We start from the raw sequence: 144,179 nt of genomic DNA, 5'->3' as shown, positions 1-144,179 counted from the left end.
CTAAGTTTAACCTATTTTCTCCCAACACCTTGCTGCTGATTCTATTTTATACCCCACTGGCCCACTGGTTTGCTGAATCAGTTTATTACATCACTGATATTAGTAAATCTCAACCTAACGTTAACCCTAACTTTCATACCCTTAGTCCCCATAAAACCCTAAACCTAATTTAGCCTTTCCCTAGTTTAAACCCTAATTTGAGTCTTCTTTTGAGACAGATTCTGGTTTTGCTTTCTATTTTGATTACATTCATTCTAGACTACATTGCAGCTGGTATAATTAGTTTTATTTGATAGGTTCTTATTGGGATTTGTTTCTGTTTTGGTTTTCTTAGTTACTTATATGTGATTTGAAATTAGAAGGTTAGTTAGATTTAATTTTCTAGATAGATTAGGACTTGTATTCGGTTTTCTTTAAATATATTTGTATTAGCCATTAGCTGGAAACAATTGAGATAGTGAATATTTGAAATTTTCTTCATGAAGCTGTGCGATTCAGTTGAGATGTGAGATGCCTTGAGAGGGTGATATACCTATGGGTGAGAGGCCCGGGAGAGAGTGAGAAGCTCAATCCAAATCTATCCTTCTACCTATCTTCTACCTTTCTTTATTTATCGATTTGCTTGTGAGAAATATGTGTCCTAAATCTACTGCTATCTGAGATCCTTTCGAACATCTAATTGGGTGGTTGCTATCCTTGTTTGATTGCTGAAAAGTGCTACTTCTGATATCTTAGTGGTCCTGCTGTGGAATTAGTTCCTAGTTGGGGTCTGATTCTACATTACATCCACTAGGGAATTTAAGATTGTACAGAAGAACTTAAATGTAAAACTGATTAACAACAGCTTCTTTAGGAGAAGTTGCTAACCTGGATCGCATTTTGAACACCATGGACATCTTCAAATTCAACAAATGCATAGCAAACACCAATTTCCTGCATGTCAATGTGAATACATTCGCAGATGGGTAGATGTCAGTTCCATATCTTTTAAGGTTCAAATGGAGGCATACAATAGAAAAAGAAGCAAAGAGAATGAACCTTGCGGTGTCTGATGGCCACACCCTCAGGTATGATTTTGCCAAAGTTCTTAAACTCCTGCTCAATCTCAAAAGAAGAAATGGTAGTGGGCAAGTTCCTCACATAGACAGATCTCACTTCACCTGAAAAGGTTCACAAATGAATCCCAAAAATAAAAAAATGATGCACTTGTTTCATCTAATTTTTTGGAAGAAGGTGAGTAAATCTTTCATCTAATCTTTGGTCTATTTTTTTAACGTCTACAAATGAAAAGAGAAAGCAATATGAAATTTTAAAGGCAATTGCCACAAGTCAGATGACATGAAGAATCTTATTAATCCTTTGACGAAACACCAACTCAACAGGAATTCCAGACTTGTTTCAACAAAATTAGGAACAGATGAAGATTTTAGTGATATATTGTGAATATTAGACTTGAATATAACAACTGGAAATAGTAACTATAATTTAACATATAAAGCAAATTGTAACAATCCAGATTTTCATAGTAAGAAATGAGGATTCTAAAACACTCAAAGAAAAGAAAATAAAACTCTAGTTATTTGCAAGAAATAATATTAATTTTTGACAATAAGAGAAAAGGACTCGTGCTATTCCACAAATTTTGAAATAGTAGAAGATTTTAGTGAAAAGAAGGAAACATTAGACCGTACCACAAAGTATAAACTTGTAAATAGTAACTAGCAAACATTAGATAGCCAACCAATAGGGCTTTAAACGGTCAAATACCAAGCGGATAAAGATGAATCCATATTTATAGTGCATATCTGATGAAGCATAAAAGGCAAATAAAATACAAATCCAGGTCTTTGTCAGGATTAAGCTCCTGTTGCCATTTTTTAGTAACTTAAACATATACACATAATCCTTGTGAATTACATAATTTTTACAAATAAAAATTTTATACGTTCTACATGTTAAACATATCAATAAACTTCACGTCCTATTTATAACTAAGGGTATATGTAACAAATGTTCCACCAGCACAAGCTTCTTAAAACAACTGAATGGACAACAACAATTTGGTCCTATCTTATGCAATTCAAGGATTTCTCAATGACGCTTTATTCACTAGAAATAATGTCCCTATCACATAGAATATATGAATGGAGCAGGAGGAGGAGCTGAGCAGATAACCTTCTTCTTCTATGGCCGTCACTTCATCTGTTGCTTCGGAACCAAACTTTTCAGGAACATTTATTGAAGAAGGGTAAGACTGTGAAGGATTAGGCCATCCTGCACCAGACTTTTCAGGAACATTTATTGATGAAGGGTAGGACTGTGAAGGATTAGGCCATCCTGCAGAATTCCATTCTGAAGTAGGTGCCATACCCTTGTTGATAGATTGCTGAGGAGCTACTGATGACACGGATTGCCCTCTTGCCCGCAACTACCAATTACAATAAAAACATCAGGGCAGAATAAAGTTAGAAAGATAAAAAGATAAACAGGCACACAAACAGAAAAACATTTAGCAACAGGAATTGCAAATATAAGAGTGGAGCATACAATAGAGGCATAAGTCTGCTTTGGAGGCTCTCCAACAGGTTCCTCAATAGGTGCAGGAGCATCTTGGACTGGGGGCATTGCACTTTGAAATGCAGCTGTCACCTCTTCCACAGAAGTTTCATCCACTATGTTTTCCTCTACAGCAGTTTCTTCCACAGAAATTTCAAATGGATCACCTTCTTCCAGATGACCTGATGGCACAAAATTTGTGGCCTCCATTTCTTCCACAGCAGTTTCAAATGGATCACTTTCTTCTAGATGACCTGATGGCAAACATATATTTATTAACAGATGGGAAGCAAGAATGGAATCTGACAGACCATGTTTCAGAAACAAGTGAGTCCAAATTCCGAAGCAGTTTGCTAAGTGTTATAGACAAACACGCTGCCAAATTATAATCCAAAAACAATACAGAAATCAAACATGATTCTCCAAATTTTAATGGAATTATTCATACATGTTACTTTAAGTTTCAGGATTACTACTTAATTCTCTAAGTTAATATTCTTGACTTTTGATTACGTACTACAATCAGCATCCACTGGAATTAACATTCTTGACTTTTGATTACGTACTACAATCAGCATCCATTGGAATTAACATTCTTGACTTTTGATTACGTACTACAATCAGCATCCACTGGAACATATGAACACTCTTTTTCAATAGAATGGAAGACTAACAGACCTTATAGTCACTCCTACAAATAAGATCAAATTTCCTACCTGCTAAAATCCATATAGTACACTTATGCAGTGAATGATCATCATTATCTAAGCTTGGTCCCAACCATTTTTCCAATAGATGATCTTACAATTCTATTTACTGTTATATATACTAGTCAGGAGTCCTCTGATATTCACAATACCTGGCTCTGGAATGGGACTAGATGCATCTACTTTAGAATCAAAATTGTTCTGTGCCAGTATAGCTGCCGGATGCTGGTGAATCTGTTCCTCATCAAGGAAGATAAATATATCATTGAGAACAAAGAAACCTTTTTCCTGAGGAGCAAGGAAAAAGGTCTGCACAAATTTCCTCCTGCCATTGAAATCCTTTGTTCGCACAAAACCTGAAACCTTCACGAGAACTCCTCCCTCCAACGAGTTCAGAGAATGAACTGTTTTTATTTCAATTTCGGTAAAATTAAGTGACATGATAAGCGAATGGATTTGCTGCAAAGAGAAAATGGCATGACACTGTTAGTTCTGCAGAAATCGCAAAAGAGATGAGCAAACTACTGTTAAATGGCATGACAGAGAACAATGGACAACTTGGAGACAGGAAATTTTTTCTCCGTTTTTTTGGGGCATGGGGGGCTGGGGAGGGGACATCAATAGGTGAAGAAAATTATTAGAAAAATGGAAGTGAAGACTGCAAAATATCAAAGCAAAGAAATATTACTATAGCAAGACAACAGGTGAAAAAAACAAATATTCAGCACTCCCAAAACCACCAAAAGAGTGGTAACAACATATTAATATAATTCATTTAAATTTTATTTGTATTTTATTTTTGAGTGGGAGAGGGTGAAGGCACACAAGGAAGGTGAAAAAAGTAACAGCAAACATGCAGATTGTTCACTAGCTGAGGTCAGTAACTCTTCGTTGCAAAGCTGTGCAAAATTGTAATAGGCACTAAGAACTCAGCCCAATCTACCTCACACCATCACAATCTAAACTCTCACTAGTGAGAAGAAGAAACGTTTTGTCAAAATCCCTCACCCATCCTCTCACCGTCACAGAGCAACAGAAAGTGCTGTTGGATGGATAAAGTTCATGCATATGTGTCGCTGTATAAAAGTGTACGCAAATTTATCCTCTAGTAAGTTCAAGTTGTTCTCTGATGCTTTATATTTATATTAAACTAATATTTTTGTAATAACGAGTACCATTTTTGGTCCAACTGGTTTCATTCCATTCTTCATGTTGTATCCTAAATAAAGCAGCGCAACTAAATAACAAATTTGAAAGCCAAAATTTTATAAGGATACAGACTGCTATCTAAATTGAGAAGAGAGGGATTTTATAAGTATGGATGCTGGAATGCACTATCTGAATTGCCAACCCCCCCCCCCCCCCAAAAAAAAACACATGATAAATAAGAATCCAACTGTCCAGATGTCTATGGAGACCAAGCTGTTTCTGATTATGGCAGATTCGGATAAGCACTCCCTCATTATCACTCCCAAGGAAATAGTATAGTTATATATATATATATATATATATATATATATATATAGAGAGAGAGAGAGAGAGCCCAACCACAACGAGAGAAGTAGAATGAGGAATTGAGCACGCAAAGTCTAAAATTGAATGGTAACAAGGTTTGAACTGAGAGAAATCAATGAGAACAAAAAAAACATGATAAATGAACAGTTTTTTCTTTCCGCTGAAGTCGTTTTTGAGAGTCAATACCAACTAAACAGAAATGCTGATAAAACAACAGGACAATGTGACAAGAAAAAAATACTAAGAAGCTGCCAGAGACAAAATTAAAAAGTAGCAGAACAAAAAATAAAAAAAAAATAGAATAAACTTTAGCCAAAATATATTCTCCATGTAAATCACTACAGTGGAAATCAAATCGATTATCTATAGACAGCAAAATAAGAAACCAGCTTATGAACCACAAAATCCAAGCGTCATGCATCATCAGCATTACAATATTATATAGAATCTACTCGAGCTGATATTGCAGTCTTCCATTAAACACAATAACTCAATCCCACTCTTTATGATTAACACATTCATGCTGGTTCAAATACCTAAAATATAATGAAAAATCATGATTTTAAACGTACAAGAAAAATTCCAAAAAAGAAAAAAAATGACAAACATTACCACCACTGATGTTGCCATCTCGCTATTATTCCCATCGACACGAAGTATTGAACTTGCATCGGTGTAGAACTGATGAACAAAATCCGGCGTTTGTTGAAGGACTTGATAATACTGCCCAACGAAGTACGAACCAACCTGAAACAGCGCAGAGAGGAATGAGTGACAATGAGAGACTACACTAAACGAAAAGAAAAAATATATATATTTGAGGGGGAGGGAAGAAAAATCAAAAAAAGTTTCATGGATTGACCTGAACAGCACTGACTGGGGTTTGAAGTAAAGTCGCCATTATCGCTTTCTACGGAAACATGCAGCAAAAAAACGATCTTGAAACCCTAACACCCCCGAAAAGCTCCAAACGAAACCCTAGATCTGCAATCCTTGGATGATCTGTAAAACCAAAAAAATAACAGATTTTTACGGCTCATAAACAAAGAAGAAAAAAAAAATCTTCCCTTTTTCTTTATCATTAGTTTTCTGCAATTTTTTCTTAACATATACCTCGAAAGGAAGATCTAAGATAGAGCTAGAGAAAGAGGGAGAGTTTCATAGAAATCAAGAGAAAGCGAGATAGACAGGGAAGCTGAAATACCTCTGAAATATTAGATTAGATTTGAGAAAATCTTTTTGTTTTCCTTCTGGCTTCTCCACTGGTTTTGTTTTTGGTTCTTTCGGACTTCCTTTGTGCTATCGCCGCAATCGTCTAAAACCGGGCGCACCTTATTAAGAAACACCAATCCTTAGTCATCGCTCTTACTAACTTGCGCTAGGGAGGGGTTCATTTCCCGTTCGTTAGATTTTGAAATGTATGTGTGGATCTAGAAATTTGTTTTATATATGGTGGACACGTGGGAGAACGAAAATGATGTGCAACTTAAGTTCTACCGTTGGATCCAACGTGGATTGATGATGTGTTGACCGCAGCAGTATAGACTGGTGGACAAATAACATAGAGCATCATTTCATGCTGATCTTAGTCGGACCGGTCCGTTTAATCTTACTAGGTGGTCGAACCAGATTATATTCCCAAGTTTGAGTTTAGCTTGACTTTCATCTTGAGGCAATGCGGTCAATGGTACGAATCTTACTTAGGGAAAGTAGAAGAGAGTTTAGACCGGGCGGTTGGGCCGGACACAATATTCAATGATCCGGTAGAAACAAAATGTTTTATGGAAACTGCGTAAGATAGCAGAGCCCTAACTGGCAAAGTAACGGTCAGCGCAGAATAGCAAGGTTTCGGGATGCCTGTAAAGAGTAAAATAGTAATGACACATGGTTTGCTTCCTAAAGTTGGGCAGTCGGAAAAAGATGACATGTGATTCCATACCAACGGCTCGTAATGGATGGAAAGAAAAAGACAAAAAAATGAACAAAAGGAAAGAAGAAGAAGAAAAAAGCAAGGTACGCTTTTTAACGAACAATAGGTTTTATACAAATATGGGCAAATGACATCTTAGGTGCCGAATGTTTAACAAAAGGACAGTACCTAATGTTTCATAAAACTAACGTTTGTGGTGTCTTCTAAATTGGTTTTATTTAAAAGGCCAAATGTTCTCTGTGCTCGGGGTGTCCAGACACATGGGGTTAGTTAAAATGATCACCCTGTCCCCCTGAATGGCAGGCTCATGTGTCTAGGCGCAGACAGTGCTGCGGCACAGATATAATCTATCCTATTTCAAATTATTTTATTTTTCAATTTTACGAAGTCTTTTACCCTTCTGTGTTAGTGTTTGGGTACTTGCAATATCACCCAAGGCCACGACAAGGTCGTGCTCAGCCATCCTAGCGACCAAGTTGGTGCCTCATATGGCCAAATCTGAATCCTCATGGAGGAATCGATGAGGACATGCACACAATCATTGGAATCCTAAGCTTGGTGGCGGTCATATGGACTCTCTCCTAGTCAGTGGCGAGGTAAAGCACGGTAGTAGCAGTGATAGTTTAGGCATCAAAAGAATCTCCTTCCTTCAAGATCTTGAGGAGCGGAGGGACTCCACTTTCATCATTGATGATCTTCTTGTTGCGATCATTGTCAAGGGCTAGGGAGGTGAGTGACTTAGCAGCCTCAATGCAGTAAGGCAAGAGACCCATTTGAATGAAAGCCACCTACGACCAGTCTACTAGACCCAACACTCAGGAGAGGATTGGGTCATTGCTGACAATGGGCAGAAGGGAGTAGACAACGAGGTCTTGATGGCACCACTTATGGCAAGGTCTCACCCCACCGTCCCCACCCATTGTCCCAACCTCCTCTATGAACCTTTATCCTCAGCCCCCTTCTACGAACCCCCACCCTACACCCGCTATAACCCTTCTGTGAACACTCCCCCACACATGCTGCAACCACCTTCCACCCCACCCTTCTCCCCTAAGCAACTCGTGTTCGCAAAAGAAGAAGGGACATGGGGTTGAATAAAAAAAATAGAGTGGAATAAAGAAACAAAAAGTTAATGAAAATAAACAAATAAAAAATTGGAGGATCAAAAATGGGAGAGGAGGACATTGTAGAAGGTCATGGTAATGGTGGTGGCAGAGGATGAGACAGAGAGAGGTGCCAGAGGGCGGAGGCAAGGAGGTGGATGGGTGGAGACGGGCATAGAAGGCCAAGGCCTGGGGGCAAGGGAGGGGGAGATTTGCAGAGTAAGTGAGGGGAGAGAGAAATGGTGAGGGCAGATAATGCGAGTACCTAAACACTAATATAGAAGGGCAAAATTGAAAAATAAAACCAGTTTAGAAGGCATCCCAAACATCAGTTTTGAAACATGAGGTAACATATACGCCCTTTTGTTAAAGGTAGTATATTTTGGGTTTTCTTTTCTTCTTTTTATCTCAACCATTGGCACATCATTAAGATCAAGAGTTTAGATGTTGTAGTTATTTTTAAGGTTTTCTATATCTGTTTATAAAGGCATATCTATGTTGCTTGTAAGGTATCCTATTTTTTAATGAAATATTCACTTGTTGCTTCAAGCACTCTTGTGAACCAAGTAGAGTTCGTCTACCTAAAACTAAGTTGAATTTCAATCTTCAATCTTGAAGAATTGATGAACCTTTGGTGACCTGACCTCAAAGAGTTGCCAACATCAAACTTGAAGAGTTGGTAAGTCTACCTCCACCAAAGGACCTAGAAGAATACTTTATTGGAGTTATTATCATCCTCACCCATCCTCTTAATTTTTAATATTTTTACTATATACATTTCATCTTTTTTATCCTAAATCCAAGTTCATAACACCCCTTTTTATTTTTATATTGCACACCAAGTTTGGAACTCATTCTATAGTTTTTCAGATTCGGACCTGTGTAGTAACCTCAACTTCATGTCCTCATATCACCCTCTTTTATTCTTAATTTCAAAAAACGCAAAGAATAAAAGTTTTAGTCCTATACGTTAGCTTTCATCTCCAACTGGAATCACCTTAAACCAAGTTATACACTGAAAGTTATCCCTTTTTTTTTTAACTGCAACAATGTTTATTTATCCAAATTTGAGATTTCACTCTTGTAATTGTTATTCTCTTTTGATCCGAGTTTGTACAATCTAATCAAAGGTTTGCATCATATATTACTTATAATATATTTGCATGACTTGGTTTGTCCTTGGACCACGTTTTGGGGTTGGGCCTTGTGGGCTTAATGGACTTTACTGCATTCTAACCTTCTTAGGGGTTTAATGCATTTGAGATGCATCAGTTATTTATATTTATTGTATTTATTCTTTTTAATTTACAAGTTTCCAAATTTACCGGTCTTGCATTAGATGCTCTTTTCTTTTTTACGTGGATTTTTGCATCAATTTTTTAATAGAAATAAAATAAAATATTAAGAAAATGGAAAGGTTACATCATGTTCAATAGTTTGAAATAACCTAGGATCCTTGGTAATAGATTCCGTCTTAGTAGCTACTAATATCGTACTCAAAATTTTACACTTAAGACATAGTTACAGATATGTTTAAAATATCAAAGATATCCTAAGGCCAACCAGTTTGACTTCCTTGCGTGAGACACAAAACTAAAACATCACTGTTAGTCCAGACTTTAAGTCCAGACTTCAATTTGTTTAAATCCTTTTATCACTACGAGGAACAAGCCTTGCATAATGTCTTTGGCCTTTGGTGTCAACATAGTCTATGTAAAACCATAATTTATAGTAGCAAAGTAAATTTGTGAATCAAATAAAACAATAGAGCTCCATCCACTACAACTAGGTTGAGAATAAAAAACACCATTATAGAGATTGATAAGTAGATCCCCAAGTGGAAGGAAGTGAAAATCATGTATGAACAAGTAGTCAACCACATTCATAGATGATGAGGGTTACTCACTATAAAAAGATCACTTAAAAATTAAACACAATGTGGAATGGAGATTTTTTTTATAAAAAAAAACAATATAGACTATTGACCCCTAGGGTTCAGTCCATATGGAAAAATTAAAGTTAATAAAAACTCAACGACACACCAACTTTTTCAAGTATGATAAGACTTTTTAAAATCCATCACAAATGAGAGGACTAACTTTACATATAGACTACTATTGACCCCTGGGAGAGAACTCTTGAAAACGTTTTTAGCTTTCAAAATTTGAACCCATAACACCAGGATTAATAAGAGCTCACCAATGAAGCTTAATCAAAAGGACTTGATTTTTGCATCGTTTTGATTTCAAATCAATAATATGAATTCATTATTGTGTTATTTATATTACCTATATGTCTTACAATCTTTTGACTTGAGTCCTATAAAGCCAAAATGAAATCTTTTCAAAAAGGATGTTTAAATGGAACCATTTTCAAGTACAATAATTTTATTTATGGAAGTCATTTATTTTGGAATTTTGGATTCATTCTAAGATCGTTTAACCACTTTTTGACTCTGTCAACTTTATAAAGGTATTTTAGTCATAATTCCAAGCATAACTAAAATTACAGTGAGTCTATTAAACCATAGATTGGATTTATCCCCTGCTCCAAAGCACCTATACATCATTGCCGAGGTGACAAAATAAGGTGTCTATAACGGGGCAAATAGGGTTGCAGGTGGGTAAGAACTGCAATAAGGATAGGAGGACTCAACTGAGGGCAAGTGAGGAGAGTCGTAGGAGGCAAAGCACAACAATGACAATGGCTGCAAAGCATGATGGTCCTCTCTTTCTCCTACCCAATCCTGATGCATCTTTTATAAATGGAAAAAGGACTCTGTCCAGAAGTGTGGCTCTTGTGCCAAGACACAGGATGTGGCAAAATGACTGTCCCGCCGCCATGAAAGGAGGAAATCCTACCATATTGATGCTTCTGCACATGCTCCCATTGGAATTCGTGTTGGTGTAGGGGCCATACTCCTGGACAAAAAATCTTCAACCTTTATAAATTTGAACAAAATTAATTCCTTGGATATTTATTGAGAAAAAGGAGGGCATTTATGTCTTAGAATATTTTCCTTACTCTAGGAATAAACCAACCAAACATACCAGGAAGAATGGGAAATGTCATTTTTCTCCATTTTCCTTATCATCTCATAACATGTAATGTGAAGATCAATCCCACAACTCTTTGACCCTCGCTCCCTGCTAAACAAATGAGCCTTAGGTTTGTAGGACATTTTTTTTGGGTAATTTCATTTCCTTTCCTCATGTCTTTTTATTGTTTTAAATTTAAAGTAATTGGGTCCCCCCCCCCCCAAAAAAAAAAGGATAATTTACACATACCACCCTAAGGTTTGACGAAAGTATCATTTTACCCTTCAGTTTTGAATAATTTTGCATACCCCCCTAAGGTTTACAAACGTTAACAAATACACCCATTCCGTCTGTTTATGAGTAACAATGTTAAAATTAAGGGGTAAAATGACAAAAATGCCCCTTCAAGAAAGAAAAAATACCTGCAACTCATCTTCCCCAACTCGTTAGGGTTTGAAAAAGGGGAAGATGAGCTGCTGGTAGGTATTGTGTTTTTCTTAGAAGATCAGACTTTATTCATAAATGGATTGAAGTAGCATCCTCAGATGCAATCCATTGAGAAAGGTTTTGGATTTAGAGGAAGTAATCCATTAAGAGCTAGCCCTTATTTGCTCATCATCTCTCCCCAGTCCCCATCGGGTCCTTATCGCCCCTAGTACTGGGGGGTGTTGTGAGCATCGTGTGGCGCAACACCACCCATGTGTGCACGGTGGGGCCCATTGTGCACACATGGGGGTGTTGCGCCGCACAATGCGCATAGCACCGCCCCCAATACTGGGGGCAATAATTTTCCGTCCCCATCCCCTTCGTTGCTCATCAGCTCTCCCTAGTCCCCATCCCCTTTCCAGCAAGCCCGCCCCCCACTCATGCTCCCTCCCCCTTTTCTGTTGCAAGCAACACTCGAGCTCAAGAAGTTGAATAAAAAAGGAGATGGCTCTAAATCGTGCAGATCGAGGAGGCAGATTTCCAGTTGGGACTGGATCCATCTGCAACATAGCAGATGCTAGTACGCCTGGGTGAAATTAGAAAACTAGAGAGGTGAGAGATTGTGAGGAAGAAAAGCACAATACAAAGGATGGATTTGATCAAATCCTTAAAGGGCTACGGTAAGGTGGGTGAGAACGAAGACTCGACGTTCTATCGCAAGCGTCTACTCATTGTTGCCATCTCCGCCGTTTTACTGCTCACAGTCATCATCGCAATGATCGTTGGTGTCATCGTACAAAATAACTACAATGATGACGAAGAAGCAACCTCGACCTCGAACTCTCCGTCTTCTTCATCATCTCCCCCCATGACCTTCTCTGATTCCATCAAATCCGTGTGCAACATCACCCAATTCCCCAATTCCTATTTCTCCATCCTCTATTCACTAGAGAAGGGAGTCACTAACAACAACAAGGCAGAAGATCCGAAGGTTCTGTTTGGCTATCATGATTCTGTGACGTGATTCTTCTTAAAAAACTGTTTGGTTACCCTGAGTCTGTCAGTTGGATTCACCCTGAATCTATTTGAAAAACTATTTGGTTACCCTGAGTCTATCAGTTACTAAACATTACATTTAAAAGTATAAGACACATTAACCAAAAAAATACGATTACCATATTACTGTTCTCAAATAATTAATTAAATCCAATTACCACCCAACCTTATATAACCCAAAATTATTAATATGCCATTGCTATGTGTGAGTGTGAGCTTAGGTGTAGGGGCAGCAAGGGGTGGGGTTGAGTGTGTGCTCAGGAGTAGGGGCAATAAGAGGTGAGGGTGACTGTGTCAGTGTTGTGTTCAGGTGTAGGGGTAGCAAGGGGTGGGGGTGAGTGAGTGCTCAGGTATGACAACATAGAGGGTATGACTCAGTATGACTCAATAGCTTTCTTTTAAGTAAAACAAAAGTTTAGATTCCCCCAAGTCTCACCGTATTCTGATGGATAAATTAGTTCACTTCAAGATAAGAAATTAAATAAGAAGCTACTGCTACATGAGAGTCATGATGGAGTCGAACCATCATCTCCTGGGAACAAACCCAGGTGCTCTTCCTTTTGAGCTAAAGACTCACCTACCTATATAAACCATGTCATAAAAACATATAAAAGCTTAACAAGAACGAAAAAAACATCTGAAGGCAACCATATTGATAACTCACGCACTTCGTTAGAGTTTAAAATCCACTAATTTAGGTGGATGTGAATTCATTCAGCTTTTGGTTTCACAAGAGACATTAGCATCCAAGTAGTCTCTTGCAGAGGGGATAAAATAAACTATGTTTTATAGCCTGCAGAGAGATGGATAATGACACAGACCCACTACAGTTCTCTGAATTTTTACTGTTTGGAGAATACCTACACCCAACTACACATACCCATCTCTCTCTCTCTCTCTCTCTCTCTGTGTGTGTGTGTGTGTGTGTGTGTGTGAACATAGGATAGCTAATCCATTCTCTCATTTTTTTTTTAAGGTTTTGATCAGCTTAAGTAAGATGAAGTCCAATACATAATCATTACTAATATATTGGTTCAAGATCAGCTTGTAACCTTGTGGTCCATTAGGAGAGTTTGACCTCTCTCTTCTGCTCTACCTCTTACTGAATTGTAGAGAGCAGAAGTATATCAAGGAGGCAAATTTTGTCATGGTTTTTTAGAAATACTGTTCTAAAATTTAAATTAGCTAACAAAAATCATTCAAATCAATCACCAATGTTTCCAAACCCCAACAATTACCTGCAGTTGAAAAACTGGTACAAATTAGACAATCTCACTCCCCCCCCCCAACTCCCTCTCCTTTATTGATTAATTAACAGCAAATTGTTACAGGTCTAGAATGAAGTCTTTAGAAGCTGCCCTTTGAAGCCCATCCTTTCTTCTCTAACTCCAAGCGCAAGGCCTGCTATGAAGCAATTGGAAGTTCTGAATTAGATGACCAATTATGATAGGACACAAGGACAAAGCATTGTCATCTTTAAAAGATCTTCATGCATTAATACATTCTTCCTCATTACTTTATTACTCTTCGGTAACACTTCTTCTCTCACTCTGCCACATGGAGTTTTACAAGAAGCAACTGCCTACCTTTCCATGTTACAAATATAGTTCGAAAATCTATGTACTCACAAGCATAACTCCAAACGTATCATCGACACAAACAGGAACAGAGCTAGAATGTGGGTATATAGATTTTTTCGAACTAAATACCTTAAATTGAGGATAGCTGCGATTTCGCAGCTCCTCAACACATCTCCCTTCAAATTTTCAATTATTTGTAGTTCACAGATTTAGCACAAACATCACTTTCGTGGAAGATAATAACAAGAGAGATACAGGGCAACGATGCCGAGAAGGAAAGTAATGGAAAGAAAAGAAGCGAAGATACAATACCGTCGACCCATTTGGTTGTTCGATTTCCTCTGCTCCGGCTGAAGCTGTTGTGGGTGCTCCTGCTGAGAAGCGGCGATGCGAGAAATAGGAGAGCGACCATTGTAACCATTACCATACCTACGAAAGCAGTTGCCATGTCTTACGAGAGGTGATGCCATAGAAGCCATGTTTGAAGCTCAGCCGCTCAGGTATGAAGAAAAGCTTCTAAACTTTACCAAAAAGAAAAGGAAAACAAAAAAAAAGGCTTCTAAAAGGGAATACAACTCAAGCGCCACAAAGTAGAAAAACAAAATTCAACTAAAGTCGCTTCCTTGGATTGCAAAAATTGAAAACCTTAAAAAACAAAAGCCCTAAATCGTAGAGAGAGGGAGAGAGACAAGATAACGAGAGAGATAGAGGGACAGAGAAGAAGCCATACCTTGTTCAACGATTTTCAAGTTTCAAAGGAGCCACGGTGGCTGAAGGATCGAGTGTTTTTCCCAGAAATCTCTTCTCACGATTTCGAATTAGGACAGCCCTGAAATCCAAAAATTGAATTCTTGAAGAAAACCCTACCATCTAAATGTAGAGAGAGGGACAGAGATTAGATAGAGAGGGAGAGAGAGAGAGAGAGAGAGAGAGAGAGAGAGACAGAGACGACGCAAGCACCTCCTTCAACGATTTGCAGGTCTTCTTTGTCGCCGAGTGTTCTTCGCATTTTTGGAAAATGACTCGAGTGTTCTTGCGTTTTTCGAATTAGGGAAGCCCATATGGCTTTTCAAAGTTGGACCACACTATTTATATTTAAGCTTTGAATCATCATCCATATCTGAGTTTACCTATAGAGGTGAACTCAGATATGGATTGTGTTTAATTATAAAATCAGAATTATGTAATTCTGGTAATCTAATGGAATTAGGCAACCAAACAATTTAATTTTTTTAGAATTGCGATCCAAGTGAATAACGTTCTGTTGATTTACGCAACCAAATGCGCCCTATGTAAGTGATGGTATTTTTGTAATCAGTGTTCTGAATGTAATAAAAGATAAGCTGAGTGCTTCTTCCGTTTATATTGTTGACTCTTTTAATTTGTGGCATAATAGATTAGGACATATTAGTGCTCCTTATTTATCTAGATTATGCAAGTTAGGTCTTATTGATAGCCTTGGAAAGCCACCGGTGTCTAAATGTACTACTTGTGTAGAGGCCAAACTGACAAAGAGGCCACATAAGTCAGTAACGAGGCAAAGTGGTCGCCTTGACTTGATTCATAGTGATTTGTGTGATTTTAAATCATATGAATCAAGAGGTGGAAAAAATTATGCTGTTACCTTTATTGATGATTACTCAAGATTTACTTTGTTGTATTTACTGAAATCAATAGATGAAGCAAGTGATGCCTTTATATCCTATAAAAGAGAAGTTGAAAATCAACTAGGGAGTAAAGTTAAAAGACTTTGAACCGATAGAGGTTCAGAGTATTTTAATCTTTACAAATTTTGTAAAGAGAATGGTATTATACATGAAACTACAGCTCCATACCAACCACAATCCAATGGAATAGCCGAAAGGAAGAATCGTACATTGAAAGAAATAATGAATTCATTCCTTATCTGTTCTGGGTTAACCCTTGATATGTGGGGGGGAAGCTATTCTAACGGCTTGCTATATTTTAAATAGAATTCCTCATAAGAAAACTGGTTTAGTACCTTTTAAGTTATGGTTTGATAGAAAACCTAACTTAAAGCATTTACGGGTATGGGGCTGTTTGGCAAAAGTATTAATATCTGAGTCAAAGAAAAGGAAACTTGGTCCTAAAACCTTTGACTGCATTTTTATAGGATATGCTTCACATAGTAATGCTTATCGTTTTATGGTTCTCAAAATCATAGATGGTGTTTGTGAAGAAAACAACATAATAGAATCTAGGGATGCAGAATTCTTTGAAGATGTATTTCCTTATAAATCCAATGAAATTGGTGTTACTAATGTTAGTGGTGATTTAAATTTCAAATATGCTGTATCAAAGAGTACAGAAAATGACTTTGTTTATCAAGATGATCCTATATCTAATGATAATGATGAAAATCATTTGAGGAAAAATAAAAGGCAAAGAAAAGCTAAGCACTTTGGTAATGATTGGGTTGTTTATTTTATAAACGAGGATCCCAAATCATATAATTGGGTTGCCCATATTGTGGATAAGGATCCTCTTACGTATAATGAGGCAGTTACGTCCCGAGATGCCGTCTTCTGGAAAAAGGCAATAAAAAGTGAAATTGATTCATTATTATTCAATCATACTTGGGAATTGGTAAACTTACCACAAGGTTCCAAAGTGTTAGACACCAAGTGGATATTTCGAAAGAAATTGAAATCAGATGGATCACTTGATAAATTTAAAGCCAGACTAGTCGTCAAAGGCTTTAGGCAAAAGAAGAACTATGATTACTTTGATACTTTTACTCCAGTAGCAAGAATCACCACTATAAGAGTAATGGTGGTTGTTGCATCAATTTACAATTTGGTGATACACCAAATGGATGTAAAAACAACATTTCTCAATGGAGATTTAGAGAAAGAGATATACATCAGGCAATCGGAAGGTTATACTATGCCTGGACAATTAAATAAGGTATGCAAACTTGTTAAGTCCTTGTATGGACTAAAACAAGCGCCAAAGCAGTGGCATGAAAAACTTGATATGGTACTCATATCAAATGGATTTCTTGTAAATGATGCCGAGAGGTGTCTATACAGTAAGTTTCATCATAAAAAATGTGTGTTCATCTTACTTTATGTAGATGATATGTTGATTATGGGCACTAGCCTAGATATAGTGAGACATACTAAAAATCTCTTAATGTCCAATTTTGAAACCAAGGACATGGGAGAGTCTGATGTGATTCTAGGAATCAAAATCATCAGGAAGGAGAACGCGATTATCTTATCACAAGCTCACTATATAGAAAACATGCTTAAAAAGTATGGATATTTTGACTTATCGTCGGTCAAACCACCTTTTGAGATGGGATGTCATTTACAACGACATCAAGGTGACCCTGTGAATCAGAAAAGATATTCACAGATAATTGGTTCTGTTTCTTATCTAATGAATTGCACTAGACCTGATATAGCTTTGGCTGTGGGAAAATTGAGTCAATATACTCAAAACCCGAGCAACGAACATTGTGATGCTATTGAAAGACTATTGAGGTATCTAAAAGGTACTATTAATTATGGTCTTCACTATAGCGGAAATCCAGCTGTATTAGAAGGTTTCTGTGATGCTAACTGGATATCAGATACAAATGAATAGTTAGCAACTAGTGGATATATATTTACACTAGGAGGTGGAGCGATTTCGTAAAAATCGATTAAACAGTCCTGTGGGACAGGATCCACGATGGAAGCAGAATTTATTGCCATGGAAAAGGCAGGAACTGAAGCCGAATGACTTAGAAATTTAGTGGCAGATATTCCACTATGGCCAAAACCTGTTCCTTCGATATCACTTCATTGTGATAGCATGGCGGCTATAGCTAAAGCTAAAAGTAGAGTCTATAATGGAAAAAGGAGGCATATTCGCCTACGACATAATCTTGTAAGACAGTATATAAATGAGGGAACGATAGCTATCAATTTTGTGAAATCGGACTGTAATTTAGCAGACATGATCACAAAACCAATGCCTATAAAGATTTATATAGAATCATCTAAGGGAATAGACTTAAAGCCTGTGACATAGGTCATGTGATGGAAACCCAACCTATGAAGAGGTTTAACTCCTAAATTAGGTTCAAAGGGTACAAACGAAATCACCGGATGATCTGATGAGTATTACCAATAGTTGCTCATTTTGTTAGATGGAAAGGTAGTACCACCACAATGAAAGAGGTTGAGTTACTAACTCTTAATCAAACTAAATCTCATGAAATGTGGGGGTATGTTATCTATGGTGCACACTGTGGGTTGACCTAAAAGGATGTAGGAGGTGATGCCGCCTACTTATGAGAGTTTTAAAGGCGAACTCTCTAAACGTCCATGATACCAAGATATGGGACAAGGTCGAATTCTGTTTGAAAAATAGAGTAAAATGTCCGTTTAATTTATAAGGGTACGTCACGTAAAGTCGACTGATAGGATATGGGTGGTGAGCTTGCCGGTTACACCAATGAGGAAAGGTTCAAGAAGTCTGACTTCACCCGTATTCTGTAGTGAAGTTCATCAGACCTAGTATAGGTTCAAGTCCGAAAGACACCTGCAACAATGTGTCCTATTATGTCTAATATACTCAACACTTTTGTCACTCTATCGACATTTTGAATCTTATGGGGGATTGTTGGATAAAAATTAAATTAAATTTCATTATATCTCATTATACTAAAGATTCAAAAGGTCTTTGTCACATGTCTAAAAGGTCTTTTCATTGTCCAATCTTATTCAAATTTGAGTTTTCATTTCCCTCCATATTTGGAGTTGCATTTGTAAAAGAACCAATGTTGTTTAGTCCCACATTGGTTAGCTTCAAGGATGTGAGCTTGCTTATAGTATTCATGGGTCCTTAAGGGACATGGGTTCCTTAGAGAGAAGTGTGTCCTCTCACTTGTGTGGGAGTTGGTCCGGGGTGCTTTTAAATCAAGCGCGTGCACGTGCGCCGGGTGTGGGTGTGTATAAATAAATATCTTATTTTTGTTTTTATACATGCACCTACAGTACCTATACGAGTGTGTATTGGTACCTGTACACACATAAGGAGACACCTAAAGTACCTGTATGTATACAGGGACGCCTATATACGTACAATACTTTTACAACCTGTCTCTACATATTTTATATATACAAGGGTATTGGCAGGGGTAACTTCACTTCGTCTCTTCCTGTTTTTTTGCTTCTCAAGGAGTGGTTCTTCTCTGTTTTCATCAGAGAGTGTTTCTGTCCGTCCTTACTGTCTCTATATGTTGAGTATAGCTTTCGGACCCCTTCTGTAATCACTTTGGGAGTGCCGTCTTTAGTGATTAGTGGATCGTTTCATCTTGGAGGTATAATCGCACTGTTCCCGGTCTGCACTAATAAGGGGCGATTAAAGACCTTAAGGAGAGTGTCATCTAGATACGACTCGATCCAACATACTATCTCCTTTGGCGATATCCTGCAACTAACAAGTACGTATATTTATTTGATTATTTATACTCTTGTTTCATACTACTGTTTATGCTTTTATTATTGTTTGTATTCTTACATTGTTCTGCCCATAGTCCGGTGCTAAGATGAAGCCGGGTGAAGATGGGAATAATAAGTTGTTGTCGCCATCGTTAATCAATGTCGTGACGTGGTTGAGCGCCACCTTAATGGACCTGCAAACCTGCTTGGACAGCCAGGAGGAGACTAAGTCTTCGCCGTTGCATTCTCTCAAACTCTTTATTTTGCAATCTCACTATTTGAGTTGCAGGTATCATAGAGAAAGAGGAGTTGTTGGATTTCTGAAGCAGATTCCAACCTCTCTCTCAAGCTCCCAAGCCTTCTCCTTTAAGAGTTGCAGGTTTTTTTTTTCTTTCTTGAAGGGGCATTTTTGTAATTTTATCCCTTGATTTTAACACTGTAGTCATGAATTAACAGAATGAGTATATTTGCTAACGTTTGTAAACCTCAGGGGGGAATGTAGAATTATCCAAAATTGGGAGTAAAATTATACTTTCATCAAACCTCAGGGATGGTATGTGTAAATTACCAAAAAAAAAAAAAAAAAGACTGTGCCATCAAAATATGAAAATAAAAGAGGAAAAAACATAATAGATCACCAACCATGATGATATTTTTCCGACGATTGATTCAATTCTCATAATTGTTGAAGAATCTGTGTGATTTCTACCCAAAAAAAAAAAGAAAAGAAAAAAAAGAAGAATCTGTGTGATAGGGCTCTTTTGTGACCGTTTAAATCGCGTTTAAAACGCGTATCCGTTTTTTAAAGGACAAAAGTGGCATTTTATTCTACTCATTAAGAGAAGAAAAAATAATAATAATAATAAAATAAAATAAAACCCGCACAACCCAATCGTATACGAGCCCTTTTCTCTTTCCCTGCTTCGCCGTTTCCTGGAGAACAACTAAACCGGATTTGGCTCCTGTCCAGCCATGGCGGGAGCTGGACCGTCCAACACCCCTCTAAGATCCTTCCACCTGGCCAAGGGTGCACCCAACGGTCATAAGAGAGTCTAATATTAACCCATACTCCTCTCTCACCCTCTTGTATGAGGAAACCCGACCCGACCAAATTTCAAAATCCTCTTTGGATCTCCTCAAAACCATCGTTCCTCTTTCTTCAAGGTATTCAGCGACGGCAACCGCGAGGCTAACCAGGTATTCTTCTGTTACGTGCTTAGGTGGCATGTGGGATAATTTATTTATTATGATATTTTATTTGTTTAGTAGTGGTAGAGGTTGGTTGAGTCGTGGAGTGGTGGTAGAAGTTATGAGTCATAAATGTTTGTACGTGAGAATAGGATAACTACTTGAGGATAACTACTTGAGATTAATTAGGATATATAGTGGGATTAGGATAACTACTTGGCTGTAACGGTTGCTATACAACCTATTTAATCTTGTTTTTGAATATTAAAAGGTAGCTAATTACGTGATTATATTTAACTTCTCTTGTGAGAAAGAGGTTTGGCACCTCCTAATTAGCCTATTCGTTCCTTATTCTTCTCTTATTATCTATTTCTTCTCACGTTCTTCTCATCTTCAAGATAGTGAAGCGAGGGAAAACTCTGCACATACCAGCTTGGTATCAAAGCCTGGGAATGGAGCAACGAGTGGAGAAACTCGAAGAGGATGTAAGTACACTCAATGATGGGCAGCAACAAATCTTGACCAAACTTGATGCGCAACAACATGTGCTCATCAAGCTCAGCGAGATGTTTGAAAGATTGATTTCACCACCAGCTCCTCAAACGGAACTGGAGGTAGGGGAGACGTCACGCATCCTAATACCCAATCTAGGAGGAACTCGGTTTTCCCTTCTCACGATCTCACCCCACCGGCACGTACTACTACCTCGCAGCAGTCCTTTACTCCAAGGTTAGTCAAATTGGACTTTCCACGTTACAATGGAGAGGAAGATACGACAAGTTGGACCTATAGAGCAGAGCAGTTTTTCAACTTCCACCAAACACCTGAGGAGGAGAGGGTGGCATTAGCTTCTTTCCACTTGGAAGGAGACGCACAGATGTGGTTCCACATATTTAAGCAAGATCAAAGAATGCTGGACTGGCGCACCTTTTGTGATGGATTGCATTCTAGATTCGGACCAACCCCCTTTCAAGATTTTTTTGGGGAGCTCGCTAAGCTGCAGCAACTTGGTACTGTACGAGACTATCAATCTCAGTTTGAAAAACTCCTCTCCAAGGTGGGGCATCTTCCATCACACCGGCAGGTGAGTTTTTTTGTAAGTGGATTAAACAACCAAGTCAAGGCTGACGTCCTTGCTAGTCGCCCCACAACCTTATCTGCAACTATTGGATTGGTTCGATTGTACGAGGCCCGTGACCAATCACTTGAGAGAAAAAGCATTCCCCCTGACATTGAATCTCTTCCCGTTCGTCGAATCTCACCAACAGAGATGCAGGAAAGGCGGGCTAAGGGACTTTGTTACAACTGTAATGCACGATTCGTCCCAGGACATCGATGCAAAAAATTGTTCTTGATCGAAGGTTGTTATGAGGAGGAGGACGCCACGTGGGAAGAAACTGATGCAAGGCAACACCAACTTTCAGAACTTGGTCTTGAGGACAAGACTAGAAATTAAGAGGGAGAGAGTTGTAACGTGCTTAGGTGGCATGTGGGATAATTTATTTATTATTATATATTATTTGTTTAGTAGTGGAAGAGGTTGGTTGAGTCGTGGAGTGGTGGTAGAAGTTATGAATCATCAGTGTTAGAAATTATAAGTGTTTGTACGTGAGAATAGGATAACTACTTGAGGATTACTTGAGATTAATTAGGATATATAGTGGGATTAGGATAACTACTTGGCTGTAAAGGTTGCTATGCAATCTATTTAATCTCGTTTTTTAATATTAAAAGATAGCTAATTACGTGATTATATTTAACTTCTCTTGTGAGAAAGAGGTTTGGCACCTCCTAATCAGCCTATTCTTTCCTTATTCTTCTCTTATTATCCATTTCTTCTCACCTTCTTCTCATCTTCAAGATAGCGAAGCGAGGGAAAACTCTGCACATACCATCTTCTCTCTCTCTCATTTGCGTTATGAAACCCTAAAAACTGGTTAGGGTTCTTGGTACAGGATATTACCCGCTTGAATTCTTCCTGGATGAAAGATGTACTCTTTGCTACTGTGGCTATCACTACTCTGGATTCTTATTATAGAGTAACAAGCATATAAGGTTTAGGGGTTTTGGTAACAACAGAAATCATAGGATTACCTATTTCAGCTTAGAAAACTGAGTTGTTCACTAAAATATGTCCCTGTGACCTCTAATGTTTTAGTTCCTTTCTTTATGTAGTGTAATTTTTTAAAAGAAATTTTGTTAATTTCTAACAATATTTGGTGTTTTCTTTTAATGGAGAACAGGTTGCAGAGATTTTTGTGAAGCAGGATTCATCAGAAATGGCCATTCATTCACAAATTCTTTGAAATTTCATTGGAAAAAAGAGAATTGATTCTAAAAAACTGTTCATCAGAGAGGTTCTTCGTTCCTCTTCGAGGGTTTTAATGGAGAACAGGTTGCAGAGATTTACCAAGGATTTTGAAATTTAATCGGGTCGGGTTTCGTCAAATGGGAGGGTGAGAGAGGAAGATAGGTTAATGTTAGATTCTCTCCTAGGACCGTTGGATGCACCCCTGGCCAAGTGGAAGGATCTTAGAGGGGTGCTGGACGGTCCAGCTCCCGCCACGGCTGGACAGGAGCCAAAGCCGCACGAGGACGAGGAGAGGACGAGGAGAGGACGAAGGAAGTGAGGAAATGCCCAGCGGCGCCGGTGACTGAAGCGATTTCCCTTCCCTGCGGCGATACCTACGTTGCTGAAACCTGAAACCATGTTGAAGCCATTTCCCTTCCCTTCCAACGACTCAATACCTTCCATTTCCCTTCGGCGATTGAAGCCATTTCCCTTTTAGTGACTCAATAGGTATTCGTATGTCTCATTGTCTCTTGTTTTTCTTAAAAAAATTACAGAAAGGCATATTTTTTTTCTGGTGGAATTGGATAATGCTTGAAGCATTCTCATTCACGATCTTGGAGACCCACCCTACATGCTTCTATGTTTTATTAAACTGTGTCACATTTTGCTCATTTACGTATCAAGCATTCAAGCTTCCTAGGGTACTTTTGAGAAATTTGTTATAGATGGAGCTCTTTACCCCATATAAAAGAAAAAGGTACTAAGTTGTATGTTGATTATTCGTTTTTGCTAGAACTTTCTCTTAGTTGAATCTCTCAATGAGGTGCTGGCTTGGTTGTTTTCCTTAATACCAGTGTATGAGAAATGCTACATGAAGTTAATACTTTATATTGTAATCAGGTTTGATCAGTGTTAGGCATATTAGGTAATAATCTCTTAATTTATATGAGTATACTGTCGTATTTTTGATCGTTTTTGTTTTGAAATCTAAGCGTTTAAAAACCTGTATTGTTCGTTTCTCTATTTTTTTGACCGTATCGTTCGCTGTCTTTCTCTGTTTAAAACCCGTACCATGTGACTCCGTTTTTTTTCCGATCCCGTTTTTGCTAACTGTGGTTGGAGGCCTTTTATGGTGATCTCAAGCTCTCTACTTCTTCCCCTCACCACCCCCCCCCCTTTTTTTTCTACTGATAATAATTAGGTTTCTCTGTGTTAGGGTTGTTTCTAGTATGGGAGATGTGTTTTTTTTCTTAGGTGTGTGAAAATTTGTTGAACATTATCTAATGTGGTAAGCGGGTCATGATGTCGCGCAGTTGTCAAGGAGAGCGATATGGAGATTTGGTACCCAACATATATTAAGCATGGGGCAGCCAATCTGAGCTAATAATGGTTTCCCAAACTGAACATAATGACTGAGGATTAATCATGGAGTATGTTCTTCGTCTTCTGCACCATTTTAAGTCTCAAGCATGGCAGAACCTTAATCTCCCCTCTCGTCAGAAAAATATCTCTGGCGAGACTATCTTCGATCCGGCAGGGCAATTGGGTTTCATTAGATCCCAAACCTCTCAATACCAAGATAACACATTACATGAGAAACGGATATGTAAAAGAAGCTCAAAAACTCTTCGATGAAATGCCTCATCGAAACACTGTCACATGGAATTCCATGATCTGTGGATATTTCAAGAATGGTAACTTACACAAGGCCCTTATTTTGTTTGATCAAATGCCCAATTGTGATCTCTTCTCGTATAACACCATGATCGCTGGATTGATGCAGAATGGTGTCACTAATGGTGCCGAGAAAATTTTCGTACAGATGCCTGTTCGTGACGTCGTTACTTGGAATTCCATGGTAGCAGGTTATATACGCAATTCTTTGATGGATGACGCACTTCTGTTGTTCAATCAAATGCCTTCACGGAATGTGATTTCGTGGAACTTGGTCATGGTGGGTCTGGTGAACTTGCAGGCAATTGATCTAGCAGAGCAGTTGTTCAAAGAAATGCCAACACGAGATGTTGCATCATGGACTATCATGATATCTGGGCTTACTAGTACAGGACGGATGGTTGAGGCCCGTGAACTTTTTGAAGACATGCCTGTGAGGGATATTAAGGTGTGGAATACAATGATGGTTGGATACATAGGAAATGGGAAGATTGAAATTGCAGAAGGGTTGTTTCAGAAAATGCCAGAGCGAGATTCGGATTCTTGGAACGAGCTGTTAAATGGGTTGGTGGATTGTCAAAGGATAAACGACGCTGTGAGGCTCTTCACCGATATGCCCCATAAGGGTCCTCGATCATGGAATTCAATCTTGTTAGGATTGATTAGGAATGGGCTCGTTGTAGAAGCTCATGGTTTCCTTGAGAAAAACCCATTTAATGATGTTGTTTCATGGACAAATATGATCATTGGATATTTTGAATTAGGAGATGTTGGCACTGCAATTAAGCTTTTCGAATTGATGCCTGATAAAGATGAGACTGCATGGAATGCAACAATCTTTGAACTTGGGAAAAATGATCATGGTGAGGTTGGGCTAAAATATTTTGTTAAAATGAAAGAGAGAGGCCCAGCACCTGATGAAGCTACTTTTACCAGTATACTGACCATTAGTTCTGACTTGCCATCCTTAGATTTCGGGAAGCAATCTCATGCACAGATAATCAAGGCAGGTTACAACTGTTTCATTGCGGTCTCCAATGCAGTTGTTACCATGTATGCTCGATGTGGAGGTATGTGTTATGCTTTCTTGGAATTCTCCTCCATGCCAATCCATGATGTCATTTCATGGAACTCTATAATATGTGGATTTGCTCACAATGGAAATGGTATGAAAGCCCTGAAGATGTTCAAACAGATGAGATTAACAGATGTTAAGCCTGATCAAATAACGTTTGTTGGTGTTCTATCAGCTTGCAGCCATGCGGGTTTGATAGATCATGGTGGGTATTATTTTAACTTCATGAGATACAAGTGTTTTCTTCAGCCAACATGTGAGCATTATACTTGTATGGTTGATTTATTAGGGAGGTTTGGACTCATCGATGAAGCAGTGACTTTCATTGATCAGATGAAATCAGATGGAGTAGAAGTCAGCTCAAGTGTTTGGGGAGCTCTGCTTGGATCCTGTAGGATCCACAAGAATGTCAAAGTGGGTGAGATTGCTGCAGAGAATATTTTGGCGATGGAACCTTTTAATGCTGGTGTATATTTGATCTTAGCTGAGATTTATCTAAACTGCAAAATGAGAGAAGATGCAGAAAGGATTTGGAGTAGGATGAAAGAAAGGGGTGTGAAGAAGCAACCCGGGTGCAGTTGGATTGAGGTGAACAATGTTGTGCACATATTTCTTGCTGGAGATTGTTCACACCCTGAGGTTTGTAGTGTCTATTGTGTCCTAGATTTACTAAAAATTGAAATGGAAAATGAATTTCTATGAAGCAATTTTGGTAGAATAGTTTAAATTTAGTTGATTAATTGGTTATGTTCTTATTGCAAAATCATTCTCAACATAGTATGGTTATTTGATCGAAATTATCAGAAAAATAAAAGGGGTGATGTGAATGCTTTCTAGGCAGGAGATGGGCTTTAAATACATATTTGATATACAAGGGCAATCAGTTGCATCCTGCAACAGGTTTTACTTACTGCAACATGGTAGGTTACATGAACCTTGGCCAATTAGTTTGGATTCTAGTTTCTTGCCTAACAGAACAGTACCTTAAATCCTTGAGCTGCCGGGGGGGGGGGGGGTGTGGTGTGGATGACCACAAAAAAAAATTAAAAAAAAAGAAGAGAAGGATAAGAATAAACTGAATCCAAATGCATGCAGCAGCTTGTGCCCCATGAAGACATCAAAAAAGGTGAGAGAGACAGTACACTCTTTAGGAGCGGTAGACCCGTAGGGAGAGAGTTCCAGGTGGGCTTTGTTATGCCATGTGGCATGTCCAATGGGGCTATAACTTTGTGGACAAGTGGACATCAGAGTTCTATGCTCATCTAGTGGCGAAATAAAGAATTAAAAAATTCAGCACTAAAAAGAGAGTGAGCAGGTAAACATGGACAATTGACAAATACGGGGGTTATTTGATTGAATTTGAATCTGAAACTTGATCCATAGCTAATCCTGACCAGTCCCTACATATCCATTGTTCAGAATTGCCAGTTCAACTTTCCTTATGAAGAAAACAATGTAGTATTTCATAAAACGAAGGATACCTTGACAGCTTCATTGCACCTGAGCTATCAATAAGTCATTCGATCCCCAAAGTGAGCCATAAAAAAAAGGGAAAATTACATCCCCCTCCCCTGTACTTTGCCCTAATTACATGTTCCTCCCCTTAGTTTTCCCACCTTACATTTTGACCCTTTATGGTTGACGGTGTTAGGGTGCTCTTAGTTAATGATTTGAAAAGACAATATTACCCTTTACTAACAAATTGAAACTGCATTTCTAATTCTACCCTTTTCATCATCTTCAACCTAAAACGCCCATATCTTTCCTACTCCATTGCCAACACCACCACCACTGCCGCCGCTGCCACCACCACCGCCACCGCCACCTCCCCCTCCATCGCGAACAAATAAGAAGAGATTAGAGGAGAAAGAAGGGGATATCAATTGGTTAAACATCACTGAAGGTTGCTGCTGGAAGGACAAAAACATTAGAAACCCCACCACCGCTGCAACCTCCGTCCAGCTCACATTAAAAAAAAAAAAAAAAAAACTATGGACCTCTGGTTCTACCCACCTTCTGTGGTAGAAGGGGTGGGTTGGGTCAAGGAAGGGGTAGTTGCACTTCAAGACTTCTAAGGACCCAAAAAGATCTGCTTTTCAAATTTCGAGCGCCTTTTATCTTTTAGGAGATTGGGATTGCATCTGATTTTATCTAAAGTTTTGTGTTTCTGGGCAAATTTGTTTTCCATTTTTGAGTGCTTCAAATGGAGAGCTTGAAGAGTGTCAGTTCTGGTGAACCATGAATTGTGCAACCTTAATCTGAACCAAAATCCGTGAGATCCCAAAAACATACTGTCATATCCATCTGTGAAACGTCCCTTGCCAGAAGATCTAAGAATGTAGCATGAGTAAGATTCAGGTGAAAATAGTCGGGAAGGACAGAGATCAAAAATGAAGTTGCAGCAGAGAAACTTAGAATAGAGGGGAAAAAATATATTAGAAGCTAAAATAGTATAGGAAACCATATACCTTGATAGTGAAATCGTAAATGGATTTGGGCAATTTTTCTGCTATTTTCTGAACAGAATCAGATGGGTTTCGATTGCAGAAGAAGAAGAAGTAAGCAACACAGAGGATGACTAGAGACAACCAATTGATGGCTCTTTTCATATATAGACTCCACAATCCAATCAAGGAAACCCCTTAATTTTATTTACCCTATTAGAGAAAGAAAAAACAACAATGAATAGGGCTGTCAGTCTAATTTCCCCCTGAAAATTTCCAGAACACAAAGAATGATAACCTAATTAGAACCGCTACCACTGTTTTATCCTGCATCGTCATCGTGGTTGCCTTAAGACCCTTTAGAGAAACAACACAAGCTCGCGACGGTGGTGCGATGTAGTTATTGAGATTGCCAATCCTTAGGGTGGGTGAGAACTTGTGGTAACAAGAGACATGTCTCCCCCACCCTCTACATGAGTTCTCAAAAAACTAATTAAATGTAAAGTCATTATTTTAACAACTGCGAGTGTGTGTTCTCCGCGCCTTTCTTCTCTAGCCGCAGAGCATAAGACTCCGGCAATGGTAGGGGGTATGTCGCTGGCGATTTCACAGTTTGGAGGTTGAAGATGAAGTTGGGAGATAGAAGAAAGGGCAAGTCATTTTCCCATCTTATTTTCGTTTTTTATCAAAAGGGTAAATGGGTCATCTCACAATGACCTAGGGTTAGTTTGGGCATTATAAAAAACTAACTATGCCACATCAGCACTTAACAGACAGATGCTAACGGCAGGGGAGGTCTTAGTAATTTTTGGGAAACTACAAGGGAATCGTATGTAAGGTGGAAAAACCAAGGGGAGGAAGGTGTAATTAGGGCAAAGAACAGGGGAGGAGGATGTAATTTTCCCTAAAAAAATGGTTTCGAACTCATCCAACTTTAGGTATCAGTAGATCATTCTGATCGCCAGAGACTCATCCTTGGTGCAGTGGTACTCTCTCAGTCTCTCCCCTTCCCCCGCCCGAATATGACTATGGTAATACTTAGGATCTTGGACCCCAGACTCTTCAACAAACCTCCAGCTCCTCTGACTTATATAGCCAAACATACAAGGTAACAGGAGACTTTATTGGATAGATCCAAGTTATGAGATTAACAAGACCAAGAACTCATTTTTTTGGCAATACCAACCTTGTAATGTTCTTGATTTCGGTGCCGGTTTCGACCACCAGCAGATGCACTACTCTGTTTACTAGTGCCTCCATCATTGTCGACCATATTTTTACTGGTTACAGATGTAGAGTTGAAACATTGTAGACATGTTCACTTTATATTATAATCCATTGTTGCCACTTGTTATAATAGTGCTTTAAAGTGAGTGATCTGACAAATTCTTCTTTAAGATTTAAAGCATTGAAGAAACAAGTGGAATGAAGAACCATACATTGTAGGCAATATGGTTGAGATGGATCCATAAATTTGAAATGTGATCAATTCAAAGTACTATTCTTCTATCCTTTGATCAACCCAAAAAACATTAATCCACGTGGCATTGATAGACATGTCACATCACTACCTAAACTAAAAGCCTCTTTTTCCCTTTATTTGGATGGTCCACCCAAGTTCTGGAAAAGAGCAAAACCAAGAAATAATTTGATAACCATATTTGAAATTTATTGTGTTAAACATCAAATTCCGAAGAAAGCACAGTGGAACTGAATCCATCATCTTAGTTTAGAAGAGATAAGAGAGCCTCGTATACATATAATTTATTCCCAAAGGAAATTGTTGGATCATAACCAAGCCTAATCAATCAAGAATACTGATCTGTTGGGACGCAAGGCATGCCCCCTTTGATAGCTGCAATGGCTTGAGTTGTCCCTTCTTCTAAGTGTTAGAAGTTCTAACACTGTTTTGTTTAGTTTCTGCTTCTAATCAATTGTTTCCGTTCTCAAATCTTATGATCAGATCTTCCCATTTACTGTTTGTTCTGAGCTAAAAACTTATGTTACACACCTGTAACAACCCTGGTAGAGTTTTCTTGATCCACTTCTTTATTGGAATTTTATGTCGTTCCATCTGTAAAATGTGAAGACTTCTTCTGTTCTTTAGACAATGGTTGATGGCCAAGTTGTAAAGTACCCCAATACAATTCTTAGGCATTTGACTCTTTCTGCTTTCTTCCCCATTCTTTTTCCCCCTTAAATTTTCTCCACTTGTATGGAAGGTGTCCGGTAAGGAAATTTATTTTCAAATATTATAATATATTTGTCTCTTATCTTTAACCTGTATCTTCTTGTTGTAGTCTCTCGCTTTCTCTTGAGTTACTAAACTCATTGAAGAGCGGATTTGCGCCATTTATTGCCCTGTTAATTCTATACCTCTGCTATCTTAATTCAAGTTTGTTTTGGGCATACAGGATGAAGTTAGTTCCCGTACATTTTTCCCTTTGAATTTATTTTGTTTACTTATCTACATTGGCTTTCATAAAATTCATTCTCATGATTCTTTCTAACGTTTTTGTTCTGTAGAGCTTAATGTCATGAGTGCCATTGATCTGCTAAAAAATCCAGAGGAATTGAGATTCACTTAAGATGTTATTCATTATGCAGAAAAATATTCAGATTTTGATCTGTAAAAAAAAATTCGGAATTAACATTTAACAGAGTCCAAACATCCTCTTCTAGAATCTTTCATGATTCATGTTTCTTCTTTGGCTGGATGGAAAAATGGTATATGATAAGAGAATATTATAAGTGGGTCTCAAACTTCCAAGTAAGCAGGCTCTGAGGTTGCAATTGGTCAATGATTCTCTATTGTCACTGAAGTTATGTTCAAGAATTAGTTCTTTGACAAAGCTGCTGCTCAACAAGTAGCCATGTTTGTTCCAGAACCTGCCTTGCAGAAGGCTTGCTGTTCTGAACCGTTGTGGACTGCTTTACCTACTTGTTTTGACTGTTCTTGGGAGAGACACGTGATTCGTCAAAGTGAGATGTTGAAAGTTGATTTTAAAAGAGAAGTGCTTCTGTCCTTGTTCAATGAGGTTATTTCTTCTGGTTTTTTTCAGAAGGGTTCAAAGGCAGCTGTTAAGTTATTTAATTCCGTACAGCCTCTGCTGATGGAAAATGTTTTTCCAGTAGGTTTCAGTGTTGGCTTGAAAGATTTCATCATTCCCAAAGTAGACACCGAAGATCTCCAAATGTTTGTTCAAGATATGTCACCTTTGCTACTTCGCTTGAGCTGCAAGTTGAAAATCAAAGCCTAAAACTGCGAGTTTTGAACTTCATTTTAAAATTATCCAGATTGGGCAGTCTAATTGACTCAATAAGTGATTCAGCCATAGTTGGGATGCTTGCTGTCCCTAAGGAGGTAATATTATTAAGGGAAATTTATGAAATACCCCCTGAAAATGGGTCGATACTCAGATCACCCCCTCTATGGTAACGGTGTTAGTATGCTGTTAGTTATTGGTGTAAAAAGACTATTTTACCCTTACACTAAATCATTAGAATTAAATTTACAATATTACCCTTTCCTTCATCTTCAACCTAAAATACCCCACCCCTTTCCTGCAACTCCGTTGGCGCCACCACCGCTGTCACTCAGAAAGAGTAGTTTAAACCCCAAGGAGAAGAGAATCAGAAGAGATCCCAAACCGCAAAACCGGTTTTCAATCCACCTATTTAAGAGATACTGGAAAGGTGAGCTTGCCAGAAAACTCTGGACTCTTAACAGCCTCTTTGCACATCTCTCTCCATGACTTGCGAACCGCAGCACATGCAACGACATGCTTGCGTGATGGCCAGGTACTTTCACTGGCCTCCAACCTCTTAATCACATCACATAGTAAGTAGTTCTGGAGGAAGACTAGCCCAGCGGCTGTGCTGGATTACCAGAGGGTGGTCATGCGATTCATTAACTGAAGCCTGAGACCTGCCCCTATGATGACCTGGAAGCTTGACCTCAAAACTCCGCCTGGATAAACTCCCAAAACCATTCCTTACATCACGGACTATGCTACGGAATGACATTTAATCGGCGACAATGAAAAACAGGCCACACCCCAAGAATTATTATATTCCTTCCTAGAGCTTGGCATAAATTTATCTTACACTCAAGACGACTTTCAAACACCAGTCGTTTAACTGCAAATTGGCAAAATGAGCTACAAAGCTTATCAACCAAGAAACAGAAGGGAGCCAAAGAAGTGGCAAAAAAAAGCACAAAGCAAAACAAAGAAAAAGAATCGCATGACCGACCAATGGTTTGTCCGTCGTCGGCTTCTTCCACTCTGACAGCTCGTCTTTCCCCTCTCTCTCTCTCTCTCTCTCTCTAACCTTACCGGTTGTAGAAACCAACACCAACGGGCTTTGAATTGAGTTGCAGGTGTGAGGAAGAAGATCGAATTAGGGTTTTAGTTGTAGGTCATAAAGTCTTTCCAGATTGAGTTGCAGGTGTGAGGAAGAAGAAGATGAATTTGGAGTTTTTAGTTGCAAGGGTAAAATCGTAAATCAACACTAATCAAAGGTAGTTTAGGGATTTAAAAAATTTTAACTAGCTAACTTCATCAGTTAACTAACGATAGGGTCTAATTTGAGTATAGGGCTCTAATGCAGGGGGTGATCTGAGTATTTTCAAATATGAGGGGGTGATATGAGTATCAGTCAATTTTCATTTTGTAAATTTCCCAATTATTAATCATATGGATTTTCTTTGACTGACAATGATAATCAATTCTGCTTAGTACCAAAAAAATTCTGCAATAGCTGTTATGTCTTTCGGTTTTTACCATCAAAAGGCATGGGCTGGCATTCAAGAGGTCCTCTTCTTTCCATTTAACCCAACAGAAAAGCAGACGGCATTGACATAAATTGACAGTGAAGGTAAAATGCATCGGGTCAGCAAAGGTGCACTGGAGCAGGTATACTGGAAATAAACTGTGATGCACAAACTTGTATATTTCCTCTCTTGAGTAGATAGATATGGACATTGACCAGAACATGAAAACTGGTGAGAACAGATTGCAGGAAGAGAAAAGAGAGCCTCTTATACATATAATTTATTCCCAACAGAAATTGTTGGATCATAACCAAGTCTATTCAACCAAGAATAGGTATGCTCAAAGTATTTGGTTCTGGTTTTTATCGAGCAAATGAATAGGTATGCTCTATATCTGTACATTAAATCATTGAACTTAAGCCATAATTAGTAACACAATGTTTATTAAATGGCTGGTCTCAGACGGGTTAGAGCGGGCCAGGATGTGCCTTTTACTAAAGGTTGAATTGAGGAAGTTTACAGTGGAGCTTAATGTTGGTTGGGTTTATAAAAAAAGCCACACATTGTCAAAATATGTGTAGATCACATTAGGATGTTGAGCAGCATGAGTGGAAAAACTAGGAAAAAGAACAATTAGCAAGAGGGCGAGAAAATTAGCGTTTGATCTCAAACTGAATTGTAGAGATACTATAGCTGCATTTGTTTTTATAAATGTTGTATTTGGTTATTGATGGGAGTACTTGTACTGATTACTGAAGCAGTTAACCTTCTGAGATTATTTAATGTTGACTATGAGAAACTGAAACCCAGGGGTAATCCATGTGACCCTAGACAATGTTTTCTTTTCCTTTTCTGTGTTTTTACAAGATCTCTTTGATATAATTTGGTTTTTAGGTGATGGTGATTACTAATGCTTGTTATGGTGTCTAAGTTTTAAGCAGATCTGAGGACTCAAAAATTATTGGAAAAGGTTTTTCATCTCTCGCTCTCTCTTTGGAAAGGGGGTGGGGAAGGCATGAAGTTAATGTTACATGACATTTTAGCATTCCAGAATTTAATGTCCTTCAGTTCAAACAAGCTCTGTTTCTCTAGGTACTTTTGTTTCATTTCACTAATATACTCTTCTTATTCCTTGTCCTATCTAAACTTTGACAGTGCTGCCCCGCCACAAGAAGTATGGAGGAGGAGACTAAACAGCCACGCTAACACACCGAAAGAATTCTGTCACATTTGTGGAGGGCCTGGAGGCAATAAAGATGGTTTAAGTATTCTATTTTTAAAATCCTAATCTAAGTTTATGGATGGAAACAACAGAGCATTGCATATTTTGACATGTGTAAGTTTTTGCTTTTGCCTTGTTCTCACCTTCTTGTTGCTGTGCTCTTTGCGACCAAAATTTCAAGTAGGGTTGGGCATTCGTCTTTGATCATATGTTAGAGAAGATGCTTCTCAGGGAAGGGCAATTTTCTCATTCCTGGTTGGTATAAGTATGAACTTATAAATTTTTTTCTTTATCTTTGTGGAGACTTTGCTCCATTTAAGACATTTGTAGGTGGCTAAATGGTCTTGACATGATTAATGACATGTTTGACCTCTGAAACTCTTCACCTTGTGAAATGTACAAATCTGAAATTTACTCTTTGCAGAAAGCACCCATTGATCCGTTCACACGGGAAAGTTGTTTGACCTCAGCATCCCAGGTGTGTAGCCAGTAAAATTGTATTGACTTTTTTAAGTCTTCCACATTCTGTGCTACTAATTTGATTGGGTTCTTTTACCTTTATCACAGGAGTGGTAGCATATCAAGAGGTTTTAGAGGGGAGTTCAGGCAATGGAAAATTTTTTCCTGGTTTATGTGAAGCATTTCCTGTCATGGCTAATCAGTTCTCAGTAAATTTTCCTCCTCCATTTTACTGTCTATGTGATATCCATTTTATTTTTAAGAAAAATATCTGCATTCTGATCGAGTCAATGTGAATTTTAATACACGATCATCTGTGCTGAATTTCTTAGCATTCTTGACATTGTTGTTTGGTGGGCTTGACCAGTGTATTATGTTACCTAAGAAAACATGCAAATTAATGATGTGTTTGTTCCACATATTTATTCTTAGATACAAAGTGAATTCAAAATGCAGTTCGCTCTCTTAGGAACCTGCGAAATAATTATATGGCAAGGTGCCAGTCCATAGTAGCTGTATGAAATAATCCCATGCTGTTCTAGATGATATATCATCTTTATGAGTCCAAATCTTATGCTGTTCTGTTAATGATTGAATGTTAGATCATAAATTTATTATTGAACCAATCATAGTTATCAAGGCATCGCCAAGGCATTCAAACTCCTTGGTCGCCTTGGACGCCTTGGGTGCCATGACAACCGCCTTGCCGCCATGGCGGTGTCGCCTTGATTTTTGGCCCTCTAAAATGCCATGGTCGCCTTCCCGTCTTGATAACTATGGAACCAATTAAACTTGGCGCTTTTCTGTTGGTGATCTCTTACATATTTTTGGTACTGCAGATCTTTGTATCCCGAGATGGAGGACATAAAACCTATGCATCAGTTTTAGCTCTTGCCGGCAAAGTTGTCAAGCCTTGGTCGCCTTGGACGCCTAGGCGGGCGCCTTGATTTTGGATCTTCTCCAACACCTTGGGTCGCCTAGACGCCGTGATAACTATCCTCTTGGACAACATGAAGGGCTAGGGTAAGAGGCAATATCATGAAATGTAATGTATCTATTTGTAAGTCTTTCTGTTCTTTTTGTATCACTTCGCCCCATTCTTGTTTTGGTTGATTTTTTTATTAATTTTCTTATTACTAAACTAAATATATATATTAATATATTATTTCATTTTGAAATGGCTTACTTTTGATTATTTCACACTACTTGATTGTCTTAAAATTTGGAAGATTTGATGTAATTCAGAGTTTGGGAGATAGTTATATGTCAGTATTACATTTCACAGAGCAAATCCGGGTTTATACTAATAGAAATCCATATGGTATAGTAGAGGATATTGTTTTCAGTTTTGCCATGTAGATTAGACATGAGTTCTGTGCTTGGTGATTAATTATCACTAATGATGTTTCTTTTGCTTAAGTACATTTAAGATATTCTCATAACTCACTTTTAATGTTCAGGGCAATGGCGATTACGAGCTTGTAAAGGATGTAATCATTGATGACTACCTCCATGAGCATATAAAAAGGGTTTGCTTTATGAACAACCCATTTAAGATATTTGACACATCCTAACCTTGCCTCTAATGACCACACTGTTGATTATTCCCCGCCACTTACTCAATCGTCGTATCTGAGTTTGGCGAAACCTGAGGCATGTCTTATAGTTTTGGATGGAAGCTATTGCTCGTTAACTAAGCATGGGGATGGGGGTGCCTCATTATGAATAACCAAAATTTTGTTGCTTGCTCTATGAACTATGGCTATGTAGGATCCGCACAAGAAGCAGAATTGCGAGGAATCCAAGAAGGACTCCAAAAGGCACTACCATTGGCAGGACAAGAAGTGATTTTGTGGACGGATTCAAAGGAGATTGCAGATTGGCTTACATGTCCGGAGCAGCATCCTTGGCCTTGTCAGTTTTATTCTTCTTGGTTATTTGACATTTCTGAGCTCATTACAAAACTTGGGTCTGTAATAATTCTTAAACAACCTAGATGTTATCTTGAACCTGTAGATAGGCTTGCCAAATATTCTAGGCTTAATTCGGTTTCATCAGATTGCTTGGAGGACAATGTAGCTATTATGTTCTATCTCTTCTTCTCTTCTACATAACCTTAATCTATGATAATAGTTACATTCTCAAAGTTTTTAAACGATAAATAGTGCATATTCACTTCTTGGTAATGCATAACAGGATTATTATCCTGTTAGTATCCAGATTTGCTTTCAATTAAGTTGATAATAGTCTCTGATAATGTTCGGTTCCGTTGTTAAGTAGTGTACAATTTAAAGGTTAAAATTGGTCAACCTCATTCTTTTAGATACAATTACAACTAATTCTGCAATGATACATTTAAAACATTCCCAATTCCCTTGGATAGCTATAAGAGAAATCTCTTAGGCTCTGTTTGGTTACAAGGGGAATTAAAGGGAAGAGAAGGAAAAATTTTCAAACTTAAAAAGGATACTTTTGTAATCATTACCCCATGTGATTGTATAAACTACTTAAATTTCTTAGTAGATTAATATTTATTTTACATTTTAAACCAAAGGAAAATGGATGCAAAGTAAAGTGAAATTTAATAACCAAATATGGAATGATTTGGAGTTAGATATATTGTCACATGGTGTCACATGGGGTAATGATTAAGAAAAAGTTCCTTTTTTAAGTATGAAAATTTCACTTCCCTTTCCTTTAATTCCCCTTGCAACCAAACGGAGCCTATACACTATTGAGGCTGAAAAGGAGAATCGAACTCATATTTCAACTTTATAATTGAACTCCTTCATTCTTTTAAACTAGGTGTTTTGTTAGCCTAATTGCATAAAGAGAAGCCCTCTATCCAAGTGATAATATCGAATGCTAAACCTTGCAATACTCTTGAGTAGCTTAGCTCACTACGATTGCTAGACCAACATCTTGCAAGAAATGATGTCTATTCAAGCCTTTATATTTACATGATTAGCATAATTAAATGGGTAAATTACACATCACCCCTTGGTTTTTGAAAAAGCTCAAATCACCCCATGGTTTAGTCCCCAATATGATAAACTAGTACCTACCTTTAATTTTATGCTGTTAAGTGATCAGCAAGTTAAATAAATTTAAATCCCTAAACTACCCTTGACCAATGTTGAAGATGAAGGAAGGGTAGTATTATAAATTTAATTCTAATGTTTTAGTATAAGGGTAAAATAGTCCTTTCACACCAAAAACTAACAGTACTGTAGAGGGGGTGATTTGAGTTTTTTCAAAAACTAGGGGGTGACCTAAATTTCGCTTGAAAACCAAGGGTGATGTGTAATTTACCCTAATTAAATATATAGAGATAGTGAGCTAGACTCTGCACATTAATCCTACTGTATTGGACTTAACTTGTGTGTCCAAGATTGGTTGGGATAGTTCTGGGAATAGCATAGTTGTGGCATTTATCTGATGTATAATCATGTAAGTTCAATTCAATATGCAGGTGGTCAAGTTATTTTGCGAACACGGGTTGTATGATTCCTTCATGCACCTTAGGAGGAGCTCTTGATGGTTGTGCAACAAGAGATGTCATACATATTAGAATTCATGTATTTGAGATTGTATTGAGGCAAGTTGTTGGTATCCACCTCTGCCATTTAACAAATGTACCTCTGCCATCTAACAAATGTCCTCACGTGCATGTTTACCAGTATATATATATCCTTTGTGTTGCATGGTGGCCTGCATTAAGCCTTTCAGAAAAAGAGGTAGAAAGTTGACCAGAGTTTCCTAATGTGAAAGGCATGACCCCCCGTCTTCAAACATGTGATTCGGATTAATATTTAGGAATAAATATGACCTTTCTTTTTCCCCTTTCAAACTAAACTCAAATAAATCGAAATAGTTCTTGGTTTGTGAAGATGTGTTGTTAGGTATTCCATTTTCTCATTGAGGTTTAGACGAGGATTAATGACTAGGTTTTGAGGTTCCTTTGTTCTTCGCTTCGGAGAAAAAATTAAAGATGTCCATTTTCTCCTGATTTGTCAATGCTTAGTGTTTTAAATTGACCAACTCCAGTTAGGTTGAGATCTAAAGGTAGTATGGTGCCTGCCTATCCACAGATTATAAGCATAAACCCCTCCTTTGTATGCTGAACCCAATATTGATAGTGTACCTATGAACTCTCAACATTGAGAGTGTATGTGCCTATAATGATAAGGAAAAGAAAAAAAAATATAGAAAATGATTGTTGACTGTTCTAAGCTTCAACGTTGGTTGACTGGATACAACCACCAGAGCAGCCACGAATGCTCTTTCATGGAATTTCGGAGGCCTTGGGTCAATCATTGTCAATGTCACCGCATGCCACTGAGAATTTAGCTCGTCTTCAGGGAGTTGAATTCAACATGCAGCCCCGTCAAGGCCTCATCAATGGACAACTGGAGTGTGAAACATGTTCTTCATTCTAGTAAAGAAGGCATGTCTACTTTAAACAAAGTGCAGCCCCATTGTTTTTCCATTTTGAGTTTGTAGTTTTTAATCTTTCTGGCAGTGGTGCTGGCGATGGAAGAGTATTGGAGGTGGCAGTTATGGCGATGATGGTGGTGCTGGCAGAAGAAGAAGAAACGAACAAAGGAAGAAGAATAAATGGGAGAAGAAGATGCAAAAAGGAAAGCAGGGGAGGACAAAATTGGAATAGAATAATAATTTTGGGGTTTTAGAAATTTTGTACATGCCACATCATCACTTAATGGCGTTTTTTAACAGTTAGGGTACGATTGATAGAATCTTGGGAAAGTAGGGGAGGTCATTATCTTAATTCAAAACTTGGGGGTAGGGTTTGATATTATGGATACTTAGAGGGAAGGGGGATGATATTTCCCCAAAAAACTATAATAAGAAAATGTTGGAAATCCCCTCAATGTGGGACGTGAGAGTTTGAATTTAAAATTCAAACTTTAAATCCACACCTAGTCCATGTGGTTGGCCCACTTTGATGGACACATGTCCGCCGACAATCTCCCACTTGTACATCAAAGTCGATGAAATCTAGATCTATATCCATATGACATCAAATAAAATCTGTTATCTAGATATTATAAAAAGAAAAATGTACATATTCTCAAAAAAACATGTCAACTTAAAAATGTTGTCATAAATTGGGATATAACCCATCATGCAATGAATCAAATACATTTCCAATGTAATATTTACCAGTACATACATAATAAATAATTGTAAAAAAAAAAACTCCCCATGTAAGTAGATTATTATGTATCAGTCCTTCCACAATACAATTATCACATTATAGACTATAGGGCAAGTGTGTATCGTTATAACTCATAACCCCATTCTATAGAAAATTATTTTTTAGAGATTCTGTAATTCTGATTGAACCAGAAAAAAAACATTTTCTAAACCTATTTGTGAAAATAAAATATTAATAAATAATAATAATTTTGAAAACATTGCAAACAATTTGTCAAAAATCCATTGGTATCGGATTTTTGTCCAATCAATTATAGACGTTGTCTCTCCTTGAAATTCTCCCAAAAAGGGCAGTGGATACTATGTTGGGCATCTCTTTCAAATTCTGCAAAATGCTACGATTTTAGTACATCGATATATAGTCAAAGAGACATCAATTGTTGGTGTGCCAGAACTTGCAATGCATAACCACATCAATAAGGACCTCTCAGGTCAAGGGACTAACCATGCACTACAAACGAGAATATTGTTCCAATTCAACTGATAGTAATGAATAGATGAAATTCTCATTAATATCCAATTCAATGTACACAATATATATACATTCGCACTTGTGCCCTGGAATCTCAATTCCTAGATACATATAATGTGATGACCATATATGCACAGGTAAAGGGATGTAAACTGTCTCTTGGTATAGAAAGGCTTGGTAGGGGTGATCAGGGAGAACCAGCTCAAGGGCATCAATGCCCACAATTAGCTGCGCCAAGGCCTCATCAGTGGACAAGCCAATGGTTTGCATAAGGGCTGGAGGAGGCTTGGGTACCAGTTGAGACCCGGATCACTTACGGGTGACCCTCTCTTCTAGATAGAGCACGTGCTCAGACCTCGAAAGAGTATCCTCCTCTGGCAAAGCTCAAGGGCATAGGCGTACTCCTCTACAACCTCGGGATCCTCCTTGTCAAAAGGATGCCACATGACCTGGTATAAAGACGAGAAGGATTAATCACATTGAGAATAAATAAATAAATAACTAGAAAACGGGTAAAAAAAAACCATGTCAGCAGTTAAAGAGTCAAGTTGGGCTCGCAGTTGGTCCTCTGAAGAAGCCAAGCCACCTCTCTCTGTCCTCCTCGACATCCACCGAGTAGATCTTGGGAAGGGAAGAGTCATTGCATCCGTCAGCCTAGGGGCATGAACCCCTAAGACCTCATAGCACCAGATCTGTCTTGGAACAATAAAGGTATAAGAGAATGATTTAAAAAATAAGGAATCATGATGGAGAAGAAAAGAGACATACCCAGAGGATAGAAGCCCATGAAGCCAGGCACGCCTATAGGGCTGAAGTCCAACATCCCCGAGAAATGGGGACCCACCCTAGTCGAAGCTCCTCATCCAATTGAAGTCCTCAAAAAACCAGACGAAGGTAAGGACCACAATCCCTCAAACAACGCAGAAGAGGACCTTTGCGATCAAGTACAAGAGGCTCCAGGCAGCCTGGCCCAGGAGCTCTACGGGAGAGTCTTTAGTCACCACCTGAGTCTCCCAGGTCTTCCGCAAGGCCGTGAGATGGATAGCATGCTCTGTGAGATCGACCCTTAGAAGGTCACTATAGGCCTGAAGTGATCTCAGGTGATCCACTCGAGTGAGGCGAACAGGCTCTCTGCCAAAAGGTAGTCCCGTGATCATATAAATGCATAGTGGGGAGATGGTTGTTAGAGTTTAGTGCTTTAAGCACAAGGTTGCTTAAAGCAATATACCCTACATATCAAGTTTGGAATAATACAAGTTGCTGCCTCCAGCTAGTATTTATTGGAAAGACTAGGGTTTTTAGGTTAGATGAGTTCTATCCAGTGGGGCCCACCACACCCTGATTCCTCATTCAAGTACACGTATATTAGAACATATATTAGGGTTATAAAATATACCTAATAATCTCCTCCTATATTCTACATATAGTTAGCATTAAGAATAGATAAACATTGTTCAAACAAAATATTGAATCAAATAAATAGAATGTTTAAAATTTTAACGGATCATAAAGTAAATTTCAAGAAATAGAACGTTTGAATTTTAGATCGAATCTAAATCCAAACAACAGGATATGCAAGTGAAAAATTAAAAAGAAAATGATCTTTGCAATCCTTAATGACTTTACTCATCAAGTTAGTCATCATCATCGAGATCCAGATTTAAACGTTCTCTTCCTTCTTCGTCATCCTCTGTAATTTATCAAATATGAATTTTATAAGAAAAATGAATTCAATCATTTGCATAAAGATATAAGAGTATCTAGTTCAACAAGAAGACCTTAGTATAATTCATATAATGGCTGAAAATGAATCAAAATTCAATAATAAGCATTATCGTCAAGTTTCTATACAAGAATAAGACCTTAGATGGTTTCTTTCATAAGGATCATATCTTGTTTTCTTTTGGAATATTATAATTGTCATATCAATCACAGATGTTGTATCATCAAGTTTGGAATGACACACTATACTATGTAGGACTGAAAGACAAGCATAATGTCAACGAAACATATCAAAGTAATTTTCATATTTCTTTGTGAATAACAAAGTAAGAAAACGTCACACAGAAATTTACTATACCATGAGATTTGGAATGGTTTCACAAACCTCCATACTTAGTAATCTTACCAAATTATCTGAAATATATAAATTGTCACAAATGCTTATAATGGCTAGATAAGATTCGAATAAATCAAAATAATATAGGATTAGATTAAGACTTGTCTAAAAAGTCTTTAATCCCATTTCCCCCTCAGTTTTAAATGTTCGATCTTTGTTCAGTGCCCTTGTAAGGGTGTCTGCCATATTATCCTTCCATTGCACATTGATCAAAGTGATGATTCTGTGTTCTGTCAGATAATTCAGCATGGCCTGTTTCACCCTGATATACCTCCTCTTTCCATTAAAGAGTGAGTTATTAATATCGTAGCTTGATTATCACAGAATATAGATAGAGAGTTTAACTTCAAACTTCTCAATGGAATATCCATAATCAGATGAATCCACTCTGTTTCACCTCCTGCAAAAGCTAGAGCAACAAGTTTCGATTCCATAGATGACAGAGCAATACAAGTCTGTCTCTTGGATTTCCATACAGCAGCTGCTCCACCCAGTATAAATACATATCCACTGGTAGATTTACAGTCTCCTAAATCTGAGCACTGCGATGCATCAGAATATCCTTCCAAAATTGGAGGATGTCCAGTATAGTATAAGGCATACCTTAAGAGTACCCTTAAGGTATTTCATGATCCTTGTTAGAGCATCCCAATGCTCGTTGTCAAGGTTACTAGTGAATCGACTCAGCATGCCTACCATAAAGGCTATATCTGGTCTATTACAACTCATTGTATACATGAGACTACCAGTCAGTTTAGAATAATCCAACTGATTCAATTCAAAGTTTCACTTGTATTAGATTTCAGTCGTTGGTTATAGTCTTAAGGTGTCTCAATGGGTTCGTAATCACTGTATCCCCATTTAGAAAGTAGTTTATCAATGTAATGAGTTTGACTAAAAGTGAGCCCTTGCCTATCAAAACTTACTTTCATACCAAGAATGATGTCTACTACACCAAGATCTTTCATGTCGAATTCTTTAGACAAGGTTGCTTTAGTGTCACTCACTACAGAATGATCAGAACCAAGAATCAATATGTCGTCTACATACAAGCAAATAACCGTAACCTTATTTGACACAAATCGAAAGTAAATGCATTTATCCGAGTTACTGATATGAAAACCAAAGCTCTTTACTGTTTTGTCAAACTTTTCATGTCACAATTTAGGTGCTTGTTTAAAATCATTTAGAGATTTGTTCAACTTATAAACTCTCTTTTCAAAATCTTCCATAACAAACTCTTCAGGTTGGTTCATGTAGATTTCTTCCATTAAGACTCCATTAAGGAAGGTCATTTTTACATCCATTTGATGCACAACATAGTGCTCCATAGATGTCAAAGCAAGAAGAATCCTTATCGTAGTCAACTGACAGACCAGTGAGTAGATATCAAAATAACATTAACTTGAGTATAGACTTGAGCTACTAAGCGTGATTTATATCGGGCTATAGATCTGTCAAGATTAAGTTTCTTCTTAAAAACAAATTTACAGCCTATCGTTTTAGCCGCTTTAGACAAATCAAGGAGCTGCTAGGTCTTATTATCCATAAAGAGCTCATTTTTTCATCAATGGCTTCTTTTCATAACAGTGAGTCCCTAGATCTCATCGCTTCCTTAAAGTTGGATGGATTAGCCTCTAAATGGTAAATCACAAAGTCCTCACCAAAATTCTTGGGTACTCGATCCCTAGTAGAAACATGTCTAGACTCTGATTCAGGGAGCATTATGGGATGAGTGTCAGTAACAATTGGTTCAGATTCCAAACTTGATATGCAGGGTGTATTGCTTTAAACAACCTTGTGCTTGAAACCCTAAACCCTAAAAATCTTAAAGCAATAGTTTTTTTCTCCTCCTCGATCGTCTGTCACGGTTCTGGTTTGTGTAATCGGCTTTGGAGAAGAACGATCGGCTTCGGTGTTCGTCTCAATCTTGCGAAACCTATTCTTCCCGATCTTATTTTTTTTTGTGACTGGCTTTGGTTTTCGAATCAAAGTTTTAGCCTTGTCAGAAAATTTTTTAAAGACAAAAAGAAGGTTTTAAGAAAGCTTTGGCTAAAGGTTTTGATTTGATGTATTGCTTTAAGATTGTTAGGGTTTAGCGTTTTAAGCATAAGGTTGCTTAAAGCAATACACCCTGCATATCAAGTTTGGAATAATACATTGCCTCTAGCTAGTATTTATAGGAAAGACTAGGGTTTTCAAGTTAGATGGGTTCTATCCAGTGGGGTCCACCACACCTTGATTCCTTATTCAAGTAGACTTACATTAGAACATATATTAGGGTTATAAAATATACCCAACAATGGTCACCTCCCTGACTGAAATATGGAAGGTGTGTATGTTGGGCCACCAATGCCTAGTGAGAGCATGCACTATTGGAGTATCCATCTCTGGTATGATCAGCTAGGTTGTATGCTCGAGATCGGTCTAGTCAACCCTCACCCTCACCCTAGGGCATAGCCTCATATACCACGATTGCACATGATCTGTGCAGCAATACTTCTTATAGTGGGGACAGTAGAGATCCTACACATGAAATAAGATAAAAAAAGATTATGAGTAAGTCTAACATATATGCATGCAATAAAATTTAAGGATTTACATTGATTTGCGCTCCATTGTGTATCTATAGTGGTTTCTAGTGTATTTACATAAATTTGTGTGCCATTGGGTACCTATGATGGTATATAGTGGATTTGTATCGATTTGTGTGCCATTGAGTGCCTATAGTAGTATCCAAAGGATTTACATCGATTTACGAGCCATTTGGTACTTATAGTGGTATCTAATGGATTTATATTGATTTATGTGCCATTGGGTACCTATGGTGGTATCTTGTAGATTTGCATTGATTTGCATGCCATTGGGTACCTATGGTGGTATCTAGTGGATTTGCATCGATTTATGTTCCATTGGGTACTCGTAATGGTATCTAGTGGATTTACATGAATCTGCATGTCATTCGGTACCTATGGTGGTATTTAGTGGATTTGCATCGATTTGTAGGCCATCGAGTACCTATAGTGGTGTCTAGTAGATTTACATTGATACGAGTACCATTGGGAACAAAGCGGTACCTAGGGTGGTATCTGATAAGTTTTGGTTTTGTGAATGCTTAAGAAGTGCCTACCATGATAAAGAAATGAAAGAGATAAAAGTAGAGGCACTTACAACATTGTTGCTCTGCCCCCAGACATAGCAACACTTATGCCGACTGGTATCCTTCAAGGTCGTCCCTGGATACCATGCAACACGAACGTCGCTGCCACCAACTGTCACCGGCGGCTCACCAGGATAGGCGCGCTTCCTCTATGTCATCATTGCTCGCAGTTAGAAAGTAAAAAAATCAAAAAAAACTGAGCAAAGCCTCACATCAGAAAGTCAAAACGAGAAATAAGGGGGGTCCCCTCTTTTTTTTATAGAGGGGAGACCCTTCGTGGCGCTGCACAACAGAGCCTGAGCAATTGCACTGCCACATCCGTGGCATCGTAAAACAAGCACTTGAGTGTGCACGACATTGCAGAATGGCTCCGGACATTTTACCTTAATACCCGTAAAAAGCTCTGAATCTCTTTTTATTTAATATCGAGTGGTGCCGCATCACCCCCAAATGATTGAACACGATCGAGTGGTGCCACATTCCCCTCACATGATTAAACACAGTCGAGTGGTGCCGCATCACCCTCACATAATTGAAAATGGTCGAGTGGTGTCACATTACCCTCACATGATTAAACACGGTTGAGTGGTGCAATATCAGCTCACATGATTGAATAGGGTCGAGTGATTCCATATAACCCTCACTTCTAGTCGAGTCATACCGCATTATCCTAACATGATGAAGTGATCAAGTGGTGGCATATCACCCTCACATGATTGAACACGGTCAAGTCATGCCATATCACCCTCACATGATTGAATAGGGTCGAGAGGTTCCATATAACCCTCACTTTCGATCAAGTGGTGTCGCATCACCCCTACATGATTGATAATGGTTAAATGGCAGATTTTCACTGGATATATCTTTACTATCATTTTTTTTTCTTGCCAAATATGATTCTATTATCACCTTTCAATGAAGAATTACCGAAGAGTGATTTTATCGTTAAACTCTATTACCTACGAGAAAAGTGACTACAATACATGCTCCTGACGATAAAACCAGGTGATCTTTTGTGTTCACCCTTCGGTTGTTAGTACAGGCCTCGACCCCAAGGGGTAAACTATAGACACTAAAATTTGTCACCCCCGGCTATGACGACAATAGAACAAATGATTGACGATGTCTCTAAAAGACCCCTCGAGACCTTGAAACCTCTCCAAAGAACTAAAATCACCCTAGCCATGAAATCCCAACTTCAGGGCCAAAGCCAGGCTTTTGCGATGCCGCAGAAGGAAGAAATTTCATGAGTGGGGTCCCCTTCTTCATTTGCAACAAGAAACTTTTCGTGGGAAGTGTGCCCCCGAGCCCAGTATCACTTTTTTCAGTGTTTGAAGCCCTGTTTCGCTCATCACGGGGTTCGCCCCATCCCCAGCTTTGAAATCCTTAGTCCCGTTACCCTGTCTAGAGCCCAGATCGTCCGAATCTAACTACCTAACCCATTCCCATACTTTGTTTCCTATAAAGCTCAGAGTCCCATATAGCATGGTTATTCTGTCCAAGGTCGAGCATTTGGCTTCCAAATCTTCTATGACACCATAATTCTGTCTGAATATCGAGTATTTGGCTCCAAAACCTTTGTTACATCGTTACTCTGCCTAAAGTTTGAGCAATCAGAAGCTCTTTACAAGCCGTTATTCTGTCCGACAAAGGATAAGTCAGTTATTTGTCTCCACCTGAGCCGGGGCCATTCTCTATCTTCCATTCTTCATAACCTCATCGGTTTAGCATACAGGTATACACCCTCACCCTTCTATTTTGGCACGAGGTATACTCTTGAAGGATTCCATTTAGAGTATATAGTATTTAAAATAACATATTTTATCTTCTTTTGAATTGTTAATGCATCATGATTTAGTCATGCTTTTTAATATAGGGTATGTTGTTATGGGAGAATATTTGAAATCAAGTGTCTGGTAGAAAGATTAGTTTAACCAGGTGAGATGGATGCCTCACACCTTCCCACTCTTATAACCTTATCACTTGCTTAGAATCTCTGACCAGACCATATGGAATCATGTAATCCTTTATAAGGCTACATCAATTGGGTCTTAGGCTCTAGTCTTAGGTGGCGACTCCATTTTATATGATGCATGATCTCCCTCTTAATAATTTTATGAATTTTCTTTCTAGTCCTCGAAAGGAGGACCATCTCTGGGAGGAAACCCAATAGACACCACACCCTTGGGAAGATATCCTATGTGATCGTGGCAGGATCCTCACAAGCCCATCATCCATCTCCCAAGGCCGCACTTCCTCAAGTCTTTTAGCAGCTTCAGTTTGCCACGGACTTGGGCTATGATGCCACTCAGGTGTTTTTTCGTGGTTACTCCGCCCACATATGCAGGAAGGAGATCTATTATGTTATCTTCGACCTCTTGGGAGGTCGACTGGCTAGAGGTCTCCAGCAGGCCCATTAACGCGATTGGGAGAGGGTCATCTAGAATCAATTGAACTCATCCTGTTGTGATTTCTCCGGTGTTACGAGAAGTTTGTCCAAAATGAACAAAGGACACTGGCTGATGGAGGCTGTGGAGGACCTTGTAACTGAGTAATTTGCATGACTACGTTGCGAAGGAGGTCCTCCATGTTTAGGATCTACATTTTCATCGCATCTAAGCGGGCATTAGTTACTGCGATTTGAGGGTCACGATGGCCGATGGTTGGAGGATCATGATTCCTAGGGTTAGCCGTCTCCTTAGACATATGAGTGTGTTCCTCGTTTCCTTTAGGGTTTGCAGATTGAACCCTCAGTAATGGTGGGAGATTATGTCGATCACGACGAGTGCAACCCTTCTGACCAGATTGTTCACCTTCAGGATGTGATGCGGTAGCTAAATGAGTCTGCATCATGTTGATTACTGCGAATGTTGTAGAATCACTCTTCAATCGATCCCAGAGAAGATACCAACCGTTGCTGCAAAAAAACTGCATTGGCGGATGTCGACGGACCTACAAGGTTCACAGAGAGGACACCAAAGAAAGCCGGAGCGAACTATTGGGGGGAGGGGGGAGGGGGAGGGGGATTTCTCTGATGCCTAAATCTTTTTTTTGGCAACAATGAAGAATTGAAAAGTGAATTCACACAGCTTAGAGTTTGATCCATACCTGCTCGAGTGAGGCTCTATTATAGTGAACTACATTGTGTCGTGAGCCGGTGATGAGAGTCCCTCTTTGGTTCATCATCTTGCTCAAGTTAGTAGTTTCTTTTTGGGAGACAGGGTAGACATGGAGAATCCTTCTTATGCTAAGCTTCCATATTCAGTAATTGTGGGTGAGTTTCCCTTACTTATTTAGGGATTGAATCCCTGGTGCATTGGGCCTTCTTAGGCTGTTGAAATATCACCCAATATTTTTCCTATTCTGGGTAGGATACTTAGGGGTAAGTGTCTGGGTTGGAGTTGGTCTCTATTTGGAGGGTTACGACCTGGTGGGGTAGGTCCATGTGTCATACCGTGAGTGGTCAGATCATTTTACCTATATCAGTGGGGGATGCATTTGAGTTATAACTATTGAAAAGTATGATAAAATATTCTTACATACTATTTTATATAAATTATTAAAATAATTTTTAAGGGAGAAAGAACGCTAACTGGTGATGTGTGTGGGCGTGTACCTACACCCAGACACAGCCTAGCATGAAAAGACCGCCACACTCCTGAAAAGGTGGAAAGGTTCCAGGGTACAACGGTCTTTTCTTACCGAACTGTGTCTGGTTGTAAGTACACACCCACATACAACACCGGTTAGTGTTCCTTTTCCCAATTTTGAGAGAGAGAGAGAGAGAGGGTTGCACTACCGACAACGTGCACTTCATTTTTCATTAAAAAAAATTAATCTAATACAATTGGTTCAAATATGGATTTGGAATTGTTATTCGCTAACAGATCCTTTGGATGAAAATTGACAAATCTTATTAGGAGAGGGGAGATGTACTAGTTCACATCCCTATATTCCATAGAAAGGGCCTGCTAGTTAACCCACTAAGCATTTTCTAACTATACTAAAAGATTCCAATCTAATGGTGGATGAAAGTGAGATCTATAAACACTAGTTAGCTACATAGTAATAAGCACCTGTCTGAGAGGAAACTCCCCGGTGAACATGAGGGCCTTAATTCTTTCGATTCGTGGTGTGGCGGGGTCGTGCACAAGCCCTTGAGGGTTTAGTCGGCCAAAGGCCGGATACCTCCTTTTCCAAAAGAAAAAAACAAAAACGAGTAATAAGCACCCGGCCATTGAAAATTATGTCTAGGTAATGTTTCTTATTTCATTTCATCGAACGAATAAACTCACATGGCTACTTACGCACTAATCAAGGATTATGCAAGTTGTATTAATCAATTATTTTGCCTCCTGTTGCTCCGTTCCACATTATACAGCAGCTATACAGGAGGAGCCTGCTAGCTAGGATTAATATATACATTAATTATTTTACCAAATAAATTAAATAAAAGATTTTAATTTCATGCGACGTAGCTACTCACATCTGGCTATGGACGCGTACAATTATTAGGCCTGTGTTGACTACTAATAAGTATACCTCTTCTCCTCTCAATCCACCTCTATGTGGATCTAAGTTTTCCCCATCTGCAAGAAAATAATAAGATCGTCGAATTCCCAATTTCAATCTCTAGCTAGCTGCTGTTACGAGTTCTTTGACTGGTAATTAGAAAAAAGATGACACCCGTTGAATCAATTCTTGTCTCTGGAGTGCAGCCAATCCTACAGAATTTGATCTCTTTTGCTACTCAAGAAATTGGTTTAGCATGGGGCTTCAAGGGAGAGTTGAGAAAGCTCCAGACTACCATGAACACCATCCAAGGTCTACTCCTGGATGCTGAGAATAAGCAAGTGGAGAGCGTGGCAGTGAAAGACTGGCTGAGGAGGCTCAAGAGCGTTGCTTATGATGCAGATGATGTGTTTGATGAGCTCAACTATGAATCTTTAAGACGTAAAATGGAGATCCAGATCCAGTACCGAATGAAGAAACTGATGCCCGGTAAGGTACGCAACTTCTTCTCACGCTCCAACCCATTTGCGTTTCGTCTTAAAATGGCCCATAAGTTTAAGGACATTAATGAAGCACTGGATGGCATCAGAAACGATGCAATTAGCTTCAACCTTGGAGTACTACCGGATGAGTACTCATCATCATCATCCATGATGAAGAACAAAATAGAGGACAGGCAAACCACCTCTGTTATAGATGATTCGGAAGTAGTTGGAAGGGCAGATGACAAATCAGTACTAGTGAATATGCTTATCAAGAGTACTTGCAATGATCAAATCATTTCGGTCTTCCCCATTGTAGGAATGGGGGGACTTGGGAAGACCACTCTTGCTCAATTGGTCGTCAATGATCCGTTGATTGTGATGCATTTTGATTTAAGAATATGGGTATGTGTTTCTGAACAATTTGAAGTCCCCAGACTTTTAAAAGAAATCACAGAATCACCTGTTGCTAATGGAACTAAATTTGATGTATCAAACTTAGATCTCACAGCATGTAAGCTCCAAGAGAAGCTGATGGGTAGACGGTCTTTACTAGTACTAGATGATGTTTGGAGTGACGATCGTGAAAAATGGGATAACTTGATAAAGCACTTAAAATCTGGCAGTGCAGGTAGCAAAATTATTGTGACTACACGTAGCAATAATGTTGCAAGGATGATGACCCCAAATCACACTCATTATTTGGGAATATTATCAGAAAAAGAATGTTGGTCTTTGTTTCATCAAAGAGCATTTAGAAATGGAGGGCCACTAGAAACCCTGAACCTGGTGGAAATTGGAAGGAGAATTGTAAAAAAGTGTGGAGGAGTGCCTTTGGCAGTGAAAGTCATAGGAAGCTTAATGCACTACAAAATGGAAGAAGGTGAATGGTTGTCTGTGGAACAAGGTGAATTTTGGAACTTACCAAAAGATAGTAGTAGAAGAATGATGGGGATATTAAAGTTGAGTTACGATCATCTGCCATCAAATTTGAAACTTTGTTTTGTGTATTGTTCAGTATTCCCCAAGGATTATGAATTTGATATAAAAATATTGATACAATTATGGATGGCTGAGGGATTCCTTGGAAGCAAACAAATGGAGGACGTCGGCAATGAATATTTCAATATCTTATTGTTGAATTCTTTCTTTCAAGATGTAGAGAAGCATCGATACGGAGATATAGAGAAATGCAAGATGCATGATCTTGTACATGATCTTGCACAAGTTGTCGGAATGCTTGAATATTCCACCATGAAGCCCAATAATGTGGAAAATATTTCTGATGAAGTTCGTGGCTTGTCACTTTTTTCAGATCATGAGGACACATTAATTGAAATTCCAAAAGACTTGGAAAAGGCAAAGAAATTGCGGACAACATTAATATTTCTCCAGAAGAGCCCTTGGATATGGGAAAGTAATTACTCTGTCTCAAATATTGACATGTTGATGAACTTCCAGAGCTTGCGTGTGTTGGATGTATCAAGTTGTTGGGTGAAGGAGGTGCCACCTTCAATAAGAAAATTGAAACATTTAAGGTACTTTGACCTCTCAGATAATCTGATTGAAGTGTTGCCAGAGTCTATCACTAGCCTCTATAATTTACAGATATTAAAACTCAAGGGATGCCATAAACTCCGAGAGCTTCCCAAGGAAATGAGAAAGATGGTTAGCCTGAGACATTTTGAATTTGAGGGCAATTGCACTGAGATGTCAGTTGAGATGGGAAGATTGACTAATCTTCAAACATTAACAAGATTTATTGTAGGCAAAGATGGAGGACGCAGTATTAAACAGCTCAAGTGCTTGAATAATCTCAGAGGAGAACTGAGCATAAGTGGTCTAGAGAATATTGTAACAATAGAAGAAGCCGGGGAGGCAGATATGAGAGGGAGACGTGGTATTCGTTCTCTAGAATTATGGTGGGGTACTGAAAGTAGAAGTGACAATGGCAACAAAATGGATGATGATGTGTTAGAAGGCCTAGAACCTCATCCAAACTTGAAAAGTTTTGTCATCGGTAACTTTGGCGGTGCAAAATACCCTACATGGATGGCAGCAGCTGCAATTAGTACTACTGGTTTGTCAGCATACAAAAATTTGATTGAGCTCGAACTACAATATTGCCATGGATTGGAACATGTCCCACCCATGCTTGGGGAGCTACCCTTTCTTAGGGTTCTCAGATTAATTGAAATGGAAAAGTTGAAATATATTGGTCGAGAATTCTATTATGGCACCAACAACAACAGTTGTAGTAGTAGTAGTAGTAGTGCTGGAGCATCATCATCTTCTGATTCTTCTTCGTCTTCTTCTTCAGGGATGGTTGCATTTCCATCGCTTAAGGAGCTAATTCTACGTGAAATGCCTAATTTGGTTGAGTGGTTGGAAGTGTTGCCTTCATTTCCATCTCTTGAGTTATTGTGGCTCACCTCATGCCCTGAGCTGAAAATCATGCCAAGTCGATTCCCTTCCCTCAAAACCTTGTGGTTTCATAATACAAATGAGATGGCCCTTATAAGGTCATTGTCAAGCAACCTTATCTCTTCTGTCAAGAATCTTCGAATTTTATACTGTGGAGAACTCAAGTCGGTGCCGGAGAGGTTGCTACAAAGCAATGCACGTGTTCTTGAGAGGATGGACTTCCGTAGCTGCGACAAGCTTGAAACAATTTTTCCAAGTAGTCAAGGAGGACGACAAGAGGGAGAGGGATCATCTCCATCTCCCCTGCCCACACCCCTAGATTTTCCCTCTCTTAAAAGATTGGAAATAAGTGATTGTCCTCTATTAAAGTCTTTGCCAGACTTAAGGGGAATGACTTCTCTTCGACAGTTGGAATTAGTTGGCTTTAAAGAATTGAAGTCACTACCAGAGGGGTTGCACCAGCTCACCATGCTTGAGTTTTTAGAAATTGGTGATTTTTCAGAGGAGGAGGAGGAAGGGCTGCAGCAGCTGGATTACATAAAAGGAGAAGAGGATCTCCAACGCCTTGTCTCCCTTCGAAAACTATCACTTTACGGGTGGCCTCAGCACAAGAAGAACAATCTCCGAGATCAACTTAATAAGCACCTCACCAATTTAATAGATGTAGTGTGGACGCCGCCACATAGATAACGTTGAAATGGTAAGTAAGGTCTACTAATCTAATGTATTGACTTTTATTAAGATTAGATGGATTGATCATATTATTATTATTATTATTATTATTATTATTATTATTATTGTTATTGGTGCTTCGTTTTTTGCTTCAGGATTTTTATACATTAACTAATCACTATAAAATTTCCAGGTATTATTAATCAAGGTCTTATCTAGCTAGCTAGCTCGTTGATGGAAGTCCCAAAAAAATCCCTATTTGCAAAAACAATCATATAACTTACCTATTTATAATTTCCAGGTAAATAAATAAGTGGCCTTATGTTTTAAATTTTTTTTTAGAGCTTCATTTGTCGATTATTAAATTATCTTCTATTAAACAGGCATAGCGTTTAGGATTACTCAAAGATATAGCAAGCACAATGGAGAAGGATCGAGAAGTTCTTGATTGACAACCGAACGAACACGTCGCTAACAAAGAGAACACATTGAGTGTAACCCGATAAGTGACTAAGATGTTTTTCAGGTGAGGTTTTCTAACTTATTTTTATTGTTTATATTTTGTTTATTTCTCTTTTTTTTTTTTTTTTGTTTTGTTTTGTTTTATATATATCTTTATATTGTTAAACCATGCACATATATATAAATCATGGGTCTCTTATAGCTCTTTCATTCAATATCATCTTATTTGGCTCTTTAATAGATGGAAAGAAGAAGAGATCGATATGTTTGGATCGAATCATGCCTATGTACAGCTTAATTTCTCATTCTCACCACGATGGAGATTTTTTTAACATTGATCTTTCTTTCGCTCCCATCTTAGTTGATAGCTCTACTTGTAAATTAACTTTGGATTTTACTATTGGCGTGGTCACACCGGCAACATGTGAAATCCTTTTCCTCTCCCCTCATTAAGTTATTTCTCGATCTGTTTCATTTATTATTCCTATAGCTCAATCTGCTCGTAAATTATCTTTGGATTTTAGTAATGGTGTGGCATGCATCTTCCTACCCACACTGGCAGCATGGGAAATACTCGCCCTCTTAAGTTATTTCTTTGTCTTGTTTATTATATTCTTATATATGATTTTCACCTTTCCTTCTTTATTTATTTTTATATTTTATCTGATTTTATTGCATTAATATGGAAAGAGCTACTCTATGAATTTCATTTTGGGCCATTGTTCTTAAGCCACAGTGATTCATTCACCACGTGGGAGGTTTTAGATGTCTGCGGAAAGGTATTGGGATAGAGGAAATTTTGGGGGGAACAAATAGGGTTTGTGAACCTTAGGATGGTGTAGAAGGAAAACTTTCTCCTTTCATTTTTGACATCTACAATTCAATGCCAAACAAAACAATCTTTACGAAAATATCCACTAATTTTTATTTTTATTTTTTGGTAATAAAAATATCCACTAATTTTAATACTGAATGAAACTGCATTTTGATGTCTTTCAAAGTTTTTTTTTTTTTTTTTTTTAAAAATAAAAGATATTAGCTATGATGTACTTTTCATCGATTAAAATCACTTGGGTTGCAGGAACAATCTTATATATTGATTACTGACTTTCTGTTGGGCCTTCTAATGGAGTAGTCTACTGACATGCTGTTTATAACTTAGGTTTTGTCAGTTTGGATTTTATCCTTGAAAGGTAGACTATTTCGCTCATTTCTACTCCATGGTTTCTTAAAATTTGTAATTTAATATCTATGTATACTATACGTTCTTCTCAGCAAAGTAAGCAAGAGATCTCTACTTGTTCGCATGGCCTCTACAAGAGCATCTGGGCCAATGGGTGAACATGCCTGGGTATCAACCCAAGGGGTGTAGGAAACAACACCAAGTGGAGATCTTTTTCCCCAGTAAAGTTATGTTTACCCAAAAAGAGGTTTTATCAATAGCATTGCAATTATTAATAATGGAAGAAGCAGGTCTTTTTTATTGTTGGTAGAAATGGAAGAAGCAGGTCATGAGCATGAATGATCTAGAAAGCATGAAAGTAAATTATTATATTAGAAAATATTTATAAGAATGTGATTTGTCAACCTTCTTAACCTCCCTCCTTATTTGTCAATGCTTAGTGTTAGAAATTGACCAAATCCAATTAGGTTGAGATCTAAAGGTAGTATGTTGCACGCCTATCCACAGATTATATGCATAAACCCCTCCTCCTTTGTATGCTGAACCCAATATTGATAGTGTGCCCATGAACTCTCCATATTGAGAGTGTATGTGCCCATAATGATAAGGAAAAGACAAAAAAAATATATAGAAAATGATTGTTGATTGTTCTAGGCTTCAACATTGGTTGACTGGATCCAACCACTCGAGCAGCCATGCATGAATGCTCTTTCACGGAATTTCGGAGGCTTTGGTTCAATCATTGTCAATGTTACCACATGTCGTTGAGAATTTTGCTCGTCTTCAGGGAGCCCAATATGCTCAGGGTGCTGGCAGTCGTTGGGTTGTATTGTACACATTTCTATCCATGTACCGAGATGTGTGCGGCACAACTCAACTGCTAGATGCCCCCTGGCAGTACCCTGGGCGTTGGGTTCCCTGGAGACGATCCTAATCCACTGAAAATTTAGCTGGTCTCCACGGAGCTGATGAGTATGTATTGCCTCCTCTTTTATTAATAAAAATAAATAAATTAAGTGGTGATTTTATAAAATCACTACAAAATGTAAACTTACAGCGACGGTAAATAAAAACCACCCGCTAAAAGCTTAGGGCGTCTTTGGTATAGTTTTTATTTTTTATTTTTGCCTTAATAAACATTTATGGAGCCTATTTCTATTTTAAAAAGATTAAAAGAAAAAAAACAACTAAAAACCAAAAATAGATCAAAAGTTAATCAATCGTTCATAAAAAGCAACATTTTCACAACATTGCTTAGATTTCTGGTCCGTGTTTCTTGGACAGGGATGCAATCCACCCCAAACAGAATCAGTTTTTAGGAAAAGCAGGGTTGCAATGAATGTTGGTAACGGCAAGGACAAGGCAATGGGGCTACAATGGCAGTGGTGAGGTGATGGGGTTTGGAAAAGCAGGGGTTGCTTGGATATAGTGTTCACGAACCCTCTCTTGCCAAATGTGCATAGCTTTGGGGAAGCTTTGGGATTTAGGGTTTATGAACCATTCATGTTTCTGTTTCTTTGTAATAGCATAAACAATTTTTTATTAGTTATTACCATACAACATTTGTTGGTAAATAATTACTCCAAAAATCCAGGAACAAAAAAAATTCAATTCTAACTTGAAACCAATTTTTTGAAACAGAATGGTTGTCATACAGATCCTAAGGGCCTACATGATAACACTTCTGTTTCTTTGTCTTTATTTTTCAATAAGAAAAATCTGTTTGTTAGCAACCGATTTATTTTTTTGTTCTTGGAAAATTGTTAACAAATAGGAAAAAAAAAAGAAACTCCAATTTGAAGCTTCTTTGTCCAAAAAATAAAAAAAAGAAATAAGGGGGGAGTTGCTCTTTAATGAACACATGCTTAATTTGATGGGCAAAACAATAATTTCATATTCAAAATAAAACACCATCATCAATGCAACTTCAACCACCACCGCCTCTACCACTACTACCACCTCCACCACCATTGCCACCACCACCACCGCCACCACCTCTGCGGCAGGCTCTGCCACCACCACTGACATCATGACCACCTCCACCAAATTTTTGGGTATTTAATGGCACTTTTTAAATTTTTATGGAAATTCTACAACACCTATTTGACGAATCACTTCAGCAATCGTGCACAAAGTCCACCCCCAAAATTTTTTATTTTCTTATCACTCATACAATTTTTTTTTCCCATTAAAAAAATTTGGTTTTCACTTTCAGACAAATTGTGCAAAATGTTTTACATTGATACAGGACTAGGCCTTTACCCAGAGGAAAAACTCTTTTGTGATGGTCGTTAAAATTTGCTCTCTTAGAATTCCAACTTTCATGAAATTATCATATATATAGTCCTGATGTGCGTTAGTACCTGATCACCATTATACAGAGTATAAAGGTAGCATGCGCATGATTACATGTCGTGAGCTGTATGTAAAAAAACGAAGACAGTAATAAAATACAATTCCATTGCAATGCACCTTCCAGGTTAGTCACAGTTGCAATACATTGACTCGTAAACACCTCTACTGTCTACCAGATCGCCCAAACCCAGATTATAAAAAAAAACCAGGGTATAGCTCAATTTCTATCAAAGAGATGCAAAAAGAACCTAATTTACATATGGCAAAATTGTGATGGACAATTTTTTGACAGATCAATAATAAGTCCCATAGTAAGCCTGCTGTGCTGGTGCTTGTTGCTGAGTTGGAGCAAATGCTGCTGCTGTGGCTGGTTGGGCATAGCTCTGGTGTGGGATGGTCTGCCAAAAATTAGTCAAGAACATTATGATTGGGCACACAACATAGTAAAATAGATAACATTTGATTGATCTCTAGTCCTGTCTGTTTTCCTTCTTCTGACCACAAGGTTCAGTCTTCAACCTCACCACCTTGTGACCCAAAGGCAATTCGATAGAATGACCTAAACCTGCTTCCAGACAAAGAATAGAGCTGAAACCAGGAAAGGAAGAAAATTCTGGGTCTTGACCAATCATATATTTAAGGTAGATTGTTATCTGTGCTGCAGCGCAGCCTGCACCCAGGCACATGGGCAACCTGTGCAGGGGGCCAGGGTGGTCATTGCGCCCACCCCCATTTGCCTGGGCACAGGCTGCACTGCGGCACAGAGAACAGTGCCCCTACATTTAATTTCTAAGTCTTGGAAGCACAAAGTGAGTACATTACAGGTAAATACTCCTGTGTTCAACAAGCTTGAACACATACCGACACAATATGGTACTCTACCACCAGGAAAAGCATGTTCTATTCAGAATTTCTCATCTCCTGGAACTTGAGAGTACTAATCTCAAGGGTCATATTCCTGCTCCGTCTCATCAGGTTCTATACCTATTTCTACATCCGATCACCTTCGCTAGGTAACCTCATTGTTTGATTATCCAAGCATCATAGTCAAAAGTATTGAAAATTCACACACACACAAAAACATCCCTTGCATCATGCTATACAAAGATATGGAATATTTGTAATTTTAAATCTTTTTCCCCCGCATACATGCTTGTATTGAGCTGAAACTACAGCCAGTGAGACAGTAATGTAAGTCCTCTAGCACATGGACGTAGCAACATATCTAAGTCTTAGAAAATGTGGCCTCATCTAATCAGGCAATTCACTAACCTTTTCCGATGTATATTTCCCCCCTCTTTTTCTATAAAAAAATAATCTTCTAATTGCATTTCAGATATTTATGCTCTTTTTGAAAGGCCACTACTTTTATAAGATTCTGGTTAATCAAAATGGATAAACAAACTGAGAGAAACATACCTGGGCAGGATATGTTGGAGGATAAGAGCCATAAGCAGTGCTTTGTGCAGTTGAACTGGGAATCTGGGGATGAGTATAGCCGCTGCCATAACCAGTATACCCACCATATCCAGCCTGTATATCATTTATACACAAACACCAAATTAGGTAGCTGAAACAGTCAACTTTTCAAGTTTGATAGTCCTCTCTCCCCCTCCCCCCAAACAAAAAAAAGGAGAGAAATATTAAGATTCAAGAAAGAGATGGTCCAAAAAGAAGCCAAGAACCCAAAATATATAGCGATCAAGCCACAATGAATAATATACAACACAAAAGGGCAGAATATATGAAGATCCCTCAAATATCCTTAACATCGGATTAGCTTAATCACTGTTTGCTAGCTAACAAGGACACTGATATAAGAGCTTGTCCAACACGGATATGTGGTGTCCAGCAGATATCCTGCTGTAAGAATTGTCAGCTTAAACAGAAGCAGACAACTGCAAAAGCTTGAAAATGAAATGTATCTTCAAAGCAAGAGATAACTTAACCTAGAGCTTCTTTTGATGAGAATGAGAATATCTCCATTGGTGTTGGGGAGGGGGGGGGTGGAACTCAAAAAAGTCTCATTCTAACTATTTGGAGCTGGCTACACTGATTCTGTCCCTGCCACTCTATCTTGGGCCATCTCTACCAATAGGATTTCCTCTATTTCCTCACACTTTTCAGCATTCCTCTTTTTCAAATCCCTCCAACTAGTACATGTCACCTACTGCTTACTCTCAGTTTTGTGGAAGAAGGGATAATCATCCCAGTTGACTTATATTCCCACCTACTGGTGCTACTCCTAATTTACCCCCAGTGCCTTCATTTCTGATTCTATATTTCCTAGTTTGCAGCCATTGCCATCTCTAAGAACCTCGAAATTCAGCTGCAACCATTTCATACATAAGCCATTATTTTACCCCAATGAGTTTCTTTGTTGCTCATCATTCCGCTATATAGAGCATGGTTGGTATTATAAAGTTTTATAAGCCATGCAGTAAATCACACTTCAGAGACCGTAATTTAAAGTATACTCTACCTGTTGAGCATAGCCAGGGTTCCACTGTTGTCCTGCCTGTGATGCCTGGGACCAAGCTTGAGGTTGTAGCCCATATCCAGCAGTCCACTGGTTCTGTGCAGTTGGGTATGCACCCATCAACGATTGTGTTGTTGAGGGAACACCCGGATAAGATTTAACCAGCTTTGCCTTGTCTGAAGCTAGAAAGTCTTCAGCATGTCGTTTCCTCAACTCTGATGTGTACCTCTGGCGTAAAAAGAGCTTCGCATGCCGGTCTTCAGCTTTCTTGATAGACTGTGCATCTCCAAAGAGATTCAAGAACTGCAAGAGGAAGGAAACTGGACAGTAACTAAAAGCATCCAAAGAATGCATCATATCCCCAAAAAGGAAATGACAGGTACAACAATATATGTTTACTGCACACTTAGGCCACTAAATTGAGATATAAGCATCATCTACTGAATATTAATAAAATTTGTCAGCCAACTAAAAAAATTTGTATGATGAGATAGTCTGATGGATGTATCAGAAGCCGAAAGTTCAAGTATCCGCCAGGGGAGGGGCCAGGGGAAAAAACAACCATTCCAACAAATAAATAATCAAGGAATTCGAAAACAGCATCTCATTTATGATTCAAATCAACCACTGCAATCAAAATTACACATCATCAAACAATTAATTGAAACAGCTTACTTGCAAAATGATAGCATTGCCATGCTGAGAAGTAGCATTGTTTATAGTGGCTGTACTTTTTTGCCCTTCTCTGTTGGGCTGTAGATTATCCTTGTGTTGTCCTTGCCCCTCGTTACAACTCCTCAACTCAACTCAGCCTTAGCCCAACTAAATGGGGTCGGCTACATGAATCTTCTCTCTCCAGGCAGCTCTATTCAAAGCCATACTTGTTACAAGGCCTAAGCTATGCATGTCTTTCCTCACCACGCCTCCTAGAGTCATTTTAGGCCTATCCCCTCACTATTTTAGCTCCTTCAATCTGAATCAAATCACTCCTCCATACTAGAGTATCTAAAGGCCTCTGTTGCACATGTCCATGCCACCTCAAACGACTTTCTCCCAGCTTATCACGTATCAGAGCTACTCCTAATTTATCTCTAATTTGTTAATTCCTTATTTTATTCTTTCTAGTTTACCACTCATCCATCTCAACATCCTCATCTCTGTTACAATAAGTTTATCTATATGTTGTTTCTTTACTACCCAACATTCGGCTCCTGATGTAGATCCCAACCCCATGCATGAGCTGACATAAAATCGAAGGAAGAAGATCCTGTTCAGCCAAGACTAGTCAGCTTGAGCCTAACCAGTCCCTAACTTTGGGACAGAATTGGACCAGCCAATTTGTTTTAATCAAGCCATTATCTTAGCAACTTCTCAACAGGAGCTTGTAAGCAGCTCCTCATCAACAGCTTGTAAGCAGCTCGTACGCAGCTTCTCATCAAGTATCTACTACTATTTTCGTTAAGCCCTCACTATATATAGAGGCCTTATTGTAAGTTTTTGGAATAGAACAAATGAAAAATGAAGCTTGCTTTTGCAAACCATTGTCCTGAGAAAGGCTGAGAGAACAACTGAGAGGGTTAAGGGTGAGAAGCCCACGCCTGAGACAGCCTCCTATCCCCATTACCCTTGTATCCCTCCATCTCCTCTTCTATCTTCTGTTCTAATTGCTGATTTGTTCCCTTAGTCTGAAGTTTATTGATTGAGATCAAGATCCTGCCTGGGGTTAGATCATTCGTGATTTAACCTTACATTAGCTCCATACATCATTGTTGGTCGTATTGCTGTCCTATAAAATTTTCCTTTTAGTTTTTCAAGGAATCTGTCGATCACACAACACTCCGGACGCACCTCTCCACTTCATCCATCCTATTTTAATTCTTCATACAACATCATCCTCTATTTCTCCTTTATTTATGATTGCACGCAGTTACCTAAAATATCCACTTTGTAGTATCTCCCTATCATCAACTTTCACCACCTCATTATCAGTCCTATTGTTAATAAAGTTACACACCATATATTCTGTTTTTGTTCTACTCATTTTAAAACCATTTGATTCCAAGGTTGATATCCATAATTCCAACTTGGCATTTATCCCTGCTTTTGTTTAATCCACCAAAAACAATATCATCAACAAAAAACATACACCAAGGGATCCGATCTTGAATGTCTCTAGCCCATTCATCTATGATTAGGCAAACAAATATGGGCTCAAAGCTGATCCTTGGTGTAACCCAATTGTAATTGGGAATTCACTACCCTGTCCGCCCCCCCCAACAGTTCTTACACTAGTCACCACACCATTATACATGTCTTTCACTGTGTCCACAAATATACTTGAAACACTTCTTTCCTCAAACACTTCCCAAATTAACTCTCTAGGGACTCTATCATAAGCTTTTTCTAGGTCAATAAAGACCATATGGAGATCCTTCTTACATTCTCTAATTCTTTCCATGAGTCTTCTGAGTAAATAAATAGATTTTGTAGTTGATCTTCCTGGCATAAAACCAAATTGATTATCCGTAATATTAGTTTCATATCTCAGACAAATTTAAATTACTCTCTCCCATAATTTCATAGTATGAAACTATGACTCATAAGTTTAATGCCTCTATAGTTATTACAGCTTTGAATATCACCCTTATTTTGTTAAATTGGAACCACAATGCTTCTCCTTCATTCATTTGGCATTTTCCTTGTGCACATAATCTAATTACCATCTTAGTTGGCCAAGATAATCCAAAAATTCCTAAGCTTTTCCACACCTGTATTGGAACTCCATTTGGACCTGTTGCCTTACCTATTTTCACCCTCTTTAAAGCTTCTTTCTTCAGGCACCCTAATTTTTTTGTATATATCTAGGACTTCTGGTTTCTTGATGGTTATTGCAACCTTCTAGAACACTATTATTACTAGCATTATATTCATTAAGTAACTTGTAGAAATAGTTTTTCCATCTCTCTTTAATAGTCTCATCATTGATTAATATTTCATCATCTTCCACTTTTAACGCATCTAACATGGTTGAAATCTCTACTCTTCCTTTCCCTCATTTTAGCTATTTTATAGATATCTTTTTCCCCTTCTTTTGTGCTCAAATTGTTATAAAGATCCTCATATTTCTTAAGTCCTAGCTTTTCCCACAATCTTCTTATCTTCATTTCTAGCTACTTTACACCTTTTTAAATCCTCTTCATCCTTGATCATGTGCCATGTCTTAAAACTAGATTTCTTAACCTTAATAGTTGTTTCAACCTCATCATCCCACCACCAAGTTTTCCTTTAGATTTGCCTAGGACTTCTTTAGCAACATTAATAATACAAGTAGAGTACTTCTTTAGCACCTTCCTTGCCCCTCATTAACAAATAAACCATAATTCAAACATGTACAACCCTTGTTACTAAACTAAGCATTGCTCAAAATACACGTGACTAAACTGGAATAATAAAAAAAAAAAGTCAATAAATTTCAAGTACAGAGATCCATATGGAACAACAAAATTCCACACAAAATATGCAAGTGATCAAGTTGGCAGGTCAAAATTCCGAAGACAACAAGAAAGATCACCTCATGGCTCTTTAGAACATTACCTCCAAAAATATACCAGATAGTTCTTCTCTGTCAGCAGAACTTGCAGGATTGGGGTTCTCAAGGATGGGCAATATAAACTTTTCAACCAATGAGTCCAAATAGTCAATTCTCTTAGCAGCCGACTGAATAGCCTCTAGATGGATTAAGGCCTGGACATCTCAGAAAAGCAAATGCACCATTGTCAACAATGAAGAAACACAAGATAAATGAAACAGGGCTGCTGAGAAATGACATCCAAAGGAAATTTTTTTTATAAAAAAAATCACCTCTAAAAGTGGCTTTGATAGTTGTGCATTATCAATGGCTTCAACTAGAACCTCTCTAGCTTTTTCCGCATTTCCAGCAACCTTCAAAACAGCATCAAACACACGCAAAGAATTTGTCATACAATGACAAAAACATTACAAATCCTATATCCTCGGGATGAAATAAACCCCATAATCTTGATCATTCTTGATTATGTCAGCAAGGTAGCAGGTAATGTAGAACAGTTAAAACACATGTTTTGTGGCTTACTCAGAGAACATGCAACATGTAGTATATGAACAATAAGAAGTTTCTCTCGAAAACATAAAAAGAGTTCAAATGGGTGAATAGTTTGGATAAAATATCTACAGCTTGTGAAATACAGCAGAAGCAGAAAATAATTTAAATCTTAAGCAGTACTATGGACGGCAGTGGTAGGGGAAGAATAGGAAAAAGATTGTGTAGAAGACCATTGTTTTGGGGGTTTCCCATACATTTTTCTAGTGTATCTGGGTCCCCCTTCCTCCAATGAGCATTTTGGGTGCAGTGTCAGTAGTACTGGCTAGTGGTCTCTTCTGGGTCAGCTGACTTTGCTCAGAGGCTTTGTCCCGACTCATGCTGGTGGAGGGAAGGTCACTGGGAGGGATGGTAATGTAGAATAGCTAGGCTACAACCAATTTTACAATAGGATTGTAAACTCCTCAAGGGTATTTTGAGGCTTTCTTCAATCAGCAACTATGGTAGCAGTACAGCATGAAATCTTCTGTTGAATTAATGAATCCCAGCAGTAGTTTGGAACCTTGGTTGATCTCAAATTTGCAGGAAAACATGCATAACAAGGAGAGAAAAAAAGCATTGAATGGGGAGAAGAAGGGTAAGAAGGGTAGTTAGTCTCTCTCAGACTAGGGTATCTCACCTCACTGCATCACACGACATGGAAAGGTTTCAAAACCAAAACTCTTTTTTTCCTCAATTCGTTGGCTACTGAAATCCAGCAGCTTTCCCTTATTTATAATTGTTAATTGATTACAGCAATTGAATCCTTCCTTACATGGAAAGGAATGCCCTTACAAGCTAGACGTTATCCTAATTAGAAACTAAGTACAAAATCAAATCCAATCTATCTAGTTAACTAGAATAGAAAGAGTCCTAGGAATAAAAATTACTAGTTACATACCCTGCTAACTGTGGGAGCGTTGTGCACCGGGTACGGCCCTTTTTTATTAAACAAATCCAATTAAAAAAAGAAACTATCTTAAAGCTACTAAGTCCCCCACGCAAGTACTAGGTAAGAAATACAAGTACTATAACACCCACCCACACCGGATATGGAGCAAACTGTCTCACGATGTTCTGAACCTACCTCATGCACCGCTTTAATGGGCAAACAGCCCAACCCTTGGAACATACTACTGCCCCAGGTGGCGAAGAGCCAACATCGAGGTGCCAAACCTTCCCGTCAATTTGAACTCGTGGGGAAGATCAGCCTGTCATCCCTAGAGTAACTTTTATCCGTTGGGCGGCAGTGTTTCCATTTTTGCTCCACTTTTCTTGGTTTTGGAGAGACTTGCTCTCCTCATTCGTACGTTTCTCATATGCATGCAAAAGTAATAAAGTTAATTGCTTATACTACTTTTTTTTTTTGGGGGGGGGGGGGGGGAGTGGGGGTCGAAGAAGAGTAAGGATCTAAGAGAAAGAGAATGACTCAGAGAACTTCAGAAAAGTGAAGCAATGCTTTACAACTTTTAGTTAAACCAAATCTACAAGACTATGGAAGAGTAAACCAGTACAAGAGAAAACCACTACTTCGATCCTAGTAGATTAAGACCTCTAGGGTCAATGCAGGTTCAGGTATTTGTTTCATACAAGCACAAATGATCCACCTACCAAGTAAACAAAACGTGCATATTGGACAAAGAGCATTGGCAATGTTTGAGACTGCTCTTTCCCTTTTTCAGTGGCTATTGCTTGTTCATATAGTGAGAATGCATCTTCCAAGTTGCCCTGCAAAATGTAAAGAACTAACTAGTTCACACCTCACCGCATTATGACCAGGACTAAGTCTAGACCTGCAAGAGACAAGTTCTATAACCTTACCAATCGATGTTCCATGTTTGCATGCCTAATAACAGCTTCAAGTAAACCAGGTGATATTCCAGAATGCACAAGTTGATATGCAGCACGTGCTCCTGAAACATCCCCAGTTTGCTCCTTAAACCTACCAGCGAAAAGGTGAATCTCCGGTTGTCTCTGTTGAAAGCATGGACAGAAACATAAGTAAAAGACCAAATAATTAATAAATAAATAAGAAAAATCCTGAAAAACTCCAAATCAAATTCATGCACCGGAACAAACAACATAACTGAGTTCCTCTCAGGAAAGTGTGTTTGTGTCATATACATATTTGAATGAGCCCATGGTCCAAAATCTCGCGATATATCGCCGATATTGCGGATATCTCGACACTGTCGAGACGAGATGACTATACGAAATGAAAAAAGTCCAAATTTCGGTATATTTCATGAAATTTTGGTATATTACTTAAACAATGTGTATTTAACTATTTATACATCAGGGTCCGACCGTACACTGTCAATCAAGGGTGCAAACCTAAAACACCACTTTGAGTTCATTTTTTTGCAATATGAAGGTTTAAATGTGTTTATTTAGCTTAAATAAGGGTGTGCATTAAGTATCAGGCCTTAATATGGCCAAAAACCCACCGAGATGGACTGCCGAAATATGACAGAAAAAATACCATATTTCGGCGAAATTTCGGTAAATTTCAGATATTTCGAAAATCTCAACCTGCCCGAAATGGCGAGACAAGACGAGATCTTGAACTATAAATGAGCCAACAAAGAAAGAATTAGAAGGCAGACTACAAAGAGAGTCACAAGAATCATATACAGAAAATTTGACACGGAATGACCACTAAAATATGAAAAATACAGTAAGCAAAACAAGCACATGTGGTTAGGTGGCAGAGGGGTGTGAGGAAACTCATCAAAGAACTAATTCACAAATAATTCAAACAAAATTTCAGTATTAATTATCAATCTTTTATCGCTTGTTTCAAGGGTCTGAAAATAATTAGAAGTTCTAAAACTTCTACGCTACGTTTTGTCATGCTTGGTTTCCAGAAATCACTCACCTGCAGAAAGTTTAGAAGCTTCCCCAAACCATCATTCAATGAGGAGAAAGATAGAAAGAGAGAGAAGGAAGAAAAATAACTTTTCGATGGTTGCATCTAGGAAACACTTAAATACAATTAGCTCAAAGGTAGTGAGTAGTTTTGTTCCTCAAGAGGTTGGCATACACTCAAAGTATTCCTCAAGTGGTTGAGGTACACCACAAGGGCAAGTTAAGCCATAGCACAAACCTCCACGAGGACAGTTGGAAGGGTTGAAATGTTACCATACACCCTAAAACCTCCAGTAGGTGCAGGGAGACATAGCTCTTCTCCAGTTATTCATGTCAGCCTTGATCATTTAGTTAGTTCTATGTAAATCAAAGCACTTTCTTCAGATTATCATTAGTAGTATCAGTTTCACCTCATCTTTGAAAGAGAGAGAATCAACCTAAAGGATCAAGATCCATAGCCATGAAGGGAAAGGTATTGATTTCTGGTGGAAATACCAGCCATGCTTGTCCATGATAAGAATATGGCTTTCCACCCCTCGAGTACAGGAAGTATTTTTCTAAGCATTTTGCACCAAACATAAAACACCATGCACATATAAAATACATTTCTGGAATTGTGACTCTTTGAATGGGATGAACAAACTACCAGCAGCCAAATCAAATTATGTAGAAATTACTAATCCTTCACCAAGTTTTCATACATGAGTTTTGGAGCAGTTTTAATTTGGTTGTACACCCACACAATTTTTCTTCTCTTTTTTTTTTTTTTTTTTTTGTGGGAGGGGGGGGGGGGGGTTGGTACTAACATCACCAGGGCAGTCTAGTTACACCTAAAATTGCTCCAATTGTCATTTTCATCCAGTTCACAAGCCCTTTTTCCCTTCCTAATGCAATGCTACCAATAGGGGGGAAAGCCTCTTTGAGGGTCTGATCTACTAATTAGCCAAATTTAAAGCCCAAAATCTGTAATCTTAAACAATGCATTCTAAACAATTCCAACATAAGTCTACATGCAAACGTAGAATTTTCTTTATTCTGAAAGAAATGGTCTTGTCCAGCCTCCCCCCCCCCCCCCCCTTCTCCTTCCTGGATTTATTATTACTTATTTTCCATCAGCACAACCGCTCTCAATTTAATGTCATAAGACCAACAACTCAAATGGCATAGAGCCTACTGGAATAATACACATTATATGCATTCAATGATTACCTTTGACACATTTAATGTTTCTGTAATTGAGTGCCTATGGTGGATCTAAATATTGATGAGGCAACAAATAAGACATCGCATACCTTGACAAAGACTTGCGTAGCACGAGTAAGTGCATTATTTGCAAGATCCAAACTTCCACTCGCTTCCATGCATAAGACATACCGTATCCAGTACTCAGGATAGTTGGCACAAGCAATTAGACACCTCTCATACAGCTTGACAATCTGAAATGGCATAAATAACACCATAAATCCTGACCCACAGGGGATCATAGAGATTAAATGAACAAAATAGAGCAACAAAGAGATATGCATAAGGAGTACTCCATTGACTGAATAGAAAGGCCCCTCAAATACGAATGGAGGGACCCTCCTTGCCTGACAGAGAGATGGTTAGGAAGAAAAGAAGAGACCTGCATGTATAACATCGGAATTTTAAAAGAATAATATTACTATTTAACACAGTATGAACCTAGAAACTCCACTGACAAATGAGGGTTTGAAGTACTTAGCCTTACAGAAACCAAATGGTAGGCCCATGCTTTAGCCTCAGTTCAAATTCCCGTTTTAAAGTTGCTTCACCCAACGCTTTTGCCATAAAGCATATAATGCAGCAAATATGACTTAACTGTAAGTTAATGTTTTAAAAGCAAGACAACCAAAAGCTGCAAACCAGGAACAGATCAAGCACTTGCCACAAACACCAAAATGACCTGAAAACATACCTTGTGGAGGTCACCTTCTTTTTCAATAAAATCCAGATAGCTGTGCCAATTTTCTAGCTCTGAATCAACGAGGGGCCGTACATGAAAGTAAGGCCTCCTAATAGCTGTTTCAAAACCAATGATCTTAGAATCGAACTCTTTAGCTTTCTTATACATGTCTTCTCTAATGGCGACATACTTCTCCAACTCCTCTGCTTCTGATAAGCCTGCACTTACAGGTTTTGTAGATTGTTCCTCACTGTTGGGAGGAACCTCTCCTTCAGCTTCTTGGCCACCAGCCTCCAAGTTTGCAGCTACTGCGGCAGCAGCTTCCTCAGCACTCCGTATCTCAGACAAAGGTCGACTTGCAGTCAACTCCTGGAAACTGTAAACTCAACAGAAAGAGAAAATAATTAAAATAGAAAAAAAAAAAAAAAAATATGTGGAAAAGATAACATGTGCAAGGGCACCCAGTACTTTTTTGCAGGACATGAACCAAAAATTTACATTGTAATGTGTGATGCAAACTGTGCTGGGATAAACAGAGCAAGTTACCATGCTTTCTGTGAATGAAAAGATAAGAAGGCAAATGCTAAGGATCAAACATTTGCCAAAACAAAAGAATTTGCATCACAATGAGGTAATCGCAAACTATACAGAATGGAATGCAATACGTCATACAAACATCTGTACTTAGGAAAAAAACTCAAACCAAATCAATTAAAAAAAGTGGGGGAAAAAAAGAACTAGGTAGCAAAAGAATGTTTTATCTATCAAAAAAAAAAAAAAAGGTAGTGAGGGAATCATCCAGAAAATGGTATTATAACACTGTAGCAAAAGATTAAATATCAGAATTGGGACTGGCCTGTTCCAGATTGGTACAGATCCAGATAAGAATCAGACTGTAGGATAGACGATCAAAGGCCAAAAACCCAATATAGCCAGTAGATTGGCCCCTTCGTATCTGTGTTTCCCCATCACTAGTTCTTTGCAGATGATTGTCAAAGGTACTTATTACTTCCCAAACAAATCCTCAACTACTAGACAAGCAAATCTAATTTTAATAGCTAGCAGTGACAATGAAGCCAGTGGATTGGCCCCTTTGTATCTGTGTTTCCCCATCACATAGTTCTTTGCAGATGATTGTCAAAGGTACTTATTACTTCCCAAACAAATCCTCAACTACTAGACAAACAAATCTAATTTTAATAGCTAGCAGTGACAATGAAAATGATGCATTTTACAAAGACTGTTTGAGCAAATGCCTGAACCAAATTATGTCATTGCTAGGGAGCCTGAAGTATCACAAAAAGGATATTAAGTACCAAGTCCTATAGTACTGTTCACGGAGTCAATAAGCTAACAATAAAGTTCAGAAGAACTAGAAGGCCAGCAGCAAACTAGGCTATCGGTTGGGTCAAACTGAGCCAAGAATGAACCAATAAGCTTACTTTTGAGTGCCCAATGGATTATATGGGTCATGGGCTGACTGTTTTTGGGTTTTGTATTATACAAATATTAGGGATTTAAGTCTTACACAGGATTAAGCACTGAGTTTCTATTTGTTAAGGTTCTACAATAGTTTCTATTTTGAAGAAGACTCAAGTTTTACGGAATTCTCCCTAACATACATAGGAGTTTCTGGAAGGAGAGATAGCTTGGGGATACTTCTATAGTGGATCAAGCACAGCTGGAGGAGAGCACCTTCCGAAATGCCACTGCTTATGTGTCTGATTTTGTAGACGCCTTTGAATGGAAATTCCCGGTGGTACAATCAAATTTTTTTACTGAAGCTACCGTTGCTGCCAAAAAGGTGAAAATTCCTCACTTTGATATAGAAGATAGGTGCTTGTGGAGCCTTACACCGTCTGGCAAATTAAGTGTGTGATCTGTTTGGGAGGAAATCAGATTGAGACACCCCAAAGTTCCTTAGCCCTCTATACTTTTGAGTAACCATCTTCAGCCCCGCCAAGCCACATTCGGGTGGCGTCTTTTGAATGGGAAGCTGCCGACTGATGACCAAATATGCTCCAAAGGTATTCACCTAGCCTCAAAATGCAACTTGTATGGAGAGGCAGGTGAATCTTATAACATATTTTCTTAGTGTGCAAATTCTCGACCAATCTTTTGCGCTTGTTCACAGCTTGCTTTGGCTTTACATGGTAGCAGTTTGACTCGCTCCATAACATGGTCATATGGTGGATGAGGAAATCACGTGGCATAATCCTTAAAGCCCCTTGGGCAGAGCTGGTTTGATCTTGATGGCATCCAACATCTAGTGGTAAAGGAATAAGAGGCAGCACAACAACAAATTCAGTTTTGCATCACAACTTTTCGAAATCACCAAAAGAGATCTTCAGGAGACAAACTTCAACCTAAAAAGTGGTGTTAAATCGGTGGAGGATTTGCTGTGTTGCAGAAGGTTAGGACTCCCTGTTATCCCCTCTCAACCCAAACCAATTATTGAGGTGCTTTGGTGCAAACCACAACCCCCTTTGATCAAGCTCAATGTTGAGGGGAACTGCTTAGGTAATCCTTTCAGAACTGGTACTGGCGGTGTGCTGCGCAATCATAATGCCAATGTGGTTTATTCTTTTAAGATTTTCTTGGGAGTTGAGAATATTTCAAAATAAAGTTTGCTGGCCTCATGGAGGGAATACTCAAGCAAAGGAATTGAATGTTTCTGCCTTTTGGATTAAGTCGGACTCAATATCTGTTGTCCTCTAATCCAGATCAATTCCTTGATTTGCTCTCCAAGATTGGATCTTTCTCCAACCATTCTGGAGATCTATCCCATTGAAGATCACGCACTGCTATAGAGAGGCAAAACCACATCGCAGACTACTTAGCGAAAGATGCTGCAAAATCAGGGACTTCAGACTTTATGATTCAATTTCTAAGTCACATTGCTGAGGAGCTTGGGATTGATGCAATGTCAAGACCTAGGTTCAGATTTGATAGTGGGGAGGGGGGGGGCAATTTCTGCTGATGGCTTCGCCAAAGGTGGGGCTGCTTCTCTTCTAGTTTTTCGCCTGTGAATGCCCAGGCTTTTGATGCTTTGTATTTCATTTTTTTTTATCAATGAATCCTCTTAGCGAGGGGGGGGGAAAAAAAGAGTATGCGATCATGCCCACTACGAACGAATTGAACAATTCGTTAAGCTTTATGCTTGCTGATTTCTGAGAGAAACAGAGCATGGTTCTGTGGAATTCAGAACTGCTCTTCTATGGGATGCCAAGGTTGGAGTTGGAGGGAGATCTTCTCCATTGTTAGGTGAGAGGGTTAACAGATCCTTCCTTCTATCTTCTTCTTTCTATTTTCTTTTCTTCTTCATTCAAATTTTCGATCAAGTAATAGTGTCGGCTTAGAAAATTATTCCTTCCATCAAATTGAAGTTCTGTAGGGCATTCACTACCAATTCCTATGTGTTGCATAGTTGTCAAGGCGTCGCCTAGGCACCGTCTAGGCGTCCAGGCTCTTTGTTGGGTCCAAGGAGACAACACAACTTGTTGACACTTCAGGAAACGATGATTTATATTATTGCATTGTTTTTCGATGAATATGCTTATATTAGATCATTACTAGCATAATTATATCATGTTGCATTGATTTGGTTTCTACATAACATATTAGCATAATTATATAATTATCATTGCTATATTACATATAGTCATATACACACGCCCAGGCGCGCCTTGTCGCCCCTCCAACACCTTTGGTTGCCTAGTCGCCTTGAAAGTTATGATGTGTTGTTACAGCATGTTCTTCATCCTTAATTTCTATTTTTCTAAATGTTACTGAATCTTATTCACTTACTATTTTTGTCCTTCTCAGTAAATATTGACTCAGAGGATAAAAAGAGGTATTATGATGCCAAAAACGAAGCTAGGAAGATTGTGGGGATGGCTAGGGCGAAGAAATATGAGGATCTTTATACCAACCTAAACACTAAAGAAGGAGAAAAAGCTATATATAAGAAAGCTAAGATGGAGAAAGGAAGAGTATCGATTTCGATCAGGTAAGGTGCATCAAGAGTGATGATGGAAGAGTGTTGGTAAGGGATGAAGACATCATGAAGAGATGGGATGAGTATATTTGTGACCTACTAAATGGAAATAGGTCGAGTAGAAATGAACCGAACGATTACTTTATTCAAAAAGGCACCACACGTCATAGATATGTAAGAAAGATTAGTGTGCCGGAAGTTAAAGAATCCTTAAGAAAGATGAAAGCAGGCAAGACTCCAGGCCCAAATGAGATTCTGATAGAAGTGTGGAAAACCCTTGGAGGTTGTGGGATTTATTGGTTAACCAATCCCGTATCTCAAGCTAAAAAGATCCAAAACTCTCTTTAAAAAAACTCATTTTCTTTACTCTAATCATTTACAATTGATGGTGGCTGTATTACATACATAAAGACCACCTAATATTCCTAAATTGATTCATAAAAGAACTCCTAATCACTATATACTGAATTAAAGTAAATAGTTAAAATAGAACTATTAAAAGCTATTAAACATCCAAATCTAACTCAAATACTCGGCTTAATTACTAACTTCGTGTACCACATCCAGCTTATGGGGCTTATAAATTAGGCTCATTACAATAATACCAAAGAAAATTAAAGGCCCAACCTGATTTATAACTACCTAAAGCTTAATTTCAGCCCATTGGACTGCCACCAGCACATTATGGGCCTTCCAAGCTTGCATCTAGGCCTCCAGGATCAGTATCTGATGTAACTGCATCACTAACCCACTACAGATTGTACAATAAGTTGAATTGGTCCCATTTTGATACTGATCAAATCGGTACCCGCAATCCTTGAACCATGCCACAAGAAGCTTATTGAGATGCATACACCAGGCAAATCCAAGCAGCCTGAAGTAGGAGCACTGCCTTGGACTGTTGGGGAATCCAGAATGAGAACCTGATCCAAATTTGGGTTTTTGGTCTAGTAGGATATTTTAGGATTTTATTAATTTCTATTTTTTGGGATTCCTTGAAATTTGTAACTATTTTTTATTGGAGTTTTAGTTAGAGTTGAAAGTCATAGGATAGGCTAGTTAGTTGTGGATTCTATTTTGGCTTTAAGAGTTTTGATTCCTTTCATTTTTATCTATATATTTGTACCCAGCGATACCAAAGACAGATTAGAAGAATGACTTGAGTTACTTTGGTTGAAGCCCGTGTGGCTTTCTGCTGTCTTGGGCGATCCCTTTCCCCATTCTTCTCTCCCTATCACCTGCGATACCTCTTCTTCTTTCACCTTGTTCCAACAGTATTGCAGTCACGCAAGACGGGTATTGAGCTCTTTCGAGCTGCCTACTTTCATCCTCATACTGTGGGACTAGATTCAGCAGGTAGGGACGATCTATATCCTATAACAGCAGTCCCTATTGTCTTCTCTGTAGAGAGATTAATTCAGACAGTAACAGAGACCTGCACCTCTGCTGGTTTCAGTTTCAGATGCTTGTAACTTGAACATCAGTTGATTCTTGGAATTGGTTGCTTTTGGACCATTTCCGTAGGCCAAGGCAATTCTTGTTCTGGCATTCCATGGCTGTTTAAGACTGATTTCAAGGGCTGTAATCAATTTCCCATTCTGGTTCGGTTCTACCGCCTGCAACCCCATTCAAGAGGTTGAAGACATCTTTCATGAGGCTTTTTTTTAACCTTCTTTTCCCTAGTTTCCCAATATATCCCTCCCTTTATTCCTAACTCTTATGTCTATTCCTTATTTTGTGTTAATGTCAGGATCACCGTTATTCTTTAATTGGTAACTCTTATCATATCCTTTCTTCTTTATCTACCTTATTCACACTTTAAGATTCAGGTTTATTACAAGTTGACCACTCCCCTTTGAGAACTCGTGATAAAATTACAGATTTGCCACTCCTTCCTTATAAGGGTGGGCCCATAGTGAACCCAAATAAGGTTTTGTGACTGGGTTCCGCGTCACAGACTCATAGCCATACTACCCACACATGGTGTTCCCACAAGTCAAAATCCACATGACGACACTGCACAGCCCGGATGTTGGTGTACATTACCCAGAACACTCAGCCCAGTAAGCCTCAAGCAATGAAAATCCATTCATCTATGTTGGATGAGCATGGTGGCTTCCAAGGCTCAGCTCCTCAAAAGCAAAGTGTAGACCCCGGATTTTAGAATGCATTCCCCAAAACAGTAAGTTCATTAGCCCCAAACAAACTATGAATCTCTGTCACCTACACGTTCCAGGAGCAAGCTCCAAAAGAACAAAGGGAGCAACCCAGGTACTGAGTATGCAGTTCCAACTAATGGGACACTTTAATGGGCCTAAAATATGAGTAGAAAGAAGAAAAATGGAATGTACTTTATTAGTTTAGTTAGAGTCCTGTTTTAAGTCAATTTCTTTAATTATTTTAGTTTCTTAGTCAGTTTATGTTACCTCATTATTTAAGGATTGGGTTAAGACTTTCCTTTTCAGTGTTTGAATCTGTTTTGGAGTCTTCTATTTAAATTTGTAAGGGCTACAGCCTTGTACACGAATTTGATTAATGAGATTCAGACCAAAATAAGGTGAGAGACCCGAGTTTGAGACAGACTACCCTATCTTCTTCTTCCCTTCTTCGATTTCTTTCTTTTTTTTCACTTCATTCTGAAATTTCTTGCAAATCTGAGAACCGATTGAAGTATTTACATTTGCCAGACCTGAAGTTTGCAATCCTCTTGTGGACTGGTTATCACTTGTGACTGGTCTATATTGCATCATCAACCACTAAAAAAGAGAAGCTTTTCAAGCAAATACCATACAGCTAAATGAGTATATGTCATTAGATGTAATCATGGAAGTCAACAAAGCTAATAATGCCACACAAATAACAGGGTGGAAACAAAAACATTAAAACAGCCAAAATGAGGAAACACCTGTTGAAATAGCGATCAAGTTGTTGATTAGGGTTCTCAAAAATCCTTGTGTAGATCATGGCCAAATGACACCACTGCTGCTGTGAGTATTCAAACTCTATATATTTGTCCCAGAGAGGATAGGAAAGATAATCTGTCCCAACATAAGCCAATCCACGTTCAAATAACCTGAAACACCATGTAAGTCCAGAATATTGTTATGGCAAATGTAAAAATGTCATGTTAGCCTTTGAACACATCCATGAATGGGAGACAGCAGCTCTAATGTTGGAGAAGGAAAGAATTTCAGTCTAAGAGCATGACACTTCCAAAGTTAGGCACAAATGTGCTGCATTTACCTTCCTGAAACAACCATACTATGTCCGTGAAATGAAGCAGAGATAGAGGCCATCTTAGCCCTTAACTGAATGTGATCTTCCCAGCAGCATTTTGTACATTGATGCACCCATGATAACCTCAGAGTGTCAAAGTTAAAGACAGCAGTAATTCATGGAGAACTACATGACTACTAAACAGGCCTTCGGAGAAAAGTGAAAAGGGTTGGGGTAGAATGAGGCCATAAGAATTGAAATTAAATCCTAAAAGAAAAGAAAACAGCCACCGCGAACAGTAGCCTAAAAATGAAGGGACCGCACATAGAAATTTGAATTTCTATAGTGCATTCCCAGCAACCCTTTCCGCCACACATGAGGCATCACTGTAGCAGGCATACCGAAATAAGGTTAGAACCATACAAAATTACCAGATTCCCATTACAGTGACAACCAGCACATATGACCTCCAATCACACTACAGTTCATGAGTACAGGACTAATGATTACCTTCGAACAGTATCAGGATCTCCATATGTAGATATAGCAAACATGCAATAATGCAACCAAATATCCACTGAATAGGTCACAGCTACAACCGCCCTCTCATATACCTCCACTACTTTGTCAATGGAACCCAAATGAGCCTCATGATCTGCATACTTTTTCCAGTATCCATAGCACAAGGGAAATTCCGCCAAAAAGGTATCATAAACTTTCCGGATTTTTAATATGTTATCCTGCAATTGGAAAAGAGAATTATGTCAATCCCTATGGAAAATAAAGCACCATGACATTCCAGTCATACATAGAGAAGAACTTCGTCAACCTGAATAAGAAGCTTAAGATCAGTTATCTGATTTTTTTGTTAAAAAAACAAAAAACAGCTCAAATGAGAGGAAGAATGTAAAATCACCGTTCAGAACAGCTAAAAATTTTACAGCATGAATGATATAAAGTGCAAGGGTTGGGCACGCCACTCGCTTTCTGCAAGCTAGCAGCACACACCAATGGAGAGCGCGGGATGGGCTGGGCCACTGGGCAGGGGTGTCATTTTACAGGGGTGGAGAGAGAAACAGACACATGTCTGGGCAGCCCGATGGCATGCGCAGCCTTTTCCCTAATATAAAACGCCAACTACAATGAGATAGTAAAGCTCAATTATTCTGAACTAAGTCAATAAATGTTAAGCTGATATTTCAAGAAGATTCTTGCTCCTCTACAGGAAGGAAAGATCCCTTCGTTCATGCAGCCAACAGCACTGGTAAGATTGTTCAGCATTGGAATATAGTGCCATGTGCAATATAGCATAAGATTGCCAATAATGTAGTGTGGTTCTTGAAATTCCACAGCACAAACAACAAATGTGTTTGTTAATCAGACGTTTCAGCTGCCTAATAGATGATGGCAGTACCATCCATCCATACAAAATGGATATAAGCTAATGGAAGTAATAACTATTTAAAGTAACTTCCTCGTAGAGTCTTCCTCTCTTTCCTCAGAAAATGTGGATGCAGGATCAGGCCACCTTTTTTTCCCCGTGAGTGAAATAAAGGTGGAAAGAGAAATTTCCCAGTCTTCCATATCAGATGCCCACATCCAAACCAAGATCTCAATATCACATTCTTTTATCTGCACACTCCTACCAAGAGGATTGCTTCTACAAAACAAGAAAGATTCTCAAAATGGGTTTCCTATGCCAAAAAGAAAACTGCTAGTCTGTTACATGGCTAACCATCCATTATGCAAAATATACATATTGGACCCTGCCCCCGTTATAAAAACTAGGACACTAAGGTTAAGTAAACTACCTCAAACTCCACCACACCCCCACCGAAAAAAAGGAGGAAATAGATCATTCTTCAGGCCATTATAAAGATTAAGAAAAGAATAACTCATCAAAGTTTTGACATTTCATAAACCCACCCCAGGATTTTAATTGGACGTGGTGGGACCATGGGATCAACACTTCAACATCAAAGTGCTTTGGACATGGTTCGAGAACTCGCCAAGTTTCTCGGTTATTTCAAAACCCGAGACGATACACCATACGGTACAAAAAAATGCAATTTCTCGCCGAGATCTCGGTATCAGTTTTACCCATGGTTTTGACCCATCTAGACCCATCTACCACAAATATATCCACCTAACCATGACAGAACTCGCATATCTCGGTGAGTTTTGTCCTAAAAGGCTAAAGCACTCAAAAAACTGCTCCAAAGTCGATATTTCTTCTTCTTGGCTTCAATTTTTTGATGGATTGCAAGCTTTGAAGTGTAATTCAACTACAAACTTGAACATTCAACTCCAATATTGCAAGAACCATCACATATTTGAAGGTTTTTCAATGGTATTCCCTCTTTTCCCCAAATCTATTTTTTTCAACAAAAATTGTGCAATCCTTAGTAGATTCATATGATTTTGAGATATGTTAAACAACTTTGGCCAATCTATCACTTGATGGAGTCCGAATTATTTTTCTGTTATTATTTTTTTTATTATAATTTCTGCAAAATAAATGATTTATTTGAAAAAAATATGATAAATAGTGATTGTTTGGAAGTGATTTTCATATATATTGAACAACTTTGGCCGATCTATCACTTGATGGAGTCCGAATTATTTTTCTGTTATTATTTTTTTTATTATAATTTCTGTAAAAATAAATGATTTATTTGAAGAAAAAAAATAGGATGAATAGTGATTGTTTGGAAGTGATTTTCATATATGTTGAACAACTTTGGATGTTCCACAGCCTCAAGGATCAGTTTTTTAGTTTTACCCGTTCAAAAAATTATTTTATTTTTCAGAATTAATAAAAATATTATTAAAATTATATATATATATATATAATATTAAGGAAAAATACTTATTGTTTATGGAAAATTATGCACAACATATGTACATAATGTTCAACTTCAAATGGTGTCCAATACATCATTACATTATATTTTTTTAATACTTTAAGGTATAAATATTTTTTAATAAAAATTCCAAATATTATTTTTAATTAAGAAATAAATACTAGGATTATGAGATAAATAAGAGATAGCTATTTGATTGTTCTAGTAGCTTGACATTATGTTTAACAGTTATGAACAGAATACTTTAAGTATTGAATACATTACTTTAAGTCTTTAATACAATACTTTAACTCTTTAATACATTACTTTAAGTTTTTAATAGTTACTAATACATGTTTTTTTATGTAACAGTGTAAAGTATAAGACATTTTGTACACAATGTCTGATATAGCATGGCAACATGGAATCCCAATGTCCGAAGACAAAAAGTCCAAATGCAATTATTGTGGAAAGTTGTTATCTGGAGGAGCCACCAGATTAAAGCAACATTTGTCTGGTACAGGCAAGGATGTTGCCTCATGCCCAAATGTTCCGACTCAAGTGAAACTAGCTATGGCACAACACTTGAGAGGAGGAAGAATAAAGAAAGCTGAGAGGGAAAGAATATAACAACAGTTTAATGAGGCAGTACTAGAGAGGCCTGGTGTAGAGGTCCGTGGAAGAGATGATACAGAATTTAGGCCTCCACCTGGTGAATTTCAATCAGAGGCTGAATGGAGAATTTACCAACAGACTTTGGCAGAGAGTAGACAAAGTTTGCATTTTGAGAATGTAACAAGATATGAGCAGGCAAGAGGAGCTGGTGGATCTGACTCAGCTGCACCAGTGCAACAAGATGAGAGGAGGAAAAGCACTGGGACAAGACATATACCACGGTCCCCAACCCGACCACGAGCACATTCCCCAGATCCTATTTTTTAGCAGGATCCAACAATTTTTAGGCAACAAGATGCCTACCAGCCAACCATCCCGCAAATGTTTGGTGATAAACAAGAAGAAGCATGGAACACCTTAAGCAAGTTCATGTTATACAATGGCATTCCAGCTAATGTAGCACAAGGAACATACTATGATGCATTCCTTGACGCTGCAGGGAGGGCTGGCCCAGGATGGAAGGGGCCTTCACCACATGAATTATATAATATATATTTGCCTCAAGAGGTACAAGAGCTGAAAGAGTACATTAATGGTTTGAAGCCAATGTGGGAGACGTATGGGGTTATCCTTATGACTGATAGTTGGACTGGACCTACTAGACTGTCCATTATAAATTTCATGGTGAGTTGCTATGGGAAGACAGTATTCTTAAAGTCTGTCGATGCATCAAAGGATGTAAAAGATGCATCATACTTGTATAAGGAGTTGAAGCTAGTAGTGGACGAGGTAGGAGCAAAGAACGTTATCCAAATTGTGACGGATAACGGTTCTAACTTTAAAAAGGCTGGAGAGAATTTGATGATGATGATGATGATGGTGATGGTGATGGTCATGGTCATGGTCATGGTCATGGTGATGGTCATGGTGATGATGGAGGCATGCAAAGTGGTGGTTATGATGATCGTCATGAGGGGATACGCGAGCAGTACCAATATAATGTGGAAACGCAAGCGGAACCCGTGCATTTCACAAGTGAGTCTCAGTTTACGGATGCCATTCAAGATCAAGTCCATGGTGGCCACAGTAAAACGTACAACAGAAAGAAGGGTTGCAAACACTCACATGCTCAAGATGATGACAACAGTATGAACGCCATGCTTGCAAGTTTCGGAAACATAAGTATAGATACTACTAGTGAGCATCAGTCATGGCATTCATCTCAGCATCATCATGGCTATGAATATGACCAGGAGAACACCGGTTCTGAATATAGTGGCTATGCTCAGTTTGGGCAGTCAGCAATTGAGTTTGACAATCAAAGCACTGGGTCAAGTTTTGGGCACATATTCCCAGTCCCAAACCAGCCATACACGCCTCAAACTCAATATGACAGTAGCAGTGGATTTCACACCTCATACCAATAGCCTCCCATGTACCCTAGGATAGGGGGTTTGGTATATGATGATGACTACACTTATATGGAGTCTGTGTCACACTATGTGCAACACTTCAGCAATTCTATGAAATGGGAATTCTATGCGGATCAATATGAGGAAGAATTCATTACTCGATCACATTTTATGTAACAAATTCAGAGAAGATTGATGTAATGTACTCTTTATTTGAATGTTTTGATTGCTATGTACTAAATTGAATGTTTTGATTGCTAATTTGTTATGTATTACTAAATTATGTGTAGAGTAGGGTGTTTTAGTACGACTCGTCGCCTACCAACCTATGGTCCAAAGTGAAACTCATATATGGACCCTTTTTTTTTGGGAAATCTGGGTGTGTCATTGTGTTTAAATGGCCTGAAATAGGCTGAATACCAAGTTTCAGACCCAAAATATGTGTAAAACCCACCGAGTTGGGGGTCCAAGTCCCAAAAAAAATGCACAATCTCGGCGAGATCTCGACTCGTCTCGGTTTTCCAAGGGACCGAGAACCCACCGAGACCCGAGTTTTCGAACTATGGCTTTGGATGATCTACTCTTGGCCTTGAGAAGGTAAAAGCACTACCTAAGAGTCATAACATTAACTATTAGAACCTCATATCTTTTGTCTGTGCCCGTTAATGCAACTATGCAAGTATATAACTCAATATAACTCACATTATAAGAATGTGTACATGATTTTGAACCAACATATGCAAATATGGGAATGTGAAGATACATATGTAACACGTGTAGACATGTTCTCCAATCTCAAAACTGTAAACCAACCTTGATCGCTTATATTAGTGCCTTCCCCCCACACCCAAGAAAAAGGAAGAAAATAAATCATCGAAGAAAGGACTTCATATAAGCATGTGGTATCTCCATAGTTGTCATGGCAGCGCCATGGCGTCATTTCGCTGGAGAAGTGGGCATATCAACCACCGATATGGATGATGTAAGAATATCAACTGATATGGACTCCATGTCGTCGCCATGGCGCCGCCATGGACGCCATACCACGACATATGGCCATATCGGGTGACATGGTTGTTTCAAATTATAAAACTTAATTTTTTAACAATAATTTTTTTTAACCATTTTTTATTTTAATGCTTTTTCCTTAACATAAAAAAATTAAAATAACATCAAACAAAAAACACTAATACACTATTGACTAATACACAATCACATATTCACATCAGCAATTTTTTTTTAAATTTAGATGGGTTGTTTATTAGCTTTATTCACTCAATATAAATTACGTTCTTGTACTTGTTTTTTTGTTTTGTTACTTCTGTAGTCACTTTCATATGAACCATATCCCAACTCTCATGATTTTTCAACTTTATTATCAGCAAGACTATTGCTATCAATTATTTGATAATCCATGATTTCATATACACTAATGGATATTACACTTTCATGAATTAAACCATAGTAGATTAGTAGTACACTTTCATGTTAATTTTTTATGTTATAGGGTATATATTATAGCATACTAAATGACATTAAAAATAGAGAATATTAAAAAAAAAAACATGCTCAATATAATTGCCATGGTGGGCGACATGTCGATATATCGACATGACACCCCTCCACCGACTTGGATCACCGTGACGACGTGACAACTATGGGTATCTCATGAGGTACTCTTCCCCAAATCCAACAGAAAAGCAGTGCATGCAAGCACAACATCAAGAGCTAAATGGGAAACAAGTGCCCTAGGTGTTGAGGTTTGGTGTCTTGACTTTTGATGATTGGACTGTTTTATGGAGCCTCCGTGGGAATTTTGGGGGTTATTTCTGTAACTTCGTCCCTATTTTTTGTTGCCCTATTTTCGTAGTTGCTTGGGGTATTTAGGGTTAAGGATTGTAAGAGAGACAATAGCCGAAAACACTCTGTATTCCTGTTTACTCCAATCAAAGAAGAAACATCATCCCCATGGACATATGCACATTGGCCGAACCACTTGAATTGTTTTGTCTGTGTGTGTGTGTGTTCTTCCATTATTGCTATCGTTTGCAGGTTGCACAAAACAACACTAGGTCCCTAATACAACTGATCCATACCCATTCACAAAATATATGCATCATCAGCAACATCAGCATCCACTGGAATGAGTTCAAATTGGAAATCAGGAGGACTAGAAAATAAGCAGAATCTAAAATAATTCAAACACTAATACATCAACTTGTGCAGATAAAGTATACAGAAATGTGAAACAGTTCAGCTAGCAGTAGGACACAAACAGGAAGAAGCAAGATTTGTCTAGTCGGACCAAAGAGACAGGCAGGAAAAAACAAAACAAAAGCCATCAAATACATGCTAGAATATCATTTCCGATGTAAAAAGAGAGACAATGTACATTGTGTTTTCTGCTGTTATGTAGGTTTGTATAGTACTATATACTCGAACAATATTCTTGCCTTCTTGGCTATGAGTCAAAAAAAACCTTTGTTATCTATAGAAAGAAAATTATTTCCAATGTGAAGAATTACAAGAACATACCTCCGCAACCTTCTCCGTCTCTTCAATGAGGGCAGTCCACGCATTGAAGTCCAAGGAATTTGCTTTCACAATGCTCCATAGTCGTTCTTCTTCAGCAGAAAGTGCTGGCAACAAAATTGAGGGGCAAATCATCAAAGAAGACTACACAATAAAAAAATGATTCAATCATCAAAGAAAACTACACAACAAAATGATTCAAACTCAGATAAGAATCGGTGGAAGGCTTAACAAAAAAAATGTTTAGATTGAAAATTTTCTCTACACCAGCACCCAAATTTTGTCGCTTGGAAGGTGAAGTAGCAATTTCAGCCATATGGATATCTAGGTAATGGGGTGAATTGGCCACACATTAAATTTTGGATTCAAATAACCTACCATGTACTGGCATACCCTCCCATTCATATCCATACACCATCTCTCCACACATGGCAACTAGATCCTCACAATCACTGCCATTCAAAAGATAAAGTTCCCTTCTGGAAATTATGGATTAGCCGGTTAGGTACTGTCAAGACCCATGCCTTGGGTTTCTCTAGAAAAAAAAAAAAAGAAGAGAAACTACTTAAGAAAAACGTAGGGCCTTTGAACAACCATTTCTTGAGCAAACAAAAAAATAGGGGAGAAATTTGTTAATAATCATAAAAAGAAAAGCAGAGTTTTATTCGACCAACATAACAGTATAATGATCAACACCTGAACATTCTATAAAATAGCGGAAAAACATAGTAATACCACGGAAAGGAGAATATCAAGTGAGGGCTCATATGGATCCACAAGTGATCCAACAGACAACACCAATGTAGACAAGACAAGCTTAAAACGGGTGGCCACCTGTTAGAATGTTCAATTTCTCTAATTATAAACAAAGGTGTATTCGGACTTCAGAGACTTCCAATTTTGTTTGGAGTGGATCTTAGCCTTGACTTTTGATGGGATCTCTCTTATGGGTTACCCTTCAATGCAATTTAAACAAATGATTTCCTATTATCGTTTAGCACAAATTATCTGTATTTAATAAGTGTTTCATTTCACCCCCCCCCCCCTTCAAGGTGCAATTCTCACAAATCCACTGCCATGAGGCTGGCAGGCTCTTCTTAGAAAATTGTTCTGTTTGTTGCACTTCTACTCATCGCATCTAAAACTGCATGTTCAAAATCAGGTCATCCTAAAATTCCATAAACCGTCATTAATATGAACAATTTATTGCCCGACTCATAAACATTGATGAGCCTTTTGCATATGTTTTCTGAGCCAATTGCTTTAATCTGCAACCTCTAGAAATTGCACTATTTCCTTCATTAAATCACAATCTGAAAATCTTCTGAGCTACATCAGTTTTCCTACATTGCTTTACACTATTTTTCATAAAGAAAGGAACACGAAATTTTACCAAAAGAAAATAGAGTTGAAAAACTTACCCAGACAGCTTATTAGATAGATAGAGAAAGAGCAATCTTACAATCATAGCCTGCTAAACTAACTGGCTGTCATAAGACTTTGGATTTTAAGAATGGCTAATAGAGGTAATATCTGGAAGCTACACCTATTTATGATCTCCTTCAGATACTTTTACATCTATTAAGGATCAAGATACTCAAGTGAGGAAAATTTTGAATGTGGACCTAGAACTGAGCATTAAACTTTTCCGCAAATACTAATGTCACCACACCCTCAGAATTTCTCTTTTTCGTTCAAGGGTTACTTGGAACATCATTCTCCTTTTCTAAAAACTCTACAGCAGAAAATCAACCACAAAAAGATTAGTATTTTGACGTACTCTAAAAGGAGAATCAGTTAAACCCCTCTTGATCAACCAAAGGTTTAAGATCAGGATCCAGTTCTTGGGACTCTTCATGGTAAGTTTATTCATGATATTCTCAACCTATCACACAGTTGGCACTTTAAGGGGGAAACCTTTCAAAGATATGCCCCTGGACAAGCATATGCAAATAAAAGTGGTCTTCCAAGACAGAAGACCAAGAGGTCAAGAAGTTATAGATGCCAATAAACATTACAGCATCACGGGATACATGAGGTATTCAAGAATATTCCACCTAGTTAAACCATTCCAGATGGTACATAAACAATCAGATCCTCCGCATCCATCTAAAAATCCAAAAGTCACGTGTCCCCATGGGCCAAGATTAAACTTAGACCTGTGCTCCTCTGAGGTCCCAGATAAATCAGCATTTTGGACATTTAGAGACCAACTAAAGAATAATGATTTAGATTTTTCTCAAGTCCCATAGGAATGGGTGACTACCATCACATGGTGCGCTTCAAATAGCAATTCATATGGAAATCAGGATATCTGGGTAAAGAGGGACTTAGCAAAAGTTATTGAATAGTTCATATCAAAAAGAAAGTGAACTTTTGATAGTTCATATCAAAAGTTAATGATTATTCCAATGACATACAAATGCCATAGAAGATAGTTCCGTTACAAGAAAAATACTATTCAGATAGACATGTTAAGCTCATAGTATTATGCATATGTTCACTGGGCAAAGAGAGAGGTTTGCAAGATGTACCAGAACTCTCTTCATACGGTTGCTCAGCCCCACCAGCATCATTCGAAGCATTGCCATTTTCACCATTTCCTGTATGAATAAAATCCCTCGCTTCAATAACACCATTGCCATTTACAGAAGAATCACAACCAACAATTTGAGCTGAATCTGGTACTACACTCTCCTGGCTGATAAGATTCTCAGAAGTATTTGCCACAGCAACAGCTGGCTTTGACTCATTTAGTGAGGTAACAGGAGGTTCTTGTGTAACAGAACTAGGATCAGAGTTGCATGCATTTCCAGCAGCTGAACTAGAACCATCCGGCAAGGGATAAGCAGTATCTGTTGGAATGGATGGAGCGTTCATATCCACAGCAGCTCCAGCGGTGAAAGCAACACCATCTGGAGTAATGTTTGAGCTTACAGCAGAGTACTCGGTTGGAATATAGCCTGTGGATGGGTATTCCATAACAGTCGATGCTTGAGCAACCACAGTTTCACTGTCCCCCATTGTAGATTACAATTTAAATCTGTACGTTGAGTTTAAAAGCTGCAATACTACAAACACTTAATTTTCAATAGCCACTCCAATCCATCAAAAGAGAGAGGGAGAAAAGAAAATAAAACACCTAACTTAAGATTGTTTAACAGAAGAAAGCAAACAATACAATAAGTCTACAAATTGGCATTTCTTTCTTTCCTTTTCGTCCATTTTATAGAAAAATATGTTTCCAAATCTAGAATCACTACTCTGAAATTCCCACATAAAGGCGTAACCACGAGGACTGCACCAACAGTTTTGCCCCTGAGGCACGCTCCCCAACAACCTCCCCCCCCCCCCCCACCCGGAAAACACAAACAGGCTTTATGATCTTTAATCCGCTAACCAGTAAATGAAAAATATATCCTAATTGCACTGAGATGCAATATTCAACCAGTAAAAATTCAAAGGAAATGGAAGATGAATGAGCAAGAAAATCAATCGTAATTGCATTGAAGAATAATCTAAGGTAGAAACCCGAACCCATGAAACAAAATTTAGCAGAAGTAAGTGAAACATAAGCTTCTGTCCCCTTGCAAACAACAAATGGTTCAGATCCAAAGACGAATGCACCACGCCACACCCTATTTGTCACTAAAACGAGAAAAACACAATAAAAAATAGCCTTCGGAAGCAAAACCCTAGTCCAATTTGTGCCAAAGAGAAAAACCCCAGAAAGAAAAAAGAAGAACCTCAAACATGAGAACATGAACTGCAATTTCATTAAAGTTGAAGAGATAGGGACTTGAAAAACGAAATAAGTAAACACCAACTTGCACAGTACCAAGAGGAACAATAAACAGAGAACAACACTGCTAAAGCGGCGTTAAAGGATACTTACTTGGGGGCGGGAAAAGATTTGACAGAGGAGAGACGACGAAGTGAATATAACGGAAGATGATAGTTGTCCTGATTCTAGCTCTCGATCGAACTGCAGCTTTTGATTTTGGTGTGGGAAAACATCAGTGAATATCAAAGGGAGGGAAAGACGTAGGGCATCCAAACTTTCTCGATACGTGATTGACAATTTATTATTAGGAAATTAGGAACTCTAACCGGTCGCGTGGTCCCTGAGCTTAGACACAGGAGCAATGAAATTACCATCCCAACCCTATAAACTAAACAATTTCATCCATATTATCCCATGTGTAAGGTCACGTGACTGGGCAGCTTTTTTGCCCTTATTATTAACAAATAACCAATATAAAACACCAAATAAATAGAGGCAAAGTTTCATGTATATCTCTTGAGGTTTGCCTCCCAGTCTGTTAATTATAGACGTTAAATGTTTAAATTGTGTTTTAATTGATCAAAATGTCTTCGCCTTCCCAAATCCTTAAGGTTTGACAAACACTTGCAACTCATCTTCCCTAAATCGTTTCTTCAAAACCTACAACTCAAAATTTTTCCTTTCTTGGGTTTAAATCGATTAGGTTGTCGACGCTGGATTTGAGGTTTGGATACCTCTGACAACCATTTTGCTCTGACAACCATTTTGATCATGGATTTGAGAAGGATAGTGAGTATCTATCCTAATCAATTGAGGCTAGGTTGATTCAGGTATGACTGATCATCTTTTACATTTTTCCTATATGATTTTGGATGGATTGAAGTGGCTTTTGCGATGATGCTCTGTATTAATCTACTTTGAATTTAATGTTGTTAATCCTTATATTGGACCTATTGTCCATGCCTAGTTTATGAGGCCCTAAACAATGTGGGGCTTAAATGAAGAGGATCAATTAGGTCTAACAAAAACTGAAGGAGACAGACAGGTTGACACGCCTATCAACTAGGTTTAGGATCAAAATTAAAACCAATCCACAAGGTAAAGAAAATAAACTAGATCCATCAATGGTGGCAGGATGCAAATCGTTGTCCCCTTCAATTCCTCCAATTCTTCACATGGGGGCAGAAATGACCACCCTACCCCCTGCCCGAAAATACTACCCAAGGTGGGGTCCACTTCCCCTATTAGAGGAATTGGAGGTGCCCGTGAATTAGAGGAGATAATTATTCGATAGGGTGTTGGTTCATTTAAGGTAAGTATGAATTATCCAGTAGTTTATTGTTTTAAACCGTCCGTTTCAGATTCCAACAATTCATGAGTTTATGAAGTCCACCTATTTGGTGGAGGTTTCAATTCCCCATGGTGGAAATGGAATTCAAAAAATGTAAATGATAAATCATGTTTGGGGCCTCTCTCTTGTGTCCCTTTTGGTTTTTTACGATTGAAGCTCTAGTCAATTTGCATAACCAAAGTTAGCTTCATCGGATTGTTAAAGAACGAGCCGCTTCTTCAAAAGAAGTTGCAAGTTTGGGGAAACGATTTGGGGAAGATGGGTTGCAAGTTTTTTCATATCCTAAACGATTTGGGGAAGATGAGGGTATTTTGATCAATTAAAACACAATTTAACGTTTACGTATACAGTTAACAAACTAGGTGTTTTGTTACTTAGTTTTGAAAACAGGGGAGGTAAATGAAAATTTTCAAATCTCACGGGTGAAAGTGCAATTAAGGCAAATCTCAAGGGAGATACGTGAAATTTTCCCATAAATAAAAGGAGAGGGGTGGGGAGGACAGCTACTAGCGCAATGGCTTGAGGCTAGTGCAGTCAAGCCTAGCCCCCAAGAGGTTTCAAGTTCCAGACCTTGTACTTTATCTAGTTTAAAATCCTCCACCACTCCACCCAAAAAAAGGAAGTGAAACCTAATTTTTTAAGTAGGGTTTACCACTACCGCTAAACTTCACAAGTACATTTCTATTTCACTCATCTTTGATATCCATTACTCCCTCAAGGGATTCAACCACTATCAGACACCCAAAGTTTCAGGCCAAACCGATAGAACACTAAGGAGGAAAGAATAAATCAACTAGGACTCTAAATACTAATCCTAGTAATACTAAACTACTAATTTAGGAAACAAAACTCTCCCAAATTGGGAAACATATTCTCGATGTGACATTCCTCCAAGCCGAGAATTCTTAACACTTTAATGAACTCTCCCTCTAAAGTTGTAGACGACAATTGACATAGAGATAGAGACAGAGAGAAGCATCATTTAGGTAACAATATCAAATCAAGCATACTGTAAATACCGCGGCCTTCGGATGCGGGGTTCCTCCGCCTTTCGGGCGGGATCCATTGGTTTTTGTGGCCTTTTTGGCGACAAAATAATATAATAATCAGTCCTAATTGGCATATATGAGGTAGGAATCATGCTTGAGAAATCATAATAAATGGAGTCGTCACCTAGGATTAGGGCCTAGGACCCAATAGGTGTGACTTTTTTCTGAATGAACAAATAAAATCATGTGATTCCATATGGTCTAATCAGAGATAAGTAAAGGGGTTAGGTTACGAGGATGAGAAGGTATTAGCACCCCATCTCGTCCGGTTAAACCAATCTTTCTAGTTTAAATGCTTATGTCGAATATTCTCTCCTTATGGTGTTTTTATGTTATCATGTGAGACTAAAAGATTATCAAAATTGTACAGGACAATCATAGTGAACGTGCATCATATTGGAGCCTATTTACATAAATAGAAAGAAAGCAAAAGGTATTTCACTACAATGTACACTAAAGCAATGAGATTTAAAGGACTACATCATGTTAAGATGACATATGACGATTATACTTTTGTACAAAGATGCAATGGACCTCGGATTCTCTGTCGTCCCTCTACTCAAATGGAGACAAATGGTCAGATCATCACCCTTCTTACTCAACCCATTTAGGGTACTGGGATCAAGGATTAGTTATTCGGACAGAATAACGGCTATATTTGGAAGCTTTGTTATTTGTATGCAAACAGAATAACGGTTATGGGGACAGTAGAGATAATGCGGTTGATAGGACCATTCTTCAAGCGGGATAATTGATAGATCTACCAATGGAGAAGATAACATTCAAAATTCACTCAAATAATTGGAAAGGGGGAGATAAAACACTCTCAAGACTCAAAGATCATGGAGTTGGACCCTCTTCCTCCTCTTTTTCTTCCTTGATTTGAGGGTGGGGGTCCCTCCTATTTTTAGGGGTGAATTTTTTGCTGCATCGTGAATGAGGTCATCCGGCTGACGCAAGGTTGTGGTCCACAACCCCTTAAAAATTAGCTTTTTATGGGTTTTTTTATGTGGTTTTTCTTTGTTTTTAGTGGGTTTTCTGTGATTTTTCATGATTTCATAGGCTCCTTTGGGCTTTGGATGAGATTCTTTCTATCTGTGTCCCGTTGTCATCATCACTAAAGATGGTGGCAAAATTTCAGTGTCTACACATACAAATCATCAACAACTTCAGTAAATAATATCTGTCTCGTTGAACAAATCCAATAAACAATAAGCAAAATAGGTGCTAGTGAACACTAATCGCAGTCCACAATATCATAGCAACAATAACATCAAAGACAATTCTCAAAGAAGTTAGGTAGTAAGTAGTAATCTTCTCAACAAAAGATAAAAATACAACATCCAAAAGGTACAAGCGGCAAGTAGTAGGTAGTAATCTTCCCAAAGAAAGATAGAAGTGCACCATCAAATAGCTACACCAATGGAAACAAGTAGTAGGTAGTAATTTGCTCAAACAAAGGCAAATACTGAGCCCCAAATAGAGGTCTTAGATAAAAACTCCAATGATAAATAAACGGTATAGTTTACTGTGGACCAGATAGATAATATAAGTTACTGCGGACCAAACAACATCAGGTTGTTGTAGACCTAATAAAAGTATAGGTTACTGTGGACCAAATAGGCAGTATAGGTTACTGCGAACCAGACAAAGTTAAATACTCACGATCAAATAAATATGAATTGTTGTTGAATATTGTAGACGCTAGAAATTACCACCCCTCTAGGCAATGATGACAACGGAGCATGGGCGATCATCGGCACCACACAAAAGAATCAGACTAACCCCAAAATCACCAAAAAATTGGACATGACTCCAATCGCGACACCGTGGTTAAAGGAGACCATCATCATACGGACGATCACGCGGTGCTGCGGTATTTTACCCTACAACCTTAGATGACCATGATCTTCCTATAAATAGAGGTGACCCCCATTTGAAAATAGAGCCCAACCACAACCCCAAAAGACATTTCCTCCATTTTTCTCTCATTTTGAGCCCCTTTTCCACCCTTTTATACTCCTTTCCAAGCTTCAGCTATTCCCATTAATGAACTAGACTCCTGTTACTTTATCCTGAAGTCGAGTCACCTGCAATCCCATTTTTCAGTCTATATTTAATCTCACATATATCCGTTACTCTATCCAAGTCAAGTGGTGAAAGTCCCACAAACAACCGTTACTCTGTCCAAGTATGAGTGGAAAGTCTCACATTCAATCGTTTCTCTATCCAAGTCTTCGTGGCACTAAGACTCACAACAAGGCCTTGCTAATGAAACTGGGCTGGAAACTTTTGATTGAATCCAGGCTCTTATGGATACAAACATTGAAAGCCAAGTACTTCTCAAATTCCTCATTATTTAACATCCATAATCCCCACAAGAGGAATAACTCTTGGATATGGAGGAGTATTTGTGTTGTTTTGCCGGAGTTAAGGAAGATGATCTTGGGGGTCACCGTGGCTTCTAGCTCTTCCCAACTACCAAATTCCAAGTACAATTACACCACATCCCTCCTATAAGCATGTCTGTGACCTAATGATTAACTAGAGATGGAATCAACCTTTGATCTCCACAATCTTTCCTACATCCATTAGACAAGCCATTCTCAACATTCCTCTTCCTACACACCCCCATTATGATTTCCTTTTTACACCATATACCAAATCAAGGAGCTTCACAACCAAAACAGCAGCACATTTCCTCTCTCATGTGCCTACCCAACTCAATGGTCCCTGAAAATCAGTATGACAACTCAAGTTACACCCAAAGTTCCAATTCTTTGCATGGAAAGTTCTTAGAAAAGGTCTGCTTACCAAGACAAAACTAAATCAGTGTACACCAACCGATACTTATTGTTCACTTTGCAACCAAAAGGAAGAAATAGAATGACATCTCTTTTTTTGCATGTGAGTTCTCTAAAAGAATTTGGGCAGCTGGATCCTTTGGTCTGAGAACAGAGCATTTGCAATTTAATTATATCATGCATCTCTTCACCTCGGTTATCTCAAACCATATATTAACAAAGTAACAGAAGAACACCATTCTTTGCGTAGCATGTATTACAGGATATTTCATATGGACTGCCATGAACGAAGTAATTTTTTAAGGCAGTAAACCTGAACCAATAACCATACTCAGGAATATTCAAAGATGGGAAAGGGATCTAAATATTTTTCCATGCCATAACGATTTAATTATGGAACTGGATTTAAGTCAAATCAAATAACCTCTTACTATTGAGTACTACTTCCAGATGCCTACAACAGACAAGTGTATCCTCATTACAGATGGTAGCTTTGATGCGAATACATCAATTGGTGGTTGGGCAGCAGTTATCCTTTCTAGCTATAACATCATTTCTGCAATAATGGACTTTGGATGCATAATACAACACACGAAGCAGAAGCAAGAGGAATCAAACAGAGAATCACAAGTGCAATTTCATTGGAAAGAAGGAGCGTAGAGATATGGACACTCTTTAGATATGGTTCATTGGTTAGAAAACCATAATGATCACCCAAAGTTTAGCTCGTCTCCAGGGAGCCCAACACGCCTAGGATGCTGCCAGCCATTGGGTTGTGCTGCACACATCCCTAGGTGTGCGCCGAGATATGTGCAGCACAGTTCGATCGCTGGATACCCCTTGGCAACACCCTGGGCGCTGAGCTCCCTTGAGACAATTCTGATCCTGATCACCCATGGCGTTGGGAACTTTTTACATTTTTATTTGATATTAGAACTCTGCTTTTACCATTTACCAAAAAATAAAAAAACTACTAATTTACCATTGTTTGAAGGATCATGACATTATCGAATGGTCCAGGTCAACAAGAAAATGCATCAGCTGCAATCACGGTTCAATCAACGGTAGTCTTGGATCACTTTTATTTTAGGGTTTTTGTCAAATGCCCCTAAAAATGCTCATTTGTCCAAGTGCCCCCTTATAACTTTTCTAATTATAAATTTTCTCTTACTTTCAAAACATTATAGTATTTTGGTCTAATCCGTTAGAATGAAACGTTAGAAGTTAGTTTTAGGGAATCTAACGACCAAAATGCTTTTATGAAAAAAACCAACCAAAATTAAAGAGTAAAGTTATCAAATTACCCTCATCTTCCCCAAATAGTATAGGTTTGAAACTGAAATCCTAAATCTAAACAATTTTACAACTAATCAATTTTAACTCAGCTATTGTTCTTAAAGTTAACTTCCATTACTAAGCTCGGCGATTGTTCTGCAACTATACTGCTCATCATCTTCTCCTCTAGATCTCAAATTTGAATCGCCGCGGCAAACCACTGAAAAGGGATTCAAAACATGAATACGACCCCAATAGCTCTTTCCTTTCTTCTACCACTCTTCACCTTCCATTATTTTTCTATTTTAAATTCTTTCTAAACTGGGTCTGAAGGTTTTTCCCAGATTTTCTGATTAGGCAGAAACACACATCCATAATTTAGCAAATTCGAATTTGGGAATAATTTTGAAGGAAAATGAAGAAATATGGATGTCATTCAATCAACATTACAAATTTTATTTTGGGATGGGGTGAATTTTGTTATGAAAATCTTGGTAATGGAATGAATTAATTAGGGTATTGCACAACTTCATTCTATTTTTTTGTTTTCTAAAATCCCAACCCAGCCGAACCCATCTCTCCATTAAATCCCTGCAACTCATCTTCCAAACCCTAGCTATCTCTTTCTCCTCTTCTTACCACTCACCTTTCTAATCCTGGACCATCTCCTTAGCCTCCAATTCAATCTCTCCTCCTGTACTTTTCTTCCTCTTGATTTTCATGTTCATCATCAACTGGCCCATCTTCGTTTCTCAACCTCATATAAGAAAGCTTGGTGGTTGAAGCCATTTCAATGATTGACATGATGGGTGCTTTCCTGGGAAACGAATTGATACCCCCATATGAACTTTTGAAGAATGGAGAGATGGGTTTGCTCTGTTTCTCCTCACGGTATCCTATCTCCTCTTTCAGTTCTTTATATTTGGAAATCGAAAGGGAAAGTATGAGAAATAGATGAGTTGCAGAAATTGATGAGGGAGGAATTGCAGATTCCGTGAGGTTCAGTTGAGGTTGATGATGATGAAGAAGGAGATGGTTTGCAAGGTCTTCGCCTGAATTTGATTTCAACGAGCCTCCATGGGATGAATCGGAGAAGTTCATATTGCAGAAGTACCCATCATGGGAGATCGATTGGGTCTGGAAGATTTTGCAGGGTTGGGTTAATGAGGGTAATTTGGTCATTTGACCATATCAAGGACATAATGGTCAAAAAAATCCAGCCGTTTACACATAACGTTCTATTCTAACGGATTGGATCAAAATGCTACAATGTTTTAAAAGTAGAGGGAATTTACAATTAGAAAAGTTGTAAGGGAACATTTGAACAAATGGGCATTTTCAGGGGGGCATTTGACAAAAACCGTTTATTTTATTGAACTCAATAAAGCGAACAAGTCATCAAGGTAGAAACGGGAGTGAGGTGCTAGGGTTTTGGCGAGACTTGTTGGCTCTTCTGAACGTTGCAGGTCTTCTCCTCCTTCCATCTCCACCAAGGGGTGACCACAAGAGAACACATCTCAAGCAAGGCGAAATGGTTAGTCAGACAATCCCTCAATCTCTTCATATCCTTATTAAACCCCAAACCCTAATACTTCGCCTTTATGAAACCCAAACCCTAATCATCGCCTTTATTCACGATCTAATTTGGTTATTTTGCGTAAACATCATGACAGGGAAAGGGTACGGGAAGCTTCGGTAAGAGGAGGAACAAAACCCATACACTCTGCAATCGTTGCGGACGCCGCAGCTTTCATCTCCAGAAGAGCCGTTGTGCTGCCTGTGGATTCCCCTCTGCTCGCATTCGCAAATGTAAGCGATCACCCTTTCTCTCTTCTTCACTCGAGATCGGGAAATTTGTTTCGTTTTCGTTTAATATTCCTGTTTTGCTCTTCATTTGGCTAATTCGGGTTAATTGATCACAAACGGTCGTTTAATTTGGGATTCCCCCCCACCTCTGCGGGTGTGGGGAGGGATGCTAGGAACCCATTTAGGGGTTCTTGCAAGGTCAGAAATAAAAATTGTGTTTAAATTGTTTCTTCCTATATTGTTGAAATAGTGGTAATCGTTAGTTCATACAGCTAAGGTATTCTTTCAATTAAGTTGATTCATAGCGTCACTTGAGGTTTCTGATCCATGGTCGTGCATATTTTTTCTGTAACTTTTAGTTTCTCTAAGGACTGTTAAACTGATACATTAGATCGTTTTTAATTTGATGTATGTCACCTATGATGCCATTGTGGGGGCATGGTTTCTCGATTAATTGTTTTTATCGAGTTCCTTTGCACTTTTTCAGTTGTGGATCTTCGAAAGATGTTCTGGGACTATTATGGGAATATTATTTAAGGCGGGTCAATATTCTACAGCCATTATCAATGAATTGTAAAATTTTCATGTGAGGAGAGATGACACATCTATGAGGGCTTTGTTGACTTCAGGAGTCAGTTTCTCATGGCAAATTTTGGTTCTTAACTGATACTTTGGCATCACCAATAAGTTTTTGTTTTTAAAAAAAATTTGTCATTGGGACCGGTGCAGTCACTAGCAAATTGTTTTCCCAATTGGAAAATATCTTCAAATCTGTGTACACGTAGTAAGGAAAGGTGATGCAGTTGCACGTAGGGTTAAATAGTTTTTGTCAATTTCCATTTTTTTCTATTATCATTATCTCTTTGCATAGGAGTGAGGGTCCAAATTAACTTTGAACTCTATTTTTCAGTTATAGAGTTTGTTAGGAGTTTTTGCTTTCATATTATATAGGATTGTAACCCACGATGGGATTGGGACGATTGAATAAAATTTAAGCTTGGTGTACCATTCATGGTTGTGTAGCTGTGCACTTGTTCTCTTTTTCCTTCTTTTTTACCATTCATGGTTGTGTAGCTGCACTTGTTCTCTTTTTCCTTCTTCCATTCGAATCTGAATTTCTTTCTCAGTTACTCTTTCTTATCCTCTATTTCTTCTAATCTTCCTTCTTCCCTATTCTTCCTCTCCCTTCCTTATTGTACTCGGATTCTTACCGCTGTCCTGTTACTGTCGAACCATCGGTCGGCAAGAAACTTGATCAAACTCTCTAACAAGCAGTCCATTGCGTCTGAGATTTGGGACGAATGAAGCCCTTTCATAGGCAACCTAAGCTGCCGGAACTCTCCTCCTGAAGTCTGAATCATCTTCAGCAGTGGGGTTTAAATGCACAACCAGATCTGGTCCATTCTCCTACTGCCAGATTCAATTTGCAGCAAATTCATTATTTTAATATGTGATTTTTTTGGCCTGTTGTTGGTTGTTCTTAAGAAGGTTGGGAGTTTACAAACCTATGCCTAAGGTTTTAGATCAAACAGAGCCCTATCGAGTGAGCTCAATCCATATAAATCAAGAGGGGTTGCTACTGGACACTGTTCATATCGTGGGGAAGAAGAACTCTTCTCATTGTTTTCAAATTCATATCTTATGTTATTTTCAATTAAGCCCTTCTAGTCCTAAGTTTACACATTACCATATTATTTTGTAGTTTCCAGAAACAGAAATACCGCCCACTTAAACATTTGAATACAGTTAAATACCTATTCTGTTCTCTTCACGTTTTGGTTCTGAATTCCCATTTAATTATGAAATTGCCACTGAATTTTTTATTGAGTTATTTATTTTCCTTGTGGGCCAATAACGATCCAATTTAAGGATGGTGGAACCAGGGATTGCATTAAAAGAACACATTATTAAAGTTTGACATTACCTTAATGTCTTGTTCAATTTGATGTCTTCCTTTCTATTAATTAGTCCGACAATCCAGTCAATGCAGTTGTGTTAGCTAACTGTCTATCTTCTTGCTTGCCATGTGGCATATATGTTTGTGTGCATAGGTCTACACCTTCGTTCTACCATCTACACAATTTTACAGTCCATTCATGTATTACCTTTTAGTTTCATGGTTTCCAGAATTCCCATAATCACATTTTATCTGTTCATATTTTAATCAGTTAAGTATTAATATTTTTAGACGGTAAAGGGTGTCTTGCAAATGAATGCCTTAATGATACTGAATAAATATGTGCTGCCTTATGCTAATTGACACTTATTAGGTTTATCATATAGCCCCCCTTCCCAGTCAATTTTCAATGTTTCTTTCCACATCTTCCTTGATTATATGATGCCTTATGCTAATTGACACTTTTTAGGGTTATCATATAGCCTCCCTTCGCAGTCAATTTTCAATGTTTCTTTCCACATCTTCCTTGATTATACGATGCCTTGTGCTAATTGACACTTATTAGGGTTGTCATATAGCCCCCCTTCCCAGTCAATTTTCAATGTTTCTTTCCACATCTTCCTTGATTATACGAAGCATTCGATTGATATATATATTTCTCGAAACATAGATTTGATTATTAACTGTAGAGTTTACTTTCCTTGTATTTCAATTGTTACATAATCAATAGATTTTTAAGGTTTGGTAATTAATTTCTTTGTGAAATCAGATAACTGGAGTGTGAAGGCTATTAGAAGGAAGACTACTGGAACTGGAAGAATGAGGTATCTCCGTCATGTGCCTCGAAGGTTCAAAAGCAACTTTAGAGAAGGTACCTTTAGATTTCTTCATCCTAGGGACTAATCTAACCCTCCCTCCCCTCATTCTTTTCTTCTTTGTTTTCCTCTGGAGGAGGTAGGTAGTCATAAGCAGTGTGTGTGTGTATTGATTGTACTCTTTTGTCTAGTTTAATATTGGGAAAAAGGTCTCTGAGCTGTTGGCATAGGTTACGTCAGCACACTAGTTAACAACCGTCTCTGGCCCTCTCCACCCTGCCAGCTCAGAGATCACTGCCCCCTTGCTTTTATTCACTTGTTAAAATTGTTTTGTGCTTGTTTCCAGGAAGTGAAGCACCTCCAAGGAGCAAAGGTCATCAGAAATCATAGAAACAATGGCATAGGAGAAACATAATTTTGCAGTTTGTTATTTAGCAGTTGAAGCCTTCTGTTAATTGTTTTGCACAACAACAATTTCAATTAAATCATGGATTTTGAATAGTTGGATAAACTGTCTTCTCAGATCTGTTTCCAAAACGTTTGAGGGCGGATCCACAGTTGATGATGTGTTTGGTTTCTATCTCGTTGTAGGTGATATGAGTAACAGCAAAATGAATTGTGAGATGATATTTAATAATGAAATAAGATTTTGATAAATGCTCTTACCAATCGTGAAATTGCTGGGTGTGGTGCTTCATGGTTTTATTTAGTGGATCTGAAATGTGGGTTTTGGTAGAGAGCAGAATGGAGAAGTTGATTTTAATGATCTAAAAACATGACCAATGCTTATGCAACATAAAAATAAAAATGAGGAACAAAATGCATAAAGAGAAAGGATAATTGATTTCCAGCATCAGATGTTTCCTTACGATGAGGGTTACCCCTATTAATCGTCTCAAGTTCCTGTGTCTTCTGTAGTTACAAATCTTTTATAAGATCAAACTTCCTCTACATTTCCACTACTTGACAGGTCACCGTTCCTTTTCCATGATCGAATTACCAAGGATCATTCGGTGAAAAATTGAGTTAATTGTGTTGGACTATAATTCATTGTCACAATAAATTTTCATTCATTCAGAAGTAGTATATTCCCATTACTCTGCAACAAAACAACATAATCACTCTTGTCGACCTCTAGTTTTTTCATTAAAGAGGACATGGATCGACTTAATCCAAGGAAAAGATCTGAAAGGAAAAAAGAAGGCTGAGGGGTAGAAAGGGGAGAAAACCATGAAGTTGAAAAACATATATCATTTCAAAAGCAATATTTACTCGTACATGAAAAATAGAGAGCAAAATATTGCCATTGAAATCAGTGTGCAATCCGGGTGGAAAGGGGAGAAGTTGAAAAACCTATATCATTTCAAAAGCAATATTTACTCGTACATGAAAAATAAAGAGCAAAATATTGCCATTGAAATCAGTGTGCAATCCGGGTGGAAAGGGGAGAAAACCATGAAGTTGAAAAACCTATATCATTTCAAAAGCAATATTTACTCGTACATGAAAAATAAAGAGCAAAATATTGCCATTGAAATCAGTGTGCAATCCGGGCATAATTTTGTTGAGAAGCTGGTTCGCTTCAAGTTAGCAAACATTTAAACTACCATTGAGCCTGGCTTCCCTTTTCGAAGAAATGTTTTCTGCTTTGGAACTTTTAGCTCTGGAGCTTTCGTTTCATTAAGGCAACTCTTATGGTCACTGGATTGACCTGATGCTCTAATGCACTTATCCTTAACTTGGTTTGGTGACTTTTGGCCCAAATTATTCTTTTTCAGATTTGAAGATCTCTCCCTTGGCAGCCTGTTTCTACTTCCAATCATCCAATCGTTATCTGAAACCAAAACAAACAAATATGGTGAATTAGCAGAGCAATGTTACTTCTAACTGTAAAAGCAAGAACAAGGGTATAGCAATTTGACCGATAAAAGTTTCCTTTCTCCTTTTACTTTCCTTCAGAAAATTGAAGGGTAATGTGAGAGTTCCTGACTCCACTCTTCGATGATTAAAAAATTTGAGAGGATTAACCATTTGCCGATGCTTTCGTTCTTTCTGTAATGTTAGTCAATTCTTGACAGCAACTCTTCAAGGTGACTTGAATCAGCTGATTTGCAATATCAGCTTGAATCTATTTAAAATTAACTGCTACTTCGTGGTACCAGAAGTTATATGGGTTAATACCCGAAGTTTAGATGAAGAATGTATGATATTATAGTTGCACTGTTGATCCTGATACTACAAAAATTTGGAGAAAGAAATGGAGAATCCTACAATTGAAAGTGGATAGATTGACACAATGAAAAAGAGGTGACAAAGTCAAAATCAACTACCAGGACTAGATATGACGGCACGAGGACGTGGAATTGAACTAGCTCTGATTCTGATATCTTCAACAATTTCTTTACAGTTCTTCACTCCTGTAAATCAGGATATTATATCTGAGAATGACATTGTAAAACCAATTTTTTTCTTCTAAAGATAATTATAAAATAAACCTAACTTTTATAAAGGGAGAACCAAATTATTGTGGTTAAAGGAGATATCAGTTTAAGCAAACCTTTAGATATAGAAATTGAAGTTGTTGCCTCATCTGGGATTCTTGCAACTGACGGTGAGGAATCATTTTGAGATTCCTTCCCTGTATGACAGGCATAAAGAGTAGTTAGTACAAACTTGCTTGTTATCACCCACAATTGGAAAAAAAAGATGCAAGTAGAATAGAACAAGCTTTTTATCACCTACTCAGAAACATGAAATCACTACATTAATCCATTGTGGTCATTTCATATTCAGATAGGTATAGAGCTTTATGATTCTTTCAGTTTCTTTGTTGGGGTATATTTTTGAGTTATTAACAGCTCTACAAGTGTAGAGGAGAGCTGGAGAAGAAAAAGTGTGGTACAGCTGAATATTTTATTTGAATAAAATTGAAGAATCTTTGAGTGCAGAACATTTTTAAGCCATATGTAGCTTGAAACTAAGATTCAGATTTGAGAATTTATTCTTGGGGGTGGAGATCCGACCTTGGGAACAGGATGCACCAACCTCAAGGTATAACATACTGCTTTCTATTACACAATTCATGAACCATACCTTAATCCATTCTTTTCCAATAACAATCTATTAATCTCTGTTCCTACAAGGCTCTAAATTAAGCCAGTGCCTTTTTTTTATTATTTGACCATTTTCTTTCAAAACCAATCAATTCCTTAGCACATCACTAAGGTCCAACCCAAGTTGCAACATGAAAGGCCTAAGCCAGCCATCATTGTAGGCCATTCCTGCATATCTTACATCAGATATCCAGATTGGTTTTTCCACATGAAACTGTCAACTTAAGATTGACTTACACTTCCATCTTAAACTTAAAATTTTATTTCCTTAAGAAAATCATCAGTCATGAAGACTCTCTTTCCACACATTTTTTTTCTTACTTGGGAAATGGAAAGTCCCTAGGAGGTGGAACTGTCCTTCCCTTGGTATTGTTTTCCTCACAGAAGCAGCAAAAGAAGGGGAAATAAACAAGAAGAAGGTATTGACATGCCTATTCAAGTACTTTCAGAGTTAACAGACATATCTGGTGGTTGGAAATAAAGAATATAACTAACTTAATTTGGCCTATATTCCTTGAGTTAGAGGCAAGGTGATTTAGTCACTAGTATCTGATGAATAAAATTTATACCAGTTATCTCTCTTCTTTACGCCTTTTCCAGGGAGTCCCCGGCAGCAGAAACAGAAACATCCACATTCTCTACCTCCCCTTTACTCTTCTTTCCCCCTATTTTCTTCCTTGCCCCCTGTACCTCACTCAAGCTATGAGGAGTAGTTTTGAAAGATTATCGGAACTTGGAGGCGTAATTCTGACTCTCCATTTTCTCAACTCTTTTTCATGGTAGGCAGCTATGACTCAACAAGTCCATTTCCCAACTAAGTGGTGTTGGCACATGGATCCTATTATAATGCCATTAAACTCTGTTCGAAGCCATATTAATCGTCAACTGATGTTCATTCATATCTTTTCTCACCAGTTCTTCCAAGTACATTTAGTCTACCCCATTGTGCATAGGATGGTCTTTTAATTATCTAGTAGTGTTTCCTAAAATTACTGCATCAGTTCAGCAAATGCATAAAGTGCATATTCAGTAGTTGCTGCCGTTGTTATTTTGTGTAAATTTAGAAAAGATGAATTGCATAGGGATAGCTGTTGTACCAGAGAAAACTATCATCACATTTGTACTTTCCTTATCATCTAATGCATTCATGTATCATCATATTCGGATTCTGACAATTATCAGGTTTGATGAATCTAACTTTGAATTTGCAGCCTGTGAGTAGTTTAATTTATGGTTAAGCAAACAACATAAATCTATTGAGAAATGAAGGAGATTGATAAATAAAGTATACTGAAAGGTGTACTCATAGCACCCAATAGTTTTAATATAGGTATGTACTTCTATTGAGAACCCAAGAATTTGGCTTCTAGGAATCCATATCTAGAATGCAATTCCTTTTCAACTGGTTAGAGAAGATTCTCTAGGCAGTCTTATGTTTCCCCCATTTTAATGTTTCAAACATTATTTACTAAGTGCAAATAACACCTCAGGCACTGTTTCATAAAAATGCGTAACTCCACCACCACTTGAATACTTGGAGTTTTATCAAATTGAGGAATCAAATGGATACAGAAGGTTAATATTATCCTAAACATTTCTGGGTTTTCAAGGATTGTGGATGAACACTTTCAGTGGCATATTCACTGCTGATGATTATACAAATAATAGATTTTTTTTTCCTGCTTCTGATTAAATACAGAAAGTGGAAAGTTGAGATACTCTTCGGAATACAAATTGATTAACAGATTCCCAAACCATAAATAACAGATAATGAAACTGATACCCGAGTATTCAAAATTTCAAATTTCAAATTCAATTTGAGCATTCCAACCTGGAGGGAAACTATTTGAAGTTCCAAATGCTCAAAAGGAATAAACTAATTAAGAAACAAAAAGCAAGAAAATGACCAAGGTAGACAGCATACCTGAATGGATCACTGAAGAAACTCCGGGTACAGAAGAATGTTCTTGTAAAGAGACAGATTCTAAAATCCTGAACAAAGGCAAGGAACACGTCACCTCTTGTACAAAAGATTCATCCTCTGGTACAAAGAACTCATCATCTTCTTCTTTCTCTTCCCTCACTTTCACCCTCGGGTAGACTTCAAAATTTAACAAACACCGCAAACAGATCTCAGAAAAACTAGATATTCTAATACAATCTTCCGATCAAAGAGAGAAAGCACACATATATGAAAACTTACTTGTTTTGCTTTCCTCCATGAAAGCTCCTTGTATAAAATTAGGGAATTATACCATTTTATAGGTTTTTTGGTTAGCCTTTGCTTTCCTGCTTGAGAAGCCCTGAAGGAGTCCAACAGAAGGCTTCAGATATTGGCCCCAACTCGAACTGGAGAAGTCAGATGGATCGTTTCGTGACTTCAAAACAAAGTCTAAACTGAACCAGAGGCAGACGAAGAAGAAGAACACAGAGATATGGGAGCTGATGCGATCACGCCATGGGCCTCGTGACCATTTTGGGGCCAGTGGTGGGACCCACCATCAAAATTCGAATTATGTAAAGTGTCGTAAGTAATATGCTCTTTTCCACAGTTTGATACGATCTTGGGTCATCCAATCACTGTTTACGAAGTCAACTAAAACGACAGAGTTGACTTTACGGTAAGCTTGGCAGCCCGGCATAATTTGGAGGTTGCCAATCTTCCTCCGAATACAATTTAAAAAATAATGTAGGATGTCGCCTATCCTTCTTTCAAGATAAACTCAAGAGATAATTTAAGGTTTTATAATTTTATGCGATTAGGTATAATGGTACGGGTGAATGGTGGCGAAATTTACGTTTTGTTAGCTTATTCGCACACTTTTTTATTGTAACTGTACATGACCCGTCCAAATTCCAAGCAACCTATCAGCCTCGGTGGCGAACTTTATTGACGAAGGTACCTGGGTGATCCCTCAAGTGGAAGATCATATGCTTCAAGGCGTCTTCAATAACATTCAAAATTTGGGCATTATTCCATCAAAAAGGGAGGATGCTCTGATTTGGACTCACACCAAATATGGATCCTTTTCGGTGCGGTCTGCTTGGGAGGAACTGAGAAAGAAAACAGCTAGGCCGGATTGGATTTGGGCAATTTGGGATAAACACCTTCACCCCCGCATTTCTTTGTTTGGCTGGAGACTAGCCCATAAGGCTCTTCCCACAAATGAGAATGTTTGTCGAAGAGGAGTTCCTATGGCTTCCAGATGTGAGTTATGTTGGGCTGAAAAAGAAACTAGTGATCACATCTTCCTCAGCTGTAACTTTGCGAGTCAGGTGTGGTCCGAGGTTCTTAGTTTGTTCAACGAAGTTTGGAGCGGATTCCCTACTTTGGAGCTCTTGTTCTCTTGGTGGAGGAGGAAAGCTAAAGTTGTATTGTTAGCTGATATCTGGAAGGCTCTCCTTATTATTATATGTCAACAAATCTGGTTTGAAAGAAACAAAAGAAGATATGATAACCAGCGTTGCCCGCCAAGACAAGTGGTGCAAAGATGCATCAACGAGATCTAAAGTTGTTCTATCATCAAAGGGGTTACAATTAAATCAGTAAATGATCTCATGCTTGCTAAGATTTTTTAGGTTTCCACGGCTACTCCAAAACTGAAGAGGGTGATTGAGGTTCGTTGGAAACCGCCGCCTATGGGGTGGTGGAAGCTGAACATCGATGGCTCATCATTTGGGAACCCCGATCATGCAGGTGCATGGGGAATCTTTAGGGACCACTTGGGTTTAACTAGACGATGCATCTCCTCTTATCAAGGCATTGGAACGAATTATCAAGCGGAGATGGCTGCCTTCTTCTTAGGCATAAAAGAAGCACAGGAGTTAGAGATGCAGCGAGTGTGGGTGGAATGCGACTCAGCCACGGTAGTCAATGGCATACTAGCTTCTAATATTCCTTGGGAGTTCCTTCAACGCCGGTGGTCTATTAAGGTTTATCTTAATTCCATTCAATGGCGTATCACTCATTGTTACAGAGAAGGGAATGTCCCAGTAGATGTTCTTGCCAATCGGGCAACATACACTAAGGCTACGGAGAAGTGGAATGATTCCCCATCTTTCATAGCACACTCGATTGATTGGGAAGCCACAGGCAGATCGTACTATCGCTTCTGCTAATTTGTCTTGTTTTGGTTGAGACTTGAATCTTTTTCTGGCGTATAGCCTCTTGTACATATTTATCATTTCTTAATATATACTTGCTAACCTTTTAGCAAAAAAAAAAAAGTAACTGTACATGACATTAAATTAATTAAAATCATACATTGATTAATGGGGAATAAAGCGAAGGAGAAACACTTCTTGATTTTATTATTTTCGGTTTTGTAAATAAAATCCATAAAATTTCTAAAAATTTTTCTCTATTGGAGATGATTTTCGTGAGTTTTTACAGTTTCAGTTTTGTTAGGAGACGATAAATGATGCACATTGCAGAGTAAGGCAAAGTGAGTTTCTGTTTGTTTCCTCTCTTTGATTTTCTCTATAGATGGGTTTCTCCATTTTTTCGGTTTTCATGAGGGAATACCATTGGACTTGTAATTGATTACAACTTTCGGTTTGACATGTAAAGGGGTGGGAAGGAAATGCAGAGAGTTAGGGTAGGGAGGAGATGCAAAGGCCGTGAGGGAGAGAGAGAGGGCGAGGTGGGAGGGAGATGAGGAGAGGTGATTCTTCGAGAGCTTGCGCTTCTACATGTTAGTTAAATCCTAACAGAGGCGAACCCTTTGGATATTCCAGAGTTTGCAAATATTTGGCTGCATTGCAACTAGGCTAATTGCTCAAATCCATCAAGAAGCTTCGAGTTGCAGTTGTCGTTGGAGTTGTTGCAATCACTGTTGCAATGACAATTACCAGGCTTCTGATAGTAAAAATGTGATTTTTTTTTGTTAGAAGAAGGCCTTTCGGCCAAAATTTTATTGAAACATGACAGAGAAGTTCATGCTTGGAAGCAGAGCAGAATTAACAACAAAAGTTGATAGATTGACCCACTATACAAACAACAATTTCAAAAGGGAAGTCCCTTTAGCTAATACATGAACTTCCCTATTCGAACTCTTAGGAACATACACAAACAAAACACTAGAAAAAGAACATCTAAGAGATAAAATGTCATCAGTGACAACAAAAACAACCTAGTCTAAAGATGATGATAAATGATTTAAAAAGATCACAAGGGGCAACCAGTCAGTGAGCACAGTGACAGGATTGAGATCCAGACTATGAGCTAGAAGTAATCCGTTCCTAACCACCTCAGCTTCCATAGCATTTGCAGAAAAACTTTGACCATGTTTGCATTTCCCCGCTACAAAGTATCCTTTGTGATTCCTGACCCACTGCCACCAAGAGACGAGTCAGCTGCCTAGGCACCATCAGTGAATGTACTAAAATGAGGAGATGAGTAACAAGGAAAAGAAAAATTAAGGGTAATTGGGGCATCCAACTTTGGAGCCTTATTCTTGCAAAAACCCAATCTTCTTTCTTCAACAACATGATAAAAAACCTATATAGTGCCAAGAAGTGAAAGATTAGAATGCCGAAATACAATGAATTCCTTGAATTCCAAATCTGCCAAATTAAAGATACCCACTGAATGATAGCATCAGACTTATCAGGGAAACAAGAAAGCTGATTCAAAAAATTTGAAAAATACCTCCATAAACGTGTTACCTTGCACAACCTGGTTACAAAGTCTAAATGGTGATGCCCACCAGCGACAAGATGCAAAATTACAATGAAACAAAGCATGTAAGATTGATTCTTTCGAAGACAAACATATAGGGCAAAGGGCATTATTAACTATGCAACACTTATAAGATTAGAATTAACAACCAGGGTGTTTGAACAACAACACCATAAGAAATGTTTAAGCTTAGGAACCAAAGGTAGAGTCCATAATTTCTTCCAGGTTGGGTCAACCACCAACCTAGAGCTGCTAGGGGAGAGTGTCATGGCCTCTGAAAAAGCAAGATGAAATGTTGTTTTGACAGTAAAATTGCCATCCTTTAAACAACCCCAGAACCAAGAGTCCTTAGCAGGGAACAACCTAAGAGGTATTTTAAGGATAGCATGGACCTCTAGGTTAGTGAAAGATCCGGAAATTAAGCTTTCATTAAATTCACAATTTGGAGGGAAAATCAGACCTGAGACTTTCGAAACACAAGGTACACAAGGGCTCAAAATATGACCATGAGAGATAGAGGAAACCCAAGCATCAGTATAGACAGCAGTGGAGGATCCATTGCCAATCCTTTTCCTTAGTCCTTTAAGGAGGAGATCTCTACCACAAAGAATACTATGCCATCCCTGTTACACCCGCACCCCAAATATCCCCTTATACCCCGGGGCAATCCAGACCTTACCCAAAGGGTAATGCCTTATGGTCATGGTCAACACTGATGACCTTGAACTGAAAATACCATAAAAGAATCCCCTCGAAGTTTTGGAAGTGTTGGCTAAAGCCCCGCCACTTTCCTTGAAGTTTGGGCTATGACAGCAGCACCGGAGTCACGAACGGACTCACTCTTGCTGAATCCGCTCGAGGATCTGCCCGTGCTGTCATCTGTCTTTTTGGGTTATTTTTCTATGGGACCCACATACCCGTGTCCTAGACACCCTAATTGAACCCTTGGACCCTGTGGACCCCTACCCCTATCATTTATTGGTCAAGTGGGCCCCACAAAGCTTAACCTAGGGAGATAATGGGTTTTTATAAACTAACTAAAATCAAACAAGACCTAAGGACTAAACTACATTCTAAGACCCCTAACCAAACACACCCTAAGGACCCTTTTAACCCCTTAGAGATAAAGGAATCTCCTTTATTCTCATATCTCTTTCCCTCCCAAAAACTGTGGAGGAGAAGAGACAAGAGAAGGAAAAGGAGGAGGAAGGAAAGGGAAGAAGTAGAGGTGGAAGAGGAATGAGAGGGGAAGGGAAGAAGATGGGAGCTATGCCAAAATGGTTGGCTGCCCCACATCTCCTCCTCTTGCTGACCGGACAAAGAAGGAAGAAGAAGGTGAAGGAGAAGAGATGGAAAGGAAGGGAAGAGGCCAAGGGGGCTCACTTAGCCTTGGATTCCACTTCTCCATTGGAGGATCTCACCAAGGTAAGCTCCCCAAACCTAGCTCTTCCCCATTTCCATTTTATTTTGGTAGCCTCTTTGAGCTTGGACTGACCTAGAGTTCTATTTGGGACTCAAGGTGGAGCTCGGTCCCTAGTTGGAGCTCTAATGGAGCTGACCTAGGTCTGGTTTGAGCTCCCATGAGCTGCTCTTGCTGCCATTGTGTTGAGCCTTGGTTTTGGACTTTGAAACCCAACCCTCGGACCCCAATTGAGACCAAACCTTGTAGGATCTTGGATCCATGAGGTGAGCCTAGGATCTAGTGATCCTAGGAAGGCTTAGACACCCCCTCCATGACCCTGAGGTGCTAAGGAGCTCCAAGCTTCAAGTTGGAGCTGCAGCTCTTTGAAATCTCGGGAGAGACTATCGGCGGACGAACGATTGGATCCATCTATTGTGGTACCGTCTGTCAGTCCATCCAGTACAAACCTTGCGAGATGGCCTGAACGGACGAAGGCACAGATTCACTCTGTTTGCCTCCGCCCGAGGCCTGTTGCTCTCGGGTCTGTCTCAGGAAATTGAACGGATGCAGGGGCGGACCCATGAAGCACATCTGCCTGTGGATCCGCTCCCTTTTATGATTGCCTCAGGTGTCGAATGGATCAATGACTGGATTCAACTAAGAAGTTTCGCTCGCTCTGTTTTTACCTTTTGGACTGAACGGAGTTAGGGGGGGATTCACCTCTTCTGAGACCGCCCGTGAGTCCGCTCATGCTGTCTTGGTTGAAACTTGATTTTAACCATTAGGGGCCTAGCATTGGACCCTTCTATACCTATTTTAATGATTTCTTTTGTATGTCTAGGCTGGTGCCCCGGTGAGATTCATGTGAACCACGTCGGATGACACCCGATGCCCGGGGAGATTCATGCCAATCATGCCGGACGACACCCGTGTTAGGTGAGTGGGTTCTGGGTGATTTTGTTGGGTTAAAATATTATATAATTGTTAATATTAAGCATGCTATGATATATTTATAAGCATGGTGTGCATTGCATTTTATTCCATTGTGAACTGTTGTGAATGTGATAGTATGCTCACCAATGTATCGGGCTACGGTGCCGGGTGTGCTGGTACCGTAACCCCAATTTATTTAAATTATGAAAACTGTTGTATGCCATCCTGATCTGTATGTGTCGTGCCGTGCTGGTACCCGGGTACTAGATGGAATGGGATGTTGATGCACCCGGAATACCTCTCGGGACGATAGGACTTGCATATAGTATATCTGCGGCTAGGATGTTTGTCTCCTTATGTTACGACCCTTGCCAATAGGGGTTTATGTGTTGGATAGTCTGAGCACATGCGGTCTGTGGAGGTGGGAGAGGCCAGGGCAGGGGTAGTGATGGCTATCGGGGTCTGCCACTGGGTGGTCATTATGGCTTCTACCGGCGTAGGTCCCTTGTGATAATTGAGGTTTCACTGGGGCGATAGGATAAGTGACCCTCAGTGTCTCCCGAGTTATCACAGTAGCATATACTTAACCGATAGAATTGTGTGCCAGGTGAAAAATGAATCTAACATTAGCATGCATCATTCTGTTTGATATTGATTGTGTAATGTGTGAGTATTCCCCCTTGCTCTCTCATTAGCTAGTGTAGCTAACCCTGTTGTAAAATTACTTTTTAGTTTATATGCAGATAGCCTCTTGACGAGCACCGTTGGATGCGAATCAAGTGGAGTTGATGACCGTGGCTTGGATGTAGATGTACACCCAAGGACTTGTGCCCCTGGGACATTTATTTATTATTTAAATTTTGTATTCATCCACAACCATGTATAAACTGTATGTTTAATTATTAGGAGAGATTGAATGGTTACGAACACTGTTATTGTACTATGTGTTATCATTAAAGAACCGATGCTCTATAATTTCACATAATTGAATCTAATTTCGCTTCCGCTAATTCTGTGATTGGAACGATTTATTCCTTTTGATACGTTCCTTGCTGTCATCATATTGGGGTGACAGGGTGAACTGTGGTTCCGGACACTGTATCTGCGATCCTGGTAGGTGTTGGGATGATGTGTGATTATCCCGGTCATACCCCTATGTGACAAAATATCTTACATCGGGATAGGGGCGTGACAATCCCCATGAGCAAGACCTCCTAGGGAAGGCATTAAGGAAGCTTGAAGAAGGGAAATATTTCCCTTTCAAGACTCTAACCCAAAGGGCATCAGGATTCTGCATAATCCTCCAACATTGCCTAGCTAATAAAGCTAATTTAAATCATTTAAAGTCTCTAAAACCTCCTAACCTCTTACTTAAACACAATCGCTCCCACTTAACCCAGAAAATACCTATGTCTATGCTATCCTTCTACCAAAATCGGTGAACAACCCTACTTAATTCAGTTTAAATAGATGTAGGGAGTATAAACATCAACATCACATAGCTAGGAAGACAAGATGCCATAGCTTTTATCAAGACCTCTTTCCCAGCTGAAGATAACAGATTACTCCTCCATCATGCCAATTTTGACTGAACTCGGCTTAATATATCCGAAAACAAAGCTTTCTTTTCTCTTCCAAAATGGGTAGGGACCCCTAAATATTTACCATGATCACTTACCTCAGACAATCCTAAGATCCTTCAGATTTCGGTCCGGTTACTTGAATTGGTGTTAGGACTAAAACTAACTCCTGACTTCCCAAAATTTATTTCTTGATCAGAAACTAGGAAATATCTCTTGAGAATATTAGAATAGTACAAACATCCTTAACCTTCGCATTAGAAAAAAGGAGATAATCGTCTGCGAAAAAAAAGTGGGACACCTTGGGTCCGGAATGTGTAGTCTTAATCCCAAATATGGCCTTAGAGGCCTCAGCCTGAAGAAGGGCACATGATAGAGCCTCTTGACAAAGGATCAATAAGTAAGGGCTTAAAGGGCATCTATGAGGAAGGAAATGACCAATAACAACCCCATTGAATTTCACATGAAATTCTTCGTTTGTAATACATTGTATTGTCCAATTAATCCATTTCCTATCAAACCCTATCTGAAGGGCCATTCAACTCTATCGTAGGCCTTGCTTAGATCTAGTTTTAAAGCCATCAAACCATTCTTACTCTTCGATTTGTGAATCTGAGATAAGATTTCATGGACAACATAAATGTTATCATAAATGACCTGCGTAGGGATAAAAGCACTCTGAAACGGACAAACTAGAGAATTAAAAATTGGTTTTAGTCTATTAACCATATATTTCACAATGACCTTGTAAATAACTGAGCATAGACTGATGAGATGAAAATGACCCATTTCTTTAGGTTGGCCAATTTGGGAATAAGAACTATTGCTGTTTTGTTAAACTCCCAGAGCATAAGACCGGTGTTAAAAAAAATTTGGACAACTTTAGTCACATCAGGGCCAACAATTGACCAATGGACTTGAAAAAATCTGACTGGAAGGCCATCTAGGCCATGGACTTATAAGCCCCAATCTGAAACATGGCTTGTCTAATCTCCTTAGCAGAAAATTGTCTACAAATCATATCATTCTGAATGTCAGAAATGCGAGTACAGATGTGTTGCAAAAAAGATTCAAACTTAAGAGGGTTGGGAGGAAGAATACAAGATCTCAAAATATGATAAAACATGATAATGCATCACAGTTGGGTCAGTCAACCAAACACCAAGGGAATTTTTTAATCTAACAACTCTGTTAAAGTGTCTCCTTTTAGCAGTGGTTATATAAAAAAAAGATGTATTTTTGTCCCCAACAATTAGTCATTTAACCCGAGATCTTTGAGCCCAATAAGCCTCCTCTTGTTTCTATCCAAATTCCTACCCTAGATAATCAAACACCCTAAAATCCCATTGGGGGTGGAAAGTTCGTATAACTATTTCACCTTAACAATTCCACCCCATCAATCAAATCGGCCTTGTGGACTTTCTACCTAGCACAATTGGTTCTCTCTTGGAAGCAGTTCTATGGCCGAAGATCTCGGTCTCGAGTTTAAGACCTCCTCCCACACAATGAGGCATGGTTTTTGGCTTAACCCCACCCCATCGGTCCCCCCCCCCCCCTTTCGATCCCCGCTACAGGCTGCCAACTGCCCCCTTGGGCGTTCAATTAACTAATCTGGCCCATAGTGGGCATTCTAGAAAAAAATAATATAAAAAAGGAAGATTTTTCTGTCCGAGAGTGTGACCCCTGTGCTAGGAACGCATGCTTAAGCATCAACATTTCTGCTTTTCATTGGGGCGGTAGCAACGTCATTTCATAAGGGCCTGTCTTTGGGCGCAGGAGCCACACGATGGGACATCCGCTCTTTTTTTCCATAGAAAAATAAAGAGAAAGAATACTACCTGGGTGCGCGTGGTGTGCTACCCTACACCCAGACACAGGTGCCCAAAAAATAATAAAAATAATAAGAGACAATTACATCCCCCTCCCCTGTACTTTTCCCTAATTAAATTTTTCTACTTTTAAATTTTCATAATTACACCCACACCCCCTCTGGCTGACGGTGTTAGCATGCTGTCAGTTATAGTTTGGTTCTTTTTTACCCTTGTACTGAAACATCACAAATAGAATTACAATACTACCCATTTCATCATCTTCAACCTAAAAACACCCAAAATTTCCCTTCAGGTAATTAAAATAACCAACGAGCGGCTCCTGTTGGCGACATTCCACGATCTTCCCGACGAGCTTGACGGCTGTCGTCGGTGGCAATAATGTCCTATACAGAGAAGAGATGAGATTGTGTCTTCCAGTAACCATTAATATCGCTGCTTGGATTTCAGGGAAGAAAAATAGAAAATTCAAGAAGAGGGGGTTGTCTACTACTGACTTAAACGGAGAGATCAGCGAGACTGGACAACCCTTGACAACCAAGTAACACCAAGTTGGGGTTGTTTCTAGAAGAATAGAAAATTCATCTTTGGGATTATTTCTCTGCTCTCCCAAAGTAACACCAAAGATGAAGAACATGAAAAGCACCCCTCCAAGCTCAAAATTATTCATATGAGAAGGATTTAAGATGCCATTAACAAAGAGATTGAGGTGGGTCGAGTACAGAAACTCAATAGACATGTCGATGAAAGCTCCAGGTACTTGAGCTTCCCATTGCCAGGATTCCAAACCCTAACCCTAAACGATTTCGGATTCTCCACATGCGTCAAACACCAACGAATAAGAACAGAGTCCCCGGAAGAACATGACCCTTAAAGAAACCCATCCCTGCAATCAAACTAACCGATTTCAAAACCTTCAGCCCAAATAAACTCATAAATCCAAAAAATCTAAGATGAAGACTCAAATCAATCAGCTTCAGTGTAATTTCATGTTTTGGGTAACCGAAAATCAGGGGGAAAAAATCTTCGTGAACGACAACCAATAGAAAAATGACCAACGAGTCTTCATTCTTGTTCGGCGACCTTTTACATAAGGTCCAATAGGCCAGAACAAGACCTGAGAATCTGAGATCCCTTCACTGTTCAAACGAAATGAGGAACCTCGAAAAATAAAATCGGTTTTGCCCACCCTTTGCACCCTCCACCTCCCTCTCCAGGCAAAACTCCTCTTCGTCATGGGTGCTCTCCAGCAACAATGGTCCAAACCTTCCACGTTCAGAGAATCTAGAACAAAGGGTCATTACCACCAGAACAATGAAGAGATATTAAAACTTCAACACTTCTATGAACTCAAAATCACATCTTTCCTGTACAAGGCACAACAACCACGCAAGCTTAACCCCCCCACTCCCTTATTTTTTGCTTTCATTTTCCTGCAATCTCACCCGTCCTCACCCCTCTGCAACTCCGCAATCTAAACCCTAACCAATAAAAACCCTAATCTACCAATCTAAACCCCTCTGCAAATCTAAAACCCTAAAAATTGAGCTCTGCCAATTTAAATTCGTATGAAAAAACAACTACTGTAACTACATTTCCTCGTCATCTGAGCCAAGCACAACGGATTCCAACTAGCAATGGCAGTCAGCTGCAGGGATTGAAGCTTTCGAACTTGGAATTTTGGAATGGGACCCCTTTTGCAGTTCTTGGAATTGGACAGATCCATTTCCCTTTTTTTACAGGTGAAAGAATGGGGGTGGGATGGAGTTGGAGTGGTGGGAGGAGAGAGATCGTCATGAGAAGCGAGGGAGGTCAAGTGTCTCACCTTCACCGAAGAAGATGAAGTTTTGAGGAAGAAGGTGGCTCTGATGCCTTCATCGTTTTTTATCCCTAGGGTAAAAGGTTCATCTTACATGCATTCAGGGTTATTTTGGGGATTGAAAAATACTACTAAGCTGCGTGACGACTTAATAGACGGATGCTAATGGCATGGGTGTAAATGTGCAATAGTAATGGGGCGCTGTTCTCTGTGCCGTAGTAGCGCAGGCTGCGCCCAGACACATGGGGGTGGGTGTAATGACCACCCTGCCTCTTGAGTGGCAGGCCCACTTGCCTGGGCACAGCCTGCGTTGCAGCACAAAAACCATTCTCCCAATAGGAATTGGGCGCTGTTCTCTGTGCTGCAGTGCAAGCTGCGCCCAGACACATGAGTGTGGGTGCAATGACCACCCTGCCCCCTGAATGGCAGGCCCATGTCCCTAGCACTGTAAGGGATACGAGTGTAATTAGGAAAAATCAAGGAGTGGAACTTTTAATTAATGCAAAGTACAGGGGAGGGGATGTAATTTTACCTAATAATAAAAGGGCCCTAAATGGAAGTCCACGTAGCCTGTGTGCATCACCGTCGAAGGCTTTCCTTGTACAAAGTAATACCGAAGTCTCCAACGGCTTATCAAAACCAAATTCTCTTTTCTATCAATCTTCCTCTCTCTCATGGCGGGTACCAGAAGAGGGAAAAGCGGCGACGGCGGTGATGGAATCCTTGCTAGGGTTACGAGCACTGTATCTGAATCACAGATCGTCAATTATGGCAAACAAGTGGCTTGTGATGCTTCATTCGTAACGAAAAAGCTCTTGAAGAGCACTGGCAAAGCAGCGTGGATCGCCGGAACAACGTTTCTGATCCTTGTCGTTCCTCTCATCATCGAAATGGACCGAGAACAGGTGTTGAACGAGCTTGAAATGCAGCAGGCCAGCTTGCTTGGAGCCCCACCCGCGCCCCCCAATTGATTATTGAATATTAATTGGTTCAGGTCAGAGGCATTGAGTTTGGCTAGGTTTGTGCCTGTAGATTCGGCTTTTAAGGTTTAGTTTAAATTCATTTGTTGAAGCATTTGGGTCTAGGGTTTTATTGGTTTTTATTACCGGTTCCTGCAATGTGCTATAATGGCAAAAAAGGACCCTTCTTAGGGTTTTTCTTCTCTTGTTGAAGTGGATGTAACTACTTCATTATTTTATGGATTCTTGGGGCATTATAGGTTAAATTTTCCATTTGTTCTTACTTTTGTGTGGGTTTAATTTGATAATACATAAAGAAACTGTTCTTGGGAATCGATGAAATTTTTTTAATCTATGTAGCTGAGCTAAATTTGTATGACTTCTATTTGTTTCTAAATTCGGAAGCTGGATCTGTGCGTACTGCGTGAGGTCTATCCTTGTGGAATATTACACTTTCATTTTTTCGAAAATGACACCCATCTGAATATATCTTCGAGACTTCACCCTTTCTTTGAACTGTTTAGTTTGTTTGAAGTCATTGTGTGTTACTTTGGATTCATCTTCTTTGTCAATCAATGATTTAGGATTGTACTTCCTTTAGATGCTGCATTAACCGACTTATAGGCAATCATTTAAGAGTAGTACTGAAGTTATAAATTATCAATAAAGGGTCATTCACCCCAACCACAAACTTTTAATATGGCGAAATAGTCAATATTCTTCTACTTTGGTTATGTTCCATTTATGAGAAGTGAAAGGTTCTGATCTATAAACCAGAATAAACACATGAAGCATATGAAATTTCCTCTGAACTAAATGTTTTCCATTTGGGATTTTTATATTCAGTTGTGGACTATTGGGCATTTTATTCTGTAAAATGTTTAGAATATGGTCATTTGTTTGCATTTCATCAAGGTTAGGTAAATTTTCCAGCTGCATAATCCTCTCTTGCTTGGTGAATTCTTCTAGATTGAGTGGCCAGGGAGTCATTTGCTTTCATGATTTCAAATTCTTACCTTGCAAAGTGTTTAAATTTAGCTGGGCATATTTATCTTACCTCCCTCAACCCTCCAAAAAAAAAAAGGGAAGAAAAGAATAGAAAAACTCTTGATTTTGTTTCTATCCTAATGCATTGCCAGTCTTACTTCCTCTATTCAAATGAACCACTTTCCTATCGTTATGAGACTTAATAGCACTATATTTATGCTCCCTGCTGATTACCTGTCAAAATTACCTCCCCCCACCCCCCCCCCCCCCAAAAAAAAAAAAAAAAAAAAATCTCACTTTGTTTTCAATTTTAGAAGATACGGAATACATCAATCCCCTTTAATTACTTGTGTTTAAAACTTTGTACTACTTTCTACGAAAGAAAAAGTGAGAAATATGGCTAACAGTTTTATTTAGCAAGTTATTAAGCCCCTTTCTGAACTCTGAAAATGGTTTTTACTTGTATCCGTGATCTGTTCCATGTACTTGTACTTTCCTATTGTTCTTTTATGTGGTGCAACGGTAAGGTTGCTCCGCTGTGACCAAGTGGTCACGGGTTCGAGTCTGGAAATAGCCTCTCTGCGAAAGCAGGGGTAAAGCTGTGTACAGACCCTCCCCAGACCCCACAGTGGCAGGAGCCTTGTGCACTTGGTACACCCACCCTCTTTTATATGGTGCAACCTTCATCTTTATCTTTGGTAGGAGGAAGAGGTTTCTATTTTGATTATTTAGTTTTATATTTTCTGTTTGTGTCATGATGCTTCCGTCAAGGGCAAAAAGGGGTGATGTGGACACCCCCTCTCCATAGGAAAGAAAAAAAAAAGTCTGGCCCATAAGGGACATAATTTGTCACGGTTCATTGATTTGATTCAAGTGTACAATTTGTTTGGGAAGCACAGGATGCTGATGTAGATCTTCATAATACAATGCCATTCAATGATTTTCTGTTTAAGATTACTCAATACAAGTAGATGGACCTTATGGGAGGTGGGAACATGCTGGAGTTGCATGGGTTTTTTTTTTCTTCCATGAAGAAGTTGCATTGGTTTTCTGAGTGTAAAAAAAAGGAAAAATCAAATTTCCGGGTTTTTTTTGGGGGGTGGGGGTAGTCCCATATTTGTGGAGTGTAGAGGCTCACACCCCTCCTTCCGTGACCTGTTTAGACGTCCCAAACTTGAGTAATGTAATTCACATCAATAGTCACATCTCACCTAGAAAAAAAGGGACTTTCTTTCTTTTTATTTTTTTTTTACATCTTCCCTCCTGCAACATCCTATTCATCTTTCAATGGAGTAATTTTTTATCGTCAGGTCAGAATAAAAAAGGGGTTGGATTAATTAAGTACAATTGTTGATCAGGATACCATTATCTTTGGGTTTTAGGGAGGTATGAGCAGTGAGCTGTCCAAGGCACCAAGCATCAGAACATCAGCTTCTTTTCTTGCTTCAGCAATTGATGATGCGTTCAGGAGTATAATGGGGATAGCCTCTGTCGGATAGGTTGCTTTAGACGGATATTCCGAGAATCATATGCTGCAATTCAAGTTTCTCCTAACTGAAGGTAATTAACTAGGAGTACTCCACAAGATTTCTGTGCCTTGTACAATTTCATGCTCTGTGGGTTTGTAACAAGAGAAATCTACAAAGATAAAAGTGAGAGCCTTAAATTCCTGTATCTGATATCACTTTGGTGGGGGGTGGAATCCTGATCAATATCTTGTACAACTAGTCCTGTTCAACCCTACAGAGATCTTGTGTCTCTGTTTATGAGTCTTGTTTGGGGTAACCAAAAGCTTGTTAAGACTTGAGACTCCTGTTCTGAACATAATCAGAGATAAGGTCCTTATTGTTTCCTTATGTACCAGTTATGTAGCTGAACCAGATTGCATTGTTTGAGCCTTCACATGGGTTGTACTCTGCAACAAATTCTTTCTTTCCTGATCAAGCATCATGTGAAACCAGCCTAATTATCTCTTGATTCCACCTCATTTCACTGTCATAATTCATTAACCTTTCTTATAAATATATAGCTGAACCAGATTGCAGTGTTTGAGCCTTCACATGGGTTGTACTCTGCAACAAATTCTTTCCTTCCTGATCATGCATCATGTGATGCCATCTTAATTATCTCTTGATTCCACTTCATTTTACTGTCATAATTCATTAACCATTCTTATGAGTATGTATCATTACCTTGTTTTGATTAGCGAAGCTCAGTCAGACAGAATTGTTCTTGTTATTTAAGCTTAAATTAGGTAAATATACAGAATAAGACTGCAAGCGTTTGGTGCTGTGGTGCTCGTCTTTATATATAGTTTATCTCTTCATGATTGATATGTTTGCTTAAAGTCTTGTTTGTTTTGTTGAAGAATTTTTTCGTACAAATGATATTTTGCACGGAAAATTTTCTTTCATGTTTAATTTTTCTATTTTTTCTATGCTTCTGATTTTTTGATATTTTTTGTTAAAACAAATTGTGCAAAATCCTATTTTACAGGAACATTTTCTTTTTCCACCTTTTTATATTGAAACAAATGGAATAGGAAAAATATACTACAAAAATCTAGATCTCAGCATAAATAAATTCCTTCTGATCTTGGGAAAGCTCTACATATCCAAGTGAAGATGTTCACAGAAGAGCTAGCTTTTCTATTGTGGTGGGGAAGTCTTCATCATATTTCTTCTGTCTTGTCCACAATGTTTATTCATGTTCATAGTTATTTTCTCTAGGCAAAAGTTTTCCATCGAAGAAGAGAGATTTTTCTTCCCACTGGTGATCATGGTTCTAACTATTGGATCTTGTTGTCTGATAAGAACGTATCGCATATGATATCTCTAGTATCAGCAATTTTTTTTTTAATTTACACCTGATACAATATGATGTATATTGTATTAGTATCGGTATCGGTATCGGCAGTGACCTATACAGCCACTGATACCGATACTTGTAACCATGATGGTGATGTGAACTTGTGATTGGTCTCTCAGGTCATTATTTCACTCATACGTTTTATTGACAAAGTAGAAATTATCCCTTCTTAATTTTTAATGTGATTGGTCTCTTAGGTCATTATTTCAATCATACCTTCTATCATTGTTCAAGGAAGTGGAATTGACCTCCATCAATTCTTTATTCCGATCGTTCACCAAGTGGCTTGAATCGATCTGAACCCTAGAAAAAGCCTGATTTTGGAGCATGAATCGACAAGAATCTGGAATTGGATCTGACGATTCGGATCTGATTTGCTTGGAATCCATGGATATTCTTAGAAGCATGTTCTCTATTACCCTAGACGTACTTTGTTATGTACAATAGTCTTCGATCCCGTAAGCGTTTGAATGTAGGCATATATTATATTGGGTTCCCTCCCCTTGTAGACCGGTTTTCTGAGGATGAGTTATTCCAATCGTATCATACTTGAAATCCTTGTGACAGGTTCTACAGCTCCTCAAGATGCTTCACCACCCTAAAAGGCTTCTCCTGGCGGTGTAGCTGCACTGATCAACGAGTTGGGCTCACGTTCAACCTAATTGCTGCTGTCAACTTCTCTCTCTGACTGTGATATCGAAGTGCCTTTCTCTTTTCAGCTGCTTCAAATTGGTATAAAGTTACATTTGACACCTCCACATGTTGAGCATGGATACATTCATACAACTATCATAAACCACAATAATGTAATTCATCAGAATGACTACGTCAATGGTCCAATTGTTTACATGGGCATTAACCCAAATCTAGCTTGCGTATAATACATTTCAGTTCAACACCAACGTTTAGGAGCACAAACCCCCCAATTCTTGTAGCACACACTACAAAGAAAAATCAAACCCCAAATTTAAGCGGTACTAGGTACTAGGGCTGTAACAGGGTCGGGTTGGGCTTGACTTATCAAAACTCCAACCCAACCCTGAGTCCATTTAGCTAGGCCGAGGCCCAGTTTGGCCCTGACTTAAGGCCAGAAAAATTCAACCTTGACCAGCCGTCATGGTCGGGCTGGGCCGGGCTGATCCTTATTGGCCCTGACCATGGGGAGGGGGAAGGGAGATGTGGGGGTTGAGCTAGGTTTGGAGGGGGGGGGGGAAGGGTGCTGTAGGGTGAAGAAGAAGAAGAAGAAGATAGGGTTGGGCTGGGCTGGGCCAAGCTCAGCCTGAGGCCTCAAACCTGACCCGGCCCAGCCAAGCCTTGACTCAGGGCTAGAAATTCCCAACCCTGACCTGCCCTCAGGGCCAGGGTATCTCAGTCCAGACCCTGTTCTCTGTTTGAGGGGGGGGGGGGGAGCATCGGGGCCACGCATGCGCGACAACCAATGAGAGCATGCGTTCTGGCATCTCGAGGGTGGAATTTTGCCTTTCATGGGAGGTAGCGCAGTCATTTTGGCCCCCATTGTCTGGATGTGGCCAGCGTCCCCCCCCCCCCATAGAGATGAGAGAACCCATATTATATATATGGGAAAAGTTTTGTGTTGGGGGGGGGGGGGGGGCAGTATATTGCCCACGCTTAGACGGCAAAATGAGTGCCCCACCCCTTATGAAAGGCAGAATTTCTGCCCTCATTGTGCCAATGTGCGCATCTCATTGGCTCTTGCGCGTGTGTAGGGGCTACGGTCCCCACGCGAAGGGGCCATGCTCCTCCATAGAGAATCCTTGCCCAAACTATATGGCATCTTTCTTTTGTCATTTGGAATTGTCGGAGGACAACTAAAGAGCATCGATGGTCTGCCTCGGTCACCATAACCATTGCCCTTGTGGCCAGTAATCTTGGTAAGCCAACATTGACAGTGGTTTCTCGGGTTGTTTCCATTTCATATTTTCCACCTTGAAGGAACCTACCAGAGGGTCTGACGGGATCCCCTTGAACTCCTTGCTGCCGCAGGCTGCCGACCTACCCGATAGTCAAGTCACAACAGAAGCCATAGAGGTGAGTGCTGGGATTTTACAAATGCGGGTTTTAGGGTTCTCGAGGAGAAAGATGAGGGAATATTACCCAATGATTTTCTCCTTTTTAATATTAAAAAAAATTAACGGGCCATATCTTATGGGCCTTTATTAAAAGGTTATGGGATTTTCTTTTATTATGTCTCATTTGTTTTAATAAAATGGGTTTTCGGCTTTTATTTAATATAAATGGAGGCATTATGGCTGTACCAATACTTGAACTTTGGTTGTTTATGAAGAGAAACTTGACTTACCATTTTCGGATGAACCAGTGACCCGATTAGATTATCCGTTTGGTTGACCTGACAAAATGACCGGGATGTAAGCTCCAGTCACGAGGCAAACATTTTTTTTTTGGGGGGGGGGGGGGTAGAATAAACCATGTATTAAGGAAATAATGGGTTACACACTGTCACCCGCAGAGAAACAGTGATCAGAAATGGGCCATATAGTCCTATCCGCAATGGACTGAGTCCTCCTAACTAGGATATCTGCTGATTTGCAGCCCTAGGAATACAAGCAAACTGACAAACATTAAAATAGGAGACAAGATGTTTGATATCATCAATGACCGCTCGAACAGATAACGGTGAAGGTTTGGAGAAGTCTTGCAAGCATGAAATCATGGTATTTTGATGCCATTATTCATGATATTGGAAAACCCTGGTATCTATCCCTTCCTTTTTGTTAAACCAATCCCGAACTGATCTCAAACTAGATCAATTTTTGGCCGATCCAGATCAAATCAGATTTGGCAGGACCGATCTGATCCCCATTCCTTGTTTTTAACCCTGTTGCATGGAGACAAGGGTTGTCACATTGCATTGATGGATTCGGTGGAAGAGGCGAACGTCGTCGGAGGAAGGGAAATGGTGTCGAAGGATTTGTTTAAACGGGACTTCGTCCTACAAAATTTTTGGGAAAAAAGATCTATGAGATGTCCAAGTAGAGTATGCTAGTACTATTGTGTTTATCTATGTTCTCTTCTCGTGAATTGTCGTCCCCTGGTTTGTAATATTGGGATTGGATTGGTCGATTCTCCCAGATCGGATAGGTATCGCCATGATTGATCCCGAGATACAAATGATCCTTGAACGAATCAATGGATCGGGAGGATCACGCAATCCAATACGCATACAAGGTTTTTTTTTCTTCCATCTATATTCATGATTTGGCTTACAATATGTGTCTAGACAAAATATATAAAACTTCTACTAAATCTTTTGATCGATATTGGCTGATTTCAGAATCGATTCAACAAAACCCAGTTCAAGACCCTTTTTTATCGATCCTAATCGATTTTGATCGATCTGAATTTGTATCAGATCGATATCAGCCTTGACGAATCCCAAATTGACACTGTCCTCTTATGTAAGATACTGTTTTATTGTACCTCATTGATACCTTTTCCTTGATGCCCTTCCCTAGGCCATGAGAACCCTCTCCCAATTTTTTTTTTCTTAAAAACAAAATCTCTGACAGATTCAAATGATGGGAGCCCATGTACCCCCTCCAACTTTAGTGAATCTTGGCCTAGTAGAATCTCTGATCTAACAGCTTTGTCTGCATCATTTCATTTTTATACACAATGACCACCAATTGACGAGTGAATGGCTCCTGAACGTCTGAAACTATGTTATCTGCAATTCTGGATTCTCAAACTCTTCTTCATCATTGGTTTGCGGTGAAGATCAGTTATAAAGAGGGAGACACCATTGGGTATTTAGTTGGCTAGGGCACATGCGTTTGGCCTGGTTTGTTACACCCCTGATTGGTTCGACTAGTTGCGAAAGCATTATCTCCATACTCCATTGAGGACCACCCACCCGTTTTCTCAAGTTTTTAAAACTAGATCCATGTCGTTAGATAGAAACTGTTAAAAAAACAACACCCAGGTCGATTTGTAGAAGAAAACGAAAAATAGAGAAGACACAATGTACAACATCAAGGATTTACGTGGTTCACCCTCAAGATGGGAAGCAACGTCCACGGTCGAGCAACAGAACAGATTTCACTATCTTTGAAATGTTACAAAACCTCTCTTACAACCCTCCCAGAGAAAAGAACATTATATAGGGAAGCCCTAACCCATAAAGTACAGAATTACTCCTAGAGCCCAAAAATGACCAACTGGTCAAGGTCGAACCAAAACTAAACAAATGTTGAAATACATATCGTTTCGAAGGTCTTGATGAGCCTACATAGCACACAACTTTTGATAGTGATGTATCTGCTTTTTAGGCCATCCGAGATCGTTTCGAGATCGAAATGGCCCTCCGAAGATCCTCCGAACCACTTTCTGAAACGAAATCAGGCTTCACCAATAATAGAACCATGATCTACCTAGGGGCAGATGCGTCATTTTACGGTGTTCTATGAGAGGGCATAGGAAACACCACCAAGTAAAGATCTTTTTTCTTTTTTTTTTTTTAATTATTTAATTCTTGGATTAGCCCAATTAGGGTTTTTGGAAAACAACTTTTCTACCAAGCAGTGGTAAGTTGCATACATTATGACCCTCCCCAAAACCTACAGTGGTGGGAACCTCATGACCCTCCCTAAATCCTACAGTGGTGGGAGACTCGTGCATTCGGTATGTCCTTTTATTAGCCAAAGTGTTTTGCGGACAACACTATGACTATATGTAGTGCTTCAGCCACAATCAAGAACAGACCTTAAACCTCAAGCACGAGACTTTTCCACCTAACACACAGCGCGGTACCAACTTATTAGACCAAGTATGCAAATCGTTATCAAAGGCAAAAGTTTTTATTCACCATAGTGTGAAAAAGAATCCCATCACTTGGATGCCATGATACCTCCCTCTATATATGAATATCCTCTAATCTTTATTCATCGTGGGTGAAGGAAAACACGATCTATCATCAAATGAATTCATGCCAAGATGATATTATTGCATGACAATGTTAGTTTTTAAATTGCGTTAAAAAGTAAAAGAAAATAATAAAAAAAAAAAACTTCCTTTTATCTTTCCTTGCTTTTTCTCCGATACAAAAGTTGAATCTACAATCTTCGATTTGACTCTTGCAAAGGAAAAGTAGTGGAAAACTTTTAATCCTATATTATTTGGGATAAAGTTTTCCTCCATCCATAAACGATGGCTCTCCCACCATCGTAGGGTATACAAATTCCTCCTATAATTTTGATATATTTCAAAATACCTTCTCAATACTCATTTTCCACCCTCTCCCACTTCTCGTTGAATGGGATCGTGGGTGAAAGGAAACTAAGTCCTATTACGTATGGAAGAGGAGTAGTTCCATATAGAAAAGGAAATATTGAGAGGAAGACTCTTCTACACTACTTTGGCTATGGGTTTGGGGGTTTATTTTCAAACGTGCTCACTGAGCCAAGCCGTTCTTTTCCCCAGCCATCTATTAAGTAGGGGAATGGGGATGAGCTCCCCACATTATCTCCTAAGAATCTGGATCCCCACGTCTCATGGAGGTGTCAAATTTGTCTCCACGCATCCCCATGTGAATAGCAGATCTGAACTCGTCTCCTAATACCCCCGCTGACTCCGAGTCAGAGTTGTGTCAGCGGAGGAGATGGAGGGTAGGAGATGAGGTGGGGAGGTAATCATGGGAGAGGTGTACCAGTTCAAACATTTGTATCTGGTCTGAACCAGTTCCACTCGTGTGTGGCTATCATGCATTCCCTTAGGCATTGTCATCATATTTCTGCAATCATAATCACAGGACCAGATTGACATTTTGACTAAGGAAATCTTTCATTATATACGACCCTAAATGGATGGGTTCACACATCCGGACATCCCTCCATGTGCCCAACGAATCACCTTGATGATGTGTTTATAAAAAAACCGCCAATTAGAAACGGATCTCAAGCCACAAGGTAGGGAAGGTAGGGTACATTAGTACTTTCATGTGCATCTCTCCTTCTCATGACTTCACTGACTTCCTATGTAAGATTTCATTTTATCACATCTCATTGGTGTGCTCTCCTATGCGACTTGCTCAAAGAAGCTTCTCAAAATATATATACTTTCAGCCACAACGAAAAAAAAAAAAAAAAGAAAAGAATTGTCCAAGATCACGATTCTTGCACCCAAACACAAGATGGGATGAAATGACCAATGCAGCCCATGAAAGGCTCTAATCTTGGCCTGTTGATGCTTCATCGTGTACTTCCATTAGCCTCCATGATGGCACAGGAACCACACTCTCGGACAAAGAACAAAAATTTAAAACTTTAGAACTTCTAGAAACTTTAAAAAGAAGAGAAGACACATATCTAAATGATAAACATAATTAGGAATCCAATTATTTAAAGAACAAAAGTGGGAGAAATGGTGTATGTAATGGTAAGGGTTTCTTTTTGAAAGCTACATCCCATTTTTAGGAAGACCCCACCAATGACCAATACAGGTAGGGCAACCTATCTCCACCCTCAAAGCCTAAAACTCCAGTGGGATTTTTCTTAAGAAGAATGTTTTGCAAGTGTTCATCTTGAACCCCAATTAAACAAATGGGTATAAAAATCTATAATTCAGTCCATTAGACTCTAATTGTGTTAAAATAATCCCACTTCTGATAATAGTTTAATAGACTAATCATGGTACAAAGCAAAAGCAATCCAATTTTGTTAACTTGTATATAAAAGAGGTATATCAAATCCCATCTGTATCATTTAACCAAAAAAATAAACCCATCTATATCATTTACATGAATGTATCTGAGTGATATATGCATAAGAGAGAGAGAGAGAGAGAGAGAGAGAGAGAGAGAGAGAGAGAGATGCTAAAAATCAAAAGGAGGTAGCCAAAGGAAATGAAGAAGCATTATTGAGAAGGGAAAAGAGAGAAAGAGACAGAGCTACATGGCAATGAGGAAAAACAAAAAAAGCCAAAAACCCCTTCTCTCCTCTTCCCATCCTCCACCCATTCAAAATGACAAAACATCAATTCTTCTTTTCACAGCCAACTTAACCTCATTCCCAAATGCTTCTCTTCCCAACAAATTTGTCCCTAACTTCATAGCAAAAAGAAAATCCTCTGTTTTAGTGTTTTTACCCATCTCTCTCTCTCTGTTTCTCTCCTCTTTCTCATCACAATTCTCGTTCACTAACAAAATCTCAATTTTGTCAAGGAAAAATAACAAAAAAATTTACCATCCTCATCCTCAATATCCATCTCTTCCTCTCAATAATCTGCACAGAATCACACAATTTCCAAAACAATAAATGAGAAGACATGAAAATGAAAGATAATGAAAGAAACCCATCTAATCCCAAGATTTTTCCAATTTTCCAATACTCTCACCTTCATGTTTCTTCATCAAAGATCTAAGGAACATCAAGCATATGACTACAAATCCCAAAGCTGCTGCCCCTCCCACAACAATTGCTACAGTCTTCCCTGCATTTTGCCCTATACCTATATCACTCAAAACAATGACGGATTCAAAGTTCCATTAAAGGGGAGAAAAAAAAAAAGGGAGAAAAACAAATAGACCCACAAATCTAAATTGGGCAAAGAGCTAGAAACTAAATCAAAAGTGAGAGATTGGACAACATTTACCTGAAGAAGATTTTCTTGTGATTCCATTTGGGTAGTAAGAATAGCTAATAAAGCACCTGTGAAGATAAACTTGGCCAGAGATGGCGCTTCCACATTCAACCTGAGCTTTCTGCACTGCAGTTTTCACGCATTGTCCACAATCTGAAGTTCCTAAATCCCCTTCACACTGAGCCAACATATACACAGATTGATAACTCGTTGTGTAAAAACCCTTGTTGTTCGCCACACCACTTTCAAGCACAGAAAATGCTGTGTCTCTCCTCTGAGCAAAGCCATTCCCTGAAGCCTGTGAAGTACTACATGTCTTATAGAGCATCTCTACCCCAGAAATTTCAGGAAACCCAGAGATCTGATAGAGCATGTAGCAACCATAGAGCTGAACCCTCGCCGCCACGGAATTTCCACACAGGCGCCTCGTCATGTCAGGAAGCTTGCTCACGCAGCTGTAGCATGCCCTATTACTGAGATCTCCCCTACATTGAAAGAGACCAGAAATGGTAGCTTGACCTCCACCTGTGCTTGTTTTGTAGAAGGCCACCTGGGCGGCCTGAGCGGTTAAAGAAGCGAAAAGCGAAGAAAGGGCTTGTGAGTAACTGGAGTCCGAGAATGACTGGCTTGAACAACCCTTGTAAACAAAATTGTAGCTATCTGTGGCGGTTTTTACAGATGGAAAGAACCCAAAACCTGCAAAAATGAAGAGAGTGAAGGAGAGGAGGCAAAAGGGATTTCTGATAAAACCCATCTGCAGCAGAATTCGCTCAAATCATGGCCGGTTTTAGATGGATTTTTTTGGTGGGTTTCAGGAGTTGTGTTTCGATAAGAAATGAGGAAAGTTTGATGGGTTTGATTTTTTGGGTTTTCTAAATCTCACAGATGGTTCAGTTCTGTAAACTATTTCAGTTTTGTTTCTTTTTGGATGGCCTACCTCTGTCCAACTTTGAGATGCAGAGATGGGGTATCTTTTTTTCAATGAAGTGGTGTAATTGAGTAAATATAATAATACTTGATTTAAAATTTAAAAATTTTCAAAAATTTTTATCGAGAATGAGAACAATAGTACTGGTCCATGAAATTATTTAAGAAGTTTAAAAGGAAATATTCTCCTTTGGAAGGACAGTGGGGTAAAGGGCTGTGAAGTGAAAGATTGAAAGCAAATGTGAATGACAGACTAACTGACCAGTGTGAACAAAGGCTCCAAAGCAGCTGTTACTTAGAATTAGGTTTTGAATTTGGAACTCTTGGGGATGGTTCCTACAGGTTTCCTCTTCCTCATCAATGGACGGTTTTTTTGTTTTTTTTTTCCGTGGATGAAAGTGTAATCACAAAAATCACACATCAATTCCAAAAGGTTAACTAACATTTAGGACCGTGAAATGACGGATATATACAACACATATTACGCTCACACACTCGATGTGGAACTAAACCTACACACCCTTTCTCTTTTCTTTTTTTTTTGATGAAAATATAATCACACAAATCACTCATCAATCCCAAAGATTAACTGACTTTTAGACCGTGAAATGATGAATATACACAACACACACCACACGCTCATCCATGGAATTGGAATGGTAGTTGGATAGATCTCTGGGGTTTAAGTAACACATAGGTGTGAGTCACTGCCATTAAAATCTTTATTAATGAGTGGTGAAGAGGTGGAGTGATCTTTACCAAAAAACAAATAGAAGAAGATGAGGTGGAGTGGTATTATTGGGAGGGAAATATATATATAATTTGGAGGAAACAATTTATGGCAAAATTTTTGGATGCTTTATTGCCTGCTCTCATGGTGTAAGGCTGTGAAGGATAAAACGTAACAGATTCATTTAATGGCAATTGGTGGGGTTACAGATCAAATTTTGGATTTGTTTGTAACTCCATTAAGGGGTCTCATCTACATTCTATAGTGCTTTCCCATACATGATTTTTTTTTTTTTTTTTTTTTTTTTTTTGGGGGTTAAAATTTTCATACATGGTTTGAGGTATTGGTATGAGAGTATCGATATAATAAAAATCCTCAGTCGTACTGCAATGTGTGTGGTGCATATCATGCGGCATAGCAGAGGCCATGTGTGTCATGTGGCCTCTGCTGTGCCGCAGGATGTGCACCGCACACCCTGCAGTAAGACAAAGGATCCGGATTCGTATTGATATGCGATCGGTATCGTAGCTACTGATTTCGATACCGTTCAATACCATATCGGTGAAACTACATAGATCATGAGTAGACCAGTTAAAAAACCCAATCCTTTAGGAAAACCAAGTGTAACCCTGTCTGATACAGGCCGATCCATGTCGATCTATATTGGTTTTGAAAGTGATCAATACTTGATCCGATACCGTACACTAAAACTAGGGCTGCAACAGGGTCAGGTTGGGCCGGGGTTTTTAAAACCCTAGCCCAACCTTAAGTCCCTTTAACTGGGCCCAGGCCCGACCCAACCTTGAATCAGGGCTTGAAAAATCTAACCTTGACCTGCCCTTAGTGCCAGGTTGTGTCGAGCTGACCCAGATTGTCCTTGACCTTGGGGAGGGGGAACGAAGATGAAGGGGTTAAGCTAGGCCAGGGAGAAGAAGAAGAAAATAGAGCCAGGTTAGGCTCAGCCCAAGCCCTCAACCCTGGCCCAGCCCAACCCAACCCTGACCTGCCTTCAGAGCCAATGATCTCAACTCAGGTCTTGTTCAAGCTCAGCGCTGGTCAGGACGGGCTTGTGCGGACAAGCCCAAACTTGCACCTCTAACTAAAACCATGTTCCCGTATGATCCGGTTCCTTTTGTTAAACCAGCCATTTAATGGGAAAGCTCTATATGACATGATCATATGGGCCCCAATTTTATGGACAAGTAGACTGATTGGACACTTGCTCACATATAAAGTTTAGCCTAAGTGTAGTTTGATAAGTGGAAAAATAAGATTTTAAAAATCTAGAAAAAAACAGAGTGCACAGTTGGCTAGATAATGGTATGTTTAAGGACAAAAAATGGATGCATCCCAATATAAGGGGATTTTTACGAATTTAGCTTGTCTCCAGGGAGCCCAGCACACCCATGGTGCTGCCAGCCGTTGGGTTGTGCTGCACACATCCCTAGGTGTATGCTGAGATGTGTGCGGCACAGCTCAACCGTTGGATGCCCCCTTGCAGCACCCTGGGCGCTGAACTCCTTGAAGACGATCCTAATCCGATTTTTATAATTGTATATGACCTTGGAATTTGATACATGGCCAATCTGAACCGTTTCCTATCTATCAAATGGTTGGAATTGCCAAATCATTATTACTATTTATTTTATCTGGGATATAAGAAACAAGATTCGGTTCTGTGCTGCCAAGGCCGATCCCATATCGTTCATCAACAATGTTAATAGATGGCTAAATGACTTAAGCATTCATCCCCCTAGCTACCACCCAACTCCTGACCATACCACTGAGAGCACACGCATTCCCATCTACAATTTGTCATCTACTAACTGTAACTCCCACTTACCTGGTTTAATGATCGCAGGAATTTTTGAACCCGCACTTAAAGTAGCTCAATGGGCTTTTTACCTTTTGATAGATGGACATCATATGCTAACAGATGCAGGTTGCTTACGAACTTCTGATAGTATGGAAGCGGATCTCCTTGGACTCTTCTATGGGTGGCAGAAGGCAAGGAAAGAATCAATCCAGTTGAGGAACATGTGGACTACTAACAAGCGATTATATGATCTATTTACTTTTCCTTTTTCTCTCCCCATCTCGTGGACTTCGATAAGTGTTTATTGTGACTTAATAGACCAATTCCTGAACTCTTCTAGGGTAGGTATATATAATTTAACTCTAACACCCCACAAACAATGCTCGGATAGGATCACTTAAGTTTGTACTTTGTCTTGCTTTTTAATATATTTTTCTTCTTATAAAAAAAATCATTATGCTAACATAGTAGAATTGGGTGTGTCATGAAGAGAAGCCTCTCTAACTGGCCATCAACAAAGATTGCAGTGCTATACGGTTTGCGTTTACCTATGTATGTGTGTATATTTAAACTCCATTTGGCCAGGAATGAAGTGAAATAAAATTGTTTTTTTTTTTTTGGTAAATAAAGTCTCCAAGCTAGGTTGTTTGCAACAATGTTAGACGACCTAGAAATATGAGAGAAAGAGCACTCTTCAAAACTAGCAGCGAAATAACGAATGTCCTCCACGATAGGCGAAACAACCATAGGGACTGGATTGCCTGGATTAGAGAGCAGGTTGATAAGCTCCAAGCAATCAGACTCCACTTGCACTTTGTCAAAGCACTCTCCAATACAAACAAGTTGAAATAAAATTGTCATTGATAAAGTAAAGTGAAGTGAAGTGAAGTGAAGTGGGGGAAATGAAATTTTCAATGAAGTGTTTGTTTGGAAGTAAAAGAAAAGAAAGAATTTTTTATTTCACTTTTATTGACTTCATTTTTAATCAAATGAAACGCTTTTTGTTTGAATAAAAATGCCTAGAAATTAAATATAAATAAGTAAAATTCCAACTTTTAAAACTTTTATCATACCTCTTTATTTCCCCCAAATTAAATCGAAGCAACGGGGGCCGCTTTCAAGAAGGATATGATAGGGAGATAACAATGGGTTTGAGTTTGGATTAATCTATATGATGGTTTACATCACTTAAAATTTGAAAATAGATGCAAAGTCTTCTACAACATGAACCCATCCATTTTTTTCAAAAGACAAATTGTGAGTTTTTTTTTTTTTTTTTTTTTTTTTTTTGTAGGAAGTGATTGTGAGATGGTGATAGGCATGGTGTCACTTACATTTTTTTGGATTAACATATATGATTCACTATAGATTACTTATGGAGGTTAATTTACCAAATTAATTTTGTGTTGTTGCTTGGCAATGACACTTTTTTTCATCTAAATTATCAAAAAATAATAATAATGAAGCTATACTCTTTTTAACCTCAATTGCTCCCTATTTTCTCTAAACATTTTTAAATAAAATTAGACATTATTTATACAAATTAAAACTCTTTTTAAAAATTTTGGTAGTCATTGTATGGAAATGTATAGTAATCATGTTTGTGAATCTAGCTCAAGTGGTTAAGTAGAAATAGGCGTCACTATCCCTAAATCTTTAATGAGTGGAGAAGACGTTGGCATAGGTGGAATAGTATTTGGAAGAAAATTTTAATAGAATTTATTTTTAAATATTTGAGGAGAGTTTTCATACACGGTCATGCATGTGCAAGGTCGTGCTTTCAATTGTTAGATGGGCATGATTGTGTACAATACATAGTTTCTCATCTTCATCCAATATTTTATAGCTTAGTTGTAATGGTATAAAGAATAAGGGGAACTGTAACAAATCTATTGTATAGAATTGGTAATGTAAAATATTAGTAGAAATTTTCCATTTTATGACTTGTCTTTATTTAGAAATGCAATCAATACACAAACTTAAGCTTATTTGGTTGGAAGGAAAGTGAAGTGGAGTAAAACAAAATAAAAAAAAATTCATTGGTAAAGTGAAATGAGAAATGAAAAGAAAAAAAAAAAAAACTTGTCATTGTGGTGTCTGGTTATTTATAAGGAGAAAAAACCAAAAAGGAATTGTTGATTTTACTTCCCTTAATTTTCACTTGTTTTACTTCTAACCAAATAGACCCTTTGGAGAATGAAGAGGAAGGAATGACAGTGGGTTTAAGTTAGGTTGCACTATCACATAAAAAAAATGATCTTTTTAAATACATTTCTAGAAAAAATGAAAATTTTCTCTTCACATGTGGAGAAGTTCTGGAGGGGTAAATGTAATCGGTACTACCTAAAGGATCAGGATCGTCTCCAAGGAGCAGGGAACGCCCAGGGCGCTGCTAGTCGTTGGGTTGTGCCATACACATCCCTAGGCATGCGCCAAGATGTGTGCGGCACAACTCAACCACTGGATGTCCCCTAGCATCACCCTGGGCGCACACCTCCCTGGAGAAGAGCTAAATTCCTACCTAACACCACATATATTATATTTTATTTCTCTATTTATTCTAAGGAGAAAAAGGGAAGGTGTGAACGAGCGAACCCAAGACCTCCTGGTCACAATGGGCTTTACGCACCACAAGCTACCAAGTGCACTAGACAATTGTTTACCCACATATATTATATTACATTACATTATATTACACAAGGGATGTATTACAAGAAAATGGAGGGAGAGGGGCTGGAGAAGATTCGAAGTGAAATATTTTGAATGTAGTTTTAGTATAAAATGAATTATGGTTATTTTATTACCTAAAAAAAATAAAAAAGGGAGCCAAAAAATTCTTCATCTCACCCAACTATATGAAGAAGAAATTGTAAAGGGAACTTTACTTTTGACTATTTACACTCATTTACTTTTGATTCATTCGACTCTCTTGGATTGCATATTGTGTCAAAAACAGCACCCTTCTCTCCCCTCCCCGCTCCCACCCACTTAGCTTGTAGTTGGCCTGTGGGCCCTTGAGTAGGATAAACCCAAAAAAAACCTTGATTCATTGGATTTTACTGAACAAATGAAAACTTTATGTTAGTTTAATTCACTTAGACTTCTAATCCAAAGGAGCCCAAGTGATTAGTATTGATTGATTAGGTGAACTGGTGTATTCCATAATTTTCAGGGAAAGCCCTACATCAGAACATACTAAGTAGTTGCTGAGGAGATATCAACCTTAAAGGCTCAGAATTTAAGGGCCCATTAAAAGCATCCTTGGTAGTAATTGATCATAAAGGCACATATTTTCCGGTAATTCTTAATTTTAGTTTCTTGCAATTTGTGCTTATAAGTTGATAACCAACTTCCCAATCTTATTTCAAAAGGGAAAAAAATAGTTTGACCCATTTGAAGATGAAATTTCTATACTACCATCCCTCGTGATGTTGGAGGCCAATAAAACGTTTGAATTTTTTTAAAAACCAGGGGGTGATCTGAGTTTCGATTGAAAACTAGGAGGTGACGTATAATTTACCCAATCAAAAATTAGATCGATAATTGTTATGTTCTTTGTGCATTGTTTGTTAGCTCACATTCCTGTTTTTGTTAATCAAATTGGTAAGCAAGCAAGAAAAGGCTTAAGCCCTTTATATAGAGGGTGCTAACGTGCGCCTTTATCAATCAAGTTCTTTTGTTCATCCCTTTGAGAATAGGACAGGGCAAGAAGAAGGGAAAAAAAGATGGTCAGTTTAAAGGCCTTCTTGTTCCTCTCATTCCATAATGCCAACTGATTGCATGAGGAATCGGCCCCAATAAGAAACATTCCCTTTGTTGAAGGCAAAAGACTTCCATGCATAAATCATATCTTTATAGAAGCAGAGAAGGGATCATTATCGTCTCCTGTTCCCTATCCGTTACAGTGGTTCAATTCCTCTCATAGGGAGGCAGAAATGACCACCTAACCCCCTGCCCGAACACACTACCGAGGGAGGTTAAGTGGTCATTTCCGCCTCCTTGTGAAAGGAGCTGGACCACTGTACCAGGTAGGGAACAGGACAAGAAAAAATGCAGGAGGTGAGAGGGGGGGGGGGGGGGAGACAATGGGGCGGGGATACAAAGTATAGGCAGGAGATTCAAATCCAAGACCTCCTGAGAGTTTGTGCTTACCAGCAAGGCTCCAACCAACTGCGCTAACAATTGTCTTCCAACCCTAAAAATTTAGGTATTGTTCCTCTCCGATCACTTGAAAGTAGATGAAACAAAACGAAGGGGGAGCTGCACTGTAGGATTCCCGTAGGTCCCACACCACACTTCCTCCCTAGCTTTGTTTTAGAGTGTTTTCAAGTGGCAGGCAAGGATATGTGATCCAAAATTTGTTGAAAACAAGTCAAAACTGAAAAGAAAATAGACAATGAATAAAAATGTGAAATTATTTACCAAAACAAAGAAAAGAATGTGAAACATGGGAAAATGAAATGAACTATATCCAACATGATAGATATCAACAACCATGCAAGACAACTTCATCTAACAAAGTTTACCAAAAAAAAATACACTGAAAGGTTCATGAGAGTCCCCTAACCTTTTTGTGTTCTAATTTTTCCCTCTTTTAACTTAATGAAGTAGGTAGCACCTAAGGGCTAAGGCAATATAGTTCATATATATTTTTACCCATCCTAAGTACCTATTTTCCTTTATTTCATTAAAAGATGGAATTGTTGATGCTATTTTTTCCTCAAATTTTTGATGTTATAAGAAAGAAGAAAGTTTTCATTCACCACACAAGGAAGGTTCCCCACATCATTTTGGGTTTCACAAACCCCTATAGGATTTTGAATTTAGTTCGTCTCCAAGGAGCCCAGCACGGCCAGGGTGTTGCCAGCCGTTGGGCTGTGCCGCACACATCCCCAGGCATGCGCCGAGATGTATGCGGCACAACTCAGCCATTGGATGCACCTTGGCAGCACCCTGGGCACTGGGCTCCCTGGAAATGATCCTGATCCTAAGGTTTTAGTATGTTCCTCAAAATACCTTCCCACATGCATCAGAAGACCCGCGATGAATAGGAATGTGAATGGATTTCCATTCACCATGATGGAAGGAAAATTCAGTATTAAAAATAAATAAAAAAAAACTCAAATTGTTCCACAACTTAAATTGAGCTGCAACAACTTTAGAGCCCTAGAATATTGACTAAAAACAAAAATAATACTAATAATTGTAAGGATTACAGCTAGATGCAGTCAACACAGCCACTGGATATATACTGAGGAAAAGAAACCCAAAGCGGTAGTAGATCAGAGTAAGCAAAAAGCTTGCGTGGAAGCTGAAACTACAAGGCATGGGGGTTTGTCTTTTGAGCTGGATGCAGCAGTGTTTAGTTGACTATATAAGTAGGAAATGGCATTTTCAGAAAAAGAAAGAAAAAAAAAACATAAAACCTTTGTCCATAGCATGTTATGCTTTTTAACTTTTCTGACTTAAAAGGAAAGGAAACTTAATGTTCAAGTGACTGTAAAACTCTGTTCGTCAGGTCCCTCTCCAAAGTGATTTTTATAGTTCAACTTTTGGTTATGTGGGCCACTACTTTCTTTTACTTCTCTATTATTGAAGTTAGAGCACCAATTGGGTTGGGTTGGGTTGGGTTGGTTTACTGCAGAGTCCTTCAAGGGATCAGGTAGCTGGGCCCAAACTTGGTTAGGGTACAAAAGTATTTAAAAAATTGGATTGGTTCTCGGGTGCCCCAACTCGATTTCATCATTCTACTTTGGGCAAGAAGAGGAAGGGCCACTGTCCTTGATCCAGATCTTATACGGTGTGTTCTCCGTAGCAGCCTGAGCGGCGCAGACACTTGGGCATGTGCATTGACCGCCTTACCCCTGCCTAAGCGCCTTACCCGAATAGGGGTAAGGTGGTCATTGCACACACCTGTGTCTGCTCAGCCTAGGCCACTACGGGTACCATGCAATAGAGTATCCGAATTGCCGTCCTTGATGTCTCATCCACGTTGGCACTCTGTTGAGACAGAACCAACACCGGCTTCATCATCATCTTCAATCATTGTCACAGTGTCAAATCGGGTTTTTTTTATCTGAACCTAACTTATTAACATTATAAAAAATACCTTTCAAAGTACCGGCAGAGGAAGTCGAAGATTTGATGTTCTTAACGGCTAAGTGCTTTCATGCCGCTTTATAAGCTTGGTTCCACTCAAGGCCCTATCGGTTGAGGGTGGTCTTGATTTTGGCTGATGTAGATCTAACATATCCCTATTGAATCAATAGGGAAAAGGATCTACAGACTGATTCTAGGGTTTTTCAAATTGATTCCAACCGATGTCAATTTAATATGATCCCGATTTGGGTTGTTAAACCCTGGGCTACAGGTTGTTCACATGGCTCAATGTGCCAGCAATTATATCAGCAACAACAATTACTCAATCTTATCCCAACTAAATAGAGTCGGTTGCATAGATCCTTGTTCTCCAATCAGTTCTATTTAAGGTCATACTTATTACAAGGTTAAGCTATGGATGTCTCTCCTCATTACTTCTCCTAGGGTCATTTTAGAATTGTATTTCACTTTTTTATTTCGTTCAATCAAATCACTCTTTGATATTAGAGCATCCAAATACTTCCATTAAATATAACCATGCTAACTCAAATTTGAAAAGAAATTCTCTCTAACGCGCATCCAATGGCTGAAAGCACTCGAAGTGCGTGTCCAGGTACTCCTAGCCATAGGATGCACGCTGAAGGGGCTGATGCACGGAAGAAGATCAGGGTCCACTCAATTTTGTCTTCTTAAATGGTGAAATTACAGAAATTGAAAACCTGATGATCAACCATCCAAACTAACACAAAATGGTTGATCTACCGAGCACCTGCCACCTAAGAGTGGTTTGGCTTTGGCATGGAATTGACAGAAACGTTTGCTCGGGTTGGTTCTGTGGAATTATAAAAAAAAAAAAAAAAAGAAATGTAATGGGTACTCTTTCATTTTAAGAAACTGGTTTGAAGTGAAGTGTCCAGCCATCATGGCCGTGGCAGTACACACACGATACCCAACTTTTTGTGGGTAGCCCAGTTGCCCACCCGTCTCCCTCACCGACGCTTCTTCTTTTTTTTTTTTTGGATGACAAAGCAAAAAATATATTACTAGGCAACGTAGTTACATCCTAGAAAGGAAGAGGAGCTATCAGTTCTGTACAATTGACAGGTAAGACCTGGTAAATGTGTAGTGGCATCCAAAAAACTAAGCAGAAATGATAAATATGTGCGTGAGAGTTTGATTGTAAATTAAGCAATTTAAAAAGTGTGGGGTTTGAGACCCTGATTTTGGTAACCGAAAGGTTGTGTTGCTGTAGAGCTTCCCAGCCTGCCCACAATCCAAAGACTTTAGCGTCCAGAACTGCAGACGTCTCCAACCAACCTGCATCTGTTAAGATAGCCAGACCATCTAACAAAACCTTATAAGCCCACCGAGCTAATTTAGAATTTGGCTCAAAAACTCCTACGACCACCAACCCAGATAAGTTCCAAGTTAAGTTGTTGATTACTAAGAATAGATGGCAATAATAATTGGGATACGAGATCAACATAAGCCGTGATGGGGAGAGAAATAGTCATTGCTGCTAACCAGCGGAAAACATTGTTAAGGACCACCACCGGGTCCGCAATAGCGTTACATATAACCACCTTGTTCCTTACATACCATACAAAATAACATGTTAAAATAAAAACAGAAAAAAACCAACGGAGGGAAGCCTTATCCAACTGAAGATTGCCAAGTAAAGAAGTAATGAGATCAATGAGAGATGGAACAGCTAGATGCTCAGTTCTCAGTCCAAGGGGACCCGAAGCCCATATATGCGTAGTCCAATCACAAGATAAAAATAGATGCCAGATGGACTCAACACAAGAGCCACAGAGAGCACATTGAGGCTCGATAGCCATCTAATTCGAAAGGGTGCCACGAGTTGGTAATCCTGCATGTAAAACACGCCAAAAAAAGATTTTAAATCATGGATGAAGAGGTAATTTCCAAAAAAACTTCCACCATTTGGAATGAGAAGACTGTGGGGGAAAGGAGCTATCTAGAAATTAAGCCATTTTTTGTGTGGAGAAAGTTCCATTCCTCGAAAGGGTGCATCACCACGAGTCCTCATCCCCATGAAGTGGGATTTAAACGGATTGAATTCGGGTCGTTACTAATAGGAACTTGGAAGTGTGTTACTGTTAGGGATGTAAACGGATCGAATTCAGGTCGGATAGTGCTATATCCGCATCCGCATCCGATTAGTTTTCAGATGGATTCGAATTGTGCTAAATGGATATGGATACGGACACGGATACGGATCGGATATTTTATCCGTTTACATGTAAATATAACTTTTCGAATAGCTATAGCCTATCCGTATCCGCATCCATTTAGCTTTCGGACGGATTCAGATAGTGCCAAACAGATACGGACACGGATACGGAAACAGATTTTGACTATTCATTTACACCCCTAGTTACTGTATGAATTTGTGGAAAGAGGGTCACCCACAATCTCTCTCGTCTTCTTGTGACTCCCCTTCTCATTTCTCCAAGGACTCTTCCGTAGATCTTTTTTTTTCTTGTGGATCAAAGGGGCATGTGCGTCGAAAATCGTCGAGCGGTCGCAGTGTCGTCACACAAGTGGACCAAGGGGTCAACAGAGAGAACCGGTGTGGTTCGGCCTAGGGCTCTCCGATGCCAAAGTTAGATCTCTGCGCAAATAGATGAATAGTGATTATTCAGATGAGTTTTGATGTCCCTTGATGGGGTTGTGTACCTTGCCTTTTATAGTAGTGTATGGCGGTGTGGAGAGTCCCGGTTTGATGGCGATTGTGCCGTTGAGTGGATAGAGGCCTGGGTAGCGGGGCTCTATCCGATTGACCATCTCCCAGCGGGAGAGGTGTCCTGGTGGTATCAAGATCCTTGGTGGATAGATACCGCGTGTGGTGATAACATCATTGGTGCTTGAATCAATGCGGGTGGCGTGACTTCTAAGCGGTGGCTTAGAGTCCTGGTGGTGACATGAGTCTCGTAGCGATACGATCGGGTCATAGGTGAGTAGCCTCGATGGTGCACCTCACGTGCCCGTGCCCATGATGTCGTGCCAGGTGCGGGCCGCGCTGGCGAGAGGCCGCGCTGGGTGAGAGGCGGGTGTGGCCACACCGGGTGAGGAGCCGCTGGGTGAGGCCTCGCCGGTCTTTGGGACCGTTCCCCTTAGTTCTCAGGTGGGTCACCACTGACACGTGGCGAGGCCATTGGCCGATGAATATTGGATGTATCATTTGCCCCCACTCTCTTGGGATGGGATGTCCAAGAGAGTAGATGCCTTTACCTAGTGAGGGTCCGTTGGGAATAGACTTTCCTTGCGGGGGCTTGCACTGTAAATCTAGTAAGGAGGTAGGAGAGGTTGGGGGTTCAAACCTTTCCTCCGCCTTTTTCATCTTTTGTTTTTGTAGATATATGTCCCTCTCCTTCACTTTCTCTTCTTTCACTTCTCATTCCTCTTTCTTGCTTTTGTCTCCCCTTTTGCTTTTCTTTAACTTTTCCTTTGCATTCCACTTTTGCCTTTTGTCCTTTTTTTGGTGCCCACCATGTGTTTGTCTTTGGGTCACCTAGACTAGTATCCATTTTTCCTTGATTTTGGGTCCTTGTGTTTGCTTTGTGCTCACTTGGTGTCTTGTTTGCGGAGGGCTTGAGTGCTTTGCCTCTGGTGGTCTCTCTCACTGATCGTGCTAGTGGTGTGGCCGTGTCGTCGTGTGCCTGCCTCCCCGTGCGATCGCCTTCCCGAGGTAAGTTCGATCCCTTTTCTTTCTTTTTCCTTTTTTTTTTTGGTAGGGCGGCACCTCGGTGAGGGCGCTCACCGGGTGGTCAGCGCTGTGGTATGGCGTGCGCACGTCATGTGTGTGGCTCACTGGGTGGTGGCGCCTAGGGTGGCCGCACTCGGGGGTGGCCCGCTGGGGTGGCCGCGCTCGGTGTGGCCGCTCTGGGTGGCCGCGCCATGCGGGTGTGGCCGAGCTTGGGGTGGCCGCGCTGGTGGCAGCAGCGCTGCGGCGTGAGGCAGGAAGATCGTTGCTCTTGTGGGCGTGAGGCCGCTTGGTTGCTGCGCCCGGTGGCCGCCGCGCCTATGGGTGTGAGGCGCGCCTATGGTGGCTTGCGCGTGGGTGTGATGGACCCTCACGCTTCTTCACTTTTCTTCTTCTTGTATGTGATGGATCTGCTTGTTTATATTTTGCGGTGGCCTTCATTTCATTTTTTCTTGCTAGCTTACGGGAGATCGCTTTCTCTCGAGTAAGTAGTTCGTTTCCTCTCTTGTCCTTCATGTCGTTCCCAGGTGACCTTGGCCTGCTTGGTCACGGGGTTGGATCTTGAGAGGAGCGTTCCCTAGGATCGCCTTCTTCCTGCGGTACTCCATCCTCTATACCCTCCCCTAGTGCTATTGATGGAGAATTAGCAGGACCTTCTAGTGTCTCCGGTCCCACGAGTAAAGGGATCGTCGGCTTTGGGACGGCATCCTTAGCCGCCGGTCTATTGGCGATAGGTTGGGCCTGTTGCTAGCATCTTGTCACCTTCGACTTGGTCTCCCTCCGTGAGGAGTTCCATATTCCCACGAGGTCATGTTGCGTACTCCTGGGCTCCGGCGAGTATGCCTTCTCTCACCGTGCGGATGAGATCTGTCTCTACCTTTCATGTTTTCTCCAGGGCCTTCGCCTTCCTATCCCTCGCTTTGTCGAGTTGGTGTTAGAGCATTGGCACCTCACCCCTAGGCGGTGTTGCCCAACTCTTGGAGGGTGATCTTGGGTTTCTATGTCTTCTTCGCCCGCCTTGGGTGTGCACGCCACTGTTCCCCTGTTCTCCCACTTTTATCTCATTGAAGAAGGGGAACCATGGATGTTATCACTTTGCTTGCCGCGTGCTCAAGGGGCCCTATGCCTCTGTGGAGTTTCTCACGGGGATCACTAGCCACGTGAAGTATTGGAGGGATCGTTGCTTTTTTGCCACGGCCCCGATGCCCACTGGTTGTTAGGGAAGTTATTGACCTCAAGAGGGTCAATCAGGGCTTGAGCGAGTGATTTTGAGGGTGACTCCCGTGCCTAGGTCGCGATCCGTCCACGTCCAGGAGTTGGACTCGAAGGCCTTCTGTCTCTCTGAAGCTGAGTCCTGGTAAGAGCATGTCTTTGTACTTGATTGGCATGTTGGTATTTGAATGTATATGTCATCCGATTGGTTAGGCGGTCTATGCGCGGTGGATAATCGTCGGACTTCGCTTTGCCCTGTGGCAATCTGCGAGGAAGGCCGCTTCTCCAGGGTGGTCCATCTGCCGGGTGACCGATGTTGGTGGTGCTTTTGCTCGTGGTTGTTGGAGCGGCGGAAGGGTGGTTCGAGGACATGCCACGGGCGAGCTCGTGTGCATGTCCTCCTTCCCATACTTCTCCGATGATGATGGAGTTCAAGCCCCGTGCCTCGCCTCCCTCTACTGTCGCTCCTTCCTGGGTCTTGTCATTGCCCCTCTCCAAGGGGAAAGGTGTGAGTTCCTCCGGTGGTACCGCCACCGATCTTCCCATGCTAGATGAGTCCACTGTGATCACCTTGGGTGCTGCCGAGGGCTCGACCTTGGCCGGAGCAGCCCGTGTCGCGGAGTGGGTGGACAGGGCGGGCTCCCTACCGCGAGGTGGCCTTGCAGGCTTAGCGATGCTTGTGCGGCCCCGGACTCTCACCATGATATGGCTTCTGAGTTATCCCTTTTTTTTGTCTCGTCATGTTCATTGCTCCATTTATTCTTAGATTATTTTATCGCTTGCCATGTTGATTGTAGGTCCATCACCGTATTCTTGGTGTGCTTTCCGGGGGGTGGGGGGGGGGGGGGGGGGGGGGGGGGGGGGGGGGGGGGGGGGGGGGGGGGGGGGGGGGGGGGGGGGGGGGGGGGGGGGGGGGGGGGTGTGGGGGGGCGGGGGGGGGGGGGGGGGGGGGGGGGGGGGGGGGGGGGGGGGGGGGGGGGGGGGGGGGGGGGGGGGGGGGGGGGGGGGGGGGGGGGGGGGGGGGGGGGGGGGGGGGGGGGGGGGGGGGGGAGGGGGAAGGGGGGGGGGGGGGGGGGGGGGGGGGGGGGGTGCGCCCGCCTTGATGCTCTCTCACCCTTGATAGTCATGGAATTTGGTAGTGACGCCCTCGTGCCTTGGTGATCCTCGGACCTGTGGGTTAACGCTGTCCCTGGGGTTTGCGTGAGGCGAGAGCCTCGGTGTCAGCTGGCATGACGCCTTAGGCATACGGCCTCGGTGGTGGCATGACGCCTTAGGCCCGGAGCCTCGGTGGTGGCATGACGCCTTAGGCACCGAAGCCTCGGTGGTGGCATGACGCCTTAGGCATGAAGCCTCGGTGGTGGCATGACGCCTTAGGCATGAAGCCTCGGTGGTGGCATGACGCCTTAGGCATGAAGCCTCGATGTTGGCATGTTGCCTTAGGCATAAAGCCTCGGTGGTGGCATGACGCCTTAGGCATGAAGCCTCATGGTGGCATGACGCCTTAGGCATGAAGCCTCGGTGTTGGCATGTTGCCTTAGGCATAAAGCCTCGATGTTGGCATGTTGCCTTAGGCACGAAGCCTCGGTGTTGGCATGTTGCCTTAGGCATAAAGCCTCGGTGGTGGCATGACGCCTTAGGCCCGAAGCCTCGGTGGTGGCATGTCGCCTTAGGCATGAAGCCTCGTGTTGGCATGTTGCCTTAGGCATAAAGCCTGCGGGGTGGCGTGACGCCTTGATATAGTGGCAGTTGATTCGATTGAGTGGTAGAAGAAGACAAGTATTCCGAAACATCTCTTTATTTTGAATGAAATTCAAATTGACCTTGAAACAAAGGATGTCTTCTCTCGCCCTATCACGTCAAGTATCACTACCACTCGCTACTCTTGATGGCTACTCTTGATGGAGCCGTTTGCTTCTACTTGGTAGTACTTCTTGACGAGATGTTCTCGAGTTCCGTGTACGGTGCTTCACCTTCTCTGCCCTGAGTCTTCAAGCGGTTTAGGTTCCTGGACGTGATTCGCTTGGAGACTATGAGGGTCCTTCCCGCTCTGGGTGATGCTTGACTCGCTCCTCGTGGTTGTGATGCACTTGCCCTCCGTAGTACTAAATCTCCCGGTGGAATAGCCTTTCCTTGACCACTGGCATTATAGTACCGGCATGGGCGCTGTCAGGTAGCGGCGTTCCTTAAGTAGTGCTCTCTCACGGACCTCATCTATAAAGTCTAGGTTCGCCGTAGTCCGTCCAATATATAGTAATGTTCGTTGAAGTGCGAACCCTATGGACATGACGCAGACCTCTCTGGCACCAATGCTTCATGCCATATGCTAGGCGGAATGGGCTCTCTCCGTGGGTGTCCGTCTGTAGTGTCCGTATGCCCACGGGACGCTATGGAGCTCTTCGACCCACTTTCCTTTGGCTCCCTTTAGCCTTTTCTTGACTCCTTCTAGTAGTGTTCGTTGGTGACCTCCACGACCATTGGCTCAGGGTATGCTACCGACATAGGCCGATAGTCGATGTTGTAGC

The 144,179-nt window shown here is 39.4% G+C and overlaps 7 protein-coding genes across 9 annotated transcripts in view; 3 read left to right on the top strand and 4 right to left on the bottom strand.

The window, feature by feature from the left end:
• LOC122654278 (nuclear transport factor 2-like) overlaps nucleotides 1–6,002 on the bottom strand; it is a 13,653-nt gene extending 7,651 nt beyond the window's left edge. The window contains exons 1-8 of one of the 2 annotated variants that reach the window (XM_043848288.1): nucleotides 5,983–6,002; nucleotides 5,641–5,780; nucleotides 5,391–5,525; nucleotides 3,416–3,722; nucleotides 2,548–2,738; nucleotides 2,176–2,428; nucleotides 1,039–1,160; nucleotides 868–933 (exon numbers count right to left, since the gene is read on the bottom strand). In XM_043848288.1, the coding sequence (XP_043704223.1) occupies nucleotides 868–933; nucleotides 1,039–1,160; nucleotides 2,176–2,428; nucleotides 2,548–2,738; nucleotides 3,416–3,722; nucleotides 5,391–5,525; nucleotides 5,641–5,679 (1,113 nt within the window). In that variant the 5' untranslated portion in view covers nucleotides 5,680–5,780; nucleotides 5,983–6,002. Of the gene's footprint in view, nucleotides 1–867; nucleotides 934–1,038; nucleotides 1,161–2,175; nucleotides 2,429–2,547; nucleotides 2,811–3,415; nucleotides 3,723–5,390; nucleotides 5,526–5,640; nucleotides 5,781–5,982 lie in introns of both variants that reach the window. The other variant, XM_043848287.1, reaches the window with a different exon arrangement.
• An 18,201-nt stretch (nucleotides 6,003–24,203) lies between these two features.
• On the top strand, nucleotides 24,204–26,301 carry LOC122653662 (pentatricopeptide repeat-containing protein At4g02750-like). Its single transcript, XM_043847579.1, has one exon. It carries the CDS (start codon nucleotides 24,281–24,283, stop codon nucleotides 26,297–26,299), a length of 2,019 nt encoding a protein of 672 aa, XP_043703514.1. The 5' UTR covers nucleotides 24,204–24,280; the 3' UTR covers nucleotides 26,300–26,301.
• A 23,863-nt stretch (nucleotides 26,302–50,164) lies between these two features.
• On the top strand, nucleotides 50,165–53,593 carry LOC122655432 (putative disease resistance protein RGA3). Its single transcript, XM_043849626.1, has 2 exons — nucleotides 50,165–52,559; nucleotides 52,800–53,593. The coding sequence occupies exons 1-2, from the start codon at nucleotides 50,165–50,167 to the stop codon at nucleotides 53,591–53,593; spliced, it is 3,189 nt and encodes a 1,062-aa protein (XP_043705561.1).
• A 4,075-nt stretch (nucleotides 53,594–57,668) lies between these two features.
• LOC122653924 (pre-mRNA-processing factor 39-like) lies at nucleotides 57,669–87,655 on the bottom strand. Of its 2 annotated transcripts, XM_043847886.1 has the most exons (14): nucleotides 87,470–87,655; nucleotides 86,113–86,641; nucleotides 83,582–83,685; nucleotides 76,687–76,916; nucleotides 75,866–76,033; nucleotides 68,976–69,339; nucleotides 68,332–68,475; nucleotides 65,993–66,145; nucleotides 65,783–65,899; nucleotides 63,916–63,996; nucleotides 63,649–63,798; nucleotides 60,058–60,357; nucleotides 58,995–59,108; nucleotides 57,669–57,973 (listed from the first exon to the last, which is right to left on the bottom strand). In XM_043847886.1, exons 2-14 carry the CDS (start codon nucleotides 86,600–86,602, stop codon nucleotides 57,869–57,871), a joined length of 2,520 nt encoding a protein of 839 aa, XP_043703821.1. In that variant the 5' UTR covers nucleotides 86,603–86,641; nucleotides 87,470–87,655; the 3' UTR covers nucleotides 57,669–57,868. The 2 variants fall into 2 exon arrangements, with proteins under 2 accessions (XP_043703821.1, XP_043703822.1); XM_043847887.1 differs by lacking the exons at nucleotides 76,687–76,916; nucleotides 83,582–83,685; nucleotides 86,113–86,641; nucleotides 87,470–87,655 and adding an exon at nucleotides 76,204–76,509.
• Nucleotides 87,656–95,218: 7,563 nt separating this feature from the next.
• Nucleotides 95,219–98,891, top strand: LOC122653704 (60S ribosomal protein L37-3-like). The gene is made up of 4 exons (XM_043847638.1): nucleotides 95,219–95,375; nucleotides 95,515–95,650; nucleotides 98,314–98,415; nucleotides 98,706–98,891. Exons 1-4 carry the CDS (start codon nucleotides 95,373–95,375, stop codon nucleotides 98,747–98,749), a joined length of 285 nt encoding a protein of 94 aa, XP_043703573.1. The 5' UTR covers nucleotides 95,219–95,372; the 3' UTR covers nucleotides 98,750–98,891.
• Nucleotides 98,892–99,865: 974 nt separating this feature from the next.
• LOC122655431 lies at nucleotides 99,866–114,197 on the bottom strand. Its single transcript, XM_043849624.1, has 6 exons — nucleotides 114,058–114,197; nucleotides 103,676–103,702; nucleotides 103,397–103,563; nucleotides 100,917–100,997; nucleotides 100,690–100,776; nucleotides 99,866–100,193 (listed from the first exon to the last, which is right to left on the bottom strand). Exons 1-6 carry the CDS (start codon nucleotides 114,195–114,197, stop codon nucleotides 99,958–99,960), a joined length of 738 nt encoding a protein of 245 aa, XP_043705559.1. The 3' UTR covers nucleotides 99,866–99,957.
• A 12,276-nt stretch (nucleotides 114,198–126,473) lies between these two features.
• Nucleotides 126,474–128,035, bottom strand: LOC122656244 (plasmodesmata-located protein 2-like). The gene is made up of 3 exons (XM_043850727.1): nucleotides 127,156–128,035; nucleotides 126,898–127,011; nucleotides 126,474–126,785 (listed from the first exon to the last, which is right to left on the bottom strand). The coding sequence occupies exons 1-3, from the start codon at nucleotides 127,895–127,897 to the stop codon at nucleotides 126,778–126,780; spliced, it is 864 nt and encodes a 287-aa protein (XP_043706662.1). The 5' UTR covers nucleotides 127,898–128,035; the 3' UTR covers nucleotides 126,474–126,777.
• Nucleotides 128,036–144,179: the final 16,144 nt, after the last annotated feature.

The sequence above is a fragment of the Telopea speciosissima genome, chromosome 3 (assembly GCF_018873765.1).
Source record: "Telopea speciosissima isolate NSW1024214 ecotype Mountain lineage chromosome 3, Tspe_v1, whole genome shotgun sequence".
Lineage (NCBI taxonomy): Eukaryota > Viridiplantae > Streptophyta > Magnoliopsida > Proteales > Proteaceae > Telopea > Telopea speciosissima.
Note: the sequence above shows the minus strand (reverse complement) of the source record. Positions and strands in the feature narration are given on the sequence as shown.

Excerpts from the sequence above, each read along its gene's own strand:
- LOC122656244 (XM_043850727.1), bottom strand. The coding sequence starts at position 127,897 with ATGGGTTTTATCAGAAATCCCTTTTGCCTCCTCTCCTTCACTCTCTTC. Across the intron at positions 127,012-127,155 it reads CACAAGAAAATCTTCTTCAG|GTATAGGGCAAAATGCAGGG; the intron begins GTAAATGTTGTC and ends TGAGTGATATAG.
- LOC122655432 (XM_043849626.1), top strand. The coding sequence starts at position 50,165 with ATGACACCCGTTGAATCAATTCTTGTCTCTGGAGTGCAGCCAATCCTA. Across the intron at positions 52,560-52,799 it reads AGCTGCAATTAGTACTACTG|GGATGGTTGCATTTCCATCG; the intron begins GTTTGTCAGCAT and ends CTTCTTCTTCAG.
- LOC122653662 (XM_043847579.1), top strand. The coding sequence starts at position 24,281 with ATGTTCTTCGTCTTCTGCACCATTTTAAGTCTCAAGCATGGCAGAACC.
- LOC122653704 (XM_043847638.1), top strand. Across the intron at positions 95,651-98,313 it reads CTCTGCTCGCATTCGCAAAT|ATAACTGGAGTGTGAAGGCT; the intron begins GTAAGCGATCAC and ends TTGTGAAATCAG. Across the intron at positions 98,416-98,705 it reads CAAAAGCAACTTTAGAGAAG|GAAGTGAAGCACCTCCAAGG; the intron begins GTACCTTTAGAT and ends GCTTGTTTCCAG.
- LOC122655431 (XM_043849624.1), bottom strand. The coding sequence starts at position 114,197 with ATGACCCTTTGTTCTAGATTCTCTGAACGTGGAAGGTTTGGACCATTG. Across the intron at positions 103,703-114,057 it reads AACCGATTTTATTTTTCGAG|GAGCTTTCATGGAGGAAAGC; the intron begins GTTCCTCATTTC and ends ATTTTATACAAG. Across the intron at positions 100,998-103,396 it reads TTCTTCAGTGATCCATTCAG|GGAAGGAATCTCAAAATGAT; the intron begins GTATGCTGTCTA and ends CCTGTCATACAG.
- LOC122653924 (XM_043847886.1), bottom strand. The coding sequence starts at position 86,602 with ATGGGGGACAGTGAAACTGTGGTTGCTCAAGCATCGACTGTTATGGAA. Across the intron at positions 63,799-63,915 it reads TATCAAAGCCACTTTTAGAG|GCCTTAATCCATCTAGAGGC; the intron begins GTGATTTTTTTT and ends TGAGATGTCCAG. Across the intron at positions 59,109-60,057 it reads ACCCTGGCTATGCTCAACAG|GCTGGATATGGTGGGTATAC; the intron begins GTAGAGTATACT and ends AATGATATACAG.